The sequence below is a fragment of the Ranitomeya imitator genome, chromosome 2, assembly GCF_032444005.1.
Source record: "Ranitomeya imitator isolate aRanImi1 chromosome 2, aRanImi1.pri, whole genome shotgun sequence".
Classification (NCBI taxonomy): domain Eukaryota; kingdom Metazoa; phylum Chordata; class Amphibia; order Anura; family Dendrobatidae; genus Ranitomeya; species Ranitomeya imitator.
In genome coordinates, this window is record NC_091283.1 from 184,013,887 (window position 1) to 184,158,065 (window position 144,179).

General features: G+C 44.6%; 3 protein-coding genes across 6 annotated transcripts; 2 read left to right on the forward strand and 1 right to left on the reverse strand.

The window, feature by feature from the left end:
- Positions 1 to 57,382: 57,382 nt before the first annotated feature.
- DPM2 (dolichyl-phosphate mannosyltransferase subunit 2, regulatory) lies at positions 57,383 to 62,573 on the forward strand. 2 transcript variants are annotated; one of them, XM_069748238.1, is made up of 4 exons: positions 57,383 to 57,443; positions 57,531 to 57,620; positions 58,963 to 59,065; positions 60,836 to 62,573. In XM_069748238.1, the coding sequence occupies exons 1-4, from the start codon at positions 57,441 to 57,443 to the stop codon at positions 60,892 to 60,894; spliced, it is 255 nt and encodes an 84-aa protein (XP_069604339.1). In that variant the 5' UTR covers positions 57,383 to 57,440; the 3' UTR covers positions 60,895 to 62,573. The 2 variants fall into 2 exon arrangements, with proteins under 2 accessions (XP_069604339.1, XP_069604338.1); XM_069748237.1 differs by lacking the exon at positions 57,383 to 57,443 and having other exon boundaries at positions 57,452 to 57,620.
- Positions 62,574 to 67,551: 4,978 nt separating this feature from the next.
- Positions 67,552 to 108,096, forward strand: PIP5KL1 (phosphatidylinositol-4-phosphate 5-kinase like 1). 3 transcript variants are annotated; one of them, XM_069748239.1, is made up of 11 exons: positions 67,552 to 67,700; positions 68,925 to 69,018; positions 84,340 to 84,513; positions 89,097 to 89,150; positions 89,453 to 89,607; positions 93,680 to 93,804; positions 101,429 to 101,463; positions 104,793 to 104,848; positions 104,925 to 105,037; positions 106,033 to 106,195; positions 106,439 to 108,096. In XM_069748239.1, exons 2-11 carry the CDS (start codon positions 68,971 to 68,973, stop codon positions 106,869 to 106,871), a joined length of 1,356 nt encoding a protein of 451 aa, XP_069604340.1. In that variant the 5' UTR covers positions 67,552 to 67,700; positions 68,925 to 68,970; the 3' UTR covers positions 106,872 to 108,096. The 3 variants fall into 3 exon arrangements, with proteins under 3 accessions (XP_069604340.1, XP_069604342.1, XP_069604341.1); XM_069748241.1 differs by lacking the exon at positions 67,552 to 67,700 and adding an exon at positions 68,619 to 68,702; XM_069748240.1 differs by lacking the exon at positions 67,552 to 67,700 and adding an exon at positions 68,674 to 68,702 and having other exon boundaries at positions 68,879 to 69,018.
- Positions 108,097 to 118,225: 10,129 nt separating this feature from the next.
- On the reverse strand, positions 118,226 to 119,152 carry PIGH (phosphatidylinositol glycan anchor biosynthesis class H). Its single transcript, XM_069748243.1, has one exon. The coding sequence runs from the start codon at positions 119,092 to 119,094 to the stop codon at positions 118,525 to 118,527; it is 570 nt and encodes a 189-aa protein (XP_069604344.1). The 5' UTR covers positions 119,095 to 119,152; the 3' UTR covers positions 118,226 to 118,524.
- Positions 119,153 to 144,179: the final 25,027 nt, after the last annotated feature.

Sequence of the window (144,179 nt, forward strand, 5' to 3'; positions counted from 1 at the left end):
GACTGTTCAGTCAGAGGGCGGCGCCGGCGCGCATTAAGCGCGTCATCGCGCCCTCTGAACTGAAGGCCACAGACCGAAGACCGGGAAGATGGCGCCGCTCAGCGATGGAACGGGGACAGGTGAATATGGCCGATACTCACCCTCCTGGCGGTCCCTGCTTCTGCGGTGGAGATCGCGGTGTGTGTTCAGTGTGAACGCACACCGCGATCTCCCGGGAGCGTCGCTCTGTGAGGCCCAGACTGCGCCGGCGCTTGCGCTTGCGCAGTCTATAGAGGCTTCGGACAGAGTGACGCTCCCAGCGTTATATTATAGATATAGCATATTCTCACTGAGAGGCACAGAGCTTAGTGGTTACAGTTACATGAAGATATACAATCTTAATGTTTGCAGTCCCTAAACACGTGGAACTTTGTGGTTACTCTTAAGTCTCTTGAATACCAGGACACTTGTAGCAAGTTTCACAGTTCTTATGTTGAGCTCAAGTGGCTACCAGATCTTGGTCAAAAAGTACATGCCACTATGGGACTAAGGGAGGCAACTCCTCAACACAAAAAATTAGTTACCACTAATGCGAATGCTACCCATGCAGACTTTTCCTTGCCCTGGAACAAACGGAGAAAGTCCTCATCTTGAAGAATCTTATGAATCTGAGGTCCAATAAAGACTCCTTCCTTTATCTTTGCTTCACTCAACCTTGGAAATGTAACAATGAGATGCTTGAAATCTTTTGTAATTTTATCCATTGACTTTACAAAGTTCTTCTATAGGCCCAACCTGATATGCAATGGTGGTAACAAGATCTTCTGTGGGTCAACAAGAGCTGGATGCAGGACATTTCTACTCCCTGGCTGAAATGAATGTCGGAGAGGCCAGTCTCTCTTATTGTAGTGATAGTCTTTTGCACGACTATCCCACTCACGCAGAAAGCAGCAGTCCTTTGTGTATCCACCCTGGAGACCAAGTAAGAGGACAACCACCTTTAAGTTACCACATTGGGGCCACAAATGTTGGTCATAGTTCAGGCACCTCAACACCTGTTTCATGTTGTCATAGGTTTCTTTCATGTGGACTGGTTAACCAACTGGAATTAAAGGCAGTGCATTACCATTATGCAGTATGACGGCTTTTAGGCTTAGAATCATAGAATGTTAGAGTTAGAAGGGACATTAAGGGTCATTGTGTCCATCCCCCTGCTCAATACAGGATTCACAAAACCATCTCAGACAGATGTCTGTCCAGGCTCTGTTTGAAGACTTCCATTGAAGGAGAACTCGCCACCTTTCGTGGCAGCTTGCTCCACTCATTGATCACCCTCATTGTCAATTTTTTTTTCTAATATTTAATCTGTATCCTCTCCCTTTTAGTTTTATTCCATTGCTTCTAATTTTCCCATATGCAAATGAGAATAAGCATGATCCCTCTACATTGTGACATCCCTTCAGATATTTATAGATAGCTATTAAGTCTCCTCATAGCCTTCTTTTTTGCAAGCTAAACATTCCCAGATCCTTTAACTGTTCCTTGTAGGGCATAATTTTCAGTCATCTCACCATCCTGGTAGATTTTCTCTGAACTTGCTCCAGTTTTTCAATGTCTTTTTTAAAATGTGGTGCCAAAGAACTTGACACAGTTTTGCAGATGAGGCCTGACCAAGGAGGAGTAGAGACTCTATGCTTCTCTTAGGGTACGTTCACATTAGCGTTGCGCCGCCCTGCGTCGGCGACGCAACGCGCGACGCATGTTAAAACGCGCGCAAACGCGCGCAAAAACGCGCGCGTTTTGCGACGCGTGCGTCGTTTTTGACAAAAATCGGACGCACAGAAAATGCAACTTGTTGCATTTTCTTGCGTCCGACGCTAGCGTCGGAAACGACGCACGTGGCGAAAAACGCCACCCAAAAAACGCACGCGTCCCCTATGTTAAACATAGGGGCGCGTCGCCGCTGCGTCGCCGCTGCGTCGCCGACGCAACAGCGGCGCAACGCTAATGTGAACGTACCCTTAATACATCCTAGAATTGTGTTTGCCTTTTTTTCTGCTGCATCACACTGTTAACTCATGCGCAGTCTGTTATCTATCAGTACGCCCAAGTCTTTCACAAATACTGTTGCTTAGTTCTACTCCTTCCATTCTGTAGATAAAATTTTAGTTTTTCTTGCCATGATATAGAATTTTGCATTTCTCCCTGTTAAATTCCATTCTATTAGTCGCTGCCCATTGTTCAAGATTATCTACATCCTTCTGAATCCTTTCTCTGTCGTCTATAATGTTAGGTATCTCTCTTATCTTTGCATCGTCTGCAAATTTGATCAGTTTACCTTCAGTTCCCTTATCTAGATCATTTATAGAAAAAAAATGTTGACCAATACTGGGGCCAAGACAGAGCCGTGTGGTACTCCACCTGAAACACTCTTCCAGTTGGATGTGCAACCATTTATTAGCACTTTGAATACGATTACTGAGCCAGTTATGAATTCACCTAACCACAGCCTTGTCAGTCCCATGCATGGTCATTTTTTCAATAAGAATAGTATGAGATACTTTATCAAATGCTTTGCTGAAGTCAAGATATACCTATATCTACGGCATTTCCGTGATCCACCCAGTCAGTGATTCCATCATAGAAGGAAATTAGATTAGTCTGGCATGACTTATTTGCTTTAAACCCATGCTGGGTCTGGTTAATTACTGTATTCTTATCCAAGTACTTACATACACACTGTTTAATAATTTGTTCAAAGCTCTTTCCTGGTATAGAAGTAAGGCTCACTGGCATGTAATTTCCTGGCTCCATCTTCTTTGCTTTTTTTGAAGATAGGGAGAACATTTGCTCTTCTCCAATTTTCTGGGACTTTCCCTGTTCTCCAGGATTTTTTCAAAGATTCTGGCAAGAAGTTCTGCAATTTCCTCTGCTAACTCTTTCAGATCTCTAAGATGTAATTCATCTGGAGCAGGAGATTAAATTTATTTAGTGTTCCCTTGCCATCTCTCTGTTTATAGGTAGTGTGAATTATTTTATTCCTTCAATAGCACCGTAAAGATCAATTGATGTTACATTTGTTTTCTTAGAGAACACAGATGCCAAATAGGAATTTAAAAGTTTGGTCTTCTCAACATCATTTTGACCACTTCACCCTGTTCATCCTGTAAAAATCCTATAGCATCTTTGACTTTTCTTTTGCTTTTCCCATACCCCCAAAATCCTTTTTTACTGCTTTTGGTCTCCCTTGCAAGTCTCACTTCATTACTTGCTTTAGTTCTTCTAACGCATTCCCTGCAAACAGCATTATATTCTTCTTTAGGCATGCACCCCTCTTTCCATTTAATATACAGTGGGGCAAAAAAGTATTTAGTCAGTCAGCAATAGTGCAAGTTCCACCACTTAAAAAGATGACAGGCGTCTGTAATTTACATCATAGGTAGACCTCAACTATGGGAGACAAACTGAGAAAAAAAATCCAGAAAATCACATTGTCTGTTTTTTTTAACATTTTATTTGCATATTATGGTGGAAAATAAGTATTTGGTCAGAAACAAAATTTCATCTCAATACTTTGTAATATATCCTTTGTTGGCAATGACAGAGGTCAAACGTTTTCTGTAAGTCTTCACAAGGTTGCCACACACTGTTGTTGGTATGTTGGCCCATTCCTCCATGTAGATCTCCTCTAGAACAGTGATGTTTTTGGCTTTTCTCTTGGCAACACGGACTTTCAACTCCCTCCAAAGGTTTTCTATAGGATTGAGATCTGGAGACTGGCTAGGCCACTCCAGGACCTTGAAATGCTTCTTACGAAGCCACTCCTTCGTTGCCCTGGCAGTGTGCTTTGGATCATTGTCATGTTGAAAGACCCAGCCACGTTTCATCTTCAATGCCCTTGCTGATGGAAGGAGGTTTGCACTCAAAATCTCACGATACATGGCCCCATTCATTCTTTCATGTACCCGGATCAGTCGTCCTGGCCCCTTTGCAGAGAAACAGCCCCAAAGCATGATGTTTCCACCACCATGCTTTACAGTAGGTATGGTGTTTGATGGATGCAACTCAGTATTCTTTTTCCTCCAAACACGATAAGTTGTGTTTCTACCAAACAGTTCCAGTTTGGTTTCATCAGACCATAGGACATTCTCCCAAAACTCCTCTGGATCATCCAAATGCTCTCTAGCAAACTTCAGACGGGCCCGGACATGTACTGGCTTAAGCAGTGGGACACGTCTGGCACTGCAGGATCTGAGTCCATGGTGGCGTAGTGTGTTACTTATGGTAGGCCTTGTTACATTGGTCCCAGCTCTCTGTAGTTCATTCACTAGGTCCCCCCGCGTGGTTCTGGGATTTTTGCTCACTGTTCTTGTGATCATTCTGACCCCACGGGGTGGGATTTTGCGTGGAGTCCCAGATCGAGTGAGATTATCAGTGGTCTTGTATGTCTTCCATTTTCTAATTATTGCTCCCACTGTTGATTTCTTCACTCCAAGCTGGTTGGCTATTGCAGATTCAGTCTTCCCAGCCTGGTACAGGGCTACAATTTTGTTTCTGGTGTCCTTTGACAGCTCTTTGGTCTTCACCATAGTGGAGTTTGGAGTCAGACTGTTTGAGGGTGTGCACAGGTGTCTTTTTATACTGATAACAAGTTTAAACAGGTGCCATTACTACAGGTAATGAGTGGAGGAAAGAGGAGACTCTTAAAGAAGAAGTTACAGGTCTGTGAGAGCCAGAAATCTTGATTGTTTGTTTCTGACCAAATACTTATTTTCCACCATAATATGCAAATAAAATGTTAAAAAAAACAGACAATGTGATTTTCTGGATTTTTTTTTCTCAGTTTGTCTCCCATAGTTGAGGTCTACCTATGATGTAAATTACAGACGCCTCTCATCTTTTTAAGTGGTGGAACTTGCACTATTGCTGACTGACTAAATACTTTTTTGCCCCACTGTACATTTATTTATATCCTTTTTAACAAGTGATTAAGTTCTGTGTTCATCCATCCTGGTCTCTTTGAATGCTGCCAATTCTTCCTTCTTTTTGGGATTGTTACTGATCGTGCAGTGAAAATTTAATTTAGGACAATCTCTGGTTATTCAATGTCAGTGCCTTTATGTACTGAACGTGGCACTAAGGTGTTGCCACCCTTTGTATTTTTAAATTGTTTATTTTGACCTATTTCTATTATTTGTACGATTAATATCTGCAATAAACTAAAACATATACTTTTTGAAAATCGCTCTGTTGTCCATTTCTTTTTTGGATATTTACGGTATATACCACACCATATTGGTAATCTCCTTTTCCATGCTTGTTTTGGATGAATCGATGAAAAGCCTTATCTTCAGAGCATCCATTATACTGTTAATGTTGTTGCATGCCACAAGATCGCCTTCCATAAGAAGTACTGAACAAGATCTTTGTCATAGTTGCGGAACAAAGAAATCCAAACATCGCCCGCTAGTAGATTCCACTGCTGTAGCCGGGAAGAGCTCAGCCTTACTCTTGGGTGGATCCAAATGTCTAACAAGATTGTTCACTTCACTTGGTGTTATAAGGTGTGGTTCACTTGAGGTTGCTGACAGAAAGTCTTGACTTGACTGAAAATGTTTCTGGTGCTTTTGGAACCAGCAGTTCTTCTGCAAGTGGTACTGGGCATATTGCAGATGGAATGTCTGGATACTGTAAAGTCCACTTCTTCTACCTTGAAATTCCTTTCCTAATGGGGGGCAAAAATAGCAATTGGTGGTGTGACCGGTTGGCTCTCTCCCGATCATTGGGGCTCTTTTCTTGCAACCACCTGGTAAAATGTGATGCACATCTATTGCAGAATATTTGTGGAGTCCAACTATTGCCCTGATCTCCTATTCTGCAGTCAAAATACAGGTTGTAAGCTTTCCTTATCATGGTGGTCAAGTTTATTCTTTTTGACCAAAAAGTGACTTCTAGGCATTTGTAGCAAAAACTATCCGATTTGTTAATGCAAGAACAAGGTACATCTGAAAAACATTTAGAAACATGTCAATATGCTAATGTGACGCCCAAGAGACCGGGGTACCCAGCACCGGACCAATGGGGTCTGTCTCTTGAGGGGGGTGTCACGGGTGGCTTGACCCGGTGCTGTGGCCTCAGGCAATGCACAGTGTAAAGGGTATCGTGAGGGAACAGGCACTTACTTGATCAGCAGCAGGTTCTCCCAGCGGTGATGATCCCAATCCTGGATAGATGGCTATTGTCCAAATGAAAGGCTGAGGCACTGAAACGTTTAACCAGTTTACTTTAACAAAAAAGGATTTACAACCAGTCCTGTCACCGGAGTCTGTATGGGAACTCTGAGTTACTTTGACCCTGCCGGGGTCTTCGCCTCTTATTGTACGCAATATCTGTGTGGCCCTGCTGCTGTATGTGAACTGGCTGCCGGCCCAATCTGTCCCCTCCGGGTCCTGGTTCGACGGGCAACCCGAGTCCTTTTATCGGCTTACCCCCTCCAGGAGTACCGCTGAACTCTGTGTCTGTTGCTGCGTCCGACCCTAGTGAAGCTGATATCACCTCATGTTTTTCCGGTTGCTGTATTATATGTAATGAATACAGCCACGGATCCGGTATCCGTCTTTGCACCTGTTCTGGGTAGTGATTAATGCTACCCGGTTCTCACAATGTCCTTTTTCTCTATCCCTCTTCTCCTCAGGCCGGTGATTTAGGCCTGGTAACAGTCACAGGGCTGTTAGAGATTCAACTGTATGACCTCTCACTATCAGCTCCTTAGCCCAACTGCCATTTCTTCTCTCAGACCAGAATGGATCAAGGGGAGTCTCTGGAGCTCCCCCTTCTGGCCGGAGGTGGTAGTGCAGTCTTGCTATTTTAGTATTTGTACTTACTGTCAGTAACTATTTTTGTGGCAAATACCCCTAGGGGTGCCACATTCCCCCTTAGTTAAGAACAGTACTCCGGGACTGTGGGGCAATAACATTTTGAAATAACAATTAATATGTACAGAGTCTTAAAAATGAAAAGTTACAAAAACCACTCAAGGAAACAAAAATAGAGTTCTGTAAAAAGTCACTTCAAATAGCGTCCATTAATACAGTTCTATCCTTGAAGGTATTAGGAACGGCACTGTACTTAGTGTCCAGGAATTTAGTTCCATTTTTCCAACGGAGTTATCAATATAAAGTTTAAAGAAAGTTCAAAAAGAGCAAAAAGCAAAGTTCAAAAAGCAGTCTTTCCGAAAACTCCTAGCGACCAGATTGGGTAACATCCTCCCTAGACTGATTCGCTCGGACCAGGCGGGTTTTATACGAGGGAGGGAGGGCAGGGATAATTCAACTAAAGTTCTCCAATCCATAATGTATGCTAGAAAGCGGAATCTGCCACTGACTCTTTTATCTACTGACGCCGAGAAGGCTTTTGATAGAGTGAGTTGGAGATACATGGAGAGTGTCTTGCATCGGTTTGGCTTTCCTCCTCAGTTTATTACAGCTGTTTTTTCCTTGTATTCCCTTCCCACCGCCAGGGTCCGAGTGAACGGTATACTATCAGACGCTTTTAATATCAGTAATGGTACCAGGCAGGGGTGCCCCTTGTCCCCTTCTTTGTTTATACTAGTTATCGAAACACTGATTCAGAGAATTAGACAGGAGGTCCAGGTCAGGGGATTGCAGATAGGTAGTATGGAAATAAAAACTTTAGCATTCGCAGATGATCTGCTTTTCCTCATCACTAATCCTTTTAAAGCATTCCCTATTATCCTCAATATACTTAATCAGTTTGGTAAATTATCAAATTTTAAAATTAACTACTCTAAATCGGAGGCTCTCAATATTACCTTATCAAACTTTCAGCTATCTAATTTACGTAAAATAACCCCCTTCTCTTGGTCCGCTTCCTCCATAAAATATTTGGGAGTCTGGGTTACCAGGGATCCCATGGACTTGTTCAGTTCTAACTTTTCTCCCTTACTAAAGAAATTAGATACGTTGATGAAATCTTACAACTTACCCACTTTATCGTGGATAGGACGTATCAACGTATTCAAAGCGTACCTGATGCCTATACTACTATACCGCATGAGTATGGTCCCCATTCGTCTCCCCCTTACTTTCTTCAAAAAAATTAGGTCCTTAATATCTAAATTCATATGGAGAAACAAACCAGCTAGGCTTCCCTTCAAATTGTTAACATACCCCACTTCATGCGGAGGGTTGGGAGTCCCGGACCCTTATATCTATTATAAAGCTATACACTTAAGTAGATGGCTGAGAATCGTACTCGGCTTTGAGAGGGGTACACTAGACTTGATAGATATGGCCCTACTGGGCAATGGGGGGATCCCACTCTTATGGTCACATTCAAAACCGTGGGCTTCGCTTGGTCTGGATGATATAACTTTAGCAACTCTGCATACCAGACGCTCCCTATTGAATGAATTGCCACCGGAGTCGTTTCCTTCTTCACTAACCCCTATTGCAGTCATCCCCTATCTAGTCAATCCTACCTTTAAGGATTCATATAACTTATGGTCGAAACTTCCAATGGACTCTCTTACTAACTTTTATGATGGAAAAACCCTTAAAAATGATAGCTGGCCTAGTAATGCTCTAACCTCTCCAAAAAACTTCCTTCAAAAACACCATACTATACGTATTCTAACGCAATTCAGAAAACAATTCCCACACAAGTCTAACTGGTCGTGGTTGGATCTCATGCTCAAAACAGGACCAGCTAGATATAAAGTAATATCTCGTATATACTCCCGACTTATTACCCCTCCTCAATACTCTAAGCCCTCTTTTATTTACTCCTGGGAATCTGAATTTAATGTTATTTTTACAGACGACCAGATCTCCAAGATGTTGAGGTTTGCCCGTGGTTTTTCCCGTTGTATCCTATTACAGGAAAACTCATACAAGGTGCTAACCAGATGGCATATGACCCCGGTAAAGCTCCACCATCTGGGTCTATCAGACTCAGACTTATGTTGGCGATGCCAAGCCGCCCAAGGAAACCATGGACACATATTTTGGGAATGTTCTCAGATTAGAAATTTTTGGGGGGGAATAAACTCCACGCTTAAAGAGCTAAAACTAATCAAAACCAATTTGTTGGCCTCTGAGGCCATTCTCTCGTGCCCATCGAACAACTTCAGACCATCGAGGCATGGCCTTCTTCCATTGTTGCTTGGTGCTGCAAAGCACTTGATAACTCTTCATTGGAGGAGCGTGACCCCTCCAACGATGGGTGAGTGGTTTAACAAAATTGACCATATCCACAGACTAGAGGAACTCTCAAGTTGGGAAACATATTCTCATGAACGTTTTGTTGCTGATTGGCTCCCCTGGAAATCATTTAGATCCAGTGCGCCTTAATATTGTTCTTTACTTGTCTCTGCCCCCTCGCAAACTCCATGATATCGGTCAGCCTACTTTAGAGTGATGTCTTCACGTGTACTTGAAATGTTATGTTTATTGTTCCCTTCCCTCCCCCCATCTCCCTCCTTGTCTTTCCCCCTCAGCCTCACCCCCTTGCCCTAACCTTCCTACCCCTCTCCACCCCTCCCCCTTTCCTATCCTTCCCAAAGGATGGTACTCTTGGTTTGTTTAATGCCATTAATGTAATGGACATGATTTATTTACGCTAATATAAACTGTGCGATTGTTCTTTGCCTTTACTTTAAATAAAGAATTTACAAAAAAAAAAGCAGTCTTTCCGGAGCTTTGATTTAGTGCCTCCGGGCTGATAAAAAGTTCAAGAATATGCAATAAGTTCATACAGACAAGTCTCTGTAGGCACTGGGCTTAAACGTTGCAGACTGATAACAATGACTATACTACATTTTCTGTTTAACTATATACGGCATAACATATATACAATTCACATTATGAGCTTTATAGTTGGTAATCTGCATACCTGGCCGGTAATTGACCCTGGGTACTACGCTGTGATCTACGTAATAGCGGTGTCTCTTCATGTGGTGTACTACTGTCTACTGCGGATGTAGTATCTGCCCGCTCTGCTAAAGATAATTCCACGACTATGGAGTTGGCAAGTCCACCGTGAATGGGATTACTCTGACCAGGAATCTGTTCTTCCTGGCCTGGAACCTCCTGTAGTACGGGGTCAGCCTCTTCCTGTCTTGGGACTTCTGGTATTGGGTTTGGTGTTGGGTAAAAGGCCACCATGGGAACCACTACTGCACCATGGTATGTTAGTAGGGTTTTGGGAAAGTCTCCTATACAGGTGTGATACACTTCCTCTTCTTTTTCCTTTACTGGTTGAACCTGTATGGGTTGAATAACTTCTGGTTCTGGCTGGACAACGTCTGGCTCTTTCAATGCTTCCGGACATAATTTAAGATTGTCTCTTGACACTAGTACAGATGTTAAGCCTCCGTTTTTGCTAATGAGACACATTTTAGGATTATCCACTCTTGTTGGTAAAACTGTGTAGGGTACGGCTTCCCACTGATTGTCCAGTTTATTGGTTCGACAATTTCTCTTGAGCACTTGGTCACCTGGTCTTAATGGGGTCGCTAGAGCATTCTGGTTGAAAGTTCGCTCTTGTCTTTCTCTAGTTTGCTGAAGGCTTCTTTCCACACTCTCTTGCACTTGGCGATACTGCTTTTGCCGTATGATATCCCAATTGGAGTCTTGGACTTCTGCGTCTGGTTTCAGAATTCCCATTTCTAGATCGATTGGTAATTGGCCGGGTCTTGCACGCATAAGGTAAGCTGGGGTGCAATTGGTGGAACTCACCGGGACATGATTATACAGATCCACCAAGTCAGGCAATTTCTCTGGCCATTGATTCCTTTCTGCCTCAGGTAAAGTCTTTAGTAGTTCTATTACAATATGGTTCATCTTCTCGCATAAGCCGTTTGTTTGTGGATGATAGGCCGTCGTCCGGATCTTTTTGCAACCATACATATTACAGAATTCTCTGAAGATCTCTGATTCAAAGGCTGTACCTTGGTCGGTGAGAACCTGTTCCGGATATCCATGGGGTCTACAAAAGTACGTTTGGAACGCTTTGGCTGCTGTTTTTGCTGTCAGATCTTTTACGGGTACTACTACCAAGAAGCGTGAATAATGGTCCACGATGGTCAAGGCATAGACATAGCCAGACCGGCTTGGTGTCAACTTCACGTGGTCCATGGCTACAAGTTCAAGTGGTTGTTTGGTGATTATGGGCTGCAGTGGTGCTCTTTGGTTCTTTTGATCGTTTCTTCTGAGGTTGCACGGGCCACAATTTCTGCACCACTGTTCGATTGATTTTCTCATCCCGACCCAATAAAATCTTTCTCTTAGAAGTACTTCTAACTTTTTCCAACCGAAGTGACCAGCACCATTATGGTAAGCTTCGAGGACCATCTTGACATCTTGTTTAGGCACGATAATCTGCCAAACCAATTCATGTGTTTTCGGATTGGTGTACCTTCTACAGAGCTTCCCTTGATACAGGAACATTTTGCCTCTCTCTTTCCAGAGTTGATGCGTCTCTTCTGGGGCATCCTCATCGGGATATGCACTTTGCTCAGTTAACAGTTCCTTCACCAACTTCACAGCCGGATTGCTGTCTTGGGTGTCAGCCCATCTATGGTGTGCTAACGGATTTAAATTCACCTCTTGTTGTTTCTGATAGGTACTTGACTGATGATGTTTTGCCTTGGGATGATGGAAGGCTGGTAGTTCAATTTCTTCAAGCTCCACCATTTCTTCTTCTACATCTCTCAAGTGTGGCATCCGGGATAGGGCATCGGCATTTCCATTCTTGCGACCTGCTCGATACTTGATCTTGAAGTTGTAATTAGATAACCGGGCTATCCATCGCTGTTCTAACGCACCTAATTTGGCTGTGTCCAGGTGGGTCAACGGATTGTTGTCAGTATAGACAATAAATTCTGCAGCGGCCAGATAGTGTTTGAAACGTTCAGTCACAGCCCAAACTACTGCCAGTAGTTCCAATTTGAAGGAGCTGTAATTTTCTGAATTTCTTTCAGTAGGCCGGAGCTTTCTACTTGCAAAGGCGATGACTTTCTCCCGACCTTCTTGCTTTTGTGACAGCACCGCTCCTAGTCCCACATTACTGGCATCGGTGTAGAGGATGAAAGGTTGATGGTAATCTGGGTATGCCAGAACCTCTTCTCCGGTTAGTGCCTTCTTTAGTTGTTCAAAGGAGTCTTCCCTTTTGTCGTTCCACTGAAAAGGAGGGTTTCGGTTTGAAGGTTTCTTCGTCTGCCCTACCAAGGTGTCTTGCAAGGGTGCTGCCAACTTGGTAAATCCTTTTATAAATCTGCGATAGTAACCCACCAATCCCAGGAATTGTCTCACTTCTTTTGCGCTGGTAGGTCTTGGCCAATCCCTTATGGCGCTTATTTTCTCGGGATCTGGTGCTACTCCCTCCGAACTCACGATGTGTCCCAGGTACTGTACCTTTGGCTTGAGAAGGTGACATTTGGATGGCTTGACTTTCATGCCATACCTGGATAAGGCTTCGAACACTTCTGCCAGGTCTATTAAGTGTTGTTCGTAAGTCTTTGAGTAGACGATCACATCATCTAGGTACAGAAGGACGGTCTCGAAGTTCTTGTGTCCGAGGCAGCAGTCCATCAGCCGCTGGAAGGTACCGGATGCGTTGCAGAGTCCGAACGGCATGCGATTAAATTCACATAGACCCATTGGTGTGGTGAATGCCGTCTTTTCCTTATCTCGCTCAGCCACAGGGACTTGCCAATACCCGCTTGTTAAGTCTAAGGTGGAAAAATAATTAGCAGATTTCAAAGCAGTTAAGGACTCTTCTATCCTAGGCAAGGGGTAGGCGTCTTTATGGGTGATGTTATTAATCTTCCGGTAGTCTACGCACATTCTCATGGTTCCATCCTTTTTTTTGACAATCACTAGAGGGGCCGCCCAGGGGCTACAGCTGTCTCTTATTACCCCGGCCTGTTTCATCTCCCTCAGCATATCTTTTGCACATTGATAGTGAGTGGGCGGTATGGGTCTATATCTTTCTTTTATTGGGGGATGGTCACTGGTGGGGATTGTGTGTTCTACCCCTTCTATCCGTCCGAAGTCCAATGGGTGTTTACTGAAGACTTGTTCATATTCCGTCACTAGCCTATACACCCCTTGTTTTTGATGGGTAGGTGTTGAATTTATGCCCACGTGTAGCTGTTGGCACCAATCCTCCATTTCTCCATCTGAGCCATTGCCTTCCACCTGACAGGTTGGTTCTAAGGGCTCAATGGTTGTGATGGCATTGTTGTCAACAGTATATAGCTTTGCCATTGTAGCATACCTTGGCAAAGTGACCTCTTCCTCTCCACAGTTCAAAAGTCGTACCGGCACTCGTCCCCGGTGTACCTCGACTATCCCTCGTGCTGTGAGTATAGTGGGCCTGCTGTTGGTGTACACTGGTTCTATTAAGGCTTGATAATCTCGTCCCTTAGTACCAATGGCTGCTCTACACCATACCAGCATTTCTGTTTTTGGTGGGATTACAATAGATGTTGGATCACTTACCCTCACACTGCCGATTTCTCCACCTGCAACTTCTACCTGTTGCCTTAACATCAATACTTTTATTTCCCTCCGGAGAACTCTCTGCTGGCAGGATTGGGCAGTTTCAGCAATTTGCTGTAAGACAGAAATGACTTCGGAAAAGCAGTTCTCTAACACATTCATTCCTATCAATACAGTTGGTTCACAGTTCCGCCGGTCAACATCAACAACAATTATACCCTGTTTCTTCAATTCTACTTTACCAATCTTTATGGTCATCTCCCTGAATCCTAGTTTCGGTACCAACTTACCATTACTGGCCCATATATCTAGTTCAACATCAGAGGGCCCTTTATCAATATCTGCATCAGCCCAGTACCTCTTATAAAGGATATACGGTATAGATGAAATCTGGGAACCTGTGTCCAGCAAAGCGTTGAGGGGCATTCCGTCCAGCACGATAGGGATAATGGGTCGTCCTCCGATGTACCTGTCGTGCCAGGGTGTTGGGCCTTGAAAGTTCATTCCTGCGAAGCGGCCCGCATTCCCAGGGGATTCCCGTTTAAATCACAATCTCGTGCAAAGTGGCCTGGCTGCTGGCAACGGCGGCAAATGGGCTGTCCATCCGGTTGGTAGCGGTCGCGGGGTCGTCCTCTCCATGTCGGGTATCTCCGGGGTCTCATCCATGGAACACCTTCTCTACGGTTTGACAACTCCATCTTGGGTCCTCTCATCTCCTGCATGGTTTTAGCCATTGAAGCAACAACATCAGTTAAAGAGTCAAGCTTTTGTTGAAGAGCCTCATTAGTACTGGGCCCCAGGGGCTTAGCAATGGCCCCGGACATAGCTGATGTCACTGGTACTCCATGTTGTTGAGGAGCCTCTGCCATGAGTTGCGCAGGATCCTGATCCCGAGGTGCCTCTGCCAGCTGGAGACGTATAACGCTCTCCTTTAATTGGGCAAATGTCAATTCAGGGTTCTTAAAAACAAGCATGCTCACATGCCCCCGGTGAGAAGGGGTGTAGAGTCCCTCAATAAATTGATCTCTTAGCAGTTTATCCGCTCCGGTGTTAAAAATGGGTTCAGCCAGTGTAAGTGATTTAAGGGCTTCCTGCAGGTTTAAGGCAAAGTCTCTGACGCCCTCATTAACTTTTTGTTTGCAATTAAAGAATCGTACTTTAGCTTTGCTGCTGGCAGTGGTTTCAAATGTAGCTTTTAATCCAGCAAATATGCGTTCAACAGTTCCTTTTAGATCAGCTGCCCATGCTGTGACTTCTCGCTTAGCATGGCCACTTAACTGCATCATCAGGAGACTAACACGCTGAACTTCACCCACAGGGAACATGTCAAAATGGGCCAGCATCTTTTCTCTGAAATCGTCAAGGGTATTAGGCTCACCTTCATACATTGGAAGCCATGGGCCACCCGGAGTATATGGCATCAGCACCGGCATGATGGGCGCCACTCCTTGCACCGCTGCGCTACCGGACTCTCTATCGACACTCTGTCTTTCAGCTGCATTAGCGTCGCCGGGTGCTGCGGCGTCTCCATGCTGCGACATACTGTGCCCCCTTAGTTAATCCGGACCCTTCCGGTCCTCCGCTTCCGTCGGGATAGTGTAGATTCGTTCCGCTGTGCAGCAGGATCGATTTTCCCCTTGCTCTGATGTCAGAGCGCTCAGCTTGGTGCCGCCCACAATGACACGCCCCCTGCTGCTCCCACCCACCGCGCTCTGTAATGGCGGATTCTGAAGTTTTTCAGTTAGACTGGGGCTCAGGTGATGGCGTAGCTCAATTAACAGTCTCGTGCCTAACGGTTATGAAGTGATTACCTCAGGGGATGGCGGCCATCTTTACTCCATTATAACCAATGGGGAAAAGTCACTTTCAATAGTTTTCAATGGAGAATGGATTTTTCTTTAATAAAGTCAATTTTCAAGATTTTTCATCCAAGTTTTCACAGTTTTGGGCTCCAATCACGGCACACAATACCCGGTATACGGGCTGGCTAGATCCTGTTCGTGACGCCAATTGTGACGCCCAAGAGACCGGGGTACCCAGCACCGGACCAATGGGGTCTGTCTCTTGAGGGGGGTGTCACGGGTGGCTTGACCCGGTGCTGTGGCCTCAGGCAATGCACAGTGTAAAGGGTATCGTGAGGGAACAGGCACTTACTTGATCAGCAGCAGGTTCTCCCAGCGGTGATGATCCCAATCCTGGATAGATGGCTATTGTCCAAATGAAAGGCTGAGGCACTGAAACGTTTAACCAGTTTACTTTAACAAAAAAGGATTTACAACCAGTCCTGTCACCGGAGTCTGTATGGGAACTCTGAGTTACTTTGACCCTGCCGGGGTCTTCGCCTCTTATTGTACGCAATATCTGTGTGGCCCTGCTGCTGTATGTGAACTGGCTGCCGGCCCAATCTGTCCCCTCCGGGTCCTGGTTCGACGGGCAACCCGAGTCCTTTTATCGGCTTACCCCCTCCAGGAGTACCGCTGAACTCTGTGTCTGTTGCTGCGTCCGACCCTAGTGAAGCTGATATCACCTCACGTTTTTCCGGTTGCTGTATTATATGTAATGAATACAGCCACGGATCCGGTATCCGTCTTTGCGCCTGTTCTGGGTAGTGATTAATGCTACCCGGTTCTCACAATGTCCTTTTTCTCTATCCCTCTTCTCCTCAGGCCGGTGATTTAGGCCTGGTAACAGTCACAGGGCTGTTAGAGATTCAACTGTATGACCTCTCACTATCAGCTCCTTAGCCCAACTGCCATTTCTTCTCTCAGACCAGAATGGATCAAGGGGAGTCTCTGGAGCTCCCCCTTCTGGCCGGAGGTGGTAGTGCAGTCTTGCTATTTTAGTATTTGTACTTACTGTCAGTAACTATTTTTGTGGCAAATACCCCTAGGGGTGCCACACTAAGAAACTAATCTAAGAAAACCTAAAACTGTATACCTTACACCACATGTCACACTCTGGCCCGCAGGCCAAATCTGGCCACTGGATGAGTATATTTGGCCTGCAACGCAGGGCTGGTCTCCGGCCTGACATCGCACTTTCAACTCCATCAGCATCCGACAAGCCGATACAGCTGAAAGCAATGATGGAGCAGGGAGCATCAGATGACGCTCCCTCTTCCATCATTCCCTCTGTGCATCTGACCTCTCAGTGCAGCGTCATTACAACGCACCCACTGTACTGAGGTGTGCAGAGGATCTGAAGACAATATGAAGAGACCGGATCAGCGGGAGAATGGGCTAAAGGGAGTATTTTTTTTAATGTGAAGCCCATTATACTGTATGGAGCACTATGTGAGCCCATTAAATTATATGGAACACTCTGGGGCACATTATACTGTATTAAGCACTATACTGTATGAAGCACTTTTTGCGGCCCTTATACTGTATGGAGTACTTTGTGGGGACATTATACGATATGGAGCACTATGTGGGGCCTTTACACTGTACGATGCGCTATGTGGGACTATTATGCTGCATGAAGCACTTTTTGTGGCCATTATGGACTATGTGATGCCCATAATTCTGTATGGAGGACTATATGGGGCCCATAATTCTCAATGGAGGACTACATGATGCCCAAAATTCTATATGGAGGACTATGTGGTGTCCATAATATTGTATGGAGCACTATGTGGTGCTCATAATACTGTATGGAGCACTATGGAGGCCATTATACTGTATGGAGAACTATGTGGGACCATTCTACTGAATGAAGCACTTTTTGTGGGGCCATTATACTGTATAGAGCACTATGTGGGGCCATTATACTGTATGGATCACTATATGGGGTCATCACACTGTATGGAAGGCAATGCAGGGCCCCAGGATACTGTAAGGAGGACTATGTGGGGCCGATTATACTGTATACTAGCACTTTTTGTGGCCATTATACTGTATGGAGGGCTGTGTGAGGATACATTTGGAGAATGATATTGTGATGGGGTCACCATTCTTTGTACGGAAGATTGAGGGAAGCTGGTACAGTAGAGTCTTCATACCGTGCATATATAGGGTACTGTAGAAGAATTCACTGTGGGGGTATCATATTGTGTTTTGGGGCAATTCTGTTTCCAACTTGCTGTATTATTCAAGGTTTTTATCCTTAGTTATTAAATACTTAAAATTTGCCATTGGGTCATATGCTTTTTACTGCTCTTGCATAACATATTACATTATTCCAGCATTTTATTCTAAAATTATTAATTAAAATGTACTTTGCTTGTGGGACAACCCCTTTACGTTTCCATATGAAAAAAGTTGATCGTTATATTTGAAGATAAGGAAAAATTTTCTCAATTACAGACATATTTTTTAAATAAATATCGAGGTTGGACCACAACATTGTCCAAGCTTTTTCTTTTGGTCTTTTGTGTATTTGAGATTGACATCCCTGTCTTACACAGAGCGCACTTACAAAAGTAGGTGATGCAACTGTAATTGGGATTACATCATCGGAGTTGAGAAGGATAGAATGCTGAAGGCTCAATAGACTAAACAGATAATGTAATAGACTAGATACTAACAATGCAATAATACATAGTAACATAGTAACATAGTTAGTAAGGCCGAAAAAAGACATTTGTCCATCCAGTTCAGCCTATATTCCATCATAATAAATCCCCAGATCTACGTCCTTCTACAGAACCTAATTGTATGATACAATATTGTTCTGCTCCAGGAAGACATCAAGCCTCTCTTGAACCCCTCGACTGAGTTCGCCATCACCACCTCCTCAGGCAAGCAATTCCAGATTCTCACTGCCCTAACAGTAAAGAATCCTCTTCTATGTTGGTGGAAAAACCTTCTCTCCTCCAGACGCAAAGAATGCCCCCTTGTGCCCGTCACCTTCCTTGGTATAAACAGATCCTCAGCGAGATATTTGTATTGTCCCCTTATATACTTATACATGGTTATTAGATCGCCCCTCAGTCGTCTTTTTTCTAGACTAAATAATCCTAATTTCGCTAATCTATCTGGGTATTGTAGTTCTCCCATCCCCTTTATTAATTTTGTTGCCCTCCTTTGTACTCTCTCTAGTTCCATTATATCCTTCCTGAGCACCGGTGCCCAAAACTGGACACAGTACTCCATGTGCGGTCTAACTAGGGATTTGTACAGAGGCAGTATAATGCTCTCATCATGTGTATCCAGACCTCTTTTAATGCACCCCATGATCCTGTTTGCCTTGGCAGCTGCTGCCTGGCACTGGCTGCTCCAGGTAAGTTTATTATTAACTAGGATCCCCAAGTCCTTCTCCCTGTCAGATTTACCCAGTGGTTTCCCATTCAGTGTGTAATGGTGATATTGATTCCTTCTTCCCATGTGTATAACCTTACATTTATCATTGTTAAACCTCATCTGCCACCTTTCAGCCCAAGTTTCCAACTTATCCAGATCCATCTGTAGCAGAATACTATCTTCTCTTGTATTAACTGCTTTACATAGTTTTGTATCATCTGCAAATATCGATATTTTACTGTGTAAACCTTCTACCAGATCATTAATGAATATGTTGAAGAGAACAGGTCCCAATACTGACCCCTGCGGTACCCCACTGGTCACAGCGACCCAGTTAGAGACTATACCATTTATAACCACCCTCTGCTTTCTATCACTAAGCCAGTTACTAACCCATTTACACACATTTTCCCCCAGACCAAGCATTCTCATTTTGTGTACCAACCTCTTGTGCGGCACGGTATCAAACGCTTTGGAAAAATCGAGATATACCACGTCCAATGACTCACCGTGGTCCAGCCTATAGCTTACCTCTTCATAAAAACTGATTAGATTGGTTTGACAGGAGCGATTTCTCATAAACCCATGTTGATATGGAGTTAAACAGTTATTCTCATTGAGATAATCCAGAATAACATCCCTCAGAAACCCTTCAAATATTTTACCAACAATAGAGGTTAGACTTACTGGCCTATAATTTCCAGGTTCACTTTTAGAGCCCTTTTTGAATATTGGCACCACATTTGCTATGCGCCAATCCTGGGGAACAGACCCTGTCGCTATAGAGTCCCTAAAAATAAGAAATAATGGTTTATCTATTACATTACTTAGTTCTCTTAGTACTCGTGGGTGTATGCCATCCGGACCCGGAGATTTATCTATTTTAATCTTATTTAGCCGGTTTCGCACCTCTTCTTGGGTTAGATTGGTGACCCTTAATATAGGGTTTTCATTGTTTCTTGGGATTTCACCTAGCATTTCATTTTCCACCGTGAATACCGTGGAGAAGAAGGTGTTTAATATGTTAGCTTTTTCCTCGTCATCTACAACCATTCTTTCCTCGCTATTTTTTAAGGGGCCTACATTTTCAGTTTTTATTCTTTTACTATTGATATAGTTGAAGAACAGTTTGGGATTAGTTTTACTCTCCTTAGCAATGTGCTTCTCTGTTTCCTTTTTGGCAGCTTTAATTAGTTTTTTAGATAAAGTATTTTTCTCCCTATAGTTTTTTAGAGCTTCAATGGAGCCATCCTGCTTTAGTTGTGCAAATGCTTTCTTTTTACTGTTAATTGCCTGTCTTACTTCTTTGTTTAGCCACATTGGGTTTTTCCTATTTCTAGTCCTTTTATTCCCACAAGGTATAAACCGCTTACACTGCCTGACGATGAAATAATAAAGACGCAATTTTTGTATAAGCCTGCATGAAAGGTGTCATAATAAGTAATTGCAACTTTTTCTGGATCTTGAAAATTATAACCAATCAGCAATTGCAAGCATCTTATTCGCTTTCAGCACCTCAAAATTAGTTACCGTAAGTTCATCTGTTTTCGTCTCTGTACCAATTTGGCTGTAGAATTAGTTACCACATCTTACTCCAGCAGCTCTTAATTGAATACTGAAGTATAAAAATGCGAGGCTTGATAAATTCCCCCACTTATAAAATTTTCCACCAGAGGGGTGCTTGTCAATGCATGTGTTGTTACTGTTGAAAATGTATTGTGTAGCCGTTGAGATACTGAGCCAGTATTGTATAGCCACCAAGAGGCTGAACCTGTATGGTATGACCGCCAAGAGGCTGAACCTGCATGGTATAACCACCAAGAGGCTGAACCTGTATGGTATAACCGCCAAGAGGCTGAACCTGTAATGTATAGCCACCATGAGGCTGAACCTGTATGGTATAACCGCCAAAAGGCTGAACCTGTATGGTATAACTGCCAAGAGGCTGAACCTGTATGGTATAACTGCCAAAAGGCTGAACCTGTATGGTATAACCGCCAAGAGGCTGAACCTGTATGGTATAACTGCCAGGAGGCTGAACCTGTATGGTATGACCGCCAAGAGGCTGAACCTGTATGGTATAACTGCCAGGAGGCTGAACCTGTATGGTATTACCGCCAAGAGGCTGATCCTGTATGGTATTACCGCCAGGAGGCTGAACCTGTATGGTATAACCGCCAAGAGGCTGAACCTGTATGGTATAACCACCAAGAGGCTGAACATGTATTGTATATCCGCCAAGAGGCTGAAACTGTATTGTATAACTGCCTAGAGGGATATGATCCTGTATGGTATAACCAACAAGCGGCTGAACATGTATGGTATAACCAACATGAGGCTGAACATGTATGGTATAACCGCCAAGAGAATGAACATGTATCATATAACCGCCAAGAGGCTGAACATGTATGGTATAACCGCCAAGAGAATGAACATGTATTATATAACCGCCAAGAGGCTGAACATGTATTGTGCATCTATGAGTGGGTTTGTCTGAGAATATTATTTTGATAACCTTAGGAAAAGTCATCAATATCAGATCGGCGACAGTCCAACACCCAGCATCATTACTGATCAGCTGTTTTGAGGTCTGGCGGTGGCAGTGCTGTTCTGGCTCTGTTTGCTGTTTACATCTGATGGTGTGTGTCACCCCCCCAATTTTAATACTCCACACCTCCCTTTACGGTGATTGACAGTGCTCACTTTGGAGTGCTGCTTGATCTGAATCCCCAGTTCCCACCACAAGACCCCAGTCGTAAAGTCTCCCTGACACAAACAGTAAGGTGCAAAATAATAGCACCTTTGTAAATGTACCAGGGTGTCACAGTGCTCACTTTCTCTATTCTAAGCCAAAGACTTTGTAACATATCTAAGAAGAAAGACTCTTTCATGTTTATTTTTGAGGTCCCCATAATGGGAACTTGTGATTTTATTCTTTTGGAAAATTACAGGGAAGTGAGATGAATAGGTGCTGTGTAAATGGATTACAGAGAAGAATCGTATAGTATGGACACTTCTGCTTTAAATACCGTCCACAACTGGAAATAAACATAATGACCGGGTTGTAACTGTAGAGACTTGTCGCGCTATTCTGAGACGCCTGGAATTAAAGGATCAGGAAACACTGTGTACACTGTGATGGGAAAATAGACGGTAATTTCCACCCTGTGTGTGCTGCATCTAAGGGAGCCTGTTCTTCTATTACAACCACCGGGCAAAAATTATGTAATCACCGGCCTTGGAGGATGCTCATTCAGTTGTTTAATTTTGTAGAAAAAAAGCAGATCACAGACATGGCAAAAAACTAAAGTCATTTCAAATGGCAATTTTCTGGCTTTAAGAAACAGTAAAGGATATCAAGAGCAAAAAATATGGTAGTCAGTAATGGTTACTTTTTCTAACCAAGCATAGGGGAAAAATTATGGAGTCACTCAATTATGAGGGAAAAAATTATGGAATCACCCTGTAAATTTCCATTCCCAAAACTAACACCTGCATCAAATTAGATCTGCTCGTTAGTCTGCATCTAAACACCTTGGAGAGCTGTTGCACCAAGTGGACTGACATGAATCATGGCTCCAACACGAGAGATGTCAATTGAAAAAAAGGAGAGGATTATCAAACTCTTAAAAGAGGGTAAATCATCACGCAATGTTGCAAAAGATGTTGGTTGTTCACAGTCAGCTGTGTCTAAAATCTGGACCAAATACAAACAACATGGGAAGGTAGTTAAAGGCAAACATACTGGTAGACCAAGGAAGACATCAAAGCGTCAAGAACGGAAACTTAACCCCTTCGTGACATGCGCCGTACTAGTACTGCGCTGCCGGCACTGCATTTGTGCCAGCAGCAGTACTAGTACGGCGCACCGATCACCGCGGTCTCGCGCTGAGCGCCGCGGTGATCGGGTGCGGGTGTCAGCTGTATATGACAGCTGACACCCCGCAGCAATGCCCACGATCGGCGGTAGCGCCGATCACGGGCATTTAACCCCTCTGATGCCGCTGTCAGTAGTGACAGCGGCATAGAGGGGGATCGCGCAGGGACAGGGGGCTCCCTGCGCTCTCCCACCGGAGAAACGCGATGAGATCGCGTTGCTCCGGTGACCCGGAAGGAGTCCCCGGATCTAAGATGGCCGCGGGACTCCTTCCGGGTCATGAAATGACCTGGCTAGCCGGCGCCTGCTGAGAGTTGCTGAGAGCAGGCGCCGGAAAGCCTCCTGAACTTGCCTGTCAGATCATTGATCTGACAGAGTGCTATGCACACTGTCAGATCAACGATCTGATCTAATACAGTGATGTCCCACCCTGGGACAATGGTAGAAAGTAAAAAAAAAAAAAATAGAATGTATAAAAAAAAAATTAAAAAAATCCCCAAATAAAGAAAAAAAAAAAACATTTCCCAGTAAATCCATTTATTTATGGAAATTAAAAAAAACAATAAAAGTACACATATTTGGTATCGCCGCGTCCGTAACGATCCGCTCTATAAAACTATCCCACTAGTTAACCCCTTCAGTGAACACCGCAAAAAAATAAAATAACAAGGCAAAAAACATTGCTTTATTATCATACAGGCGAACAAAAAGTGGAATAACACGCGATTAAAACGACGGATATAAATAACCATGGTACCGCTGAAAACGTCATCTTGTCCCGCAAAAATAAAGCCGCCATACAGCATCATCAGCAGAAAAATAAAAAAGTTATAGCTCTCAGAATAAAGTGATGCAAAAACAATTATTTTTTTATATAAAATAGTTTTTATTGTGTAAAAGCGCCAAAACATAAAAAAATGATATAAATGAGGTATCGCTGTAATCGTACTGACCTGAAGAATAAAGCTGCTTTATCAATTTTACCACACGTGGAACGGTATAAACGCCCCCCCTAAAAGAATTTCAGGAATTGCTGTTTTTTGTTCATTCCGCCTCACAAAAATCGGAAAAAAAAGCGATAAAAAAATGTCATCTGCCCGAAAATGGTACCAATAAAAACGTCAACTCGTCCCGCAAAAAACAAGATCTCACATGACTCTGTGGGCCAAAATATGGATAAATTATAGCTCTCAAAATGTGGTGATGCAAAAACTATTTTTTGCAATAAAAAGCGTCTTTTAGTGTGTGACAGCTGCCAACCCTAAAAATCCGCCAAAAAAATGCTATAAAAGTAAATCAAACCCCCCTTCATCACCCCCTTAGTTAGGGAAAAATAATAAAATGTAAAAAAATGTATTTATTTCCATTTTCCCATTAGGGTTAGAACTAGGGTTAGGACTAGGGTTAGGGCTAGGGTTAGGGTTGGGGTTGGGGTTGGGGCTAGGGTTAGGGTTGGGGTTAGGGTTACCATTGGGATTAGGGTTAGGGGTGTGTTTGGATTAGGGTTTCAGTTAGAATTGGGGCGTTTCCACTGTTTCGGCACATCAGGGGCTCTCCAAATGCGACATGGCGTCCGATCTCAATTCCAGCCAATTCTGCTTTGAAAAACTAAAACACTGCTCCTTCCCTTCCGAGCTCTCCTGTGCGCCCAAACAGTGGTTCCCCCCAACATATGGGGTATCAGCGTTCTCAGGACAAGTTGGACAACAACTTTTGGGGTAAAATTTGTCCTGTTACCCTTGGGAAAAAAACCTGGGGGCTAAAATATAATTTTCGTGGAAAAAATTTTTTTTTTAATTTTCACGGCTCTGCGTTATAAACTGTAGTGAAACACTTGTTGGTTCAAAGTTTTCACAACACATCTAGATAAGTTCCTTGGGGGGTCTAGTTTCCAATATGGGGTCACTTGTGGGGGGTTTCTACTGTTTAGGTACATCAGGGGCTCTGCAAATGCAACATGATGCCTGCAGACCAATCCATCTAAGTCTGCATTTCAAACGGCGCTCCTTCCCTTCCGAGCTCTGCCATGCACTCAAACGGTGGTTCCCCCCCACATATGGGGTATCAGCGTACTCAGGACAAATTGGACAATAACTTTTGTGGTCCAATTTCTCCTGTTACCCTTGGCAAAAAAAAAAAATTGCGGGCTAAAACATCATTTTGTGGAAAGAAAAAATGATTTTTTAATTTTCACACCGCTACATTCTAAACTTTAGTGAAACAATTGGGGGTTAAAAGTGCTCACCACACATCTAGATAAGTTCCTTAGGGGGTCTTCTTTCCAAAATGGGGTCACTTGTGGGGGGTTTCCACTGTTAAGGCACGTCAGGGGCTCTCCAAATGCGACATGGGTTCCGATCTCAATTCCAGCCAATTTTGCATTGAAAAGTCAAATGGCGCTCCTTCCCTTCCGAGCTCTGCCATGCGCTCAAACAGTGGTTTATCCCCATATATGAAGTATCAGCGTACTCAGGACAAATTGCACAACAACTTTTGGGGTCCAATTTATCCTGTTACCCTTGGGAAAAAAAAATTTGGGGCAAAAATATCATTTTTTGTGAAAATTAATATGAATTTTTTTTTTACGGCTCTACATTATAAACTTCTATGAAGCACGTGGAGGTTCAAAGTGCTCACTACATATCTAGATTAGTTCCTTAGAGGGTCTACTTTCCAAAATGGTGTCACTTGTAGGGGTTTCCACTGTTTAGGCACGTCAGGGGCTCTCCAATCGTGACATGGGCTCCGATCTCAATTCCAGCAAATCTTGCATTGGAAAGTCAAATGGCGCTCCTTCCCTTCCGAGCTCTGCCATGTGCCCAAACAGTGGTTTACCCCCACATATGGGGTATCGGCGTACTCAGAACAAATTGTACAACGACTTTTGTGGTCCAATTTCTCCTGTTACCCTTGGTAAAATGAAACAAATTGGACCTGAAATAAAAATTTTGTGAAAAAAAGTTAAATGTTAAATTTTTTTTAAACATTCAAAAAAATCCTGTGAAGCACCTGAAGGGTTAATAAACTTTTTGAATGTGGTTTTGAGCACCTTGAGGGGTGCAGTTTTTAGAATGGTGTCACTTTTGGGCATTTTCTGTCATATAGACCCCTCAAAGTCACTTGAAGTGTGAGGTGGTCTGTAAAAAAAATGGTTTTGCAAATTTTGTTGCAAAAATGAGAAATCGCTGGTCAACTTTTAACCCTTATAACTCCCTAACAAAAAAAATTATGTTTCCAAAATTGTGCTGATGTAAAGCAGACATGTGGGAAATGTTGTTTATTAACTATATTGTGTGATATAACTCTCTAATTTAAGGGCATAAAAACTAAAAGTTTGAAAATTGCTAAATTTTCATAATTTCCGACAAATTTTTGTTTTTTTCACAAAGAAATGCAAGTCATATCGAAGAAGTTTTACCACTTTCATGAAGTACAATATGTCACGAGAAAACAATGTCAGAATCACCAGGATCCGTTGAAGCGTTTCAGAGTTATGACCTCATAAAGTGACAGTGGTCAGAATTGTAAAAATTGGCCCTGTCACTTAGGTGAAAACAGGCTTTGGGGTGAAGGGGTTAAAGCAATATGTCTCCAAAATAGGAAATGCACAACAAAACAAATGAGGAACAAATGGGTGGAAACTGGAGTCAACGTCTGTGACCGAACTGTAAGAAACCTCCTAAAGGAAATGGGATTTACATACAGAAAAGCTAAACGAAAACCATCATTCACACCTAAACAGAAAAAAACAAGGTTACAATGGGCTAAGGAAACTGTGGACTGTGGATGACTGGCTGAAAGTCATATTCAGTGATGAATCACAAATCTGCATTGGGCAAAGTGATGATGCTGGAACTTTTGTTTGGTGCCGTTCCAATGAGATTTATAAAGATGACTGCCTGAAGAGAACATGCAAAATCCACAGTCATTGGTGATATGGGGCTGATATGTCAGGTAAAGACACTGGGGAGATGGCTGTCATTACATCTTTAATAAATGCACAAGTTTATGTTGATATTTTGGACACTTTTCTTATCCCAAGATGATAATGCATCCTGCCATAGAGCAAAAACTGTGAAACATTCCTTGAAAAAAATACACATACGGTCAATGTCATGGCCTGCAAATAGTCCGGATCTCAATCCAATAGAAAATCTTTGGTGGAAGTTGAAGAAAATGGTCCATGACAAGGCTCCAACCTGCAAAGCTGATCTGGCAACAGCAATCAGAGAAAGTAGGAGCCAGATTGATGAAGAGTCCTGTGTGACCCTCATTAAGTCCAGGCCTCAGAGACTACAAGCTGTAATAAAAGCCAGAGGTGGAGCAAAAAAATACTAGTGATGTGTTGGAGTGGGTTTTTTTTTGTTTGTTTTTCATGATTCCATGATTTTTCCCCTCATACTTGAGTGACTCCATATTTTTCCCTAAGCTTGGTTAAAAAAAGTAACCATTACTGACTACCACATTTTTTGCTCTTGATTTCTTTTAGTGTTTCTTAACCCCTTCATGACCTTGGGATTTTTCATTTTTCCGTGTCTGTTTTTCACTCCCCTCCTTCCCAGAGCCATAACTATTTTATTTTTCCGTCAATTTGGCCATGTGAGGGCTTATTTTTTGCGGGACGAGCTGTACTTTTGAACGACATCATTGGTTTTAGCATGTCGTGTACTAGAAAACTGGAAAAAAATTCCAAGTGCGGTGAAATTGCAAAAACAGTGCAATCCCACACTTGTTTTTTGTTTGGCTTTTTTGTTAGGTTCACTAAATGCTAAAACTGACCTGACATTATGATTCTCCAGGTCAGTACGAGTTCATAGACACCTAACATGACTAGGTTATTTTTTACCTAAGTGGTGAAAAAAATTCCAAACTTTGCTAAAAAAAATTAATAAATAAATTGCGCCATTTTCCAATACTCGTAGCGTCTCCATTTTTCATGATCTGGGGTCGTTTGAGGGCTTACTTTTTGCGTGCCGAGATGACGTTTTAATGATAGCATTTTGGTGCAGATACGTTCTTTTGATCGCCCGTTATTTTGATCTGCTGTTCGCTGCTACAGTGGGGCAAAAAAGTATTTAGTCAGTCAGCAATAGTGCAAGTTCCACCACTTAAAAAGATGAGAGGCGTCTGTAATTTACATCATAGGTAGACCTCAACTATGGGAGACAAACTAAGAAAAAAAAATCCAGAAAATCACATTGTCTGTTTTTTTAACAATTTATTTGCATATTATGGTGGAAAATAAGTATTTGGTCAGAAACAAAATTTCATCTCAATACTTTGTAATATATCCTTTGTTGGCAATGACAGAGGTCAAACGTTTTCTGTAAGTCTTCACAAGGTTGCCACACACTGTTGTTGGTATGTTGGCCCATTCCTCCATGCAGATCTCCTCTAGAGCAGTGATGTTTTTGGCTTTTCGCTTGGCAACACGGACTTTCAACTCCCTCCAAAGGTTTTCTATAGGGTTGAGATCTGGAGACTGGCTAGGCCACTCCAGGACCTTGAAATGCTTCTTACGAAGCCACTCCTTTGTTGCCCTGGCGATGTGCTTTGGATCATTGTCATGTTGAAAGACCCAGCCACGTTTCATCTTCAATGCCCTTGCTGATGGAAGGAGGTTTGCACTCAAAATCTCACGATACATGGCCCCATTCATTCTTTTATGTACCCGGATCAGTCGTCCTGGCCCCTTTGCAGAGAAACAGCCCCAAAGCATGATGTTTCCACCACCATGCTTTACAGTAGGTATTGTGTTTGATGGATGCAACTCAGTATTCTTTTTCCTCCAAACACGACAAGTTGTGTTTCTACCAAACAGTTCCAGTTTGGTTTCATCAGACCATAGGACATTCTCCCAAAACTTCTCTGGATCATCCAAATGCTCTCTAGCAAACTTCAGACGGGCCCGGACATGTACTGGCTTAAGCAGTGGGACACGTCTGGCACTGCAGGATCTGAGTCCATGGTGGCGTAGTGTGTTACTTATGGTAGGCCTTGTTACATTGGTCCCAGCTCTCTGCAGTTCATTCACTAGGTCCCCCCGCGTGGTTCTGGGATTTTTGCTCACCGTTCTTGTGATCATTCTGACCCCACGGGGTGGGATTTTGCGTGGAGCCCCAGATCGAGGGAGATTATCAGTGGTCTTGTATGTCTTCCATTTTCTAATTATTGCTCCCACTGTTGATTTCTTCACTCCAAGCTGGTTGGCTATTGCAGATTCAGTCTTCCCAGCCTGGTGCAGGGCTACAATTTTGTTTCTGGTGTCCTTTGACAGCCCTTTGGTCTTCACCATAGTGGAGTTTGGAGTCAGACTGTTTGAGGGTGTGCACAGGTGTCTTTTTATACTGATAACAAGTTTAAACAGGTGCCATTACTACAGGTAATGAGTGGAGGAAAGAGGAGACTCTTAAAGAAGAAGTTACAGGTCTGTGAGAGCCAGAAATCTTGATTGTTTGTTTCTGACCAAATACTTATTTTCCACCATAATATGCAAATACATTGTTAAAAAAACAGACAATGTGATTTTCTGGATTTTTTTTTCTCAGTTTGTCTCCCATAGTTGAGGTCTACCTATGATGTAAATTACAGACGCCTCTCATCTTTTTAAGTGGTGGAACTTGCACTATTGCTGACTGACTAAATACTTTTTTGCCCCACTGTATGTAGCAGAATTGCAGGTGTGCTGTGAGCGCCGACCACAGGGTGGCGCTCACAGCTACCGGCGATCAGTAACCATAGAGGTCTCAAAGACCTCTATGGTTACAATGGAGAAGCATCGCCAACCTCCGATCATGTGACAGGGGTCGGCGATGACGTCATTTCCGGCCGGATGCGGTAGTTAAATGCCACTGTCTGCGTTTGACAGCGGCATTTAACTAGTTAATAGGCGCGGGCAGATCGCGATTCTGCTCGCGCCTATTATGGGCACATGTCAGCTGTTCAAAACAGCTGACATGTCCCGGCTTTGGTGCGGGCTCACCGCCGGAGCCCGCATCAAAGAGGGGCTTCTGTTATGGACCTGGTGGTTAGGAGCACCGGGAACGACCTGATGGGTAAACTCACACAGGACAAGCTCTGGGAAGTGGGAACTCTGCTGACCGCAACCCCTAATCCTATCACACAACTAGAAATAGCCGTGGAGCCAGTAGCGTAGCTACCAGGGGGGCAGAGGGTGCGGTCGCCCCGGGCCCCTTGCTCTGAGGGGGCCCACTTAGAGTTACTGCAGCTGTTAACTATGCCGGCTTATGCAGCACTCCGATGTAGTTCTCTCCACTGTAGTGTGGGGAGACATAATCTCCCTGCACTACCACTGTCTGTCTGTTCTATAGCACACGCCCCCATTGCACCCTGTGTGTCTGCACGAGAGACTGCACGAGAGCTCAGAGCACTGGCTGCTTCTTCCGGCTGGAGAGGAGCAAGACAAGACAAGGTGGTGCTGTATTTAGAGCTTGGGTTGCTGCGTGCAGGGGGGGGGGGGGGTTGTGTCTGTGCAGTGAGGAGGGGGCAGGACGCTGCTCCCCTCCTTACAAGTCCTGGATTGTTTATTTTCTTGTAGTGGTCTTGTATCTGAGGCAGGGCACCATTGACAAAATAAAAAAAATAGTGTTTTAGTAGCCCATTGGGGCTCAGCCACATGTTGGTTCTACTGAGAACCATTATCCAGGAGAACCAAAACTGTTTTTTTTATTTTTTTTTGCTGCTACATTGAAGATCGGTAAATGCTTGGAATGTTTGGGTGTAGCAGCTGTATATTACACACTGTTTGCTAGTGCTGCTTTAAAGTCTCACTCTCTATCTATCTATCTATCTAATATCTATCTATCTATTATCTATCTATCTAATATCTATCTATTATCTATCTATCTATCTATCTATCTATCTATCTATCTATCTATCTATCCCATATCTATCTATCTAATATCTATCTATCTATTATCTATCTATCTATCTATCTAATATCTATCTACTATCTATCTATCTATCTATCTAATATCGATCTATCTATTATCTATCTATCTATCTATCTATCTATCTATCTATCTATCTATCTATCTATCTATCTAATATCTATCTATATATCTATCTAATATCTATCTATCTATTATCTATCTATCTACTGTATCTATCTATCATCTATCTATCCATTATCTATCTATTATCTATCTATCTATCTATCATCTATCTATCATCTATCTATCCATTATCTATCTATTATCTATCTATCTATCTATCTATCTATCTATCTATCTATCTATCTATCTCATATCTATCCCATATCTATCTATCTATCTATCTATCTATCTATCTATCTATCTATCTATCTATCTATCATCTATCTATCTATCTATCTATCATCTATCTATCCATTATCTATCTATCTATCTATCTATCTATTTATCTATCTATCTCATATCTATCCCATATCTATCTATCTATCTATCTATCTATCTATCTATCTATCTATCTCATATCTATTTATCTATCTATCTATCTATCTATCTATCTATCTATCTATCTATCTATCTATCTATCTATTATCTATCTATTATCTACTTATCTATCTATCTATCTATCTCATATCTATTTATCTATCTATCTATCTATCTATCTATCTATCTATCTATCTATCTATCTATCTATCTATCTATACACACACACCCTGTGACTTGGTCCTATAGCCGGGGTGAGGGTCCTATCATCTCATATTGTAAATCCAGGGTGGCAAGCATGAAAACCCAATTATATAAGTTTTTATTAAAAAAAATAATCCCCACAAAGTTAAGGATGAATATATGATAAAGAGCCAAATAGAAGAAAATACAAACAGTCAGTAGGTGCGTATAGATGATCACCTATAGGCCCCTGAACGTATACTCAGTCTGGAAATCAAGACCCCCCAAAGGCAGAAAAGGGAATAAAAGAGAAGACCTACCAGGGGGTGCACTTTCTTCTTTACATGAGTAATATTTTACCTCTCTCTCTTCTGATTTCCTCTTTCTTTCCGGTCCCCTCTTTGGGGTCTTGTCCAGACAACAGTATTTCTTTTAGGGTTACCTGGGTACATTAAGGGAGCTATTCACATACGCTGGCCTCTATACACACCCACTGGCTGTTTCTGTTTTCTTATATTTAGCCCTTTGTCATATACGTCAGGACTGTGCAAGTTGTAGCCCACAAATAGGGACCGACAGAGACCAGAATCAAAAGCATGGGAGGTACAGCGGGGGCCATTATACAGTGTTAGAGCTAATTCGGGGGTCATTATACAGCGGATGAGCTGATGCAGGAGCCAGTATACAGCGTGAGAGCTAATGCAGGGGTCATTATACAGTATGGGAGCTAATGTGGAGCCAGCATACAGCATGATAGCTATTTCTGGGACCCATCATACAGTGCTAGAGCTAATTTGGAGGCCATTATACAGCAGATGAGCTAATGCGGGGGTCATTATACAGCATGGGAGGAAATGTAAGGGTCATTATACAGCATGGGATCTAATGCGGAGGCCATTATACAGTACAGTTTAAAGGCTACTGTGGGGGCCATCATACAGTATGGGGACCTATATACAGTGTGGGGGCTACTGTGAGGGCACAAAAGAGACATTCTACTTTGTAAATGTCCCAATGATGGCATTATTATGTGAGGCAATATGAGCAGCATTGCTTTTGTATCACACAGCAGGAGCAATAGTAGGGACACATGCAACAGCAGTGGCTCAGTATTGGGTTTAGTAGTTTGTGCAGGTTGGAGATAGATGGGTACTGGGCTGGAAATGTGAAAGAGGTCAAATGTGTCTTTGTTGTTATCTCTGCAGAGGAGTCCTGGCTGGAGAAGTCGTCATATTGGTCTGAGTAAGGTGTAAAAGTGAATGATTATCAAAATGAACATCACCTGTAAGTTATTGTCTGTAACTGTATTGTAAACTCTTGTATATTCTGCAGCACTGGTATCTACCATTATGACGTCAACATATGGCGGTAATATCAGTATTGTTTTTTGTATAGAGATTTTTTCAGTTACAGCACTGTAATCTGCTGAGGTTCTCCTATAACCACAAATAGAGTGCGCCACCTCAGTTGCAATCAGGGCTACTGGTTAGGGGCCCACTCAGATTTTTCGCCCCCCCTGAGCTGAACCCCTAGCTACGCCTCTGCGTGGAGCGTACCTAACTCTACCTAGACGCCTCTTCACAGCCTAAGAGCTAACTAGCCCTAAAGATAGAAAATAAAGCCTACCTTGCCTCAGAGAAATTCCCCAAAGGAAAAGGCAGCCCCACATATATATTGACTGTGAGTAAAGATGAAAGTCACAAACACGGAAATGAAATAGGTTTCAGCAAAGGGAGGCCAGACTTACTAAACAGACTGAGGACAGGAAAGGTAACTTTGCGGTCAGCACAAAAACTACAAAAGACCACGCAGAGTGTGCAAAAAGACCTCCGCACCGACTCACGGTGCGGAGGTGCCACTCTGCATCCCAGAGCTTCCAACTAGCAAGGCAAAATCATAATAGCCAGCTGGACAAGGAAACAATGAACGAATAATAACTAGCAGGGACTTAGCTTCTGCTGGAGAAGACAGGTCACCAGAAAGATCCAAGAGCGAACTGAACCAGTACAAGAACATTGACAGCTGGCATGGAGTAACGATCAGAGTGGAGTTAAATAGAGCAGCCAGCCTAAAACTAAACTAGGTCACCTGTGGAAGGAACCTCAAAACCAGCAGCTCCACTCACAGCCACCAGAGGGAGTCCATGGACAGAACTCGCCGAAGTACCATTCATGACCACAGGAGGGAGTTCGATAACAGAATTCACAACAGTACCCCCCTCTTGAGGAGGGGTCACCGAACCCTCACCAGAACCCCCAGGCCGATCAGGACGAGCCAAATGAAAGGCACGAACCAGATCGGCAGCTGTTATGACCTGGTGGTTAGGAGCACCCGATAGTTAAACTCACACAGGACAAGCTCTGGGATGTGGGAGCTCTGCTGACCGCAGGCCCTAATCCTATCACAACAACGAGAAATAGCCGTGGAGCGTTCCTGACTCTCCCTAGACGCCTCTTCACAGCCTAAGAGCTAGCTAGCCCTAGAGGTAGAAAATAAAGCCTACCTTGCCTCAGAGAAATTCCCCAAAGGAAAAGGCAGCCCCCCACATATATTGACTGTGAGTAAAGATGAAAGTCACAAACGCAGAAATGAAACAGGTTTCAGCAAAGGGAGGCCAGACTTACTAAACAGACAGAGGATAGGAAAGGTATCTTTGCGGTCAGCACAAAAAACTACAAAGACCACACAGAGTGTGCAAAAAGACCTCCGCACCGACTAACGGTGCGGAGATGCCACTCTACATCCCAGAGCTTCCAGCTAGCAAGACAAAATCATGATAACCAGCTGGACAAGGAAACAATGAACAAATAATAACTATCAGGAACTTAGCTTCTGCTGGAGAAGACAGGTCACCAGAAAGATCCAAGAGCGAACTGAACCACTGCAGGAACATTGACAGCTGGCATGGAGTAACGATCTGAGTGGAGTTAAATAGAGCAGCCAACCAAAGGATAAACCACGTCACCTGTGTAAGGAACCTCAGAAGCAGCAGCTTCACTCACAGCCACCAGAGGGAGTCCATGGACAGAACTCGCCGAAGTACCATTCACGACCACAGGAGGGAGTTCGACAACAGAATTCACAACAGTACCCCCCCCCCCCTTGAGGAGGGGTCACCGAACCCTCACCAGAGACCCCAGGCCGATCAGGATGAGCCAAATGAAAGGCACGAACTAGATCGGCAGCATGAACATCAGAGGCAAAAACCCAGGAATTATCTTCCTGACCATAACCCTTCCACTTGACCAGGTACTGGAGTTTCCGTCTCGAAACACGAGAATCCAAAATCTTCTCCACCACATACTCCAACTCCCCCTCGACCAACACCGGGGCAGGAGGATCAACGGAGGGAACCATAGGCGCCACGTATCTCCGCAACAACGACCTATGGAACACATTATGGATGGCAAAAGAAGCTGGAAGGTCCAAACGAAATGACACAGGATTAAGAACTTCAGAAATCTTATATGGCCCAATGAAACGAGGCTTAAACTTAGGAGAGGAAACCTTCATAGGAACATGACGAGATGACAACCAAACCAAATCCCCAACACGAAGTCGGGGACCAACACAGCGCCGGCGGTTAGCGAAACGTTGAGCCTTCTCCTGGGACAATGTCAAATTGTCCACCACATGAGTCCAAATCTGTCCACCACCGTATCCACACCAGGACAGTCCGAAGGCTCAACCTGCCCTGAAGAGAAATGAGGATGGAAACCAGAATTATAGAAAAAAGGAGAAACTAAAGTAGCCGAGCTGGCCCGATTATTAAGGGCGAACTCAGCCAAAGGCAAGAAGGACACCCAATCATCCTGATCAGCAGAAACAAAGCATCTCAGATATGTTTCCAAAGTCTGATTAGTTCGTTCGGTTTGGCCGTTAGTCTGAGGATGGAAAGCCGAAGAAAAAGACAAATCAATGCCCATCTTAGCACAAAAGGACCGCCAAAACCTTGAAACAAACTGGGAACCTCTGTCCGAGACGATGTTCTCCGGAATGCCATGCAAACGAACCACATGCTGGAAAAACAATGGCACCAAATCAGAGGAGGAAGGCAATTTAGACAAGGGTACCAAATGGACCATCTTAGAGAAGCGATCACAAACCACCCAAATGACCGACATCCTTTGAGAAACAGGGCGATCAGAAATAAAATCCATGGAAATATGCGTCCAGGGCCTCTTCGGGACCGGCAAGGGCAAAAGCAACCCACTGGCACGGGAACAGCAAGGCTTGGCCCGGGCGCAAGTCCCACAGGACTGCACAAAAGAACGCACATCCCGTGACAAAGAAGGCCACCAAAAGGATCTAGCCACCAAATCTCTGGTACCAAAGATTCCAGGATGACCAGCCAACACCGAACAATGAACCTCAGAGATAACTCTACTAGTCCATCTATCAGGGACAAACAGTCTCTCCGCTGGACAACGGTCAGGTCTATCAGTCTGAAACTTCTGCAGCACGCGCCGCAAATCAGGGGAGATGGCAGACAAAATTACCCCCTCTTTAAGAATACCGGCCGGCTCCGGAACACCCGGAGAGTCAGGCACAAAACTCCTTGACAGGGCATCAGCCTTCACATTCTTAGATCCCGGAAGGTATGAAACCACAAAATCAAAACGGGAGAAAAAGAGCGACCAACGAGCCTGTCTAGGATTCAACCGTCTGGCAGACTCGAGATAAGTCAAATACTTGTGATCCGTCAAGACCACCACGCGATGCTTAGCTCCTTCAAGCCAATGTCGCCACTCCTCGAATGCCCACTTCATGGCCAACAACTCTCGATTGCCAACATCATAATTGCGCTCAGCAGGCGAGAATTTTCTAGAAAAGAAGGCACATGGTTTCATCACCGAGCCATCAGAACTTCTTTGCGACAAAACAGCCCCTGCTCCAATCTCAGAAGCATCAACCTCGACCTGAAACGGGAGCGAAACATCTGGCTGGCACAACACAGGGGCAGAAGAAAAACAACGCTTCAACTCCTGAAAAGCCTCTACAGCCGCAGAGGACCAATTGACCACATCAGCACCTTTCTTGGTCAAATCAGTCAACGGTTTAGCAATACTAGAAAAATTAGCGATGAAGCGACGGTAAAAATTAGCAAAGCCCAGGAACTTCTGCAGGCTCTTCACAGATGTCGGCTGAGTCCAATCATAAATGGCCTGAACTTTAACAGGGTCCATCTCGATAGTAGAAGGGGAAAAAATTAAACCCAAAAATGAAACCTTCTGAACTCCAAAGAGACACTTTGACCCCTTCACAAACAAGGAATTCGCGCGAAGGACCTGGAACACCATTCTGACCTGCTTCACATGAGACTCCCAATCATCCGAAAAGACCAAAATGTCATCCAAATATACAATCATGAATCTATCCAGGTACTCTCGAAAGATGTCATGCATAAAGGACTGAAACACAGATGGAGCATTAGAAAGCCCGAATGGCATAACCAGGTACTCAAAATGGCCCTCGGGCGTATTAAATGCTGTTTTCCATTCATCGCCCTGTTTAATTCGCACAAGATTATACGCCCCTCGAAGATCTATCTTGGTGAACCAACTAGCCCCCTTAATCTGAGCAAACAAATCAGACAGCAGCGGCAAAGGATACTGAAATTTGACTGTGATCTTATTAAGAAGGCGGTAATCAATACAAGGTCTCAAAGAGCCAACCTTCTTGGCCACAAAAAAGAACCCTGCTCCCAATGGTGACGACGACGGGCGAATATGACCCTTCTCCAAGCATTCCTTTATATAACTCCGCATAGCGGCGTGCTCTGGCACAGATAAATTAAACAGATGGCCCTTAGGAAACTTACTACCAGGAATCAAATTAATAGCACAATCGCAATCCCTATGAGGAGGTAGGGTACCGGATATGGGCTCTTCAAATACATCCCGGTAATCTGATAAAAACTCAGGGACTTCAGAAGGAGTAGAAGGCGAAATTGACAACAATGGAACATCACCATGTACCCCCTGACAACCCCAGCCGGACACAGACATAGATTTCCAATCTAGCACTGGATTATGGACCTGTAGCCATGGCAACCCCAAAACGACCACATAATGCAGATTATGCAACACCAAAAAGCGAATATCCTCCTGATGTGCAGGAGCCATGCACATGGTCAATTGAGTCCAGTACTGAGGCTTATTCTTGGCCAAAGGCGTAGCATCAATTCCTCTCAATGGAATAGGATACTGCAAGGGCTCCAAGAAAAAACCACAGCGCCTGGCAAACTCCAAGTCCATCAAATTCAGGGCAGCGCCTGAATCCACAAATGCCATAACAGAATAGGATGACAGAGAGCAAATCAGAGTAACGGACAAAAGAAATTTAGACTGTACCGTACCAATAGTGGCAGACCTAGCGAACCGCTTAGTGCGCTTAGGACAATCGGAGATAGCATGAGTGGATTCACCACAGTAAAAACACAGCCCATTCCGACGTCTGTGTTCTTGCCGTTCAGCTCTGGTCAAAGTCCTATCACACTGCATAGGCTCAGGCCTATGCTCAGAGAATACCGCCAGATGGTGCACAGCTTTGCGCTCACGCAAGCGCCGATCGATCTGAATGGCCAAGGACATAGACTCATTCAGACCAGCAGGCGTGGGAAATCCCACCATGACATCCTTAAGGGCTTCAGAAAGACCCTTTCTGAAAATTGCCGCCAGGGCACACTCATTCCACTGAGTAAGCACAGACCACTTTCTAAACTTCTGACAGTACACCTTCGCTTCATCCTGACCCTGACACAAAGCCAGCAAGATTTTCTCTGCCTGATCCACTGAATTTGATTCATCATAAAGCAATCCAAGCGCCAGAAAAAACGCATCAACATCACGCAATGCAGGATCTCCTGGCGCAAGGGAAAATGCCCAGTCTTGAGGGTCACCACGCAACAAAGAAATAATGATTTTTACTTGTTGAACGGGGTCACCAGAGGAGCCGGGTTTCAAAGCTAGAAACAGTTTACAATTATTTTTGAAATTCAGAAACTTAGATCTATCCCCAGAAAATAAATCAGGAATAGGAATTCTAGGCTCTAACATAGGATTCTGAACCACAAAATCTTGAATGTTTTGTACCCTTGCAGTGAGATGATCCACACAAGAGGACAGACCTTGAATGTCCATATCTACACCTGTGTCCTGAACCACCCAAAGGTTTAGGGGAAAAGAAAGACAAAACACAGTGCAAAGAAAAAAAAAATGGTCTCAGAACTTCTCTTATCCCTCTATTGAGATGCATTAATACTTTGGGCCAGCTGTACTGTTATGACCTGGTGGTTAGGAGCACCCGGCACGACCTGATAGTTAAACTGACACAGGACAAGCTCTGGGATGTGGGAGCTCTGCTGACCGCAGGCCCTAATCCTATCACAACAACTAGAAATAGCCGTGGAGCGTTCCTGACTCTCCCTAGACGCCTCTTCACAGCCTAAGAGCTAGCTAGCCCTAGAGGTAGAAAATAAAGCCTACCTTGCCTCAGAGAAATTCCCCAAAGGAAAAGGCAGCCCCCCACATATATTGACTGTGAGTAAAGATGAAAGTCACAAACGCAGAAATGAAACAGGTTTCAGCAAAGGGAGGCCAGACTTACTAAACACTAGTATTGAAAGATAGGAGACAAAAAAAGCGCAAATAGGGTCTTATCCCCAGGATTGTTTCTGATCAATTGTGAGAGAACTGCTCACCTGGTGGTACACAGTACAAGCGTGTAGTTTGTCAGCTGCTGCAGATCCACAGGTCGGCGCTGCGACCTCTCAGAACCGTTATAATAGATGAAATGTGGATTACATCCGCGCTGCTGCGACAAATAATAGATCCAGATATACTTGTAAGATGTTCGGGTGGTTTATTCAACGCGTTTCGAAGCTCATGGCTTCTTCTTCAGGAAGTTTCCACACAGAGATATATCTCTGTGTGGAAACTTCCTGAAGAAGAAGCCATGAGCTTCGAAACGCGTTGAATAAACCACCGGAACATCTTACAAGTATATCTGGATCTATTATTTGTCGCAGCAGCGCGGATGTAATCCACATTTTATCTATTATAACGGAGACTTACTAAACAGACAGAGGATAGGAAAGGTATCTTTGCGGTCAGCACAAAAACTACAAAAGACCACGCAGAGTGTGCAAAAAGACCTCCGCACCGACTCACGGTGTGGAGATGCCACTCTGCATCCCAGAGCTTCCAGCTAGCAAGACAAAATCATGATAACCAGCTGGACAAGGAGACAATGAACGAATAATAACTAGCAGGGACTTAGCTTCTGCTGGAGAAGACAGGTCACCAGAAAGATCCAAGAGCGAACTGAACCATTACAAGAACATTGACAGCTGGCATGGAGTAACGATCAGAGTGGAGTTAAATAGAGCAGCCAGCCTAAAACTAAACTAGGTCACCTGTGGAAGGAACCTTAGAACCAGCAGCTCCACTCACAGCCACCAGAGGGAGTCCATGGACAGAACTCGCCGAAGTTCATTCATGACCACAGGAGGGAGTTCGATAACAGAATTCACAACAGGCTTCTGACCTCGGACGTACTATCCCGTCCGAGGTCAGAAAGGGGTTAAAGGGAAGGTGCCGCATTTTATTTTTTGTATTAAAAATGATTGTTTATATAAACAATTATTTTTAAAACAAATTTACTTTTTTTAACTTTAACATTTTTTTTATTATTAATTTTTTTTTCAGTCACTGGCCGCCGCCATTTTCCTTTGCAGGAGTGTAAGTGTAGCTGCACGACACTTACACTCTGCAAATGCGGCAGCCCTGGGCATAGGACTCAGCAGTCGGCGTCCGACCGTATAGTTTTCATTGTGCTGCTCCCTGCTCTGGTCTGGCCACGCCCCCTGAGCCATCCACATCACAGCAGAGGCAGGAGATCAGCGCCATCTTCCTGGAGCTCACCGTGCATCAGTGAGCTCCAGTTTCCAAGTATAATCACAGGAGCCCTGCGGTTATAGGAGTAGGAGTCCGGTTATAGGAGGAGGAGAAGGAGGAGACCAAGGACGGGAGGGACAAAGGACTCAGCAGCCAAGCAGTGAAGTATCAGTGGGGAGGGGGAGAGGCACTCTAATCCTATCCTTTGTGGTGCTGACTCTGAGCAGTTATCTCCTCCCATGTGTGTAAAGGCCCCGTCACACATAGCGACGCTTGAGCGATTCCGACAACGATACGACCTGTCAGGGATCGCACAAGCGTCGCTATGTGGTCGCTGGTGAGATGTCAAACAGTGAGATCTCACCAACGACGCAGCGATGTGTGCTACCCAGCGGGACCTCAACAATCAAAAAATGGCCCAGGCCATTCCGACACGACCAGCGATCTCACAGCAGGGGCCTGGTCGCTGCTACGTGTCACACATAGCGAGATCGCTAGTGAGGTCGCTGTTGCGTCACAAAACTTGTGACTCAGCAGCGATCTCGCTAGTGATCTCGCTGTGTGTGACGGGGGCTTTACTGTGCTGAGCTGTGTATCTAATCCTCTCCTGTGTGATACTGTCTGCTGAGCTGTGTATCTAATCCTCTCCTGTGTGATACTGTCTGCTGAGCCATGCATCTAATACTATCCTGTGTGATACTGTGCTGAGATGTGTGTTGTGAATTCTGTGGCAGAGTTCACTCCTGTGGTCACAATTGGTACTTCGGCTGATTCTCTCTGGGAGCTTCCGTTTGTGGAGGAAAGTGGTACTGCAGCTTCTGAGTTTCCTCCCTCAGGTGATCTGGTGAGGTCGTTAGCTGCTTCTCTACTTAACTCCACCTGATGCTTTGATCCATGCTTCCTGTCAATGTTCCAGTGTTGGACTTGTGTTTCTCTGAATCATTCCTGTGGCCTGCTGCTCTGCATAGCTAAGTGCTTCTTTGCTATTTGTTGCTATTTTTTCTGTCCAGCTTGTCTATTTGTTTTGCTGGAAGCTCTGGGACGCAAAGGGTGTACCTCCGTGCCGTTAGTTCGGTACGGAGGGTCTTTTTGCCCCCTTTGCGTGGTTTTCTTTAGGGTTTTGTGTAGACCGCAAAGTTATCTTTCCTATCCTCGTTCTGTCTAGAATATCGGGCCTCACTTTGCTGAATCTATTTCATCCCTACGTTTGTCTTTTCATCTTACTCACAGTCATTATATGTGGGGGGCTGCCTTTTCCTTTGGGGTATTTCTCTGAGGCAAGGTAGGCTTATTTTTCTATCTTCAGGCTAGTTAGTTTCTCAGGCTGTGCCGAGTTGCATAGGGAGCGTTAGGCGCAATCCACAGCTGCCTCTAGTTGTGTTTGGAGAGAATCAGGAATTGCGGTCTACAGAGTTTCCACGTCTCAGAGCTCGTTCTATTATTTTGGGTTATTGTCAGATCACTGTATGTGCTCTGATCGCTATGTACATTGTGTTACTGAATTGCCTTTTATAACAGTACAGGAAGCCAAAAAGTACTAATGATTCTCAATAGAGGGAAAAAAGAAGTTCTGAGACCATTTTTTTTCCTTTGCACTGTGATTTGTCTTTTTTTTCCCCTAGACATTTGGGTGGTTCAGGACACAGGTGTTACAATGGACATTAAAGGTCTGTCTTCATGTGTAGATCAGCTCACGGCAAGAGTTCAAGATATTCAAAATTTTGTGGTTCAGAATTCTTTGTTAGAACCGAGAATTCCTATTCCTGATTTGTTTTTTGGAGATAGAACTAAATTTCTGAGTTTCAAGAATAATTGTAAACTGTTTCTGGCTTTGAAACCTCGTTCCTCTGGTGACCCAGCGCAACAGGTTAGGATCGTCATTTCTTTTTTGCGTGGCGACCCTCAGGACTGGGCATTTTCTCTTGCGTCAGGAGATCCTGCATTGAGTGATATCGATGCGTTTTTCCTGGCGCTTGGATTGCTGTACGATGAGCCTAATTCAGTAGATCAGGCAGAAAAAAATTTGCTGGCTCTTTGTCAGGCTCAGGATGAGATAGAGCTATATTGCCAGAAATTTAGAAAATGGTCCGTGCTCACTCAATGGAATGAATCTGCGCTTGCAGCCATTTTCAGAAAGGGTCTCTCTGAAGCCATTAAGGATGTCATGGTGGGATTTCCTATGCCCGCTGGTTTGAATGAGTCTATGTCTTTGGCCATTCAGATCGGTCAACGCTTGCGTGAGCGTAAATCTGTGTACCATTTGGCGGTATTACCTGAGATTAAACCTGAGCCTATGCAGTGCGATAGGACTATGACCAGAGTTGAACGGCAAGAACACAGACGTCTGAATGGGCTGTGTTTCTACTGTGGTGATTCCACTCATCCTATCTCTGATTGTCCTAAGCGCACTAAGCGGTTCGCTAGGTCTGCCGCCATTGGTACTGTACAGTCAAAATTTCTTCTGTCCGTTACCTTGATATGCTCCTTGTCGTCGTATTCTGTCATGGCGTTTGTGGATTCAGGCGCTGCCCTGAATTTGATGGACTTGGATTATGCTAAACGTTGTGGGTTTTTATTGGAGCCCTTGCAGTGTCCTATTCCATTGAGAGGAATTGATGCTACGCCTTTGGCCAAGAATAAGCCTCAATACTGGACCCAGCTGACCATGTGCATGGCTCCTGCACATCAGGAGGTTATTCGCTTTCTGGTGTTGCATGGTCTGCATGATGTGGTCGTGTTGGGGTTGCCATGGCTACAAGCCCATAATCCAGTATTGGATTGGAATTCCATGTTGGTGTCCAGCTGGGGTTGTCAGGGTGATGTTCCATGGTGATGTTCCATTTCTGTCAATTTCGTCATCCACCCCTTCTGAGGTTCCAGAATTCTTGTCTGATTACCGGGATGTATTTGATGAGCCCAAGTCCGATGCCCTGCCTCCGCATAGGGATTGTGATTGTGCTATCAATTTGATTCCTGGTAGTAAATTCCCAAAAGGTCGACTGTTTAATTTATCCGTGCCTGAGCACACCGCTATGCGCAGTTATGTGAAGGAATCCCTAGAGAAGGGGCATATTCGCCCGTCGTCGTCGCCATTGGGAGCAGGGTTCTTTTTTGTGGCCAAGAAGGATGGTTCGCTGAGACCGTGTATAGATTACCGCCTTCTTAATAAGATCACTGTTAAATTTCAGTACCCCTTGCCATTGTTATCTGATTTGTTTGCTCGGATTAAGGGGGCTAGTTGGTTCACTAAGATAGATCTTCGTGGTGCGTATAATCTGGTGAGAATCAGGCAAGGCGATGAATGGAAAACTGCATTTAATACGCCCGAGGGTCATTTTGAGTATCTAGTGATGCTGTTCGGACTTGCCAATGCTCCATCAGTGTTTCAATCCTTTATGCATGACATCTTCCGTGAGTACCTGGATAAATTCCTGATTGTGTACTTGGATGACATTTTGATCTTCTCGGATGATTGGGAGTCTCATGTGAAGCAGGTCAGAACGGTTTTTCAGGTCCTGCGTGCTAATTCTTTGTTTGTGAAGGGATCAAAGTGTCTCTTTGGTGTGCAGAAGGTTTCATTTTTGGGGTTCATCTTTTCCCCTTCTACTATTGAGATGGATCCGGTTAAGGTCCAAGCCATCCATGATTGGACTCAGCCGACATCTCTGAAAAGTCTGCAAAAGTTCCTGGGCTTTGCTAATTTTTATCGTCGCTTCATCTGCAATTTTTCTAGTGTTGCCAAACCATTGACCGATTTGACCAAGAAGGGTGCTGATTTGGTCAATTGGTCTTCTGCTGCTGTGGAAGCTTTTTAAGAGTTGAAGCGTTGTTTTTCTTCTGCCCCTGTGTTGTGTCAACCAGATGTTTCTCTTCCGTTCCAGGTCGAGGTTGATGCTTCTGAGATTGGAGCAGGGGCTGTTTTGTCACAGAGAGGTTCTGGTTGCTCAGTGATGAAACCATGCGCTTTCTTTTCCAGGAAGTTTTCGTCTGCTGAGCGAAATTATGATGTGGGCAACCGAGAGTTGCTGGCCATGAAGTGGGCATTCGAGGAGTGGCGTCATTGGCTTGAAGGAGCTAAGCATCGCGTGGTGGTATTGACTGATCATAAGAACTTGACTTATCTCGAGTCTGCCAAGCGCTTGAATCCTAGACAAGCTCGTTGGTCGTTGTTTTTTGCCTGTTTTGACTTTGTGATTTCGTACCTTCCGGGCTCTAAAAATGTGAAGGCGGATGCTCTGTCTAGGAGTTTTGTGCCCGACTCTCCGGGTTTATCTGAGCCGGCGGGTATCCTCAAGGAAGGAGTAATTGTGTCTGCCATCTCCCCTGATTTGCGGCGGGTGCTGCAAAAATTTCAGGCTAATAAACCTGATCGTTGCCCAGCGGAGAAACTGTTTGTCCCTGAAAGGTGGACGAATAGAGTTATCTCTGAACTTCATTGTTCGGTGTTGGCTGGTCATCCTGGAATCTTTGGTACCAGAGAGTTAGTGGCTAGATCCTTTTGGTGGCCATCTCTGTCGCGGGATGTGCGTACTTTTGTGCAGTCCTGTGGGATTTGTGCTCGGGCTAAGCCCTGCTGTTCTCGTGCCAGTGGGTTGCTTTTGCCCTTGCCGGTCCCGAAGAGGCCTTGGACACATATCTCTATGGATTTTATTTCTGACCTTCCCGTTTCTCAAAAGATGTCAGTCATTTGGGTGGTCTGTGATCGCTTTTCTAAGATGGTCCATCTGGTACCCTTGTCTAAATTGCCTTCCTCTTCTGATTTGGTGCCTTTGCTCTTCCAGCATGTGGTTCGTTTGCATGGCATTCCAGAGAATATTGTTTCTGACAGAGGTTCCCAGTTTGTTTCGAGGTTTTGGCGAGCCTTTTGTGGTAGGATGGGCATTGACTTGTCTTTTTCCTCGGCTTTCCATCCTCAGACTAATGGCCAGACCGAACGAACCAATCAGACCTTGGAAACATATCTGAGATGCTTTGTTTCTGCTGATCAGGATGACTGGGTGTCCTTTTTGCCTTTGGCTGAGTTCGCCCTTAATAATCGGGCCAGCTCGGCTACCTTGGTTTCGCCGTTTTTCTGCAATTCTGGGTTCCATCCTCGTTTCTCTTCAGGACAGGTTGAGTCTTCGGACTGTCCTGGTGTGGATACTGTGGTGGACAGGTTGCAGCAGATTTGGACTCAGGTAGTGGACAATTTGACCTTGTCCCAGGAGAAGGCTCAAGTTTTCGCTAATCGTAGACGCCGTGTGGGTCCCCGACTTCGTGTTGGGGATCTGGTTTGGTTATCTTCTCATCATATTCCTATGAAGGTTTCCTCTCCTAAGTTTAAACCTCGTTTTATTGGTCCGTATAGGATTTCTGAGGTTCTTAATCCTGTGTCTTTTCGTCTGACCCTTCCAGATTCTTTTTCCATACATAACGTATTCCATAGGTCATTGTTGCGGAGATACGTGGCACCTATGGTCCCATCTGTTGAGCCTCCTGCCCCGGTTTTCGTGGAGGGGGAATTGGAGTATATTGTGGAGAAGATTTTGGATTCTCGTGTTTCAAGACGGAAACTCCAGTATCTGGTTAAATGGAAGGGTTATGCTCAGGAAGATAATTCCTGGGTTTTTGCCTCTGATGTCCATGCTCCCGATCTTGTTCGTGCCTTTCATGTGGCTCATCCTGGTCGGCCTGGGGGCTCTGGTGAGGGTTCGGTGACCCCTCCTCAAGGGGGGGGGGTACTGTTGTGAATTCTGTGGCAGAGTTCACTCCTGTGGTCACAAGTGGTACTTCGGCTGATTCTCTCTGGGAGCTTCCGTTTGTGGAGGAAAGTGGTACTGCAGCTTCTGAGTTTCCTCCCTCAGGTGATCTGGTGAGGTCGTTAGCTGCTTCTCTACTTAACTCCACCTGATGCTTTGATCCATGCTTCCTGTCAATGTTCCAGTGTTGGACTTGTGTTTCTCTGGATCATTCCTGTGGCCTGCTGCTCTGCATAGCTAAGTGCTTCTTTGCTATTTGTTGCTATTTTTTCTGTCCAGCTTGTCTATTTGTTTTGCTGGAAGCTCTGGGACGCAAAGGGTGTACCTCCGTGCCGTTAGTTCGGTACGGAGGGTCTTTTTGCCCCCTTTGCGTGGTTTTCCTTAGGGATTTGTGTAGACCGCAAAGTTATCTTTCCTATCCTCGTTCTGTCTAGAATATCGGGCCTCACTTTGCTGAATCTATTTCATCCCTACGTTTGTCTTTTCATCTTACTCACAGTCATTATATGTGGGGGGCTGCCTTTTCCTTTGGGGTATTTCTCTGAGGCAAGGTAGGCTTATTTTTCTATCTTCAGGCTAGTTAGTTTCTCATCCAATAAAAATATCCTCATATTATCACCAAGATCCCTCCATCACTATATAAATGGGCACCAAAAAAGAAAGCATGAAGAGGCTGGATCACAACCGAGTAAGCATATAAAAACAATGAATTTATTAGTATCAAAAACATATAAAATATACACATAACATCTACAATAATATGGTGAGATACAGTAACAATGAGATCATAACATAGCCAGAGACTAGAGTGACTCCCCACTGAATGACTATCAGAACAATCACACTAGTGCGTATAATCTAAACATAACATATTGTACTTACAGCCACTAATCTGGCTCATATGCAGGATCTAATACGTATATATATCCACTCGGCCCCTAGCCACATATAAATGTCGGTCAAGTTCCCCTATATCATGTAGCTAGCACGGCTCCACATACAATTGTAAAAAAACCCTCATTATACCTGCTGTCATGTTGGTCACCAGAAAGAGAAGGGGGGGTCACTCAGCCAAAGCGCACCTCGACGCGCGTTTCGCTGTCTTACCAGCTTCGTCAGGAGGTATGGTGTGGATGTTGCCTCGGTCTTATATAGCCGGAACTGATCACTCAATTACCGGCATGTGTGTGTGGAATCGCGCATCGGCGCCATGATGCGTCGTCACTAGAAGAGACCGCGCTCAGTACGCGCGTCATCCGGTCACATGCCCAGGTCATATGACCCGGCATGTAACCAGGGCGACGCGACGCCACAACAGAGCACTTCTCCACAGCGCCGACACAGCGCATGCGTGCCGTGCGCCAGCACAACACAACAGAATATAGGTAGCTCCTCCCAAAGGTAGTGAATATCCGGGGCTCACTAATTTACACTCATATCGCCTAAAGTTACGGCGTATCTGATTATAAGGTGAGTGATAGGTGCCATGTACCGGAATTCTTAGCAGAACATTAACCTAACTGCAATTCTAAACATACCCATAACCTTCTAAACACCCTAATACAGGATCTACATAGTGGTGTGTGATAGCTAAATAACGACATCACATCAAATACATACAGGAATATATAACATAACACAGTAACAATGGGACCATATACATATGGATAAACATCAACTGCATATACATTTGAAATGGAGCAAATTGTCCAGTCTCTCATTTAGGGATGTTTTCACATATAACAGTAATGTAGGGATCCATTTCCAGATAGATGATGTGACCATAGTGTTCATACGATATTGCAACGATGGTCCACAATGTCTGTTAGAATACTGTAGTGAGATAACAAATATATAATGTAAGCAAAAGTTATTGATATCTCGCACCACCCAAAAGCGAACCTAATGACTGTTGGACAAGAGGTATTATGCCAACACCGTATCATAAAGAAAACGACAAAAAGAACAATGGGAATGGAAAGAAACACAAATATATACAAAATAAAAACATAAAATACAAAAGACCACAACTAAAATTCGCGCTAACCTAAAAAGGATTTAAAGCTAACATACTCGTTAAGGCCCTTGGGGGCAACTGTGTCCAGATCTACCATCCATCTGGTTTCTCTTTTAAGTAGCTCCTTCTTATAATTCCCCCCTCTGATCCCCAGTTGGACACGGTCAATTCCTCTCACTTTGAACCATTTAGGATTGCTGTTATGATGTAACCTGAAGTGTTTGGGTACAGTTTTTAACGTGTCTATATCTACTGCCAGGGCTCCGTTTCTTATGTCACGTACATGTTCCAAAATCCGCACCCGCAGCTCACGTGTGGTCATTCCAATGTAGATAAAATGCACCCACATTTGGCATAGTACACCACATTCTCGGTTTTGCAATTGATGTGGTGTGTAATGGAAAAGGTTTTGGTAGAGTCACTATTCTCAAATGAAAATGTCCTTTCCATGAATTTACATGCCGAACATCCTCCACACTGGAATGACCCCCATTTTGGACCCGCAGTTCCAGAAAACACTGGCCTATGCGGAGCCACATAATGGCTTCTAGTCAACAAATCTTTAAGATTCCTTGACCTCCACCATGTAATTGAAGGATATTGAGAAATGTACGGTTCAACATCTTCATCTGCCCGGAGCACAGGCCAGTATTTTCTCAAAATGTCAGATATTACTCTCCACTCGGAGTTGAAATTGGTAATAAACCGTACAGGTTGGTTATCAAAACGTGTTCTAGACACATTGTGTCGAGACTGGGCCAAGAGAGTTTCCCTTGGCGTAAATTTCGCCCTCCTATATCCAGCACGTATGGCTCTATGATTGTACCCTCTCTGCTGAAGTTAGTTTCTCAGGCTGTGCCGAGTTGCATAGGGAGCGTTAGGCGCAATCCACAGCTGCCTCTAGTTGTGTTTGGAGAGGATCAGGAATTGCGGTCTACAGAGTTTCCACGTCTCAGAGCTCGTTCTATTATTTTGGGTTATTGTCAGATCACTGTATGTGCTCTGATCGCTATGTACATTGTGTTACTGAATTGCCTTTTATAACAGATGTGTATCTAATCCTGTCCTGTGTGATACTGTCTGCTGAGCCGTGTATCTAATCCTCTCCTGCGTGATACTGACTGCTGAGCCGTGTATCTAATCCTCTCCTGTGAGATACTATGTGCTGAGCCGTGTATCTAATCCTCTCCTGTGTGATACTGACTGCTGAGCCGTGTATCTAATCCTCTCCTGTGAGATACTATGTGCTGAGCCGTGTATCTAATCCTCTCCTGTGTGATACTGACTGCTGAGCTGTGTATCTAACCCTATCCTGTGTGATACTGTGCTGAGCCTTGTATCTAATCCTACCCTGTGTAATACTGTGCTGAGATGTGTATCTAATCCTGTCCTGTGTGATACTGTCTGCTGAGCCGTGTATCTAATCCTCTCCTGTGGGATCCTGTGCTGAGCCTTGTATCTAATCCTATTCTGTGTGTTACTGTGCTGAGATGTGTATCTAATCCTCCCCTGTGTGATATTGACTGCTGAGCTGTGTATCTAATGCTATGATTTGTGATACTGACGGCTGAGCCATGTATCTAATCCTATCCTGTATGATACTGACTGAGCTGTGTATCTAATACTGTCCTGTGTGATACTGACTGCTGAGCTGTGTATCTAATCCTCTCCCCCGTTATGTGTGATCTATATGGCGCTATTATGTGAGAACACTGGTGGTATTATGTGAGATCTATATGGCGGTATTATGTGTGAAGTATACGGCGGTATTATGTGTGTAGTATATGGCGGTATTGTGTGCTCTATATGGCGGTATTATGTGAGAACACTATGGCAGTATTATCTTCATAAAAGGGGACCCATTCTATGGTGGTTCTGGCTGAGCACCTGCACACGGGTCTTGGGTAATAGAGGGGACAGCATGACCTCCAGTTAGGTGCAGTCAGAGGAGGTGAGGCAGCTGAAGAGAGGCGTCTCATGGTTATCGTTACTATATGGCTACATTTCCTTCCCAGCTTTACCCCGTACTTCGCCTGTGGCCTCGCTTTCACACATCGCCAGGACAGGATGGAGAAGACAGGATCTGAGGAGGGGAATGGGGTCTTTGCATGCAAAGTCTGGATCAGAACAGGCCATCAATCCGCAGAAATGTTTCCTGGATTTCAGTGGAGCAGACAAGCAGACTGTCCATCCATGTGTATAAAAGACAGCGCTCTATGTACAATCCCTGGCTGCTCCGCGCACTGAACATGGTGCCCCCCATAGACCAGCACACTGCTCTCCTGAAATACTCTGTGCTGCTGTCATCCTGCTCCCTCCACCATATATCTCCCAGAATCCTTGCTGCCTGCCATCCTCGGTGACTGTCTACTTGTCAGTATAAGGCCATGTTCACACAGTGCGTTTTTTACTGCGGAATCGCAGCGGTATTGCCGCTGCGGTTCCGCAGCAGTTTTCCATGCAGGGTACATAACAATGTAACCCTATGGAAAACAGTCACTGCTGTGCACATGGTCCGTAATTTCGTTTAAAAAGCCGCGCAGAATAGCTGCGGCAAAAAAGAAGGAGCATGTCACTTCTTTTTCCTGAACCGCAGCGGTTCTGCACCCATAGACCTCCATTGTGAGGTCAAAATCGCAGTAAAACCCGCAGATCAAAAATATATCTGCGGGTTTTACTGCGATTTGATGTGCAGAACCGCTGCAGCAGGAAGTGCGGGGGAGCGGGCGGAAGTGCGTGGGCGGAGTGTGGCTGCCCCCCCGTGCTCCGATCCCGCCCCCCCGTGCTCCGATGCCCCCCCCCCGTGCTCCGATGCCCCCCCCAGTGCTCCGATGCCCCCCCCGTGCCCTAATCTCCCCCCCTTATACTTACCCGGCGTCCCGGTGTCCGTCCGGCCGTCTTCTCCCTGGGCGCCGCCATCTTGCAAAATGGCGGGCGCATGCGCAGTGCGCCCGCCGAATCTGCCGTACGGCAGATTCGCTCCAAAGTGCATTTTGATCACTGAGATATAACCTATCTCAGTGATCAAAATAAAAAAATAGTAAATGACACCCCTCCACACTTTGTCACCCCCATTGGTAGGGACAATAAAAAAATTAAGAATTTTTTTTTTTTTTTCACTAAGGTTAGAATAGGGGTAGGGGTAGGGTTAGGGGTAGGGTTAGGGTTAGGGGTAGGGGTAGGGTTAGGGGTAGGGTTAGGGGTAGGGTTAGGGTTAGGGGTAGGGTTAGGGTATTTTCAGCCATTTTAGCCCTAAAAAGCTTCCTAGGAAACACACAGTCTCTGCATAGAAAACTGCATAAAAAAAGGATAAAAAAACGCATCAAAAAACGCATCAAAAAAGGACAAAAAAAGGACCAAAAAAAGGACCTGCGGTTTCTGCCAAGAGCTGCAGTTTTTTAAAAAAACTGTCCTGAAAAAAAAAGGATGGAAATCCTGAACGTGTGAACATACCCTAACTCTGCAGTCACCAACAAAATGGCTGCTCACTGGGTTCCTGAATCTCATCCTCTCTTATCCCTTAGCAAACACCCAGAAGGGGAGGAGAGGAGTGACATCACACACGTCAGCAGACTCCGACCATAATTACTGCAGTGCAGTAATGTGAGCTAGTTGTACACTAGGTTTTTGTCAAATTTCAGCAGCTGCTCCCCCTGGTGTTTAAATGTGGGAATGCCAAACCTTTTAAAATTATTTTTCATAGTTTACTAAATGATAAACGATAATATTTTTTAAGAAAATGTAAACATTAATTCTTTACATTTTTTCAATCGCTGGAAAAATGTTTTTTTTTGATGGCACCTTCCCTTTAAAGCCAGAAAGTTGCCATTTGAAATGACTTTAGTTTTGTGCCATGTCTGTGTTCTGTTTTTTTTTTCTACAAAATTAAACAACTGAATGAACATCCTCCAAGGCCGGTGATTCCATAATTTTTGCTAGGTGTTGTACTATCATTTACAGGATTGTAAAGGGAAACTCAGCTATTAAATATGACTTCCTAAGAATACTCGCGACTCCCTAATAAATCACTTTCTGGCACCAAACTATATTTAGTCCATTGATTAGCGATACAAGCCACAGACAGTGATGGCTCTCCGGACACTCATGGAAATCTATAGATCTATAAAAAGCGGTTACTAGTCAGGAGGACCACCAACACATCCAGTGTTCATGTACTTCCAAGGTGGAGAGAGGAAAAAGCCGCTGTTAGACGCCTCTGGGGCTGGCTTACCCCCTGTGATAACAAGGATTGAGCATGTTGAAACCCAATATATCTGATCCATCTTCACCCTTTATACTGTCATCAGGGGAGAGTTGATCCCCCTTTAATCCAATGATGCTTATCCCAATCAGCATGTATAATTCAGTGAGAAAAGGGGACACAAGCTGCAGCCAGACCTTATTGACAGTAGTTTATCTCCTGGCACAACAACAGATCGGACATATTGAATCCAACATGTCTGATCCACATTTTCCCTCACACACATTAATCCCTTTCCCACCAGAGTAATTTTTGATGTGTGCACCTTCAATTTTTTAAATCCTTTTATTTCAAGAGCCCACCTTTTTATTTCTGCATCAACATAATTGTACATAAAATGCAATGAAAAATGGGGAAAAAGTTCCAAGTAGGTTGAAATAGTGAAAAACACTATTTCGCCTTCGTTTTGTTTAATTTTTTTTTAAGTTTTAGTTTCATTATATTCATTGTCAGTTAAAGGTGATCTGATAACATGATTGTTCTGTTCAGTATGATTACGGCGATACCAAACATATATATGCACACATTTGTGCTATGTAATCTGAGAGCAGCATAATGTAGGGGCTGAGACCCTGATTCTAGCGATGTGTCACTTACTAGGCTGTGTATTTCTGTTTCAATAATTTCAGTGTTTTATCAGCAGGAGATTGTCACTACAGGACTAGGTTTCTCGTGCTTCCTAGTCCAACTGATTGGCAGCTGTCAATATACAGTGTACACAGCTGTCAATCAGAGTTGGGGGTGGGGTTATGCAGGGCTCAGCATTCATAGCACTGCTAGATTTGCTACAGAGAAAATTGGGATGGCATCAGAATGACAGCAAGCAGCCCACTACACTAAGTGACACATTGTTGGAATCAGGCTCTCTTGCCCTACATCATGCTGCACTCAGATTACATATCAAAAGCCTGGTGACATTCCTTTTCAGTCTTGCTTTTTTGGTGTGCAGAGATGACATTTTTATTGATAACATGATACCTGCAAAATTTTTATTGCATTTTTGGGCAATTTTCCTCTTGATTTCTGAGTTTGGAACAGGGGAGTGATTAAAAAAAAAAAATATATATATATTTTATACACACCGTGTATATATATACTGTGTGTGTATATATATATATATATATATATATATATATATATATATATATATATATATATATATATATATATATATACACTGCTCAAAAAAAATAAAGGGAACACTAAAATCCCACTTCGTAGATATCACTGAATGAAATATTCCGGTTGTAAACCTTTATTAATTACCTAGTGGAATGTGTTGAGAACAATAAAAGCTAGAAATAATCAACGTAAATCACAACTAATATCCCACAGAGGTCTGGAGTTGGAATGATGCTCAAAATCAAAGTGGAAAATGAAGTTACAGGCTGATGCAACTTCAGTGGAAATGCCTCAAGACAAGGAAATGATGCTCAGTAGTGTGTGTGGCCTCCACGTGCCTGTATGACCTCTCTACAACGCCTGGGCATGCTCCTGATGAGGCGGTGGATGGTCTACTGAGGTATCTCCTCCCAAACCAGCATCGGCCAACTCCTGGACAATCTGTGGTGAAACGTGACGTTGGTGGATGGTGCGAGACATGATGTCCCAGATGTGTTCAATCGGATTCAGGTCTGGGGAACGGGCGGGCCAGTCCATAGCTTCAATGCTTTCATCTTGCAGGAACTACTGATACACTCCAGCCACATGAGGTCTGGCATTGTCCTGCATTAGGAGGAACCCAGGGCCAACCGCACCAGCATATGGTCTCACAAGGGGTCTGAGGATCTCATCTCGGTACCTAATGGCAGTCAGGCTACCTCTGGCGAGCACATGGAGGGCTGTGCGGCCCTCCAAAGAAATGCCACCCCACACCATTACTGACACACAGTCAAACCAGTCATGCTGAAGGATGTTGCAGGCAACAGATCGCTCTCCACGGCGTCTCCAGACTCTGTCACATGTGCTCAGTGTAAACCTGCGTTCATCTGTGAAGAGCACAGGGTGCCAGTGGCGAATTTGCCAATCCTGGTGTTCTGTGGCAAATGCCAAGCGTCCTGCACGGCGTTGGGCTGTGAGCACAACCCCCATCTGTGGACGTTGGGCACTCAGACCATCCTCATGGAGTCGGTTTCTAACCGTTTGTGCAGACACATGCACATTTGTGGCCTGCTGGAGGTCATTTTGCAGGGCTCTGGCAGTGCTCCTCCTGTTCCTCCTTGCACAAAGGCTGAGGTAGCGGTCCTGCTGCTGTGTTTTTGCCCTCTTATGGCCCCCTCCATGCCTTCTGGTATACTGGCATGTCTCCTGGTAGCGCCTCCACCCTCTGAACACTACGCTGACAGACACAGCAAACCTTGTCACAGCTCGCATTGATGTGCCATCCTGGATGAGCTGCACTACCTGAGCCACTTGTGTGGGTTGTAGAGTCCGTCTCATGCTACCACGAGTGTGAAAGCACAACCAACATTCAAAAGTGACCAAAACATCAGCCAGAAAGCATTGGTACTGAGATGTGGTCTGTGGTCCCCACCACTCCTTTATTGAGTGTGTCTTGATAATTGCCAATAATTTCTATCTGTTGTCTATTCCATTTGCACAACAGCATGTGAAATTGATTGTGAATCATTATTCCTTCCTAAGTGGACAATTTGATTTCACAGAAGTTTGATTTAATTGGCGTTATATTCAGTTGTTTAAGTGTTCCCTTTTTTTTTTGAGCAGTGTGTGTATGTATATATATATATATATATGTATTATTGTACATTTTTATAGCACCATTTATTCCATGGCGCTTTACATGTGAAAAGGGGGCAAACATAGACAATACCAACTAAACATGAGCAAAAAACAAGGCACACAGGTACATAAGGAGGGAGGACCCTGCCCGCGAGGGCTCCCAGTCTGCATATATATATATTATATAAACATACATATATAGTTTATATATTTTGTTAAAAACTTTTTTTTATTAATTTTGACTTTATTTTTGATTGCCCCTTGTGCACTGTAATCATTTGCACTATATAGTGCGATACGTCTGTAATAAAATTGCTTTTATTTCAGCAAAAAATGACATTTGGCAAGAATAAAAAAAAATCAAACCAAACAGATAAAAACATTATAAAATATTCCAAGAATTGGAGTGAAATGTAATTCTTATTTCCATAGTGATTCGCTAATGATCCAGGAAATGCCTGATTATAACATCACACCCACCACGTCCAGTCGAGTTGCTTAGAAACAGATTTTTACGTTTTCTAAATTCTTTATATTTTTTACCATTTATTTTGGAAATGCACAGATGGATAGGCATTGGGAACGTCAAGCTGGAGTGATGAAAATGACGCTTTATCCCTCTCGGTCTGGTCAAGCTATCAAGAGATCATATCCTTACACTATACTATATCTGCATAGCATTTATTATTATTATTATTATTATCATTGTGCCATTATTCTATTTAATTTGCATTATAAAAATCTCTTTTTGCTACCTGGAAACCATCAGCAAGCAGCTAATGACTGATCTACTATTGTATTTCTATGAAATGCCTAATATAGGTTTTTATTTTTTAAGGTGTCCTGTGGAGTAGGGTCACTTCGAAAAACGTCTGGGAAAAATGCTTGAAAGATTTTTCTTATTCATTATATATTGTAAACGTCATTTTCTGTTCTTATATTAAGGCTTTTTAACCTTTTAATGACCAGATTTTTTTTGCTTTTTTTTTGACAGAGAAAAATTGATAGTTTTTTATTTATCTTGTGGACTAGTTGTAATTTCATTTTAACAGTACTGAAAATAATTCAAATGTGATGAAATTATGAAAAAAAGAAGAAGCAATTCCACCATTCTTTTTTTGGAGGGGAAAGGATGGGGAGGTTGTGTATTATTATTTTTTTTTAAGGATTTATTTGTGCAGTGAAAAATTACCTAAAAACCTAATATTCTGGGTCTGTACGATTACAGCGATAACAACCTAGCATTGTTTTTTTGTCCCAGTTAGTTGATTAAAAAAATCTGAATTTTTCACTTTTTTTGGTTTGTGTCGCCATTTTCCGTAATTTTTTTACTTGATGTGGCAGAGTTAGAGTTTGTTTTTTGCATGGTGAGCCAATGTTTTTATTTGGGGCACATACACTTTTTATTGCATTTTTAGTGAGATGAAGTGATAAAAAAAATATGCAATTTTGATTTATTCTTTTACAACGTTTACCAGTTGGGTTGATTATCTTCATATTTTGACAGATCCGACTTTTACTGACACTCTAATACCAAATATGTTTGTTTTTTTCACTTTCTTTTTAATGGGTGATAAAAAGGGAGTGAGTTGAATTTTTATACTTTTTTATTTTATAGTTTAAAACGTTGAGTATTTTTAACCCTTTAGGAAACCTGAAACTGTTATTATTCAATCCCTTTCCTCATGCAGACAATTTTCGTGTTTGCATTTTTTTCCCTCCCTTTTATTCAAGAGCCATATTTTTTTTTTCCACCCCTATAGTCTTATAACTGCTTTTCTTCTTCTTTTTTTTGTGGAACGAGTTGTAGTTTTGCATGACACCATTCACTTTAACATGTAATGTATGAGAAAACTAGAAAAAAAAATCAAAATGGGGTGAAAGTGTAAAAAATAATAGCAATTCCGCCATTATTATTATTATTTTTTTTTTTTTGGAGGGGGGGGGGGGGTTAATAAGCATTTTCACCTCATAAAACAATAGCAATTTATTCATTTGGGGAAAAAAAGAAAAAAATTAGGAAGTTGCCACAGAAAACCCGCAGTAAAAGCGCGAACAAAACATTTCAGGATACTAATAGAAAAAAAAAAGTAAAAACACCTCATAGAAGTCACATTGCCTGAGGTGATTTTCGCTTGAATTTTCGCATTATTTTTGACTGCCACAAAAACCCCCTCAGTGTGTGAACATCGACTAATAAAGCTCCAATAAAGACTAATGGGGAGCCATGCAAAATTTGCAAATTATGATAAGGGGGTCTGCATTCCAAGTCATATATAATTAATATATAACAACCCATTTTAAAATGTCAGAAATATTAATTAGCAAAAGGTACAAAATTAGATTCATTAAAGATGAATTGTGGTACATCCCGGTGTTAACAATTAAATGTGCCCGGACCATTACTGCTCCCCCCATCTCTCTTCATTTTGGTTCGCTCCAAGTCTTGACGCCAGATGGCAGGACTACGATTCCCGAGATGCTTTGCGCCCAACGCTTCTTTTTGATTGGCCAGTAGTAATCCGGAAGTGTGGGGATTGAGTGACGTTGCAGCATGGTGAGTTGGAGATCATAGATCGGTGTGATGGAGTACAGTGCGTGCCTTATTCTCCGGTGCTCGGTCATTGTGTCTGTTTTCTTTCAGGCGACAGGCATTGACCGGTTGGCCGGGGCTGGGCTGGTGGCGTTTAGCTCTGCGCTGTTCCTGTATTACACAGTGTGGGTCATCTGCTTGGTAGGTAATGGCTTGGGAGCTGTGTGCTAAACAGAAGAAGCCCTGGAGGCTGCTGGCCGTGTAGTACCACTAGTCCCAGCATGCCTTAGTGAGCTAAGTTTATATGAGGGTGCTCAGGCAGTGCAAACTACAACTCCCAGCATGCTTTGGCATAATTAACCTATTCCTACTGCCAGTAACTACTCACCATGAAACATACTACAAGTCCCAGCAAGCCCTGATAGGTTGAGATTGAATACACGAGCTCAGGCAGCCTATGGATACCCAGATGCTTGTGCACTACAAGTCCCAGCACACCGAGAACTCTGCATCAGCCCCAGAAAGGCTTCATTGTGACGTCATCTTCATCCCCCCTCCCCCCTGTACAGGCCTCCAGCTTTCTGCTAAGAGTCGGTTTCCCAAAAAATAAGAATCCGTCAGATAGTCGCATCTGCACCTAAAATAATATCAAGGGAAATAAGCCCCGACAGGGCATCGCCGGCGGAACAATCAGCGCGTCACGGGGCTCGGAGAAGTGGAGACGTGAATGGAAAGTGCAGCCTTTTTCTCTTAAACACTAATATAATCTATAATGTTTGGTGTTGCTGTAATCGTACTGACCCCTGGAGGTTTCTTTTTCTGCAAAATTGGGACTGCTTTGGGGAAAAAAAAACAGTGGCGTATTTTTTATTTATTTTTTTTTCCACCATTTTGCACCACTTGTAAATTTTTCCCGTTTTTCAGTTTATTATATGGTAAAATGATGGCTATGTGGCTGGAAATAATATTAAAAAAGGCTTTTGGATGAATGGGAAGAAGAAAAAAACCCTCAAAAAATGGAAAATCTCTGTGTGGAAGGGGTTAATTAGTACGGGGTTTTCACAGGCTTTTTCTTGGAAATCATCCGATTATTTTCATTCACAGCCAGAAAGCAGAGTTCTCCATTTCCTTCAGTTACACGCTGTGCTGTCATCCTCACATCCCTCCATGGCAGTTTGCTGGCACGCTGAGGTGCCCATTATAAGCAGTGGATGGCATGGATGCCCATTGATGATGAATGGCGTTGTGTGGCTTTTTCTGCTAAACCACATGTCACCCTTATGCCGAGGACTGGCTGTATGTATGGACGAGTGGGCAAAGTATTAACACTCTGCTCTTCTTTATACATCCGTGTGTTTTCAGTGGGGAGAGGAACAAGTGATCGGGCATGTAGAAATCCAATATGCCCAATCCTTCTGCCTGCCATGTGGACACCCCATATGCATTGGATCACTCCCAGCATGTCCTGTGTAGGGCACCTTCGGAGTGATTTCGGCCATAATGTTGATATTAATGGTGCCTTCTTGTTTTCCTTTCTTTGCAGCCATTTATTGGCAGCGATCATGTGATCCATTCCTTCTTCCTCCCACGTGACTATGCCGTGCTGCTGCCCCTGTTGGCCGGGCTCATCCTGCTCCTCCTCATGGGTAAGTCTTGTACCGCCGCCGGGGTGCCCGGACCGCGGGGGCCAGACTGGTTGTGTGGCTAGTGCACTAGCTCATCTATGTTAAATCATTTCTTACAATCCTTATTTAACCCCTTTAAAGGGGTCCTCTCCTGCTCACATGCACATCAGTGGGGCCAGTGACGTCAGGTCTACAGATATCTCCCAGCTTGCGCGCACAGGCGGGTCAGGTGCACACTTGAGTCGTGAGATCACCGGCCTTGCTCTCCTCTGATGCAGAAGTGAGCGGACCCCAGTTACCCCTCTTAATAGCAGACGTAAGATACGATGTAGCAGAGATGAGCTAGTGGCTGCTTCCGGAGCAGAAGTCGGCTGCCTGAGCTCTCTAGCTGTTGCGAAACTACAACTCCCAGCATGGACTGACAACTACTGCAGTAAAGGGTATTCCCATCTCATACACTTTTTTTTTTTTTTAAGCGTAGCCACAGGATATTCCATAAGTGTATGATAAAAGGGGCGTCCATCACTGGGAGGTCTCGCCGATCGTCAGTCTTGGGGCCCCTTCATTCGCCGCTGTGAGCGGAGAGGTTGTTGAAATTCCTGAATTTATGAATGGAGAGAGCGGCCATCTGTATGGGAATTTCCGCCACTTTCTCACTGGCTGTGGTGCCGTCAGGTACCTGTCCTCAAGATAGATACGGGTCCTATTAGTGGCAGCTGTATCCCCCATACATAGAGCCCCGTATTGGATGGAGCAAAGCTGCACATGCGCCGCCATTACCCTATTCATGGTCTGTGGGACTGCCGGAAATAGCTGTATTCACCTTTCTCCAGCGGTCCCGTTCTTGGATAAATGGTGGAGAGGGGAGGGAAGGGTTATGTGCGATTTTTTTTTTTTTTTTTTTTTTTTTTTTTTTTTTTTTTTTGGAGTAACCCTTTAAATCCTGAACATTCCTGTTAACTCAATTGTAGTGTATAGAATTGCTGCTTTTATATCACCAACTAGATGGTGGCCCGATTCTAACGCATCGGGTATTCTAGAATATGTATGTATATAGCAGCCACATAGTACATAGCACAGGCCACGTAGTATTTAGCAGTGTGGGCACCATATCCCTGTTAAAAAAAAAAATAATTAAAATAAAAAATAGTTACGGTATATACTCACCCACCGGGATCCAGCGAACCTCTGGCGATGCGCGTGCGGCTTCCGCCATCTTTCGTTCCCAGGATGCATTGCGAAATTACCCAGATCACTTAGCAGTCTCACGAGACTGCTAAGTCTTCTGGGTAATTTCGCAATGCATCTCTGGGAGCAGAAGCTGGCGGCAGGCGTGAGCGCATCGTCGGACTACGGAAGGTGAGAATAGCAGGTTTCTTGTTTTTTTAATTATTTTTAACATTAGATCGTTTTACTATTGATGCTGCATAGTCAGCATCAATAGTAAAAACTTGGTCACACCAGATTAATAGCGGCGGTAACGGAGTGAGTTACCCGCGGCATAACGCGGTCCGTTAACGCTGGCATTAACCCTGTGTGAGCGTTGACTGTGGGGAGTATGGAGCGGGCGCTGACTGCAGGGGAGTAGGAAGGGACTAATTGGACTGTGGCTGTCGCTGATTGGTCGCGGCAGCCATGACAGGCAGCTGGCGAGACCAATCAGTGACTTGGATTCCATGACAAACAGAGGCCGCAACCAATGAATATCTGTGACAGAAAGACGGAAGTGACCCTTAGACAATTATATAGTAGATAATCCTGTTCATCTATTTCCCTCCCCCCTTCTGTCAGGTGTCTTTGTGACGTATGTGATGTGGAAAAGTCGGAATCCTAAAAAGAAGTCACAGTGAAGACTCTCTGCAAAGATACTGGACCCTCTTTTTATATGTGACTGATTGAAACTCCCACCAACATTCCCGAGACCAATGGATGTCATCTATCATAAGGGATCACATCTCCCAGTGCTGACCTGAAGGTGTAACCAGGGATTGTATAGGGTTTTACCCCTGACCCGCAGCCCCCCACCCCCCTGCACATTGCAATACGCAGCCTGCATACAGTACAGTGGTCAAATATTGCCACCTGGTGGCTGCACTGAGTGATGACAGGTTTACATTTGTTGGCTTTCTCTGAATAAAGACTGTGCTGCAGGTCTCATCTGTAACCCCAGAACATGAATTTTTTTTTAATTTGTGTGATGGTTGTGGCTCCTTGGATAAGACTCTGTATAGCTACCGGACATGGATTTACTTACTATAGCTTTATTATAGGAATGTTGGTTTTAAATCCATTTAAAAAGCAACATGAAGGAGGAATCCACCTGCATTGCCGGGCCAGAATGTATTACTGATGTCTAGTTGCATCATTGCAAATAATTGTGCACCACTGATAAAACCTATGTCAAATGCATTAAAGGGGTATATTAAAGTATTAAAGAAGAAATGAGAAATCCAGCTCAACGAGGTAGTGAAAAAAACTTCTTTCTTTATTCACTTGGAAATATATTCAGTGGAGGATAAAAACATCAGCAATACAAAAGATAAAAAGCGATATCAACGCGTTTCTGGTGACAAAGCACCCTTAATCATGATATAATATCATGATTAAGGGGGCTTTGTCACCAGAAACGCGTTTTTATCCTCCACTGAATATATTTCCAAGTGAATAAAGAAAGAAGTTTTTTTCACTACCTCGTTGAGCTGGATTTCTCATTTCTTCTTTGATTGTCTACGCCCTGACACAGCGGCTCCGTGCTCCGAGTCTCCAAGGATGTCGATCATGGTGAGCTGGACTTTGTTCGATGTTGTATATTAAAGTATTACCTTCCCACAGGATAGGTGATAACTGTAGATCAGTAGGGGTCTGACCACTCAGATCCTCACTTATCACCAGAGTAGGTGTCTGGGAGCCACCATTTGAATTGAGCGGTACACTCCGTTCTCCCATAGATGATGAAAGTAACGTCAGTGCACACGTGGCTGCCGATGCATTGCAACAATGGTCACTGTAAGGTAGCACTTTATTCATCATCTACAAGACTGACGGACGTAGCTGAATCCAACGCTTGGCTTTCTTCATTATTCTTTTAGACCTTGATGTACAACTGCTGTTCCACTGAAATAGGATACACAGGACCCCTATTACAGTGGTTTTTAGGAGCCACACCGATATGATTTCTCCTGTAGACTTGAGTGTAGTTGTGTTCACTGAACCATTTCTATTGATGTCATTTGTGTTGTGGAGACTAGCATCTCCGCACGAGAAATTGACATGCTGCGGTCTTGAAAGATGCACTGCATGTCATTGTCCGCAGGTGCACATACACACATGGAAATGTAGAAATCCCATCCACTATGCTGTTACATCTGCCATCAAACCCACAGCAGTTCTGATCGTGGGCACGTACCCTTATTACTGACATACCTCTCTAGAATAAATATCAGCCCTACCTAGAGCATACGTTATCTACAGAATACCAAGAAGGGAAACGTAACTAAATGCATTTGTTAATAAAACTTTATATTCCAGGTTCAGGCTCCTTATTTATTTTCCTCTCGGCACTCTGCGAGATATAACCAGCTAGGTTACTGAGTTCATCCCCTCATTAAATGTGATCACCAGCAGATCTGTAGGGGCCCAACGCTCCTAAGAACGCCAGAATGAAGTTTTGGCCGCACATGCACAGCGCTGCTTCATTCACTTTGGTACTGCTAGACGAAGCTAAGCGCCGTACTCTCCTTTCTCTGGCAGTCCCATACTCAAGGAAAGGAGCAGTGGATGAGCACTTTTTTTTTAAATCAAAACTTTTAGTTAACATTTATCAAAGATAACAACAAGCATTTGGAAAAAGCAGAATCCTTATACATCTCATACAGACGCTTTACAAATGGACATTTTCATTTTACACCAAAAGTATTTCAGCTGACAGTGTATCCCCTGCCTTTTTCCCAACAATTCCCCCCCATGTTTCCCGCCAACTCCACGGAATCCCCTGTAGGGCATCTGATCCAATTACCCCATTGTTTACCAAATTTAGTCGTTGCCCCCCCCCCCCCTTTTGATATTTGCCATCTTTACCATCAAGATTGTGCTATTCAGACATTGGATTATTTATTCTATCGAGGAAGGATCATTGGCTAGCCAGTGTTTGGCAATGGACTTCCATTAGTTACGGCAAGGTGGATTGGAGCCGAACCACATCCCCAACAAGGTTCAAAAGGCATGACTTAGGGATCAGTGGAGTGTGAAGACCATAAACTTCTGTGACTAATTTGCCTACGTTTTCCCACAACTTGGTCAATTGGGGACAGGACCGAAACATATGGATTAAATCTGCTCCCTCTCTACATCGGACAGACCTCATCTATTCTGAGACCCATCTTGTGTATTACTTTGGGGGTCCCGTATACTCTGTGCACAAGGAGTAATTGAGACCTTCGCTGGTCGTGTTAATCGAGATCTTCCCTCTCGATTAAAAGACCTCCTCTCACTCCTCCATAGAAAAAATTTCCCACTTTTCTATCCCAACGGAATTTATCCGAGGCGATGGGGTTTCCCAAAATGATTAACAAAGAATTGTATAGTAGTGAACTCAAGCCCTTTGTAGGTTTAGTGTGTGCCACAATGTCCCACACCCCACTAGATGAGGTGGTGAGGTCAGAGATACTTTCCTGGGTTCTAACGGCCTTAGTTGTAGATACTTAAAAAACCTTACAATTACTCATTGAATTCTTGTTTCAGATGATCAAATGAACAGAAATGTCCATCTATATACAGTTGGTATACATACTGCAGACCCTGCCTTTTCCAGTTCCCAAAGACCTCCGAATGTAAAAGTTCCATCAGACAAGGGCTATTCCAGTATGTATCCTATCTGGAATAACCCTTGTCTGAGGGAACTTTTAGAGCAATCCTGTATTCCCAGCCATCTCTTGCAGACCCATCAAAACTTTGTGGATAAGGACTAAAGTAGGATACCCTCTTGAGTTACCTTTCCAAGGGAAGAAAAGACGATTTTTCACAATTTATGGTTAATTCCGATAATAGTGCAAATCTCTCTATGATCCTCATTATAACTGGAAGTGAAATATTAGAATTATTATTGAATAAAATAAGATACTCCGCATATGCCATCCTTTCCTCCCATATTTAAAGCCTATCTCAGGGTGCCTTGTAATAATGTGGGCTAGAGGTTAGTAGTGATGACTGAGGGCATCCCTACCTTGTCACCTATGCAGTTCTAGACTGTCAGAGATGTCTCCATTCGCTCTTATCTTAGCGGTCAGGCCTTATATAATATCCATTTAATGAAATTGGGACCAAAGCCCATTTCCTTTAGGACAGCCCTTATATATCCCCACTCCGCACTATCCAAGGCCTTAGTTGTATCTAAGGTAAGAATAGCCCTATTTCTTGGATCAGCCTGAGATGCTTGCATATTTATGAACAGCCTACGTGAATTAATGGCTGTGTTATGTGGCATGGAGCTGTAGCCGTGGGCGAGGGACTAGTCTTCCAAGACCCGGCACTACATGAAAATGGGGGTCCTGGCTGGGTGTGTGGCCTTTAGCTTTGGTCTGCTACTGACCCAGGTTCATCCCTGTCTGAAGAAAAGCTCCATTGTCTTCTCACCCATCCCCTCCCATTCTGGCCTAGTCCCAACTGTTAACCCTATCTTTCCCTATTAACTCACTGCTGCTGGACAGAACACAACCTCATCGCATAAGAATGGAAATCGCTAAACATATTACAGAAATACACGTGTCTTATGTCTTCAATGGGGAACGTGAACAACCCCCCCCCACCTCCTTACAGCTGTATTTAGAGGGCATAAAGCCTGCATGATCAGAATGAATTGCCGAGGTTATGACTGTACTAAGTCTTGTTGCGAGGATTTTTGCCAAAATCTTGACATAATACGTCAACAACGAAATGTGCCTGTACGAGTCCTGTAGTTCCTTGTCTTTACCATCTTTGGGTAAAACCACAATCACCGCCTCATATAAAGATCTTGAAAGTTCCCCAGACAAAAATGCATTTTTAATCATTTCCGAGCAATGTTGCTATAGTTGCCCCTCTAACGGCTTGTAAATTTCTATTGGAAGGACGTCTGATCCCGGGTCCTTGTCATTTGACATTGTCCCCACCGCTTGTTGGATTTCCTCCGAGATCGGCAAATCTAGGAAGTCATTATCTTTATCCGCCAGAGAAGGGTGACCAATCCCTGCTTAATACTCCTGAGTGGTCCTCCTGAGGGTAATTAGCTGTCAAGGAATGTAAGCTGCAATAGAATCCATGTAGGATCCCCAATATTTTAGAGGTTTGAGTGCCGACATTTCCCTCTGCATCTCCTAGTTGATAAGTAAAAGCATTCTGTGCATGTCTGTCTAATTGACCGGTAGTTTCTTATTCCTCATTGAACTGTTCAATGTTCAACCATCATTATCCACGTGTCTGTTGGATGTGTGGATACATCATGACTAGGGATGAGTGAATAACTTTGGATAACTCCTTATCCAAGTGGCTATAGCGCTTACCGAATAGCTGCATCGGGAACCCGGATACCTGGAGGGCCCCCGATAATCAGCTGTTTGGTGCCGCAGCTGTATGTGTGACAATCAAATGCATGGAGCATCCACATGTTCGCGCCCCTTGAGGAAGGTACCATACCGAAACGCGCGTCGGGGTGGACGGGCGTCCCTATGTGTGCTCATTGCCATTTGCACTAGGTAATGTGTATGCATATAAAGTTTCCTGAAGAAGCATCAGGCGAAACGCGCGTCGAGGCAGAGGGACGCCGAGGAGACCCCACATAGCGCACCATAGGTAATACTTGTATTTACCGTAATTACCTCATTTATTAGTGGCTTGGCATCAGCAAATTACACATTAGTGGGGGGAGATTCGCACCACAGGGTGTTAGAAATTAGGCATTGCTGTGCCATTTCTATGGTGGATATTACCATTCGGCAAATCCACCCCTTTCCCCTTAGTAATATCTTTGCCTTGTAATTTATATAGGGCACATGGGAAGTTACTCTGTTTGGTTGTGCTTTAGCAATACAGTGGATGTCTCTCTATGGCTGTTATGTCCCTCTTTTTTGGTTCTAGCACCTTTTTGTCATTATGAGTTATTTTAATTGTTAAAAATAAAATCTGTTTTATTACAAAAGTACCACCTTGTTTGGGATTACCTTTATTCTAATCTCCAAAGATGTGATTTATATGGTTTACATACAGTAAACCATCTCATATCCCTTTTTTTTTTTTTTTTGCATATTCCACACTACTAATGTTAGTAGTGTGTATGTGCAAAATTTGACCAAGAAAAAAATAGCCAATGCATATAAATGTGCACACCTGCTACATGATACCCAGAAAATAGTATACATTTTTATTACAATAGCAAAGACAGATACAGAATATAAAATAAATTAAAAACATGTAACAAAGCACAACACCCCTACCAAACAGCCTGTATAAAGCAATATATAATATAATATGGTGCACACGCTGCTAATGCTATAACCAACACACAAGGCACTATAGAAATATCACGTATGGTACACAAGTCACGTGTGAGGCCAACATACAATATATGACAACCAAATGACGTTAAATCATGGCCTGAGAATGACAAGATATGGGCGTCCCCAATTATGTCAAAGAAATGCCCGTGAGTTTCTGGCCCCCATAGACTTTCATTGGCGTATTTTTTGCGCAATACGGTGATAAACGCAGCATGCTGCGTTTTTCTACGGCCGTAGAAGACCGTATAATACGGATCAGTAAAATACGGCAGATAGGAGCTGGGCCATAGAGAAGCATTGTACCGTATGCAATCCGTATTTTCTGCACCTCTCATACGTCCGTAAAACGCGGTAGTGTGAGGCCGGCCTTATTGTGAGTCATGGGTCCTCCGCCGCCGCCTCCTTTTAATGGTGATAACTTTTAGGCCATGTTCACACACTCAGTATTTGGTCAGTATTTTACATCAGTATTTGTAAGCACTCCTGTTCCCAAGGCTTGAGAGATCTGATGGTGTGCCGGATTGGCGTGGTCTACAGTGTTGCTCAGTCTGACATCTATTGCATCACACTGCAGGGAGCAATGGGTTAACTGCACGGCGTACAATGCCACATACCCGTCATTATCCCCGAGCGTCTCCTTGTTATAGGGCACAATCACTGCACCTATTTGTGCACTGATTGCTGTAAATAGAGACAGGATTATGGGGTCCCGGGGGAAGGGGCCGTGACTTAAGAACAATTATAGGACCTGCCTGCGTCTTGCTGTGAGCAGGTAGGAGCCGTGAATTACAGTGCAGCGGGCACACTACCCTCATTATGTATTTATTTATATAGCGCCAATGTATCCTGCCTCTCCCGGGGGTCTCCAGCGCCAATGAACCGTCCCCGGGGGGTAGCATAAAATGTCGCAAATTACATAATAGTTATTACAGAGCTGCCACATATTAACATCCTTTGTTTAATGTTTATTTTTGGAAGAATTAAGGAGAAGGTCCACGAAACGAGCTACAAGAATATGCTGGTAATGGAAAAATACCCAAGTAGATGGCACGGACTGCCGAGCCCAATGATTGGCTGTAATGCTGTGAACGTGCAGCGGCCTAGACTCATCAAAGGACCAGGGGAAGGTGAGTAAAGCAAAGATTGTTTTGTTTTTTTTACTACTAATGGAGGTTATAAAGAAAACCTTTTCTGAAAAAGGGACAAACCGTTTAAAAGGATTGTGTCAATAACACTAGGACATGTGGACCTGCAGCAATCAGCTGATCTTGGCCTCATGTTGGCAAAGCCACACCTAAAGAGTTGAACATGTACGGCAATTAAGGCTACTTTAACACTAGCGTCGGTCCGTCGCAGTGCGTCGGGCTGACGTACCGGCGCATCCTGTGACAACGCAGCACAATGGGGGTAGTGGATGCATTATTACAACGCATCCGCTGCCCCATTGTGAGTTGCGGGGAGGAGGGGGTGGAGTTCTGGCCGCGCATGCGCGGTCGGAAATGGCGGACACGACGCACAAAAAAAACGTTGCAAGCAACGTTTTTTTTTTGTTCCGACGGTCTGCCACAACACGACGCAACCGTCGCACGACGATTGCAACGTGTGGCAATGCGTCGCTAATGTTAGTCTATGGGGAAAAAAAGCATCCTGCAGACAACTTTGCAGGATGCGTTTTTTCTCCAAAACGACGCATTGTGACGTGCGTCGTACGACGCTAGTGTGAAAGTAGCATAAGAGACAAACTCTTGAGTCAATGGATGAAATCAGCGATAAACTTTAGACCTCATGCAACCCCTATGCAAGTATTGCATTGGATTGAACACAATGCGTGGTGGCGCTCTTAACCATTGAGCCGCACTGAGCTTCCTGATTGAAAATAATAGGAGCAATGTATGCTGTTGATAGATGAGTGGGGTGTATGATGCACCTTTCTGTATGAGATACTACCGGCGACTTGTATAAACGCAAAGGAGCCGTCACAGCTTGTCGGACACATGGGAACCACAACAAAGCGACACCGTCACTTGGCAACTGTGAAGGAAACTCCATGCCGATTTCACCTGGGTCTCCCTGTACCTGCAGCCCCACCCTCACCTCCTCACACCGGCTTCATGTGGATCTGCTACAAGGTGCTTATTACTTGCGCTCCAGATTTTGACATTTGACCTTCGCGCCTTTCTTCTGTCACCTTTACAAGCTCATCCTCCGAGTCGGCTAAATTCTGATCACATCATCATCGACATATAATATTTTGAGATTTTTAATCCATTTTTATTATTTTCCTACCTTCTTTTTTTTTTTCCAGTTTGGATCTTTAACCATCGATGAATTTCTATTTCTTCCACCTGCAGAGACCTTGAGCTTCCAGAATGATCACGGTCACCCCCAGCATTACCAATGGAGAATATTAACAAGACCAGATCCCAGACTGGAAGCCGCGTGTCTGTAAGTATAGATCCCAGTGGTCACTTTTCTCAGTTTGGTATCTGGCGGATATCCAGGAATTGGAAATGTCGTCTTCCTATCTGCATTAGAGCCCCTCGGGGCCATGGTTTATGGGAAGGTACAATCCTAATGTACTATGTGCACTGACCGGAAAGAGTTTTGGCTTTCAGCACCTAAAGAGTTAAGTTCGCAGGAATGCGGCGGATTTTTATTCTGCAAATGTGGTAGGGTGGAATGTGTGAAGTGTCCGCACCTTTTCTGCAGTGAGGTCAATTTTTACACCCTTGAGAAATGGACCCTGTTTTTTTTCCTCGTCATTCATTTTGCCTCCGTTTTTTCTTTCCATCTGTTTCTTTTCTAACTTTTGATCGACTCGTAATTGATAACTGAAAAAAAGGATTAAACTCGTATGGAAAAGTGAGGTACAAAGACTGTCTTCCACACTTCATACTTTTCCCCCATAGTTTTTAATGATGCGCAAAACGGCTGTGGACAGGTTACGCTCTGAGTCTCGCGGATCGTCCGTTTTTTTTAAACGTATGGATCGGTGAAACTTTATGGGTCCGTGAGCTGCCTGAAAAATAAAAAAAAATCTCCTGTGTTGTATACTCTGCAGATTTTGGGGCACAAAATGGTCCATGGAAAATCCGCAGCCTATTACAGGATCAGCATTGTGGATCAGATTTCCCAAAGTCTTAAGCAGAGAAAATCTTTTTTTGTAAATTATTTACAGACTTGAAATCTGCAGCCTGCCTATTTATCTACATCAAATCCGTCCGGGTTTTCTCAGTAAAATCATCATATATTCACATGGAGCTTGTGCCACGGTTTTTGTTGCGGTATGGGTGTAGACCTCACCCTTTTATATTGCAGATGTGAAATCCATGATGAATTCTGGAAAATCCATGTGCAAAATCCACAAATTAAAGACAACGTGTGCATTTACTCTTGGCGCTTATTCAGACGTCCATTTACGGGTTTTTTTTCACGCCATTAAAATTTAGACTGTTTTTCATCAGTGTGACGGATTCAATTTTCATCCATGTGCCCATTTTTACCATCATGGATTCACTTTTTCCTTTTTTTATCTCCTATGCAAAACCTAAAATCTAACTAAGCTGTTGCTAGGTTTCCTTTGTTAATTCTGTGTATTAGTAATTAGTGACTAGAGCAGCAGAACTGACCCCACGGCTCACATATAGTACCGAGTGCTCCGGGAAGAGCCATGTATCCGGGCCACAAACATTTTCTCCCTGCAGAGGAAGAAGCTCAGGTAAGCCTGATACAGAGCGACGCTCCAGTCATCCAGCATTTTATGTTCTGCTAATATCGGAAATTCCAAAATTTATTACAGGCTTTGCAATTTCTGGGATTCTTTTTGTGATTTTTTTTTTTTTTTTTTTTTTTTTTTTTTTTTTGTTTTTGTTTTTGTTCAGTTCTTGTCATTTTTCTCAAAACCCAGCATGTTTTTTGGCCATTTTGTACGAAAGAAAAAAGCGCCTGCAAAAAAAAGTATGTAAATAATGTGTGAACTGAAACAACATAATAGAAATCTCATGTAAAAAAAAAAGCATAAAAAGGACATTTTTTTTATAAGCACTACCACTCACCAGAATTTTTTTTTTATAAAAGCCTTAACTTTTCCTAATCACATGGAGTTTTTTTTAAATGCAGATCTTTTTTTCTGTTCATTTTCTTTAGGAAATCCATTTTGCTATTCATGTGAGATTTATATAGTGGGGTTTTTTTTTCACGTACAGATTTTGACAGACTCCTTGTGGGAAAAAAATGAAAAAGTACATGCCACCTCCAAATTAGGCAATGTCCAATCATAAGGTTATTTAAAAAAAAAAAAAAAACCTTCAGGAAGCCACAAACTCCTCCAAAAGCATCTTAAAAAGAAAAAAAACAAAACCTTAATGCTGCAAAAGTCTCCATATGAACGTTGCCTCAGGCCTCTTTAACACAGATTTTTTTGGGGGCTAATTGGCACCCTGATTTTCCATTTTTTTACAAGCATTCTATTAATGGTTTTTTTTCTTACTATAAAGCAACCTATAAGAAAATGCAAGAGAAGTCATGCCTAGAATGTCGGCATCCTAGATGCTGATGCAGTTGAAAACAATGATGGGAGAGGGAGCGTCTGTTGATGCTTCCTCTCCTGTCATTCCCTCTGCATCTGAGCAGTGTGACGTCTCAGCGCAGAAGGTGTGATGACGTTACTGCAGCGCGACCATCTGTGCCGAGCAGTGCAGAGAGTCAGAAGATGATCTGCAGAGACCGGAGCAGTGGGGTAATGGGGAAAGGTGAGTATTTGATTATTTTTTTATGTATGGAGCAATACATGGGGCCCATCATTACTGTATGGAGAACTATGTGGTATCTATAATACTGTATGGAGGACTATGTGGTACCTAGAATACTGTATGGAGGACAATGCGGTACCTAGAATACTGTATGGAGGACTATGTGGTACCTAGAATACTGTATGGAGGACTATGTGGTATCTGTAATACTATATGGAGGACTATGTGGTATCTAGAATACTGTATGGAGGACTATGTGGTGCCTAGAATACTGTATGGAGGACTATGTGGTGCCTAGAATTCTGTATGGAGGACTATGTGGTGCCTAGAATACTGTATGGAGGACTATGTGGTACCTAGAATACTGTATGGAGGACTATGTGGTATCTGTAATACTGTATGGAGGACTATGTGGTACCTATAATACTGTATGGAGGACTATGTGGTATCTATAATACTGTATGGAGGACTATGTGGTGCCTAGAATACTGTATGGAGGACTATGTGGTGCCTAGAATACTGTATGGAGAACTATGTGGTATCTATAATACTGTATGGAGGACTATGTGGTACCTAGAATACTGTATGGAGGACAATGCGGTACCTAGAATACTGTATGGAGGACTATGTGGTATCTATAATACTGTATGGAGGACTATGTGGTACCTAGAATACTGTATGGAGGACTATGTGGTATCTGTAATACTATATGGAGGACTATGTGGTGCCTAGAATACTGTATGGAGGACTATGTGGTGCCTAGAATACTGTATGGAGGACTATGTGGTGCCTAGAATACTGTATGGAGGACTATGTGGTACCTAGAATACTGTATGGAGGACTATGTGGTACCTAGAATACTGTATGGAGGACTATGTGGTACCTAGAATACTGTATGGAGGACTATGTGGTACCTATAATACTGTATGGAGGACTATGTGGTATCTATAATACTGTATGGAGGACTATGTGGTACTTATAAGGCTACGTTCACATTTGCGTTGCTGTGTGTTGCGCACAACGCATGCAAAAACGCATTGTTTTGTGACGCATGCGTCCATTTTTGGCCGATTTTGGACGCAAAAAAAATCCACCTTGATGTGTCCTCTGCGCCCTGACGCTTGCGCCACAAAAGACGCATGCGTCACAAAACGCAAGACAACGCATGTCCATGCACCCCCATGTTAAATATAGGGGCGCATGACGCATGCGTCGCCACGGTTGCGCCCGACGCATCGCGAATGTGAACGTAGCCTAATACTGTATGGAGGACAATTTGCTGCCCATAATACTGTATGGAGGACTATGTGGTACCTATTCTGCAAGCACCTTCTCCAGGTCCATCGGAGCACCTCCAACAGTGCTTGTCGGGCCGAGCTGGGCAGATTCCCTCTACACCTAACAGTTCTAAAGAGGGCGCTGTCATTCCGGGCTCACCTGCATAGGAGCAATCCAAGCTCCCATCACCATAAAGCCCTGATACATGTAGGTGAAACAGAAAAACCAGAACCCTCGGAACAGCCCAGCCAAACCCAACCGGACCAGAACACCAATCACAACAACCTGACAAAAGCCGGAATCAGGAAGATGGCAGACGAAGGCCAGGAGAGGTATGTCAGTGACTGGAAGAATGATATCATCAGCTCACAGAAACTGACCATGTACCGGAGCCTACAGACTGGCGCCATATCTGGAGAAACTCCCGGACCCCAGAGACCGCCAGATCCTGAGCCGATATAGACTCAGCGCCCACAGTCTGGCCATCGAATGTGGCCGACACAGGCAGAGCTACAAGCCCAGGGAGGAAAGACTGTGCCAACACTGTGACCAGGAGGCCATAGAGGACGAAACCCACTTCCTGCTACACTACTCCAAATACTCAGCAGTGAGGGACACTCGCTTCAGGAGACTCTCACATCTCTTCCCAGACTTCATCACCATGAAGGAGGAAGAGAAAACATATATCCTGCTGGGAGAAGAAGAGAGAGAGCGGTGGAGATAGCAACGCGGTATGTGAGCGAATGCCATAGACTGCGAGAAAGAGAACTATGATGCCATGGACTATAGCCCCCACAATGGATATGCCCCATCCACCTCCCCTATGCCATGGACTATAGCCCCCACCCTGGATCTGCCCCCATCCACCTCCCCTATGCCATGGTCTATAGCCCCCACAATGGATCTGCCCCCATCCACCTCCCCTATGCCATGGACTATAGCCCCCACAATGGATCTGCCCCCATCCACCTTCCCTACAGCTCCTACCCAACATCCCCACAGTCCCTATCCCTATTGCCTTTATACACTTGCTTTGGCAAAACTGATGTGTATTTGGTCCTGCCAATAAAGCTTCTTTGAATCTTGAATCCTATAATACTGTATGGAGGACTATGTGGTACCTAGAATACTGTATGGAGGAATATGGTACCTACAATACTGTATGGAGGACTATGTGGTACCTAGAATACTGTATGGAGGACTATGTGGTACCTAGAATACTGTATGGAGGACTAGGTGGTACCTAGAATACTGTATGGAGGACTATGTGGTATCTAGAATACTGTATGGAGGACTATGTGGTATCTGTAATACTGTATGGAGGACTATGTGGTACCTAGAATACTGTATGGAGGACTATGTGGTACCTAGAATACTGTATGGAGGACTATGTGGTACCTAGAATACTGTATGGAGGACTATGTGGTATCTAGAATACTGTATGGAAGACTGTGATATCTGTAATACTGTATGGAGGACTGTGGTATCTGTAGTACTGTATGGAGGACTATGTGGTACCTAGAATACTGTATGGAGGACTATGTGGTACCTAGAATACTGTATGGAGGACTATGTGATACCTAGAATACTGTATGGAGGACTATGTGGTACCTAGAATACTGTATGGAGGACTATGTGGTACCTAGAATACTGTGTGGAGGACTATGTGGTACCTATAATACTGTATGGAGTACTATGTGGTATCTATAATACTGTATGGAGGACTATTTGCTGCCCATAATTCTGCATGGATGACTATGTAGTACCTATAATACTGTATGGAGGACTATGTGGTACCTAGAATACTGTATGGAGGACCATGTGGTACCTAGAATATTGTATGGAGGACGATGTGGTACCTAGAATACTGTATGGAGGACTATGTGGTACCTAGAATACTGTATGGAGGACTATGTGGTACTTAGAATACTGTATGGAGGACTATGTGGTACCTAGAATACTGTATGGAGGACTTTGTGGTATCTATAATACTGTATGAAGGACTATGTGGTACTTATAAGGCTACGTTCACATTTGCGTTGCTGTGTGTTGCGTCGGCGACGCAACGCATGCAAAAACGCATTGTTATGTGACGCATGCGTCCATTTTTGGCCGATTTTGGACACAAAAAAATGCAACTTGCTGCGTCCTCTGCGCCCTGACGCTTGCGCCAAAAAAGACGCATACGTCACAAAACGCAAGACAACGCATGTCCATGCGCCCCCATGTTAAATATAGGGGCGCATGATGCATGCGTCGCCACGGTTGCGCCCGACGCATCGCAAATGTGAACGTAGCCTAATACTGTATGGAGAACTATTTGCTGCCCATAATTTTGCATGGAGGACTATGTAGTACCTATAATACTGTATGGAGGACTATGTGGTACCTAGAATACTGTATGGAGGACTATGTGATACCTAGAATACTGTATGGAGGACTATGTGGTACCTAGAATACTGTATGGAGGACTATGTGGTACCTAGAATACTGTGTGGAGGACTATGTGGTATCTATAATACTGTATGGAGGACTATGTGGTACCTATAATACTGTATGGAGGACAATTTGCTGCCCATAATACTGTATGGAGGACTATGTGGTACCTATAATACTGTATGGAGGACTATGTGGTTCCTAGAATACTGTATGGAGGACTAGGTGGTACCTAGAATACTGTATGGAGGACTATGTGGTATCTAGAATACTGTATGGAGGACTATGTGGTATCTGTAATACTGTATGGAGGACTATGTGGTACCTAGAATACTGTATGGAGGACTATGTGGTACCTAGAATACTGTATGGAGGACTATGTGGTACCTAGAATACTGTATGGAGGACTATGTGGTATCTAGAATACTGTATGGAAGACTGTGATATCTGTAATACTGTATGGAGGACTGTGGTATCTGTAGTACTGTATGGAGGACTATGTGGTACCTAGAATACTGTATGGAGGACTATGTGGTACCTAGAATACTGTATGGAGGACTATGTGATACCTAGAATACTGTATGGAGGACTATGTGGTACCTAGAATACTGTGTGGAGGACTATGTGGTACCTATAATACTGTATGGAGTACTATGTGGTATCTATAATACTGTATGGAGGACTATTTGCTGCCCATAATTCTGCATGGATGACTATGTAGTACCTATAATACTGTATGGAGGACTATGTGGTACCTAGAATACTGTATGGAGGACCATGTGGTACCTAGAATATTGTATGGAGGACGATGTGGTACCTAGAATACTGTATGGAGGACTATGTGGTACCTAGAATACTGTATGGAGGACTATGTGGTACTTAGAATACTGTATGGAGGACTATGTGGTACCTAGAATACTGTATGGAGGACTTTGTGGTATCTATAATACTGTATGAAGGACTATGTGGTACTTATAAGGCTACGTTCACATTTGCGTTGCTGTGTGTTGCGTCGGCGACGCAACGCATGCAAAAACGCATTGTTATGTGACGCATGCGTCCATTTTTGGCCGATTTTGGACACAAAAAAATGCAACTTGCTGCGTCCTCTGCGCCCTGACGCTTGCGCCAAAAAAGACGCATACGTCACAAAACGCAAGACAACGCATGTCCATGCGCCCCCATGTTAAATATAGGGGCGCATGATGCATGCGTCGCCACGGTTGCGCCCGACGCATCGCAAATGTGAACGTAGCCTAATACTGTATGGAGAACTATTTGCTGCCCATAATTTTGCATGGAGGACTATGTAGTACCTATAATACTGTATGGAGGACTATGTGGTACCTAGAATACTGTATGGAGGACTATGTGATACCTAGAATACTGTATGGAGGACTATGTGGTACCTAGAATACTGTATGGAGGACTATGTGGTACCTAGAATACTGTGTGGAGGACTATGTGGTATCTATAATACTGTATGGAGGACTATGTGGTACCTATAATACTGTATGGAGGACAATTTGCTGCCCATAATACTGTATGGAGGACTATGTGGTACCTATAATACTGTATGGAGGACTATGTGGTTCCTATAATACTGTATGGAGGACTATGTGGTATCTATAATACTGTATGGAGGACTATGTGGTATCTATAATACTGTATGGAGGACTGTGGTATCTATAATACTGTATGGAGGACTATGTGGTTCCTATAATACTGTATGGAGGACTGTGGTATCTATAATACTGTATGGAGGACTATGTGGTTCCTATAATACTGTATGGAGGACTGTGGTATCTATAATACTGTATGGAGGACTATGTGGTACTTATAATACTGTATGGAGGACTATTTGCTGCCCATAATTCTGCATGGAGGACTATGTAGTACCTATAATACTGTATGGAGGACTATGTGGTATCTAAAATACTGTATGGAGGACTATGTGGTACCTATAATACTGTATGGAGGACTATGTGGTTCCTATAATACTGTGTGGAGGACTATGTGGTACCTAGAATACTGTATGGAGGACTATGGTACCTAGAATACTGTATGGAGGACTATGGTACCTAGAATACTGTATGGGGGACTATGTGGTACCTAGAATACTGTATGGAAGACTATGTGGTATCTGTAATACTGTATGGAGGACTGTGGTACCTGTAATACTGTATGGAGGACTATGTGGTACCTATAATACTGTATGGAGGACTATGTGGTACCTAGAATACTGTATGGAGGACTATGTGGTATCTATAATACTGTATGGAGGACTATGTGGTATCTATAATACTGTATGGAGGACTGTGGTATCTATAATACTGTATGGAGGACTATGTGGTTCCTATAATACTGTATGGAGGACTATGTGGTATCGATAATACTGTATGGAGGACTATGTGGTATCTATAATACTGTATGGAGGACTGTGGTATCTATAATACTGTATGGAGGACTATGTGGTACTTATAATACTGTATGGAGGACTATTTGCTGCCCATAATTCTGCATGGAGGACTATGTAGTACCTATAATACTGTATGGAGGACTATGTGGTATCTAAAATACTGTATGGAGGACTATGTGGTTCCTATAATACTGTATGGAGGACTATGGTACCTAGAATACTGTATGGAGGACTATGGTACCTAGAATACTGTATGGGGGACTATGTGGTACCTAGAATACTGTATGGAGGACTATGGTACCTAGAATACTGTATGGAGGACTATGGTACCTAGAATACTGTATGGGGGACTATGTGGTACCTAGAATACTGTATGGAAGACTATGTGGTATCTGTAATACTGTATGGAGGACTGTGGTACCTGTAATACTGTATGGAGGACTATGTGGTACCTATAATACTGTATGGAGGACTATGTGGTACCTAGAATACTGTATGGAGGACTATGTGGTATCTATAATACTGTATGGAGGACTATGTGGTATCTATAATACTGTATGGAGGACTATGTGGTACCTAGAATACTGTATGGAGTATTATGTGGTATCTATAATACTGTATGGAGGACTATTTGCTGCCCATAATTCTGCATGGATGACTATGTGGTACCTAGAATACTGTATGGAGGACTATGTGGTATATATAATACTGTATGGAAGACTATGTGGTATCTGTAATACTGTATGGAGGACTCTGGTACCTGTAATACTGTATGGAGAACTATGCGGTACCTGTAATACTGTATGGAGGACTATGTAGTACCTAGAATACTGTATGGAGGACTAATTGCTGCCCATAATTCTGCATGGATGACTATGTAGTACCTATAATACTGTATGGAGGACTATGTGGTATCTATAATACTGTATGGAGGACTATTTGCTGCCCATAATACTGCATGGAGGACTATGTGGTACCCATAATACTGTATGGAGGACTATGTGATTCCCATAATACTGTATGGAGGATTATGTGGTGCCCATAACACTGTACGGAGGACTATGTGGTATCGATAATACCTTATGGAGGACTATGTGGTATCTATAATACTGTATGGAGGACTATTTGCTGCCCATCATACTGTATGGAGGACTGTGTGGTACCTGTAGTACTGTATGGAGGATTATGTGATTCCCTTAATACTGTATGGAGGACTATGTGGTGCCCATAACACTGTACGGAGGACTATGTGGTGCCGATAATACTGTATGCATGGCTATAAGGGGCCCATATTACTGTATGGAGGACCATGTGGTGCCCATAATACCGTATGATTTCTATATATGCCCCTGATGGTGGCATTCCCAACTACAACTCTCGCAAAAAAAGTACTCATAGGTTTAAGTTATAGCTTTTCCAACCCCTTCACGACCTGACTTCAAAGGTACATCATAGGTTGTGTCTCCCCATTTGATGTAGGCTCCGGCACTGCGCCCGCCTATTTTGAGGCAGATGACAGCTGATTTGATCATGTGCCCTTAACAGCAGCAGGTGGAACCGTGTTCCATCCGCGGCTGTTAACATATTAAATGCAGCTGTCAATCTCTGACAGCAGCATTTAACATGAGTGCGCTAGAAGCGCTTCACAAGCCACGCTCATTGGCACCCCTATCACAATTGCGGGGCGCCGATGAGTTGGCATGACAACTGTGGGTCTGCAGGAGACCCGCATGCTTGTCATTGCAGATGTGTTGTGAGCGCTGACCCGTGGCCGGCGTTCATAGCAGATGATTCTGGCTGCACATCCTGAAGCTTTGCTATGTATGGCACAAGCAATTAGACGATCGCAGCTTCAAGTCTCCTAACCTGACTATTCTAGCAAGTAAAAAGTAGAAAAAAAGTTTAAAAACATTTTTTAAATAAATATAAAAGTTTAAATCGCCCCCTTTTTGCCCCATTCAAAATAAAATATAAAAAATGCCCATATTTGGTATCGCCGCTTTCAGAAAAACCCAAAATTAATCCTTTTTATAAACTGTGTAACAAGAAAAAAAATCGAATCCCCAGAATTACATTTTTTTTGGTCACCGCAACATTGCAATAAGGGGCGATCAAAACATTGTATATACCCGAAAAATTAAGACGCTACGTATCTGGGAAAATGGCACCATTTTCTTATTTATTTATTATAAACTTTGGATTTTTTTTTCACCTCTTAAACAAAAAAAAACAAAACTATGTTTGGTGTCTGTGAACTAGAAATGGAGAATCCTAATAGCAGGTCAGTTTTAGTATTCAGTGAACATTGTAAAGAAAAAAAAAAAAAACAATTGTAGAATTGCACTTTTTTTTGCATTTTCACCGCACTTGGAATTTTTTTCCCCGTTTTCCAGTACACAATATGATAAAATCAATGGTGTCGTTCAAAAGCTCAACTCGTCTTGCAAAAAACAAGCCCTCACACGGCCATATTGATGTAAAAAAAAAAAAAAAAAAGTTATGGCTCTGGGAAGAAGGGGATCAGAAAACAAAAACGCAAAAGAGGAAAATCACAAGGTCATGAAGGGGTTAAGAAAGGGTGGGGAGAAAAAAAAACAAAAGCGCAAAATTAAAATCTGGTTGTTAAGGAGTTAAAGGAGTCCTCTTGTACTTTATGCTCGGTAAGGTCTCCCATACTTAGGCCTGATCAGACGGGTGGTCACTAAGTTTTAGCACTATGGAGGTATTGGGTACATGGACCGCAATGCCCGGACTGACCGCGAGTCTCCTGGTCCAAACTTGCCTCGTATATGGAGTCCGGCCCCCCGCAGTCAATCTGGACATTGTGATCGGTACATGGGCCATGATATAAGAGCCCGTCCCAATATCTCCAAGGTACCGGTAGAATTTAATGACCGCCGAATATTTTTTTGGCCCCTTCTCTAGTGCACATTTTGCAGCATTTGTTCCGCCTAGAAGACCAGGCTTGCCAGTTTCTCTCCCGTCTACTGATGCCGTATAATCGATGTGTGCTGACTTTTCCAGCGAGCTATTTGCAGTCTACAAATTGTCTGTGGGATTGCTTGTGTGCCGTCCTCCCTGTACTGCAGTGATTTTAATGGATCAGGCTATTATATGGGGTGCGGGGAGGAGGCGTCCGCCGCAGAGGAGCAGGTGATCCTATATGCACCCTGCCATCCGAGCCGCCTGTATAGGGGGGGATTTTCCACAGCTGGTGGGTGCAGATCTACAGTACTACTGTCCAGGGAGGGTCATTGAGGGTGAGCGGGGGGTGCGTAATAGGACAGGGTAGCAGATATGTAGAAGGAAATATTATACCGCAATCATCAGCAAGAAGGAGCGGAGACGGACTCACTGTGAGTTATTATGACCTGATGACACGTGGGGGCTGACAACTGTGACACATGGAAGAATGGAGGGGAAAGGAAGACGCGACTCAGTCCACAGTGCCATGATTAAGGTGAGCAGCAATTCTCTGTGCCCTGCCTATCATGTGCCCGTTCTGCATCACAGACCCTGACCAGTCATGGACTAACATAACTTGGATCGGTTTCAAACTTGCCTAAAATCAATGTCGTAAAGTAATTCACTTTTTATCATCACATTTTTCTGGTCATAATTCAGTGCAAACTAATATCTAGATTCTGAATTATCCTGCAGGAGCCACTAGAGGGAGCCAGACTAACATTAGTCTGTAAGCTCCTCGGCTCCCCCTGGTGGCGCCTGTAGGAAGACAGAATGTCAGGGTTTTAGATTTGAAATCTAAGTCTGTGCAGAGGATTTGGAGCTCTGTGTTAGGAACATTTGCTTTGAAGATGTTTAAAGAGAGAAACCAGAAAAGAATGTAAAAAAATATATAAATAAAAAACACTTACGGTATCAGTTTGCAATAATTTTCATGTTATTCTTTTCTAAAGTAGTGACATAAACTTGTATCATCTGTCTCAAATTCCTTAAATATTTGTTCTCACCACCTATTGTATCACTGGACATGCATTAACTTTTGTGTGTTTACTTTGATTAATCTTTGGAAAATCTTCATCAATCTATATATATATATATATATATATATATATATATATATATATATATATATATATATATATATATATATATATATATATATATATATATATATATATATATATATATATATATATATATATTGGTTTTTTTCCTTCCATTATTCAAGTGACTATGTCTGAGCTGCAATACCAGCTATGACCTGTGAACAACAGTGGCACTGTCTGCCATTGGAGCTCCTTTCTTCACTTTATTCACATGTGCAACTTGAAAGAGTCTGGATATGCCAGGGTGAATGTTATCCTGATGCAACATCATCCATCATGACCAGTTTGGTGGTTGGTAGGTCATGTAATCCTCCAAATGATGGCCAATGGCTCCCTGACTGCTGCCGTTTCGTACCATTGTCAGACCTTACTCTGGTACAGCTGGTCCTGGGTTCCTCCTGATGCAGGGCAATGCCCGACCTCGTATCCGTGACGAAGACAGTGACGCCAATGACTGATCCGCACGTTCCCTAGACCTGAATCCAACTGAGACCCTCTGACACATTTTATATCAGAACATACAATGCCGACACGCAGCGCCCAGACTGTCCAGTCGCTCACTGATCCAGGTCTGGTGGATGAGATCCCCTAGGACACTTTCCACCATCCCATCAGGATCATGTGCAGGAGTGCACACAGGCATGTCAGGGCCTTACACATTACTGGGTCACATTATAAGCTGCCATCATGGTTTTGTTGCAATTTTTTTTCACTGATTTTTGAGGTGATTTGGAATCCAAGCCCTCTATTAGTTGATGATTTTGGTTTCCATTGACCGTTGATAACAAATTACACAATTTATATCCGTAAAGATTTGCAATTAAAATCTTTTGTGGTGCTATTTAAGGGCCTTGTGAATTATTGGGGGCCAGTATATATACACTGCTCAAAAAAATAAAGGGAACAATTAAACACCACAAGGAAACTGCAAGTCAATGACACTTCTGTGAAATCACCCTGTCCAGTTATGAAGCAACACCAATTGTGAATCAGTTTCTCCTGCTGTTGTGCAAATGGAACAGACATCAGGTAGAAATGTTAGGCAGTTAGCAAGACAACCTCTATAAAGTGGTGGTTCTGCAGGGGGTGACCACAGACCATTTCTCTGTTCTCATCCTTTTTGGCTGTTGTTTCGGTCACTTTTGCATTTTGTCATTGCTCTCACCCCTAGAGGTACTGTACAGTAGCATGAGGCGGTGTCTACAACCCACACAAGTGGCTCAGGTAGTGCAGCTCATTCAGGATGGAACATCAATGCAAGCTGTGGCAAGAAGGTTTGCTGTCCAGAGCATGGAGCAGATACCAGGAAACGTGGAGGGGGCTGTAGGAGGGCAACAACCCAGTAGCAGGACCGTTACCTCCTCCTTTGTGCAAGGAGGAACAGGAGGAGCACTGCCAGAGCCCTGCAAAATGACCTCCAGCAGCCCACTTACATCCCTGCTCAAACTGTCAGAAACAGACTATGAGGGTGGTATTAGGGCCAGACATCCACAGATGAGAGTTGTGCTCACAGCCCAAAACCGTGCAGGGCGATTGTCATTTGCCACAGAACACCAAGATTGGCAGATTTGACATTGGCACCCTGTGCTCTTGACTGATGGGAGCAGGTTCACACTGAGCACATGTGACAGACGTGATAGAGTCTGGAGACGCCGTGGATGGAGAGCGATCTGCTGCCTGCAACATCCTTCAGCATGACCGGTTTGGCAGTGGGTCAGTAATGGTGTGGGGTGGCATTTCTTTGGAGGGACGCATAGCCCTCCATGTGCTCGCCAGAGGTAGCCTGACTGCCATTAGGTACCGAGATGAGATCCTCAGACCCCTTGTGAGACCATATTCTGGTGCGGTTGGCCTGGGTTCCTCCTTATGCAGGACAATGCCAGACCTCATGTGGCTGGAGTGTGTCAGTAGTTCCTGCACGATGAAGGCATTGAAGCTATGGACTGGCTCACCCGTTCCCCAGACCTGAATCCAATAGAGCACATATATAGGGACATCATGTCTCATTCCATCCACCAACGTCACGTTGCACACAGACTGTCTTGGAATTGACGGATGCTTTAGTCCAGGTCTGGGAGGAGATCCCTCAGGAGACCATCCTAAGCCTCATCCGGAGCATGCCCAGACGTTGTAGAGAGGTCATACAGGCACGTGGAGGCCACACACATTACTGAGCATCATTTCCTTGTCTTGAGACATTTCCACTGAAGTTGGATCAGCCTGTTACTTCATTTTCCACTTTGATTTTGAGCATCATTCCAACTCCAGACCTCCGTGGGATATTAGTTGTGATTTACATTGATCATTTTCGTTTTATTGTTTTCAACACATTCCACTATGTAATGAATAAAGATTTGCAACTGGAACATTTGATACAGTGATAGCTAGGATGTGGGATTTAGTGTGACATTGATTTTTTTGAACAGTGTGTAATATATATATAATGTGTGTTACAGTTTATATTCTGTATAGCTGTAACATCAGATGAGCATCTGTGAAGGCTGATGACACACGGCTCACATGGTCGGATCACACCCTCTTGCAAATGCTCTGACAGTGCAGGACCGAGCCTGGAACCATTGTGTCATCCTCATTCTCTGCCTCCCGTCCATGGAGCACTCAGTGGTACTGTGCCAGTGCTGTCATTTTCTGCCTCACTGATCGTCCCTCTATCTGTGTCCAGTCTATCACCGCTCACATCTCGCCGTTGTCATCATTCCGATATCCGTTCATGGTGCTGTATTGATTTATATGTTTGATCCTCTCTGTACAGTTGATCTAAAAAAAATGTTCCCCCTTATTTTTTCTTTAGGGGGAGTCACGAGGAAGCTCGAGGAGACGCGGATTTTTCTGGAAACTCCGACAAAGATGGAAACTACTTGGTCTTTTCGAAATCGATAAGGATCACGAGTTTTACCCACTGACCTGCGATCTGAAAGAAGGACTGAAAGATGCTGTGCAGGACGCCATCCAGAGCGAGGCCGCGGTGAGCCATGTGGGCTGTGGGCATCTGTCTGACCCTTTAAGGGGTATTCCCAACTGGGCACGTTATTACCTGGCCACAGTATATGTGCAAAGCTACCAATCGCTGGGGGTCCCACCGGCCATAAGAATCGGGTTCCTGCACAACTTTTTGGAATGAAACAGTGGCCGCCCATCCATATATTGGCTCTGTGATTGCAGAAGAAAGCCGAGTACAGCGCTGCGCAGTGAGTACAGCACTGCCCAATGAGTACAGCGCTGCCCGTCCGGAATTTTATAGCCTCCCCTCTTGGGATTGCTGACGGAAAGTTGATAACATGCCAAGTTGGAAATACCTCTAATGATACAGCCATTATATATATATATATATATATATATATATATATATATATATATATATATATTGCTAGATGGTAGCCCGATTCTAACGCATTGGGTATTCTAGAATATGTATGTAGTTTATTTATGAAGATTTTAGAATAATACGTTGAATACACAGGATTCAGACTGCGCCTGTTGCTGATTGTTCGCGGCCGGCCACGTAGTATATAGCACAGCCACGTAGTATAGAGCACAGCCACGTAGTATATAGCACAGCCCACGGAGTATATAGCACAGCCCACGGAGTATATAGCACAGCCCACGGAGTATATAGCACAGCCACGTAGTATATAGCACAGCCCACGGAGTATATAGCACAGCCACGTAGTATATAGCACAGCCCACGGAGTGTATAACAGCCCACATAGCATATAACACAGCCACGTAGTTTATAACAGCCCACATAGCATATAACACAGCTCACGTAGTATTTAACAGCCCACGCACGCAGTGTATAACACAGGCCATGTAGTGTATAACACAGGCCACACAGTGAATGTCAGGCCACGTAGTGTATAACAGGCCACGTAGTATATAGCACAGCCACGTAGTGTATAACACAGGCCACGTAGTGTATAACAGAGGCCACATAGTGTATAGCATAGCCACGTAGTATATAGCACAGCCCACGTAGTATATTGCACAGCCCACGTAGTATATTGCACAGCCCACGTAGTATATTGCACAGCCCACGTAGTATATTGCACAGCCCACGTAGTATATTGCACAGCCCACGTAGTATATTGCACAGCCCACGTAGTATATTGCACAGCCCACGTAGTATATTGCACAGCCCACGCAGTATATTGCACAGCCCACGTAGTATATAGCGATGTGGGCATCATATCCCTGCTAAAAAAAAAAAAAGAATTAAAATAAAAAATAGTTATATACTCACCTTCCGGAGCCCCCAGATCCAGGCGAAGCATTTACCGATGCTCCTCGCGCGCTCCAGTCTCGAGTGCATTGCGGTCTTGCGAGATGATGATGTAGAGGTCTCGCTAGACCGCTACGTCAACATCTCGCGAGATCGCAATGCATGGAGCGGTCACCGGGGCGTCGCGAGGAGCGGGGAAGCCTGTTCTGGATCCGAGGGGCCGACGGACGGTGAGGATATAACTTTTTTTTTTTATTATTATTGTTAACATTAGATCTTTTTACTATTGATGCTGCATAGGCAGCATCTATAGTAAAAAGTTGGTCACACAGGGTTAATAGCAGCATTAACGGCAGCATAATGCGGTCCGTTAACGCTGCCATTAACCCTATGTGAGCGCTGACTGGAGGGGAGTATGGAGCGGGCACTGACTGCGGGTAGGAAGGAGCGGCCATTTTGCCACCGGACTGTGCCCGTCGCTGATTGGTCGCGGCAAAACAGCCACGACCAATCAGCGACTTGGGATTTCCGTTACAGACAGACAGAAAGACGGAAGTGACCCTTAGACAATTATATAGTGTAGTGTAGTTCGCTGCCAGACTATGGCCGTCGCTGATTGGTCGTGGGCGTTTTGCCACGACCAATCAGCGACTTGGATTTCCATGACAGACAGAGGCCGCGACCTGTAATATCCGTGACAGACAGACAGAAAGACGGAAGTGACCCTTAGACAATTATATAGTAGATATGTATATCTACTATATAATTGTCTAAGGGTCACTTCCGTCTTTCTGTCTGTCTGTCACGGATATTCATTGGTCGCGGCCTCTGTCTGTCATGGAAATCCAAGTCGCTGATTGGTCGTGGCAAAACGCCCACGACCATTGCCACAACCAATCAGCGACGGCCATAGTCTGGCAGCGAACTGGCCGCTGCTTTACTGCCCTGCAGTCAGCGCTGAGCACTCACACAGGGTTAATGCCAGTGTTAACGGACCGCGGTGTAACGCACTCCGTTAACGCAGCTATTAACCCTGTGTGACCAACTTTTTACTATTGATGCTGCGTATGCAGCATCAATAGTAAAAAAAATCTAATGTTACAAATAGTAATAATTAAAAAAAAAAGGTTATTCTCACCTTCCGACGTCGCGTGCTGTCCTCGGCAGTGCAAGCAGCAGGTTCTGGTGCTAAGGATGCTATACGAGAAGGATCTGCCATGACATCACGGTCATGTGACCGCAACGTCATCGCAGGTCCTGCGCTCATACCAACCCTGGGACCGGAAGCTGCCGCGTGCACCGCACACAGGCTCCAGGACTACAAGGGGCCTTCGGAAGGTGAGTATATGTTTATTTTATGCCAAAGAACAAAAGAAGTAATGGAGCGCACTCGCTGAAGGTCCGGTGCAGGTAACTTTATTCACACAAGGTGAAAATCATCTTCACGACCGGGGGTGCCGAACAAAGAAAGGTAGCCTCGCTACCTTTCTTTGTTCGGCACCCCCGGTCGTGAAGATGATTTTTACCTTGTGTGAATAAAGTTACCTGCACCGGACCTTCAGCGAGTGCGCTCCATTACTTCTTTTGTTCTTTGGCATCTACACGTGGATTGTTTCCAGCGGAGCTTCGCACCCAGGACCGGACATAGTGGCCCGTCACATACAGGTGAGCGGTTTCCACCATATGCCTTGGTTGTAGTGCTGTCCGGCTGTCTCTCTTGTCTTTTGCATATGTTTATTTTTTATTTTAAGTCTTTTTTTAAACACGTATATAGTGCCCACTTGCTATATACTACATGGGCTGTGTTACATATTGCGTGGGCAATGTTATATACTACATCTCTGTGCTATATACTATGTAGCTGGGCAACATACGTCACTGTGCAATATACAACGTGACTGTCCAATATACTACGTGGCTCTGCTATATACTACGTGGCTGACCAATATACTACATACCTGTGCAATACACTACGTAGCTATGTTATATATTACTTAGCTCTGTTACATACTACGTAGCTGTTATATACTACGTCGGTTGTGTTATATACTACGTAGCTCTGTTATTGTTATATACTACGTCACTGTGCAATATAGTACGTAGCCTCTGCTATATACTACCTACATATTCTAGAATACCCGATACGTTAGAATCGGGCCACCATCTAGTGTGTGTGTATATATATATATATATGTGTATATATATATATATGTGTATATATATATATATGTATATATATGTATATATATGTATATATATGTATATATATGTATATATATGTATATATATATATATATATATATATATATATATATATATATATATATATATATATATATATATATATATATATATATATATATATATATAAACTAAATCATGTGTGATTTCATTTTTCCCTTTTCTTCCTAGTGCGATACTTTTTTTAAGATCATTATTTTCCTCTTGTCAACATATTTTACTATATAATGTACAGAAAAATGGGGAAAAAAATACAAGTGAAATGTCAAAAAGGAGGTTGTTTCTGTGGCATGCATGTTTTGGGGGAGGTTGGTGTGAGAAAAAATGTTTATCTAATGGGTTAGATCATTTTATATTTTGATAAATCGACTCCGTAGCACTAAATATGCTTCTTCTTTTTTTTAAGGAAGGGGATGGGTCAAACTTTTTTTTTTTTTTTCTTTTTACATTTCACTTCAATTTTTTACCCCAATAAGGGACTAAATATAATATTGTTTTGTCACTGGTACTATATACTATATAATAATTCTTCAGTATTGAAGTATATAGTAAAAAAGAACAAAGGTTATGGTCCTCTATAAAGCCCGGCATGTGGCAAAGTTTGACAGGGGCATTTTTGGGGTGTGGAGCTGGGTTAACTCCCTCGCACTCCCCATGACATACTAGAACGTCCTGGAAAGGAAAGGCATTAAAGGGTCTGTCTTATTTTTTTAAAATGTGGCCCCTGGGAAGCTCTTCTGATCATCCTGGTAGCGCAGGAACGGTCCTGATGTAACAGAGTCTTTATCTAAGAAAAGACATTGATTTGATGTGACTCCTGTTTGACTGGTGGGGGGATCCAACCATTTAATAGAACCTGGGTTCCCGGTAGTGTCATTCGCACGTCCGATCGCTCTCCTTTGACACTAAATGTCTGTTATCTGGTAAAATTCCTTTAATCTGTTAATCCAGAAAGTCCTAATCCAGATCTTGTTTCTATTACAGAACAGTATTATAATGATTTTTTTTCTCCGCTCTTTGGCTTCTATGTGACTGGAGGCGACTTGTGGTTTTGTACATGTTAACTTCAAAATAATTTTCTTTTGTAGCAGCCGATTCTTACAGATGAGGATTTCAGCGCTAAGCTCACGCAGGGTCACGAGGTACGTCTGGGGTGTAATTTTTATCCTTTACTCCATCCTTCTTTATAGGGGGTTCTGATTCTTAAATCCCATTTTCAAATACCAATGGGTAAGAGTGTTATGCTTCATTTCGCCTGTGGAGGCACTGCAGGGAAATTGAACACTTCTGGTCAGGTTCTTACAGCTGATTACTGCTAGTCGCAGCAGCAAGACACTCTGTGATCAGATTAATAGATGGGGACCTTCTTAAGAAATACAAACATTTCCTAAAAGGTTAATCTTACAAACCGACGGCTATTTTCATGGTGTTCTATTTGCTACAGGGATATGACATGAGGACGTACGCGGGGCCGGTGTTCAAGCATTTTCGTCAGTCTCTGGGTATATCAGAGGAAAGTTACCAGAGATCTCTGTCTTCCTGTGGACTGTACCTTCAATTCATTAGCAACTCAAAGAGCAAAGCGGACTTCTTCCTGACGTGAGTATAAAGGGTTAAGTACAGAAAAGTCGCCAACGCTCTGCCACCTCCATAATTGCAAAATCCAGACCTTCTCTGGTATTAACATCAGCACAAACACAGCGCCCTGTTAAAAATCGTTATTTACCAAAAATATCTAATCAAGACTTAACCAGGTGCGTTATTCTTAAAAGAAAAATGTCATGATATTCTGACGAAAGTATAGTGGTTTATTGAGTTATCCACCATCGCAGCAAAAACATAAAAGGTAGATGAAACAATTACAAACAGAGTGTCCATGTGTAGATATCAGCGCTTCTCCTGTTACTCATCTTTAAAAGGTAGAAGTCATCTGTCTGTGTGAAAGTCTGAAGTCATCATGGCATGGAGTAGCTAACAGCTGCTGTTCCTCGTGTCTTGTCCCATGTCCATGGAGAATGATGGTGAAGAAAGGGAGGTGACCGTCCCACGTGACAAAAAGCCCTCCACCCTCCTTAGAGACGTTATTTATATGGTTTCTACAGATCACGTGTCTTCTGTATATGGAGTTAACTTATACTCTGAGCTACATACACAGAAATAGCTTTTGATAGTGTCAGCAAGAAACCATGTGCTCGGTACAGAATAAAAATAAGAATAATTAATATTTAACAATTCCCCCTTTTGAGGGTGACAGACATTGATTGGAACCCTCAAATTAAAATATTAATAAAATCTACTTTCTTCTTTGGCAAAATGATGTAATAAATAATATTATTAATAATAATATCGTTATATGTTCTCAATAATATAATGATATGTAAATTCATGTTATGGTAATTCATGTTATGGTAAGCCGTGACTAATATTCATATAAAATATATATTATACTTCCCTATATCTACTTGAAGCATCTCAGGTCTGATGTCATCTGGTCTTCATATTGATGTCTTCTTGGTTCTTTTAAACAATCTTTATTATAAGTCTTTTGAAATAGGATGATAGCATGTAGATATGTAGAGACCGTGTGTCATGTGTCAATCAAAGTCCATAAATTCAAATGTTGATAAGAAAACAAAGTTCATAGATGAAATGAAGCTTTAATATCTGTGCAGTGTCACCTTTAGAAACCTGGACTTACATTGGCTCGCCTTGGAAATCATCTGGAATCCTCATATCGTCCGCACTGGTCTTGGGACAGGTGTGACGTCTTTGGTCAGCACAGCAAGGGTTACATTGACTCTTCCTTGCCAAACATAGCACCATAACCAGTCCTTAGTGCACAGGACACATGTCAGGGTTGTAGCGTCCTGACAATTACCTGAGTGTTCACCAGCTTTCATGGAAGTCTTATAGGTGATAGGAAACCACTGGAACGTAATAACACAGTTCATCTTTGATACTGTACTCAGTTGTCAGTGATGGATGCTGTAGTTGTTGTCAGTAGTGACATGAATTGTATTTGACACAGTCTATTATTTCTCAGAAATCATAGCATTGTTACCTTGTGGAACTTCTGGATAACGGCTTTTCTTCTTGCAACTTTTAAGAATCAATTGAATTTAGAAAAATGAAAAGTCTTTATTAACGTATCTCCGGTATCTTGATTGAAGTCTTCATTCCCTATTCTATACCAAATCTGGTAATTTCCCTAACTTATAATATCACAGCGTACCATAGCAATCAATAATATCCATATAATTATTAAATGATATTAAAATGAAATTTATATTTAGAAAATAAAATAATAATAATAATAATAATAATAATAAATGATATATTATTTACCATATTCTTCATGTGATTGGACATTTTTATGTCGTAGGTGTAATTTCTTCTTGAACCCATAGATGTCAGTATGTCTTTTATGTAACAAGTGCTGATATTTATTATTAAAACTTTATTAATTTATGTTCAGTAAACCAATAATATGTAAGTATGTATAGCCATGAACCAAAATAAGAATATATATATGAATAAATGAATGAATGAGTGAAAGAATTGTTGTATTTAAATTCGTACAGACCAATTTATAAATCCTTTCAAAAATGGCCATAAAAGTAAACGTACATTCTTCCCGGCCAATCTTCAATTTTAGAAGAATATCAAGATCTGGATAATTTTCTTTCAATCCACAGAAAATCAAAATTCTTAATCTTTCTACATCAGTCATCTTTTCGTGGAACTCATCCTGCATTTCTAATGAATATCTTCTCATAAAAGTTACTGGCAGCCAAATTTTAAACAAATTATTTTTCTCCTGATTAGTCAAATCAAACTTATCAGCAAAACTTTCAAATATCTCTGAATTTCTGCACACATGGATTTTGTCATCATATGCAGGAATGATTTTGCATAATTTTAGCAGGATTTTCCTAGATTTAAGTTGGAGTTGGGCCTCTGAGTCGTCTATTTTTAAGGGCAATGGTACTTCTGTCCCTCGTAGATCATCTTTGTCAGTTTCTCCTACGCTTCCTCCATCTTGTTTTTCATCTTGTCACGTCAATGTCACTTTGGGTGGTCATCGTCATTACAGATACGTGCGTCACATCTTTCTCACTCTTCTCATTACAGTCAATCTTGGGAACATCATTAGTTTCCTTAGAAATTCTTTCTACACTGTCTTTTTTGGACTTCTCTGTCACAAACTCGTTAAATACATAAACCATATGTAAGATATTTTTAAGTTGCTCTTTTTCTTTTTTCTTAGACATTAGCTTAGAATCTAAATTCAAATTCGAATTCGCTATTCTGCATTCTGCAAATAAATTAGACCAAAATATTTCTAAGCTAGATCCGTACAAACTTACAAATTCTATCTGACTTGATTTAGCATATGAATTTATCAAATCCATTTGTCTTACCTTGAAATCTCAGCTTGTAATCCCTTTGCTTTTACAACGCTGGGCTCCGGACTTCAGCACGGCTATTTTTAGCACATCTATCTTCAGCACTACCAGTGCTTGCTGTCAATCCGTCTGACACCTGTTAAAGTCTTCGTAATTCGTAGGTTCTTGTATGAGTTCTTTGTGACTTGAAGTTTTGAAGTGGAATTCCTGAATACTTGCACAATCTAGCGGAACTCTTCTGTCTTCCCCCGTGTGCAAGAAGAAGGAAATTCACGCAAAAATAGCACAAAAAATCAAAACTGGCTGGCTAGGCCAAATGTTAAAAATCGTTATTTACCAAAAATATCTAATCAAGACTTAACCAGGTGCGTTATTCTTAAAAGAAAAATGTCATGATATTCTGACGAAAGTATAGTGGTTTATTGAGTTATCCACCATCGCAGCAAAAACATAAAAGGTAGATGAAACAATTACAAACAGAGTGTCCATGTGTAGATATCAGCGCTTCTCCTGTTACTCATCTTTAAAAGGTAGAAGTCATCTGTCTGTGTGAAAGTCTGAAGTCATCATGGCATGGAGTAGCTAACAGCTGCTGTTCCTCGTGTCTTGTCCCATGTCCATGGAGAATGATGGTGAAGAAAGGGAGGTGACCGTCCCACGTGACAAAAAGCCCTCCACCCTCCTTAGAGACGTTATTTATATGGTTTCTACAGATCACGTGTCTTCTGTATATGGAGTTAACTTATACTCTGAGCTACATACACAGAAATAGCTTTTGATAGTGTCAGCAAGAAACCATGTGCTCGGTACAGAATAAAAATAAGAATAATTAATATTTAACACGCCCCCTGCTGAGAGCTTCGTGGCCGAGCAGCTGGATGCGGCCTTACATCACCAAGCGCAATGCAGAGTGTCAGATGGAGTGGTGTAAAGTCGTCACCGCTTGACTTCTCCAAGGTCGACTTTCCTCCCTCGATCATGACCCAAGTCATAGATGACTTCTGCTAATTGTGTGTTGGGTCAGACATCAATGGCTTTTAACCACAAGTCTCTCAAGCTGTTGCTTAATTACAACTTCCAGAATACTGTGAAAGTCAAATACTGTCAGGCGCATGCTGGGAGCTGTAATCTTGCAACCGCTGGAGAGAAGCATGGTTAGATGTGACTTCAGAATTTCGAGCCAGTTGGAATGTCTGGAATATCTCACAATTGTCTGCTCCGACGATGAATCTCACATTTGGGAGTAAAAGGGTCTCTCTTTGCAGAAATGACAAGCAGCTTTTTCTGAAGACACAGAGTAAGAGAGAGGTTCACTTCCTCCTGCAGATATTACCCAAGTACATCCAGCACTTCCAATCCTATCCGCACTCCCTGCTGGTGAAGATACTGGGTGAGTAATACTTGATAGGGTCATATACCCTTAACATTGAAATTACAGCACCAAGAAGGAAAAATGGCGGGATTCTGGAAATCACAGGATGGATAGGCAGGTTACTGATCTGCAAATTATGGGAACATGGAAATAAAATTCTCAAAACATCTCGTATTTTTTTTCGACCTGGAGTATGAGTGCAAATTCCCGGCACTTAAAGCCTTGGCCACTATCACTGAGGATATTAATGTTCGTCTGAGGAAGGTTCTGCCACGCTGAATGCACTTGGGCAAATCATCAAGATCCGCTGCTGGCAGCTCCTGTGTAATCACCGACCCAGGAAGTCCCCGATGTGCTCAATGGGAGACAAACCAGAGATTCTGTAGGTTATGGCAGCACACTTAGGCCATACAAGCTGCTTACAGTAGCACAAGCAACACACTGCCAGGCAGATCTGTGATGTCCTTGCACAAGACGCAGCCAGCAGTGGATCTTGATGATTTGCCCCAGTGCGTTCAGTGCGACAGAACCTTCCCCAGATGACCATTAATATTGTCACTGATACAGCAGCCGATGCTGTAAGTGCCAGGATTTCTAGTAAAGCAAGTAACCCTTAATATGCAATGATGATATAGATAAAACATCAAGTTTATTAAATTCAAATTAAAACAATGAGACAGCTACAGACCGGTATATACATAAATCACACAACTATGCACTCTAAAATACCCTGTTGATGGCACCTATGAACAATACCTGCCTGTCAGCAGAGGTTGGCACCCTAAACATAAATACGAGACTGGCGCCCCCCCCCCCCCCCCCCGCTCCCCGTCGGCTGACCCTATGACTCCTAGTATGCACCCTGTTAAAGGTGTCACAGATGCCTCGTCATTTATACTCAACCGGAAAGAGATAGGCGGGATGAAAGGAACAGTTAAGTGTGTATATATATATATATATATATATATATATACATATATATATATATATATATATATATATATATAATATAGATGCACATATATCTTGGCCTTTTTGTGACAGGGTGAGTTACACTGACTAAGACAATAGTGCAAACTAAACAGTGCTCGTGCTTAAAAATCTAAACCTCACTACCTCTGACCCCTACTGATATGCGCCTGCCTGCCTGTGGGGGTTGGCACCCTACTTGTCAGCGGATATGGTGCCCCCCACTCCTCGGCGGCTGACCCTGGGACACCCTACTGATAAACTGGTGATAGTCCTCAGACTGATGGTAGCCACACATGTATATAAACACGGAAAAGCAGGGCAAGAAAAATAGTACTAATCAGCTCTAATCTACAGCTGAAGATTGCATTATATATCTGACATAATAGCAGAGGATGAGAAACGATACTTATCAGAGATGATGTCTAATATGCCTCAATGCTTTAAACCTCAGCGGATCATCAGGAGGCCATGATATGTAGATGCATACATCAGCCGACAGGGTCAGCCGACGGGGAGCGGGGGGGGGCGCCAGTCTCGTATATATATATATATATATATATATATATATATATATATATATATATATATATATATATATATATATATATATATATATATATATATATATATACAGGTCCTTCTCAAAAAATTAGCATATAGTGTTAAATTTCATTATTTACCATAATGTAATGATTACAATTAAACTTTCATATATTATAGATTCATTATCCACCAACTGAAATTTGTCAGGTCTTTTATTGTTTTAATACTGATGATTTTGGCATACAACTCCTGATAACCCAAAAAACCTGTCTCAATAAATTAGCATATTTCACCCATCCAATCAAATAAAAGTGTTTTTTAATAACAAACAAAAAAACCAACAAATAATAATGTTCAGTTATGCACTCAATACTTGGTCGGGAATCCTTTGGCAGAAATGACTGCTTCAATGCGGCGTGGCATGGAGGCAATCAGCCTGTGACACTGCTGAGATGTTATGGAGGCCCAGGATGCTTCAATAGCGGCCTTAAGCTCATCCAGAGTGTTGGGTCTTGCGTCTCTCAACTTTCTCTTCACAATATCCCACAGATTCTCTATGGGGTTCAGGTCAGGAGAGTTGGCAGGCCAATTGAGCACAGTAATACCATGGTCAGTAAACCATTTACCAGTGGTTTTGGCACTGTGAGCAGGTGCCAGGTCGTGCTGAAAAATGAAATCTTCATCTCCATAAAGCATTTCAGCCGATGGAAGCATGAAGTGCTCCAAAATCTCCTGATAGCTAGCTGCATTGACCCTGCCCTTGATGAAACACAGTGGACCAACACCAGCAGCTGACATGGCACCCCACACCATCACTGACTGTGGGTACTTGACACTGGACTTCAGGCATTTTGGCATTTCCTTCTCCCCAGTCTTCCTCCAGACTCTGGCACCTTGATTTCCGAATGACATGCAAAATTTGCTTTCATCAGAAAAAAGTACTTGGGACCACTTAGCAACAGTCCAGTGCTGCTTCTCTGTAGCTCAAAAGTGGCTTTACCTGGGGAATGCGGCACCTGTAGCCCATTTCCTGCACACGCCTGTGCACGGTGGCTCTGGATGTTTCCACACCAGACTCAGTCCACTGCTTCCTCAGGTTCCCCAAGGTCTGGAATCGGTCCTTCTCCACAATCTTCCTCAGGGTCCGGTCTCCTCTTCTCGTTGTACAGCGTTTTCTGCCACATTGTTTCCTTCCAACAGACTTACCATTGAGGTGCCTTGATACAGCACTCTGGGAACAGCCTATTTGTTGAGAAATTTCTTTCTGGGTCTTACCCTCTTGCTTGAGGGTGTCAATGATGGCCTTCTTGACATCTGTCAGGTCGCTAGTCTTAAGGTACCGTCACACTAGACGATATCGCTAGCGATCCGTGACGTTGCAGCGTCCTCGCTAGCGATATCGTCCAGTGTGACAGGTAGCAGCGATCAGGCCCCTGCTGGGAGATCGCTGGTCGGGGAAGAAAGTCCAGAACTTTATTTCGTCGCTGGACTCCCCGTAGACATCGCTGAATCGGCTTGTGTGACACCGATTCAGCGATGTCTTTGCTGGTAACCAGGGTAAACATCGGGTAACTAAGCGCAGGGCCGCGCTTAGTAACCCGATGTTTACCCTGGTTACCATCCTAAAAGTAAAAAAACAAACAGTACATACTTACCTACAGCCGTCTGTCCTCCAGCGCTGTGCTCTGCTCTCCTCCTGCTCTGGCTGTGAGCGTCGGTCAGCCAGAAAGCAGAGCGGTGACGTCACCGCTCTGCTTTCTGGCTGCCCGGCGCTCACAGCCAGACCAGAGAAGCAGAGCGCCGAGGACAGACAGCGGTAGGTAAGTATGTAGCGTTTGTTTTTTTACTTTTTAGGATGGTAACCAGGGTAAACATCGGGTTACTAAGCGCGGCCCTGCGCTTAGTTACCCGATGTTTACCCTGGTTACCGGGGACCTCGGGATCGTTGGTCGCTGGAGAGCTGTCTGTGTGACAGCTCTCCAGCGACCAAACAGCGACGCTGCAGCGATCCGGATCGTTGTCGGTATCGCTGCAGCATCGCTATGTGTGACGGTACCTTTACCCATGATGGGGGTTTTGAGTAATGAACCAGGCAGGGAGTTTATAAAAGCCTCAGGTATCTTTTGCATGTGTTTAGAGTTAATTAGTTGATTCAGAAGATTAGGGTAATAGGTCGTTTAGAGAACCTTTTCTTGATATGCTAATTTATTGAGACAGGTTTTTTGGGTTATCAGGAGTTGCATGCCAAAATCATCAGTATTAAAACAATAAAAGACCTGACAAATTTCAGTTGGTGGATAATGAATCTATAATATATGAAAGTTTAATTGTAATCATTACATTATGGTAAATAATGAAATTTAACACTATATGCTAATTTTTTGAGAAGGACCTGTATATATATATATATATATATATATATATATATATATATATATATATATATATATATATATATATATATATATATATATATATATATATATGTGTGTGTGTATATATATATGTATATATATATACATACATACATACATACATACATACATACATACATACATACATACATACATACATACATACATACACTAAGCTGTTCCTTTCATCCCGCCTATCTCTTTCCGGTTGAGTATAAATGACGAGGCATCTGTGACACCTTTAACAGGGTACATACTAGGAGTCATAGGGTCAGCCGACACGGAGGCGCCAGTCTCGTATTTATGTTTAGGGTGCCAACCTCTGCTGACAGGCAGGTATTGTTCATAGGTGCCATCAACAGGGTATTTTAGAGTGCATAGTTGTGTGATTTATGTATATATCTGTCTGTAGCTATCTCATGGTTTTAATTTGAATTTAATAAACTTGATGTTTTATCTATATCATCATTGTATATTAAGGGTTACTTGCTTTACTAGATTGATTTTTTTTTACTCTTTTGGCTGTATATCAGCCTATGGTTAGTATAAGTGCCAGGATTTCTGCACATGGCCCCTACTCCAGACTGAATAAATCAAGATGGTTTGAAAATTTTATTTCTATTTTGTCATCATTTGCAAATCATTATCCTGTTTGTCCATTCTGTGATTTCCGTCATTCAACAACTTTTAGTTTTTGGTCTTGTAATTTCAATGTTGAAGAGTTTATATAGATATATAGATTATACATAGCTGTAACGTGTGTGTGTGTGTGTGTTAAACAGGAATATTTATTGAGGTGCTTATACATCCAACAGAACTGAAAGGAAACAGCCTATCTCCGGCATAAGGGAACAAAATAAACAGTCCGTACACAGGCACATGCGGGCTCACCCGTTCAGATAAATGTCCACCTGTCTTTCAAGTTTTGTCACCAGCACCTGAGGTCTTCACACTTCTCCTCCCAGACACAGACCTCAGTCTCTCACCCCTGCGGCAATACTGCCACTTCACCTGGCTCAGTTTAGTCTGCCACAAACTGTCCTCTGCAGCTTCCATCAGAATCTACACCCTGCTCAGTTCTCCAGCAGACTGCGCACCAAGTGAGCCTACTTCCTGCTTCTAGTAAAAAGCTATGCAGGTGCCTCTAATAAAACCCTGCAGAGTAGGGATTTAACCCTGTCCTACCTGGCTTTGCTACATATCCTCCCTCTCTGCCCAAAGCCGAGGGCTGGGCACCATCTGTCAACCCACAATGAACCCCGTCCTGTCAAGGCTAGAACAAGCTGGTATGACATACCTTCTGGGGCTTCTTTTTTACTAGTTGGTAAACTTTATAGTGGCCCTCACTAAATTTTTCTATCACTTCATAGTACACTTGCCACTTGGCAAGAAATTGATTTTCCACAGTGGACACCAAGACGCGCAGGGGGTTTCACGGCAGTCACCGGACTATACTCCCTCAATCATGCCTTGAGGCGCTCTTTTACCTGGCCCCTTGCCTGGCCAAATGTGAAAACTGAACACCGGTTCCTGGATCCTGAAGAACAACATTTACCACTCTTACATTTTCCAGAGTTAAGTTCCAGAGTTACAGTACAGACCAAAAGTTTGGACACACCTTCTCATTTGAAGATTTTTCTGTATTTTCATGACTATGAAAATTGTACATTCACAGTATGAATTAACACATGTGGAATTATATACTTAACAAAAAATTGTGAATCAACTGAAAAAATTGTCTTATGTTCTAGGTTCTTCAAAGTAGCCACCTTTTGCTTTGATGACTGCTTTGCACACTCTTGGCATTCTCTTGATGAGCTTCAAGAGGTAGTCACCGGGAATGGTTTTCACTTCACAGGTGTGCCCTGTAAGGTTTAATAAGTGGGATTTCTTGCCTTATAAATGGGGTTGGGACCATCAGTTGTGTTGTGCAGAAGTCTGGTGGATACACAGCTGATAGTCCTACTGAATAGACTGATAGAATTTGTATTATGGCAGGAAAAAAGCAGCTAAATAAAGAAAAACGAGTGGCCATCATTACTTTAAGAAATGAAGGTCAGTCAGTCTGAAAAATTGGGAAATCTTTGAAAGTGTCCCCAAGTGCAGTGGCAAAAACCATCAAGCGCTACAAAGAAACTGGCTCACGTGAGGACCGCCCCAGTAAGGGAAGACCAAGAGTCACCTCTGCTTCTGAGGATAAGTTTATCCGAGTCACCAGCCTCAGAAATCGCAGGTTAACAGCAGCTCAGATTAGAGACCAGGTCAATGCCACACAGAGTTCTAGCAGCAGACACATCTCTACAACAACTGTAGGAAACCACTGCTAAGGACAGGCGACAAGCAGAAGAGACTTGTTTGGGCTAAAGAACACAAGGAATGGACATTCGACCAGTGGAAATCTGTGCTTTGGTCTGATGAGTCCAAATTTGAGATCTTTGGTTCCAACCACCGTGTCTTTGTGCGACGCAGAAAAGGTGAACGGATGGACTCTACATGCCTGGTTCCCACCGTGAAGAATGGAGGAGGAGGTGTGATGGTGCTTTGCTGGTGACACTGTTGGGGAGGGAAAACTCTGTCCACTAACACACTTTCCACCATCTTTGCCGGAGAGCAGGCCTGTGCTGAAGCCATTTTTGCATCCGCTCAACCGTCTGAGACCGTTGAGATTTGTCTTTTTGGTAACACCAGAGGTGCACCCGTTGTGCCTGGACCTCTAGGTTTACGCCCAAACGTGCCATAATCTCAGCCTTCACCATGCCGTACTCCTTGGCATCTGCAGAACACGTTCATAATATGCATTCTGTGGTTCCCCAGTAAGATACGGTGCCAGGACCCCCACCCATTGCTCCAGGGGCAGTTTTTCCCTGTCTGCCACCCTCTCAAATACAGCCAGGAATGCCCCAACTTCATCCACCAGTCATTTTCTGCAAGGCCTCCCATACTGTTCTCACATTGATACCATTCTTTTAGCTGGTGGAAAGTGCAGTCTCCCTGCATCGGATAGTTTCCGCTAAGACAGCCATTTGCGGTTGCTGCACCTAGACTAATTGCTTCACAAGCTCCTCCATACTATCTGACCATGTTGTACAATGCTGACGCTGCCTTTACCCAGGACATACAGACTTTATCCCACAATCATCTATGCTTCTTGGGATTTTTGCCCACAGCCAAAACACCAATTGTAAGGATTTACTCACTTTTAGGCACCTGGCAGCATTCACACAGGCACATAGTTTCTGGGTCAAACAGAGAGGTTTATTGAAGTGCATAAACTTCCAGCAGAATGGAAAACAAACAGCCTATCTCCAGCATAAAGGAACAGAATAAACAGTCCGTACACAGGTACATGCGGGTCACCTGTTCAGATAAATGCCCACCCATCTCTCAAGCTTTGTCAGAGAGACCAGCACCTAGAGGTCTTCTCACATCTCCTCTCAGACACAGACCACAGTCTCTCGCCCCTGCGGCAATCCTATCACTTCACCTGACTCAGTTTAGTCTGCCACAAACTGTGCTCTGCAGCTCCCATCAGAATCTACATCTAAGTGAGCCTACTTCCTGCTTCTAGTAAAAAGCTATGCAGATGCCTCTGATCAAACCCTGCAGAGTTGGGATTTAACCCCGTTCTACCCGGCTTTGCTACAATATGTATGCCTATATGTCAGCAACCATTGACACCTGAATCATGTCACTTTTCCTGTCTTTTTCTCTAGGTGTGCACAGTATCACCAGAGCTCAGGAGAAAAAGGTAAGAAGCTGCGTGTTCTGTCTTCATTGTATGCCAAGTTTTAATTATCATTTTTAAAATCTCTGATTCCTTTCAGTAGAGTTAAATCTAGAGGCCACAATGTCTAGTTCTCAGATGTGGATAGTTGTATCCAGTATAATGTCTGTGCTGCTGAAGTCTGGATAGGCAGGATGACACCACTAACAGTGTGCCCCTGGGCTGTGTTCACACTACGTTCGGACATCATGTACAGCATATGTCTTCTATAGACCTGACTGTATAATATACAATGGCATAAGTCAGGGCTGCACATTGGGCACATACGCCATGGGAAGTGGTATACAGTACAGACCAAAAGTTTGGACACACCTTCTCATTTAAAGATTTTTCTGCATTTTCATGACTATGAAAATTGTACATTCACACTGAAGGCATCAAAACTATGAATTAACACATGTGGAATTATATACTTAACAAAAAAGTGTGAAACAAGTGAAATTATGTCTTATATTCTAGGTTCTTCAAAGTAGCCACCTTTTGCTTTGATGACTGCTTTTCACACTCTTGGCATTCTCTTGATGTGCTTCAAGAGGTAGTAACCGGGAATGGTCTTCCAACAATCTTGAAGGAGTTCCCAGAGATGCTTAGCACTTGTTGGGCTTTTGCATTCACTCTGCGGTCCAGCTCAACCCAAACCATCTCGTTTGGGTTCAGGTCTGGTGACTGTGGAGGCCAGGACCATCTGGCGTAGCACCCCATCACTCTCCTTCTTGGTCAAATAGCCCTTACACAGCCTGGAGGTGTGTTTGGGGTCATTGTCCTGTTGAAAAATAAATGATGGTCCAACTAAACGCAAACCGGATGGAATAGCATGCCGCTGCAAGATGCTGTGGTAGCCATGCTGGTTCAGTCCGCCTTCAATTTTGAATAAATCCCCAACAGTGTCACCAGCAAAGCACCGCCACACCATCACACCTCCTCCTCCATTCTTCACTGTGGCACAGGCACGTAGAGTCCATCCGTTCACCTTTTCTGCGTCGCACAAAGACACGGTGGTTGGAACCAAAGATCTCAAATTTGGACTCATCAGACCAAAGCACAGATTTCCACTGGTCTGATGTCCATTCCTTGTGTTCTTTAGCCCAAACAAGTCTCGTCTGCTTGTTGCCTGTCCTTAGCAGTGGTTTCCTAGCAGCTATTTTACCATGAAGGCCTGCTGCACAAAGTCTCCTCTTAACAGTTGTTGTAGAGATGTGTCTGCTGCTAGAACTCTGTGTGGCATTGACCTGGTCTCTAATCTGAGCTGCTGTTAACCTGCGATTTCTGAGGCTGGTGACTCAGGTAAACTTATCCTCAGAAGCAGAGGTGACGTGTAACGCTCGGGCCGAGACTGGTTGGCGCGGGCGCCTGGGGGTGTGGCCCCACTGGACCACAGACCGAACTTCCCTCTAAGGGGCGTAACTAAGTAGCTTCCTTGGTGTTCGCTGGAGCCTCTGATGGTGAGGTCAGACTTGTGCAATAGGAAGCTACCAGGTACCACTCCAGGGTGGAGTCGGACTGTGGATGCTGATCCCACTGGGGACAAGACACGGGCAGACAGGCATGGCTGTGACACTGGCTGACAGACGGGTATGGCAGAGACCCTGACGGGCGGACTGGCTTGACGGAGATACAGGCAGGCAGACACGGCTGGTACTGGCAGACAGGACTGATACTCTGGTAGGAACTGGTATTCGGATGGATGTATGGAAACAGGTAAGAACCTGTTCAGACTGGAGAATATAAAGAAACAGGTAGAGACCTGTATGGCAAGTTGCAGAATAAAGATAGAGCAAAAGTGGAAGCAAAGCAGAATCACAGGAGGCGGAGTAAGAGTAGGAGGTGGAGCTAAGAGAAGAGAAGGAGAAGGCAGAGCTATGAGCAGAAAAGGAGAAGGCAGAGCAGAGAGTAGAGAAGGAGAAGACGAAGCCACAGGGGGCGGAGCCAAGAGCGGAGACGCTGGAGGCGGAGCCAAGAGCGGAGACGCTGGAGGCGGAGCCAAGAGCCAGAACCGCAGGAGGGAACACCAAAAGTGAAAGAGTGCAGAACCACAGGTTGTGGCGAGGAAAGCCGAGAGGCACAGAACCACCGGTTGTGGCAGAACAGAGCAGAGATGCAGAGCCACAGAAAGTGGCAAGCAGAGCAGGAGGATAAGGCGGAGGTACACACAGCAGAGTGGGAAATGACAAAGGAGAAACAGGAATGGACACGGATACACAAACAGAACACAGATGAAGGCCTGCAATATTGCAGCCCTCTGAGACAGGAAACACAGGACCTGGCAGCTCAGTAGCAAATGCTAACTAAGGGGAATAGTTTGCTCAGGCATCCTCCAATGGGTGAGGATGCCTTAAGTATCAGAGGCCTCAAGGCTATTGGCCAGAAGCACCTTAGGGAGGTGCACGCAGTCTCAATAAGAATCCGGAGTGGCTGGTGCCGCCCCCCTATGCACACAGTCAGGAAGAGTACACAGAGTAAGCGGCCATGGAGCACATGGCATGGAGCCGGCAGCAGACAGATCTCACAGCATGGCACTGGGTGAGTGAGTTGATGTAACAGGCAGGTGGGGAATGGATGGCCATGCAGTGATGCCGGCAGGGTTGTTACATGACGCTTGGTCTTCCTTTCCTGGGGCGGTCCTCATGTGAGCCAGTTTCTTTGTAGCGCTTGATGGTTTTTGCCACTGCACTTGGGGACACTTTCAAAGATTTCCCAATTTTTCAGACTGACTGACCTTCATTTCCTAAAGTAATGATGGCCACTCGTTTTTCTTTACTTAGCTGCTTTTTTCTTGCCATAAAACAAATTCTAACAGTCTATTCAGTAGGACTATCAGCTGTGTATCCACCTGACTTCTGCACAACACAACTGATGGTCCCTACCCCAATTATAAGGCAAGAAGTCCCACTTATTAAACCCGACAGGGCACACCTGTGAAGTGAAAACCATTTCCGGTGACTACATCTTGAAGCTCATCAAGAGAATGCCAAGAGTGTGCAAAGCAGTCATCAAAGCAAAAGGTGGCTACTTTGAAGAACCTTGAATATAAGACATAATTTCAGTTGATTCACACTTTTTTGTTAAGTATATAATTCCACATGTGTTAATTCATACATAGTTTTGATGCCTTCAGTGTGAATGTACAATTTTCATAGTCATCAAAATACCGAAAAATCTTTAAATGAGAAGGTGTGTCCAAACTTTTGGTCTGTACTGTATGTGTGCAGCAATATGGCAGCCCGCAGCTCACATGCCGCCAGCTTCTATGGCGCTTTGTATCACTAATCTGTGTTTATTATCTTCCGTTACAGAAATACTTCATCATTATGCAGAGCGTCTTTTTCCCGGATGAGCGGATCACTGGCCGGTGAGGATGGGGGTCATAACTTCCCCTTTATCGACTTTCCAGTTTGTTTTTAATAAGAGTTTTTCTCTGGTTTCAGCTATGATATTAAAGGCTGTCACGTGAGCCGCTGGACTGAGCCAGAATCGGAGGGCAGTAGAGTCCTGCAGGTCTTCAAGGATCAAAACTTTGAAGGAAATGTTATCTGTTTGGGTGTGTTATCAAATCCAGTAATTAATTATTCTTAAAGGGGTTTTTCACTCTGGACAATCCCTTTATCTTAGAACTGACCCCTTCCCAATAGTGACCTGATCAGTGTCTCTCACTGCCTAGTCCCCAATAACTAGTAAGAATCTGGAAACAGGTGCATCACTTCCCTGCAGCGCCCCCGCAGGGAAAATGAAGCATTACACAGTCCCTTTTTAAATTTATGGGCTGACATGATGGGTCCTCCACAAACAGAGACTCTATAGTCAATCTAATAAGCAAAGGTCCTAAATTAAAAAAAAAAAAAAAAAAAGAAACATCTATAAGTATTTCATAAAAGTAACTTTTTTATAGACATTTGCTGGAAAATAATAAGAACCTGATACTGGTAGCACATAGATTTCAATTGGAACGGTGTAATACTTCATTTTCGCTACGGGAGCGCTGCAGGGAAATTAAACACTTACTTCCAGGTTTTCTCATAGTTACTGTCTGGGTGATCACCATTAAAGTGACCATGTACCTTTTAATGCCTGTTGGCCTCTGGTAGAAATCAATATCCCCTATCCTTCATGTTGGGATGCCCGAATATAGATAAGATGGTTGACCTGTACTGCAAAAATCAGCAGATCCAACAACTTTCCATTGATGTGTAATGACACATTTAGAGGACATGTCCACAAGAAGTTCTGTATGATAAAACAAATACATTGGAACTAAGAGAGGAACTAGGGGTCTCTACCCGGCAACAGAAAGTGTGAGGAAGGCGGCCATGGAGTCACAAGAGGGGAAACGCTGAGGGACATTTTAGTGAGCACAAGTCCTGTGGGAGGAGTTTATCAACGCCTAGCGTAAAGTGAGTGTGGGGGGAGGTGCCCCTAGCAACCAATGAGATTCCACCGCTCATGTTTCAAAGGCCCTTAGGAAATTAAAATCTGCTCTCTGATTGGTTGCCATCAGCAGCTCCTCCCATCCAGTTTAACTTCCCGCTTCCACTCCAGATCAACAACGTTCCTGGCTTCTTCGTCAGACGGAGCTGGACACGCTTTTCTTAAAGGAGCTCAATGTCCTGGATTACAGTCTTCTGGTTGGATTTCAGCCTTTACATCAAGATGAGAAAAACCAGAGCTGGTCTTTGGCCAATCTAATCGTCCGCACTAAAAGGTGAGGTGTCTCCCGTTTCGATACTTCGCTGAGCAATTACATTGTAAGCATACATCAAATACTATCTTGAAACAGCGCCACTCTTTTCTGTGGGTTGGGTGCGGTATTGCAGCTCACAGTCATACAGTAAAATAGAATGGAGCTGCAATACCAGACGTAGCCACACAGGGAAGAGTGGTGTTGTTTCGGGTGGGAACTAAGATCCTTTTCCTAAACCTTTTCTTATTCTCCTGCACCCTCCAGGTCTGTGAATGGGACTGGTAGCCCCACTACATCTCAGTGCGCTTCTGTGCCCGGAACTGTAGAGGAAGAAAGTGAATCCACGGATAAAGAAGACGATGGGACCGAGCTTAGCGACACTCCAGATGTGACTTCTACTAGACGCGCGCCCATGAAGAAAATTGGGCAGCAAGTGAGCACCGTGTCCGATATCTCCGAGGTTATGGCTCAAAATCGCCGCCTACTTCCCAATTACAAGAACCCTCTGCACGTGATGGACGGGCCGGAACTGAGATACTTCATTGGAATCATTGACATATTCACCGTCTATGGCCTGAAGAAAAGACTGGAACATTTGTGGAAGAGCATGCGTTACCACGGGCAGGAGTTCTCCACCGTCAGCCCCTCTCGCTACTCACAGCGACTGTGTCACTGGGTGCAGACGCATACCGTGTAGCCGGATGTCAGCGCCAAAGTCAATTACTGTGAAACTATTTCTATATATCCTTGGAGATGACGCTTTATTTTATGTAAAGCTTTTAGGTAAATCTCTCACGGATCTGATATTGGAGTATGCATGAGCTTATGCCAAAAACTACTTTAGGGTGTGGTTCTGAAAAGCCACCACTAGAGGGCGAGCTTCCAATGGGATTACTTACTCTCTTATATGGGGAGACTTCCCCTTCCTTAATGCAGATTCACAGTGGATTTATGAGACCAAGCATTGGCTTTATTTTCAGGAATAGCGCCACTCTTGTCCACAGGCCAAGTCTGGTATTGCAGCTCGGCCTGATTTTTAGAAAATAAGTGCACTTTCATAAAACTTTTGAAATCTTGAAAGTTTTAGGCAGTGTTGGTTCCAGCTGCTGAAACCTCCCTCATAGAATACGCACTCAATAGAAAGTCTATAAGACTGTCTTCTGCCCCACGTCGCTATTATAGTGACTCAATCAACAAAGTCACCGTTACCTGTGTTAGTCGTCAACTCAATGGCCGCCTCTCCTTTGTGGGTACGTACACATCCAAGCTCACCTCACTGGGTTGTAAGAGCTTGATCCAATAATGGGCTGCAGCTCCGAAATATCTATACTACGGTTTAACACAATTTAAAAGTTCCTTTAGTTCAGAAATTCCAATAATCTGCTAATGAATGGACTGCTAAAACCATCTCATAATCTACAGTTTCTCAAGGCAGGAAACAGAATACTTAGCTGGGATAATCCGCCATTCCGGGGTTATGGTATAGAGGAAACAGAGGTAGCAGTGACTGCTAAGGGGGTCTAAAGACCTCTCTGCCACAGTATCATGGTAGATGGTGGGCAACATTACGTCCAGATCTTGGTGATGGGGTGGTGCTGGGTATCGGACTCCCCACCCTCTGAGATTTGATGAAATATCCTAAGGATAGAACAATCCCTTTAAGAATCTTTACTAATTATGAAATTGTAATTTACCTGTCACAATCCAGAATATTGGATATTATTGTGCCTTTTGATGATGAATTAAAGAAACTTTACTGTAATTCATATAATATTTATGCCTTGTCCATTAGAATTTATAATATTACAGGCCCTAAAGCTGTGATACGGGTCGGCACATTTCTATCTCTGATTCAATTTATTTTTAAATGCAATTTGGTCTAAAAATAATGTCATTTGGTTCATTAAAAATGTTGCACCGTTTGCCTTCTATAGGCTTTTGGTTTGCACTATTGCTCGCAAAACTGTTTAAAAACATTGTTTTTTTAGCCACAAATCCATGAAGTGAGCAGGGGGCAGGTGATGTTCTGCACCTGTCCTATTCTAATTAATGGGAATGATGGGTGACACTTAACTGCACCGCTCGCTTCTCAATGTGGAAGTGAATGAATGTGCCGACATTCAGCTACACCTCCCTCTCCTCCGATATGACCGCATGTGCCTTTAGCTGTTTGGTGAACACTCATACTGATTTTAATTTTTGAGAGCAAGTCCTCGAAATGTTCCTGGTAACGCTAATTGGGCCTAGAAGTTTCTTTAAAGAGGGGTTACACGAAACGCTCCATATCAGACCGTTGGGGTGCGCTTGTGCAAGCCAGAGCTTTTCAATTTCCATCCATTTTGCACAGCCGTGTGCCGACTGAGGACCACACTGACCGTGCAGGAGACAGCGCTACAGTTAAGCACTGTCCCCTGCGTGCGGTGCTGAAGCCGGTATTCATCCCTTCTTCCCAGCAGCGTTCGCTGGAGAGAAGGAATGAAAATTTTTTTTTTCCTTTTCCCTTAAAAATAAAGTTTGTGCGTTTTCCCCCCCACCCCCCCTTCCCCGCTTGCCAGCAAATACTCACCGACACCCAGCTCCAGCGATGTCTCCTCTCGGCGCCAGCAGCAGGCCCTGTGTGAGCGGTCACGTGGTCCCGTTCATTACAGTGAGGAATATGCACATATTCCTCACTGTAATGAACGGGACCACGTGACCGCTCACACAGGGCCTGCTGCTGGCGCCGAGAGGAGACATCGCTGGAGCTGGGTGTCGGTGAGTATTTCCTGGCAAGTGGGGGGGGGGGGGGGACGCACAAACTTTATTTTTAAGGGAAAAGGAAAAAAAATTTTCATTCCTTCTCTCCAGCGAACGCTGCTGGGAAGAAGGGATGAATACCGGCTTCAGCACCGCACGCAGGGGACAGCGCTTAGGCTACGTTCAGACTAGCGTTGTGCGCCGCTGCGTTTTGCGACGCGTGCGTCGTTTTTTGCCGAAAATCGGATGCAAGAAAAATGCAACTTGTTGCGTTTTCTTGGTCCGACGCTTGTGGCAAAAAAGACGCATGCGTCGCACAACGCAACAAACAAAAACGCATGCGTCCCTCATGTTAAACATAGGGGCGCATGACGCGTGCGTCGCCCGACGCACACTAGCACAACGCTAGTCTGAACGTAGCCTTACTGTGGCGCGGTCTCTCCTGCAGGCGGTACATGCACACGGAGGAGTGTGCACACTGTTCTCCGTGTGCGGGACGCTTTGCGGACCGTGCTGCCAGAGAAAAACGGACATGTCTCCGTGTTTTCAACACTGCCACACGGTCCGTGAAAACACGGAGACATGTGCATAGACCCATTCATTTGAATGGGTCTACGTGTATCAGTGTCTCTGGTACGTGAGAAAACTGTCACTACACGTACCGGAGACACTGACGTGTGAAAGAGACCTTAAATGATGATGTGAGGTTAACCACTTAACGTCCAATGACTGATACATCCGACTATGGAGAAGCCTAATTGTTGCAGCAGGTTTAGAATATAGACTTTAGAAAGGGACCATTTATTGCGTATACTTAATGAGTTACGAGCATGATTGGCCGACTTCTCTGGGTCTAAATTTAAGAGGAGAGTAGGGTCTTTAGATTTTTGGACTATATCTAGAAGGTGAATTGCTCATCTGGTATTATCACCTCCTTGTCTAAATAGGATAAAACCTACCTGATCCTTATGAATTGGAGAAGGCAGGTAGAAATGAAGCCGGACCACGAGTAGTTTTGTAAATCTTTTGATGTTGGAGTTAGGCCTATAGGTCTTACCCTACGTCAGGTAAGGACAGAAATGGATCGTATGTGCACACGTTGCGGATTCTCTGCGGCTCCGCAGCGTTTTTTGAGGTGCAGAAACGCTGCAGATCCACAATTGATTTACAGTACAATGTAAATCAATGAGAAAAAAAAAATGCGGAAAATCCGCTGCGGAAACGCTGCGATTTAAAAGTAGCATGTCACTTCTTTTTTGCGAATCTGCGTTTTTGTGCCCATTCCATTATAGAAATCCGCAGGGGTAAAAAACGCAGCAAATACGCAAAAAAACCGCAGCGGAAATGCACAAAAATGCAACAAATCCGCAGGTGCGTTTTCTGCCAGGAGAGGCAGAATCCGCACCAGAAATTCCTAAGCCTAATCCGCAATGTGTGAACATAGCCTTAGGGAAAGTTCTATAAGAATGTAGCAGATTCAGGAACAGGAGATCCATTGAGAAAGGAATTAAAGAGGAGTCGGGGTGGGTAGAATTTCATTTTGGAAGGTTTGATAGTGTACGTGGGGTAAACCATCTGGCCCCGGTGTTTTCCTGTTAGGTAGATGTCATATTCTATCTTTGCTTTCTTCCTCTGTTATATGTGAAGGTGACATGATTTTAGAGAAGAACTAATGAGATAATTCCTTATAGGAAGGTTAGACGAGGAAAGGTTATTGAGTAAAGTTGTGGGAAATCCATCTATCTCTTTAGGATCATCCATTATTTGATTTTTGTTTTGTAAAGCGTTCTCTATGATCTCTCAGTTGTTTAGCTAATAGTGTGGGGTTTATTAGCTTGTTTGTAATATCGTTGACCTGTATAAAGAAGTCGTTTATTCACTTGTTTTAGTGCCATTTTTTAGCTGGCCTCCAACATATATACATTTTTTTTAAGGATTTGTTTAGAGGGCCTGAAGAGTCGTCTTGTCGCTATGAGTTTTAGCTTCATACTTAAGGTTTCATAAAATTTTATAATCTTACTAGCTATTGAACCCGTTCTACGCCCGGGTGGCGAGCATTTATATTGGTATATGTTCTCCATCCTGTCATGTGCTGCACCCATCCTGCGTCCCCATCCTGTCATGTGCTGCACCCATCCTGCGCCCCCATTCTGTCATGTGCTGCTCCCATCCTGCTCCCCCATTCTGACATGTGCTGCTCCCATCCTGCGCCCCCATTCTGACAATGGCTGCACCCATCCTGCGCCTCCATTCTGACATGTGCTGCACCCATCCTGCGCCTCCATTCTGACATGTGCTGCACCCATCCTGCGCCCCCATTCTGTCACTGGCTGCTCCCATCCTGTCATGTGCTGCTCCCATCCTGCGTCCCCGTTCTGTCATGTGCTGCTTCCATCCTGCACCCCCGTTCTGTCATGTGCTGCTCCCATCTTGCGCCCCCGTTCTGTCATGTGCTGCTTCCATCCTGCGCCCCCGTTCTGTCATGTGCTGCTGCCATCCTGCGCCCCTGTTCTGTCATGTGCTGCTGCCATCCTGCGCCCCCGTTCTGACATGTGCTGCTCCCATCCTGCGCCCCCGTTCTGTCATGTTCTGCTTCCATCCTGCACCACCGTTCTGTCATGTGCTGCCATCCTGCACCCCCGTTCTGTCATGTGCTACTGCCATTCTGCGCCCCCGTTCTGTCATGTGCTACTGCCATTCTGCGCCCCCGTTCTGTCATGTTCTGCTTCCATCCTGCGCCCGTTCTGTCATGTGCTGCTCCCATCCTGCGTCCCCATCCTGTCATTTGCTGCTTCCATCCTGCGCCCCCATTGTCATGTGCTGCCGCCATCCTGCACCCCCGTTCTGTCATGTGCTGCTGCCATCCTGCACCCCAGTTCTGTCATGTGCTGCCCTATTCTGTCATGTGCTGCTCCCATCCTGCGCCCCCGTTCTGTCATGTGCTGCTCCCATCTATATGCCCCATACGCTGCTCCATAAAGGTTTATGACCCCCATCAGGTGGCGTAAGTAACAAATAGCTGTGGCATTAAGTGCCACAGCCTCATGGCACAGCAATTTGTTACTTACGCTACCTGATTCTTTTCCGGCGCCATTGTCTTGCTGCTCCTGGTGCCGGAATCGGCGCCTGCGCAGTCCGCGCTTTCCGGCGCCATTTTCTTGAAGACCCACTGCTGTGTGTCTTCAAGAAAATGGCGCCGGTAAGCGCGGACTGCGCAGGTGCCGATTCCGGCACCGGGAGGAGCAAGACAATGGCGCTGGAAAGGAATGGCGTAAGTAACAAATTGCTGTGGCATGAAGTGCCACAGCCTCATGGCAGAGCAAAGTTTTTACTTACGCTATTCGTTTCGGGCGCCATTGTCTTGCTCCTGGTGCCGGAATCGGCGCCTGCGCAGTCCGCGCTTTCCGGCGCCAATTTCTTGAAGACACACAGTAGTGTGTCTTCAAGAAATTGGCGCCGGAAAGCACGGACTGCGCAGGTGCCGATTCCGGCACCAGGAGGAGCAAGACAATGGTGCCCGAAACGAATAGCGTAAGTAAAAACTTACTATGGCGGTGGATTATTTGCATAATCAGGGCGCACATATGTAGACGGCGTCCCCGTGCTCCAGACCCCCTGCTCTCGGCGGCATTTTTTCTATAATGTAACGCTAGGAGCGTCGCGCCTGCGCAGTCTATTAAGGCTTCGGACAGAGTGACGCTCCCAGCGTTATATTATAGATTTAAGTCTGGTTCCCACTGCGATACATTGACCACGAATGACCGCCTTGTGAGCTTCCCACGGTATCGCTTCAGAAGAGACTGATCCTTTTAGGCACAAAGTTTTATAGATGAGGGGGTAATAATTATTTAACAGAAGGTTAATTCAGCCTCCAATGACAAGAAAAGGTAAAAATTGAGGAATCTTTACTTGAGGTCTCTATTGGGGCGTGATCAGACCAAGTCATGGATCCATCTCTGCTCCTGTTAACATACGTGAGAGGGGAGGATTTCTGAAGAAGTCGCTATGAGAGGACGGGTGCCAAGAGGTGGCGAGAAGGATCGGTCTTCAGGATGGTTAATTCTCCTTAGATCATAAAGGAAGTCTCTGCGGATGAGAATTCCGGATTTAAATTATTACATCCAAACATTGGATCTACTCTGTATACTTGGAGTTTATACCTGGAAAATGTTGGCGGACAACACAAAAAAGCCATCGATAAAGATTTTTTTTTTCTTGGCAATTATTTATTTTGCAAAATAACTGTGTGCATACATTAATAAAAAAAAAATATATTTACATTTTTTTTTTCCATTTGTGCCACCCATAGATGCAATGTATAAAGCACCATGTGCCCAGTTCTGAGCTGCGGTAACAATCACTGTCTCCGATCTATTTAAAAAAAAAAAAACCAAAACCAATAAATCAATCGAAATCAAGAAAATTTATCAAAATTTTATGCAGTTGTGGATTTTCAGGACATTAGTTTACTACTCATTTTACTATTTTAGAATATTTAAAAGTTTTAGAGAAAATTTGATGGGGATTCAATAACTCCTTTAACCCCTTTACCCCCAAGGGTGGTTTGCACGTTAATGACCAGGCCAATTTTTACAATTCTGACCACTGTCCCTTTATGAGGTTATAACTCCGAAACGCTTCAACGGATCCTGGTGATTCTGACATTGTTTTCTCGTGACATATTGTACTTCATGATAGTGGTAAAATTTCTTTGATAGTACCTGCGTTTATTTGTGAAAAAAACGGAAATTTGGCGAAAATTTTGAAAATTTCGCAATTTTCAAACTTTGAATTTTTATGCAATTAAATCACAGAGATATGTCACACAAAATACTTAATAAGTAACATTTCCCACATGTCTCCTTTACATCAGCATAATTTTGGAACCAATTTTTTTTTTTGTTAGGGAGTTATAAGGGTTAAAAGTTGACCAGCAATTTCTCATTTTTACAACACCATTTTTTTTTAGGGACCACGTCTCATTTGAAGTCATTTTGAGGGGTCTATATGATAGAAAATGCCCAAGTGTGACACCATTCTAAAAACTGCACCCCTCAAGGTGCTCAAAACCACATTCAAGAAGTTTATTAACCCTTCAGGTGTTTAATAGGAATTTTTGGAATGTTTAAATAAAAATGAACATTTAACTTTTTTACACAAAAAATTTACTTCAGCTCCAATTTGTTTTATTTTACCAAGGGTAACAGGAGAAATTGGACCCAAAAAGTTGTTGTCCAATTTGTCCTGAGTACGCTGATACCCCATATGTGGCAGTAAACCACTGTTTGGGCGCATGGGAGAGCTCGGAAGGGAAGGAGCGCTATTTGACTTTTCAATGCAAAATTGACAGGAATTGAGATGGGACGCCATGTTGCGTTTGGAGAGCCACTGATGTGCCTAAACATTGAAACCCCCCACAAGTGACACCATTTTGGAAAGTAGACCCCCTAAGGAACTTATCTAGAGGTGTGGTGAGCACTTTGACCCACCAAGTGCTTCACAGAAGTTTATAATGCAGAACCGTAAAAATAAAAAATCATATTTTTTCACAAAAATTATATTTTTGCCCCCAATTTTTTATTTTTCCAAGGGTAAGAGAAGAAATTGGACCTCAAAAGTTGTTGTCCAATTTGTCCTGAGTACGCCGATACCCCATATGTGGCAGTAAACCACTGTTTGGGCGCATGGGAGAGCTCGGAAGGGAAGGAGCGCAGTTTGACTTTTCAATGCAAAATTGACAGAAATTGAGATGGGACGCCATGTTGCGTTTGGAGAGCCACTGATGTGCCTAAACATTGAAACCCCCCACAAGTGACACCATTTTGGAAAGTAGACCCCCTAAGGAACTTATCTAGAGGTGTGGTGAGCACTTTGACCCACCAAGTGCTTCACAGAAGTTTATAATGCAGAACCGTAAAAATAAAAAATCATATTTTTTCACAAAAATTATATTTTTGCCCCCAATTTTTTATTTTTCCAAGGGTAAGAGAAGAAATTGGACCTCAAAAGTTGTTGTCCAATTTGTCCTGAGTACGCTGATACCCCATATGTGGCAGTAAACCACTGTTTGGGCGCATGGGAGAGCTCGGAAGGGAAGGAGCGCAGTTTGACTTTTCAATGCAAAATTGACAGAAATTGAGATGGGACGCCATGTTGCGTTTGGAGAGCCACTGATGTGCCTAAACATTGAAACCCCCCACAAGTGACACCATTTTGGAAAGTAGACCCCCTAAGGAACTTATCTAGAGGTGTGGTGAGCACTTTGATCCACCAAGTGCTTCACAGAAGTTTATAATGCAGAACCGTAAAAATAAAAAATCATATTTTTTCACAAAAATTATATTTTTGCCCCCAATTTTTTATTTTTCCAAGGGTAAGAGAAGAAATTGGACCTCAAAAGTTGTTGTCCAATTTGTCCCGAGTACGCTGATACCCCATATGTGGCCGTAAACCACTGTTTGGGCGCATGGGAGAGCTCGGAAGGGAAGGAGCGCCGTTTGACTTTTCAATGCAAAATTGACAGGAATTGAGATGGGACGCCATGTTGCGTTTGGAGAGCCACTGATGTGCCTAAACATTGAAACCCCCCACAAGTGACACCATTTTGGAAAGTAGACCCCCTAAGGAACTTATCTAGAGGTGTGGTGAGCACTTTGACCCACCAAGGGCTTCACAGAAGTTTATAATGCAGAGCCATAAAAATAAAACAAAATTTTTTTCCCACAAAAATTATTTTTTAGCCCCCAGTTTTGTATTTTCCCTAGGGTAACAGGAGAAATTGGACCCCAAAAGTTGTTGTCCAATTTGTCCTGAGTACGCTGATACCCCATATGTGGGGGGGGGGAACCACCGTTTGGGCGCATGGGAGGGTTCGGAAGGGAAGGAGCGCCATTTGGAATGCAGACTTAGATGGAATGGTTTGCAGGCGTCACATTGCATTTGCAGAGCCCCTAATGTACCTAAACAGTAGAAACCCCCCACAAGTGACCCCATATTGGAAACTAGACCCCTCAATGAACTTATCTAGATGTGTTGTGAGAACTTTGAACCCCCAAGTGTTTCACTACAGTTTATAACGCAGAGCCGTGAAAATAAAAAATCTTTTTGTTTTCCCACAAAAATTATTTTTTAGCCCCCAGTTTTGTATTTTCCCAAGGGTAACAGGAGAAATTGGTCCACAAAAGTTGTTGTCCAATTTGTCCTGAGTACGCTGATACCCCATATGTTGGGGTAAACCCCTGTTTGGGCACACAGGAGAGCTCGGAAGGGAAGGAGCACTGTTTTACTTTTTCAACGCAGAATTGGCTGGAATTGAGATCGGACGCCATGTCGTGTTTGGAGAGCCCCTGATGTGCCGAAACAGTGGAAACCCCCCAATTATAACTGAAACCCTAATCTAAACACACCCCTAACCCTAATTCCAACGGTAACCCTAACCACACCTCTAACCCTGACACACCCCTAACCCTAATCCCAACCCTATTCCCAACTGTAAATGTAATCTAAACCCTAACCCTAACTTTAGCCCCAACCCTAACTGTAGCCCCAACCCTAACCCTAGCCCTAACCCTAGCCCTAACCCTAGCCCTAATGGGAAAATGGAAATAAATACATTTTTTTTTATTTTTCCCTAACTAAGGGAGTGATGAAGGGGGGTTTGATTTACTTTTATAGCGGGTTTTTTAGCGGATTTTTATGATTGGCAGCCGTCACACACTGAAAGACCCTTTTTATTGCAAAAAATATTTTTTGCAATACCACATTTTGAGAGCTGTAATTTTTCCATATTTTGGTCCACAGAGTCATGTGAGGTCTTGTTTTTTGCGGGACGAGTTGACGTTTTTATTGAAAACATTTTTGGGCACGTGACATTTTTTTATCGCTTTTTATTCCGATTTTTGTGAGGAAGAATGACCAAAAGCCAGCTATTCATGAATTTCTATTGGGGGAGGCGTTTATACCGTTCTGCGTTTGGTAAAATTGATAAATCAGTTTTATTCTTCGGGTCAGTACGATTACAGCGATACCTCATTTATATCATTTTTTTATGGTTTGGTGCTTTTATACGATAAAAACTATTTTACAGAAAAAATAATTATTTTTGCATCGCTTTATTCTCAGGACTATAACTTTTTTATTTTTTTGCTGATGATGCTGTATGGCGGCTCTTTTTTTGCGGGACAATATGACGCTTTCAGCGGTACCATGGTTATTTATATCTGTCCTTTTGATCGCGTGTTATTCCACTTTTTGTTCGGCGGTATGATAATAAAGCGTTGTTTTTTGCCTCGTTTTTTTTTCTTACGGTGTTTACTGAAGGGGTTAACTAGTGGGACAGTTTTATAGGTCGGGTCGTTACGGACGCGGCGATACTAAATATGTGTACTTTTATTGTTTTTTTTTTTTTATTTAGATGAAGAAATGTATTTATGGGAATAATATTTTTTTTTTTTTTTCATTATTTTGGAATATTTTTTTTTATTTTTTTTTACACATTTGGAAAATTTTTTTTTTACTTTTTTACTTTGTCCCAGGGGGGGACATCACAGATCAGTGATCTGACAGTTTGCACAGCACTCTGTCAGATCACTGATCTGACATGCAGCGCTGCAGCCTTCACAGTGCCTGCTCTGAGCAGGCTCTGTGAAGCCACCTCCCTCCCTGCAGGACCCGGATCCGCGGCCATCTTGGATCCGGGGCTCGAGCAGGGAGGGAGGTGAGGAGACCCTCGCAGCAACGCGATCACATCGCGTTGCTGCGGGGGGCTCAGGGAAGCCCGCAGGGAGCCCCCTCCCTGCGCGGTGCTTCCCTGCGCGGTGCTTCCCTGCACCGCCGGCACATCGCGATCATCTTTGATCGCGGTGTGCCAGGGGTTAATGTGCCGGGGGCGGTCCGTGACCGCTCCTGGCACATAGTGCCGGATGTCAGCTGCGATAAGCAGCTGACACCCGGCCGCGATCGGCCGCGCTCCCCCCGTGAGCGCGGCCGATCGGCTATGACGTACTATCCCGTCCAGGGTCAGATAAGCCCAGGGCACCTCGACGGGATAGTACGTCTAAGGTCACAAAGGGGTTAAAGAGTCATCCAACTTAAAAAAAAAAAAAAAAAAAGTTTATAAAATAACTTTTCAAATGGCAGAAACTAAATTTTTGGAAGATCGCGGCCACCTTTAAAAAAAATAAATAAAAATAAAATATATATAATTTTTTTTTTTTTTTTTATTTGGAATGATCGAAAACCAAGATGGCCACCCAGCTTATGCTTAACACTCTTTTTTTCCCCAGGAGTCATTACAGAAGAAACTGTTCCAATATCTTCCCCAAAAACTTGTTTGTTTTGAGTTTTCTCTGTAAAAAAAAAAAAAAAATAGAAAAATGCTGTGTGAACATACCCTAAGGCTTTTTTTTTTTTTTTAGGCCACGTGCACACTGAGTATTTTGGTGAGTTTTTTTTTATTGTTTTTTTCCCCTGAAGAATCTTTTCTCTTGCAGCCTTCTAATTGGACGGTTTCGGTTTTTTTCCCCCTCAAGGAATTTTGCAAAATTTCTTCAGAGCATAAAATGCAAAAAAAAAAAAAAAAAAACCTCAACAGAGAAATGAAAGCTTCGAGCGTGTTAAGCGGTTTTCCCGCCATGTTCCCTCTGGGAGGCCAGGATCTCCTGGCAGCTCCGGTAGATCTCCCCCAGGCAGTCCACACGGGGCCGGGAGCCCTGGAACACGGGGACCACCTGGGACAGCCCGGCCTGCGGCTCGCTGGGGTCCCGGAGGAGCAGGCACAGGTAGTAGTTCACCCGGTGCAGGGAGAGGCCCTCGTTGATGACGACGTCTTGAACCCTGCACATCTCCACGAAGACGGTCCGTTCCCGGCCGGAGGCGTACGTGGTCGTAGTCTGGATCCCCAGGGAGCCCAGGATCAGCAGGGACTCGTGATCCACCTTCACCAGGTGCAGGTAGAGCAGCAGCCCCACGATGGACACCAAGATGGCCGCCGTCAGCACCGCGCTGTGCTGCGTGTAGAAGAATACGGCGTAGGCGGCGATCCACACCGTGCACGTCCAGCTGGCGAGGGAGCGGACGGACAGCTTGGCGCTGGTGACGGTGAAGTCCTGGCAGGTGTCGCCGTACGTCTGCTGCTGCAGCGTGATCGCGTTCCCGTACACATCCATGTACGCCTTACCCGCCATTGTGGAGAAGGGCAACTGCTGGAGTCTAGAGCGCTGCAGGACCTGCGATGACGTCACTGTCATGTGGTCAGTCACGTGACTAGGCGAGTCATCACCAGCAGCACCACACTGACAATGATTGCTCTGAAGTGGAAAGAGTTAATACAACGGCTCGTAGCTCCGTCCCATCTGCAACACGTCATATTTTAACCCTATGATGATGCGAGCGAGCGGATGACAGACGGGCAATGCCCTCTCTAATCTGTGCGCACTGGAAAGGAAATAGTTAACACCTACAGGATTAATATCACCGACAACAGCTCCGCCTATCAGAAATGTTTAACGCTGTCATTTCCAGAACGCACAGCCTGGAGGGAATATTGCAAGGGCATGATGGGAGTTGTAGTTGTGACACCATATCTCCCATCTTTGAAAGACAGGAAAAAAGGACACAGGCTTGTAATGCACCGCGGGAATTTCTATTTTGTGCTAAGCCACTTCTCTAACCTCCTCCGGTCCTTTATATGGGCCCGCACAGAAATGTGGCGTTTAGGGAAGCCCATTAGCGTTCACACACTGCATGGTACAGCTTTCCAGGCCCACACAGTGCCCCATACACAGTATGATGCCCCCTCAGTACATTCCCCCCAACACAGGATGACGCCCCCTCTACATTCCCCCAACACAGGATGATGCCCCCTCAGTACATCCCCCCCCCCCACACACACACAGTATGACGCCCCCTCAGTACATTCCCCCCCAACACAGGATAACCCCCCATACACAGTATGATGCCCCCTCAGTACATTCCCCCCCAACACAGGATAACCCCCCATACACAGTATGACGCCCCCTCAGTACATTCCCCCCCAACACAGGATAACCCCCCATACACAGTATGATGCCCCCTCAGTACATTCACCCCAACACAGGATAACCCCCCCCCCACACACACACACAGTATGACATCCCCTCAGTACATTCCCCACACACAGTATGATGCCCCCTCAGTATGCAGCACCCCAGGGTCCTGGTCGTTGCAGTAATGTAATTCTTCCACCAGGGGGAGTGATGTTATGTCTGAAGGCAATGAAGGAGATCTCTTTATCAGGTAACACAATGCATGCAACATGTTCACACTCCAGACCAGAAGGGGGAGCTCTAAGCCTGTTTTAGGTGAACTCCCCTATAAAACATCCTGATCTGGAGGAAAAAGGGTTCAGAGTTGAGTTCCTGTCAGGAAGACAGAGGAAGAGGAGCTCCGTGGCATGAAGTGATACAGCTCCTGGGAAGAGACATAGAAAGCAGAACATATTGCAGAGAGTGTGCAGGAAAGCAGAGCACAGGAGAGGAATATCAGAGGGAGACCAGCCAGGAGCAGGCTGCTTCCTTCTGAGGCACAGAATCCGGTAGCCAGAATACCGAGGGAGTAACGATCTCTACGATTTACTTCAGAGACTGGCAGGACAGATAATTGCACATTGCTGATCCGCACCTACACCAAGGAGGCACGGTGGCAACTTGTGGAGGCTGGGGCGTGCTACAGTCCCTGTAAAAAGCCTCAGGCCATCAGTCATTCGGGTTGTTCCTATCCATCTGGGGGACAGAGAGAAAGACATAACATCTAGAACACCACCAACAGTTGTGAGGACCTCACCAAGGAGCTCAGCAGGGAGGAACTACAACACTCAGGCGCTAGAGGAAGGCTACTGATTTCTACCTGGATAAGGGGACTCTGGAGTTGCCTTCAGACCGGCCGGACTCTGCCTACCCTGCAATCTGGTGCTCTGGGCTGTGGATACTGAAGCCTTCAGTAAAGGTAAAGAGACTGCAACCTTGTGTCCTCGTTCTTCACTGCGCCTCACACCATCCACCATCTACATTCTGGGAAGCCATGGGGACATACTTCACCTGTGGGAAGGTATACCAACTAGCTGCCATAACATCACCCCAGCGGACCCCTAAGCAGCATCGGTCACCCTGACTGAATACCACAGGTGGCGTCACGAACATTATCCCTTTAAAGACCTTACCCCCATTTACAACGGACGTCCCAAGGGCCACAGACCGGGTCAGCCACCGTGACATCCCCCTTGAGAACCGAAGGGCCCGGTGCTGAGTTCCCCTAGCCCTCGGGGGCGCTCCAAGTACAATTGTTAGGTTGAACAATTTAATAATAAAATGTTCACTTCACTTAAGTTGCCTACTCCTGGCCTAATGGATATTGATCAGGTGCGCACCAAAGAAATAAACATATAACAACACACAGTCATATGTAAACTCTCCATGATCAATCTATGGCCCAGCTGCAAGGGAAAAAGAGACTTTATTCAGTCAGAACACATGGTTACATATCCCCTGTAAGGGGGCTCGGTTAGCTCTAAAATGGGAGTGATCGGATGCATTCCATTGGTTAGTGGGTTGGGCAATGAGCAAGTCCATGGGTGGATCCATGAGGTCATCAGGGTGGGTTGGTCCATGAGGTCATCAAGGTGGGCGTCACTGTGGGTGGATCCATGAGGTGACCAGAGTGGGCGTCATCTTGGATACCAGCCAGGCAGCCACATGGCTCTCTGATACAGGAAATGGCAGCCATCTTTAGTGTCTTACTTTCATCTAAAAAACTTATGTAAGATCAAACAATACACGTTATGGGTCACTTCTCTCAATCTCTTATGGCTTGGGGTTAATTAAGTATTTGATCTTATGGCTCTCCTCAACAGTCCCCCCTAAATACTTTATTAACCTTTTTTTTTTTTTTTATCTTGATCCCACCGTGGTTCCCTAACCCACCAGTGTTAAGTGTCACTATGACATCAGAGGATTCATGACAATACAGATGCTATAGACACCAGAGAATGTGTGACCAATTATGGATATATCAGGAGGTATCTCGGAGCGCGCTACCAGCGTCCTCGGGACTTTTCTACCTGCTGGATCTATTACTCTCCAATCTCCCATCTCCATGGTTACATAAAATACACGTCACTCACCCTGATGTAACACATCCTAGATCTGACCGTCTCGCCTGGGAGGGGGGAATTGGAGTTTTCACCAGTTTGAGACAAGTTTTCCCTTGTGGAAAACCTCCCTTTGTAGCTGGACTTTGACAAGCAGGTCAGATCCTACTCTGTCCCTAACTGTCTAACAAGTTTATAATGTGAGAGATGGATTAAATGGCGCTATAACAATAAACAATAATAATAATAATAATATGGATCCAGGAGACGCTCAGCAATCCTGACTGAAGTAGTAGTAGTCAGGAGCACTTGGTAGGGACCCTCAAATCTCGACTGCAGGGATGTCTTTCTGATGAACTTCTTTACCAGCATGTAGTCACCAGGTTGGAAATCATGGGTACCTTCACTGGAATCTGGAATGGATGATAAAACTTGTACATGTGTTACTGACAGTTCTTTTAGTAAGGACAATTACATAATTTACAAGAGTATCACTTCCTAAAGCTAGTTGTTGTGGAAAATATTGACCCAACCTTGGAGGCTCCCCCAAAAAGAATCTCGTGTGGTGTGAGTTTGGTGGGACCCCTTGGAGTGTTTCTGACTGAGTATAAGGCAATGGGCAAAATGTCTGTCCAAGTCTGACCTCCTAACTGGCTTTCAGTATTTTATTTTTCAAGGTGCCATTCAGTGTTTCTACTTTCCCACTGCTCTGTGGGTGATATGGAGTATGTAAACCCAAATCAGCTCCCACCAATGTCCATAGTTCCTTAGTCAGTGCTGCAGTGAACGCAGGTACTTGGTCACTCTCAATTACCTCTGGGACCCCATATCTGCATACTACTTCAGTCATCAGTCTCTTAACAGTCACTCTGGCAGTCATGTTTATTACTGGATAGGCTTCGGGCCATCCTGAGAACATGTCAGTCACTACCAGTACATACTCGTACTTCCCTACTTTTGGCATTTGAATGTGATCAATCTGAATCCTCCGAAAGGGATAGAGTGGTTTAGCCAATGTTTCTGAGTAACTTTCTGGGGCGGTGCTGGATTGCATGTTGCACACACAAGGCAGGAATTGCAGTATTTTTGGGTGACAGTAGAGATCCCAAGTGCCATGTAAGTCTTCCAAATCAGGTCAATCATCTGATTCCGGCCTCTGGGCGATACCGTGTGCCCATTCTGTCTCCGAGGAATACAGATTACGGGGTAGACAGAACTTTTTGTTCACCCTCCAGACTCCATCTTCATCATTTTTTAGCTCCTCCTTCTTGTCATGGCTTCTTTTCATCATCCAATGTCTTGATGTAGATGGATAATCCTCATAAGAGAGCCTTTAGTCCCTTCTTCAATGTTTTGTGACACGTACACCGCTGCTTTCTCGTTCCCAAATGGATCAGCAGCATAGGTTTTTACTGTTTTGTCAGCAAAGAAGTTCCTCCTTGCTTCTGGAGAATCCAATCTTCCGTGAGCTTTGATCTTGATCACTGCAACCTCCGAACGTAGATCAAGAGCGGCCACAAGTTCTTGTATGGTAGCAGCATGTTTTACAGGAGTTCCACTGGACGTTAGGTATCCTCTGGCTGCCCAGATACTGCCGAAGTCATGAGCCACTCCGAAAGCATATCTTGAATCCGTGTAGAGGTTGACCACCTTCTCCGTTGCTTCCTGACAAGCCAACGTCAAAGCTTTAAGTTCCGCTTCTTGTGCAGACATGTGCGGTGGTAGTGATCCAGCTGAGATGACCTGGTCATGTGTAACCACGGCATATCCCGTATGGAACCTTCCCGTTTCATCTGCAAATCTGGAACCATCAGTGAGGAACGTCAGGTCAGCATGTGGGAATGGGTCTTCAGACACGTTTTTCTTGGAGGCTACTTCTTTCTGCATTTGTTCAAGACAGTCATGATCCTCCTTTGAGTGTGTAGAGGCATCTTCTCCGAGAGCATGAGCATCATCATCCACATCCCCCCTGGAAAGAGGAAGCAGCATGGACAGTTTGAAGATGCTGCAGCGGACAAGAGTGACATTATCCGGAACCAACAGCGAATATTGTAGTCTCATATGACGCTGCACCAACATATGCTTAGGGTTGCAGGAATAGCAATTATGTCGTGTGGAGCCATTAAGAGAACTGGATGTCCTCAGATGATATCAGAATTTGGGATTCCAAAAGCTGGTGCAGACTGTATGGCCTGTTTAAGAGCGTAGAAAGCTTCCACGGATTTGGTACATAGTGGAAACGCTGATGTCTTGAGGTCTTTGTACAATGGCTGCATCAGCTTTGAGGCATCTGGAATCCTTTGGCGACAATAAGTGATAGGTCAGCCAGCTCATCCGAGGCCCATGTCTTGGGTTCTTGGCAGAACTCAACACCAGAGTCCCATGTCTTGCCATTGGCAAGTGAGTCATCATTGAACACGATATCCATAACAGGCCAATATGCATCGACTGCTTTAAGATTTGACAGGGAAATTAGATCTTGCCACGTAGCTGGGTAAGTACTTTGGATTTGAAGCATGCTTCTGTAGAAAGGCATCGGCTGTTTTTCTGGATCTGGAGCTTGGTACAACAGAGTAGCAGCTTGCTGGGGTGTAAACTTGACGTAGAGGGTGGGCTCCTCAGACATGAGCATTGGCACTGTTGGTGGTGACACCTGAGGCGGGAGTAGAGATGGCACCGGAATTGTCAAGGTCTCAATTTGCTCACTAATATTCGCATACTCTAAAATGCGAGTTATTGCTGCATGAAGTTGTTGAGCACTAACGTCTGGATGAATAGGGTCAAAAGTAGGGGTCACAGCGTGTATGATCATTCTACATGGAAGATTGCCAGCTTTAGTCACCACTATGTCCCCAACAGCTATCTGACCATGTGACTCAACAATGATTTGACTGTCAGCTTGAATAGTCGCCCCTCCTGCTTACACTATAGCTCTAGCTACACCTCCATTATGCTCTAACCGAGAATTGGCAGCTTTAACAATAGCGTCTGTTTCCATTGTCGTTATGTCACCCTTTCCCACCACTAACAAGGGTCCCTCAGGAAGTTCTTTTTCGAAAACAGGTTGCCAACATTCCCTCCCCTTTGTGCTTCCTGTGATATTGACATCCCCCTCCCAGATTGAGCCCCCCCTTGATACAGTTGCCACCGTCCCATACAGGTGTGCACTTGGCTGCAAGAGAGCCTGTGAGGTACTGGGTATAGGGTTAGGTAGACTGTGTGAGAGTGCTATTGTAGTGGAAGCGTTGGGAGGAGAGGCCATTGCTTGGAGCATCTTGTGTGGGTGGTTGTGAACAGGTAATTCAGAACCACAATGGACACTGAAGTTCAGAGCACACAAAGTGACCTGACAATTACCAAAAACATAGGACGAGCTCTGAGACGTGGGAACTCCGCTGACCGCAATCCCCAATCCTATCACACAACACCAGAGGTAGCCGTGGATTGCGCCTAATGCTCCCTATGCAACTCGGCACAGCCTGAGAAACTAACCAGCCCTGAAGATAGAAAAATAAGCCTACCTTGCCTCAGAGAAACTCCCCAAAGGAAAAGGCAGCCCCCCACATATAATGACTGTGAGTAAAGATGAAAACACAAACACAGAGATGAAATAGATTTAGCAAAGTGAGGCCCGACTTACTGAATAGACCGAGGATAGGAAAGATAGCTTTGCGGTCAACACAAAAACCTACAAACAACCACGCAGAGGGGCAAAAAGACCCTCCGCACCGACTAACGGTACGGAGGTGCTCCCTCTGCGTCTGAGCTTCCAGCAAGCAAGAAAAACCAACAAAGCAAGCTGGACAGAAAAAAATAGCAAACAAAAATAACACAAGCAAAACTTAGCTTACGCAGGACAGACTGGCCACAGGAACGATCCAGGAGGAAGCAAGACCAATACTAGAGCATTGACTGGAGGCCAGGATAAAAGCACTAGGTGGAGTTAAATAGAGCAGCACCTAACGACTTAACCTCATCACCTGAGGAAGGAAACTCAGAAGCCGCAGTACCACTCTCATCCACCAAAGGAAGCTCATAGACAGAACCAGCCGAAGTACCACTCACGACCACAGGAGGGAGCTTGGCCACAGAATTCACAGCAGTGGGTGTGCGGCTAAATTGGCAGTGGAAGTGACAGTAGAAAGGGTTGGTGCCGAGGACGATCCAGGCGGGAGCATTGCTAGATAGGGGAAAGGTTCGGTGCCCCATTGGAAACCACTGAGACAGGATACATGGGTAAAGCTTGTTCACTTCCCAAAGGAAAATAGTATTGGCCGTTAGTGGTCATTACTGGGTAACAAGGATTTGGTGATGTGGTGTATAGCCTTAGTCTAAGATGTTCACCACCAGGAGCAGCACATTTGCCATCCAGAAAATGGCTACCGTCAGAATTACATGTTATCCACAAAATGGCCACCATTAGAATTAACACATTTGCCATCCACAGAATGGCCGCCGCCAGCATGAACACATTTGCCATCCATAAAATGGCTGCTACCAGCATTAACAAATTTACCATCCACAAAATGGATGCTACCAGCATTAACAAATTTACCATCCACAAAATGGCTGCTACCAGCATTAGCAAATTTACCATTTACAAAATGGCTACTACCAGCATTAACAAATTTACCATTCACAAAATGGCTGCCGTCAGCACTAACAAATTTGCCATTTACAAAATGGCTACTACCAGCATTAACAAATTTACCATTCACAAAATGGCTGCCGTCAGCACTAACAAATTTGCCATTCACAAGATGGCCGCCGTCAGGGTTAGCACATGGCTCTGGGCCACCATTATAAGGTGGTGGCCCCTTACAGGATATATTTTTGTAATACACATAACTCAAAACTCTGCCCTTTTTATTCCTTTCCTCTTCTACCCAATTTTCTCTATACAGACTTTCAGAGACTCTCTCCCATGCCCTAGCAGTAGACAACAATCCATTATCTTCTAGGATACCTTTTCTTTCTTTCAAGACAATCTTCCACTCCAGGGGCTGTAACCTCCCCTCTTCTGGCATTCCACACAACTTCATAAGCTTTTTACATTGTTTAACATGACTCTTCCCTTCACGAGTCGCTACTAATGTGCACAAGTCTATCTTGCCATCTGAATTTGGCTTAGTGCCAATACGGCAGAACTGCATACATTTCTCCATCTTTCTATAGATATCTATATCTCTATCAAGATAACAAACACCAAACAAACAATAAGACGGGGGAGATGACTCAAACCTGAGATTCTAAAGAGAACTGAGTCTGCAGTACTCAGTTCCTATTCTTTCTTGTCACGTGGTCCCTGTCTGACTTCCGTATTCTGTACTTTACAAACCAATTATTCCCTACTTAGTCAAATTGCTGCCTAACTTACCAGTCCCCGTGCAGAGTCAACTCACTCGATGCCACGGGGCAAAAAAACTATAAATTTATTTATTTGGCTCGAACTGAGTCATCTCACTCCAAGTTTTAATGAGCCGCTACACAATTTATTAGGCGCCGAACTGAGTCATCTCACTCCAAGTTTTACCGGGCCCCCCCTAGGCCGAGTCAATCACTCAAGGTCCTAGTCTCTCTTATACAGAACTGAAAATCTTATCACAGGCGACAACCATGTACTGTACCACAGACAAAAATATTTTTTTTTTTTTTTCTTACACTTGCTTGCTTTTCTTTTCTAAAAACTTGCTTTTCCTGTACTAACACTTGCTTTTCCTTCACTAAAAAAAAAAAAAAACAACTTGCTTTTCCTGTTCTAACTACCAGTCATCTCCCCTCCTCACAACACATAACAGGCAGTAGGCAACTAAAACATGTGACGGTTCTTGCAATTAAATGACCAGCAGCGGAGAGACCCTTCTGCCGTCTTACAGATACCACGAAGACCGGACACGGTCAGGCAATCTGCACAGGATACCCCGAAGGACACAAGGTAAAGACTACAGATTATAAAAATCAGCAGACTTACCGTGTTCTGATAAGGAGGTGATCAGTCTCCACGTTCGGGGTATTCAGCGCGTTCTGCCGTTCCAGTCGCCGGTCCTCAGGGTTCAGGGCTCTTCCTCTGCTGGCCCCACGTTGGGCGCCAAATTGTTAGGTTGAACAATTTAATAATAAAATGTTCACTTCACTTAAGTTGCCTACTCCTGGCCTAATGGATATTGATCAGGTGCGCACCAAAGAAATAAACATATAACAACACACAGTCATATGTAAACTCTCCATGATCAATCTATGGCCCAGCTGCAAGGGAAAAAGATACTTTATTCAGTCAGAACACATGGTTACATATCCCCTGTAAGGGGGCTCGGTTAGCTCTAAAATGGGAGTGATCGGATGCATTCCATTGGTTAGTGGGTTGGGCAATGAGCAAGTCCATGGGTGGATCCATGAGGTCATCAGGGTGGGTTGGTCCATGAGGTCATCAAGGTGGGCGTCACTGTGGGTGGATCCATGAGGTGACCAGAGTGGGCGTCATCTTGGATACCAGCCAGGCAGCCACATGGCTCTCTGATACAGGAAATGGCAGCCATCTTTAGTGTCTTACTTTCATCTAAAAAACTTATGTAAGATCAAACAATACACGTTATGGGTCACTTCTCTCAATCTCTTATGGCTTGGGGTTAATTAAGTATTTGATCTTATGGCTCTCCTCAACACATTCCTCCACACACACACACACACACACACACACTATGATGCCCCTTCAGTACATTCCCTCCAACACAGGATAACGCCCCCTCAGTACATTCCCCACACACAGTATAATGCCCCATCAGTATATTCCCCACACAGTATAATGCCCCATCAGTATATTCCCCACACACAGCATAATGCCCCCTTAGTACATTCCCCCACAGAGTATGACACCCCCTTAGTACACCCCCCACACACACACACAGTATGATGCCCCCTCAGGATATCCCCCCCCACACACACACAGTATGATGCCCCCTCAGTATATTCTCCACACAGTATAATGCCCCCTCAGTACATTCCCCACAGACAGCATAATGCCCCCTCAGTACATTCCCCACAGACAGCATAATGCCCCCTCAGTACATTCCCCAGACAGCATAATGCCCCCTCAGTACATTCTACACACACAGCATGATGCCCCCTCAGTATATTCCCCACACACAGTATAATGCCCCCTCAGTATATTCCCCACACACAGTATAATGCGCCCTCAGTATATTCCCCACACAGCATAATGCCCCCTTAGTACATTCCCCCTCAGAGTATGACACCCCCTTAGTACACCCTCCACAGAGTATGATGCCCCCTCAGTACATTCCATACACACCGTATAATGCCCCCCTCAGTACATTCCCCACACAGTATGATGCCCTTAGTACATTCCCCACACACAGTATGACGCCCCCTTAGTACACCCCCCACACCGTATAATGCCCCCTCAGTACATTCCCCACACACAGTATGACGCCCCCTTAGTACACCACACACACACACACACACACACACACACACACGATGACGCCCCCTCAGTACATTCCCACACACACTATAATGCCCCAGCAGTATATTCCCTACACAGTATAATGCCCCCTCAGTATATTCCCCACACACAGCATAATGCCCCCTCAGTATATTCCCCACACACAGCATAATGCCCCCTCAGTATATTCCCCACACACAGCATAATGCCCCCTTAGTATATTCCCCACACACAGCATAATGCCCCCTCAGTACATTCCCCCACAGAGTATGACAGCCCCTTAGTACACCCCCCACATAGTATGATGCCCCCTCAGGATATCCCCCCCACACACACAGTATGATGCCCCCTCAGTATATTCCCCACACAGTATAATGCCCCCTCAGTACATTCCCCACACACAGCATAATGCCCCTTTAGTACATTCCCCCACAAAGTATGACGCCCCCTTAGTACACCCTCCACAGAGTATGATGCCCCCTCAGTACATTCCCCACACACCGTATAATGCCCCCCTCAGTACATTCCCCACACAGTATGATGCCCCCTTAGTACATTCCCCACACACAGTATGACGCCCCCTTAGTACACCCCCCCATACAGGATGATGCCCTCACAGCAGGGCCGCCATCAGGGCATTACAGCCCTTACTGTTGTATGGGGCCCGGAGATCAGGAGGACAGAGGAGGGCCCGGAAATGCTGGCTGCTCGGGCCCCGCCCCCTTTGCTTCAGCTGAGCAGCTCACCGAGAACCAGAGGCAAGGGGGCCAGTCACCGTCACCCATCACTTATTAACAGTAAGGCTTCTTTACTTTTCACAACTGTGTGCACGGTGCAGCATCTCCCATCTGTGTTCTTCCTCCTGCTCCTCCTCCTGGCTTGTCCTGTCTGGCACCTGCTAGATGCCTTCTTGTCCCTGCACTGCACACACTTCCAGCCTGTGCAGGACAGCGTCTGCACACTCGTGGCTGGAGGGAAGCTGTGTGCAGGACCTCAATCACCCCCAGAACAGGAGGTAAAGAACAGCCTGAATGTGTCCGATTGTTTAGGAGAGTAAAGAGGGGAGGCAGGGGCTGCAGTCAGAGACTAGAAGCAGTGATTTACTGACTGTGACCCCGGAGCTTTGTGCTATCTGGTTGGTGTAGGATTCTCATCCACACACAGTACCGACCAGAGAGCTCAGAGCTGGGGAACACTGGCACTAATCACTAGCTGTATTCTCTGACAGGCTGCCTCATGTCATTGATACTGAGCCCTGAGCCCATTCCCCAGTGAAGACTTTATTCACATAAACTGTACCTGTTGCATTTAACACACAGGTACAATGCATAGACACATAATACATACATGTATAGTATATCACCAGGGCATTACTGACATGAGGGAGCATCGCCGCAGGAGCACGGCCAGGTAAGAGGAAAGATTTTTTTATTTTTATTGAAAGCGGCAAGCCCGGGGCAGAATGGGAGACACGGGGGGGGAACAATGGAGACACAGGGGGAAGTATGGAGATATGGGGAAGTATGGAGACACAGGGGGAAGAATGGAGACACAGGGGGAAGAATGGAGACACGGGGAAGTATGGCGACACGGGGAAGTATGGAGACACAGGGGGAAGTATGGAGACACGGGGAAGTATGGCGACACGGGGAAGTATGGAGACACGGGGAAGTATGGAGACACAGGGGGAAGTATGGAGACACAGGGGGAAGTATGGAGACAGGGGGAAGTATGGAGACACGGGGAAGTATGGAGACACAGGGGGAAGTATGGAGACAGGGGGAAGTATGGAGACACAGGGGGAAGTATGGAGACACGGGGAAGTATGGAGACACAGGGGGAAGTATGGAGACACAGGGGGAAGAATGGAGACGCGGGAAAATATGGAGACACAGGGGGAAGTATGGAGACACGGGGAAGTATGGCGACACGGGGAAGTATGGAGACACAGGGGGAAGTATGGAGACACGGGGAAGTATGGCGACACGGGGAAGTATGGAGACACGGGGAAGTATGGAGACACGGGGAAGTATGGAGACACAGGGGGAAGTATGGAGACAGGGGGAAGTATGGAGACACAGGGGGAAGTATGGAGACACGGGGAAGTATGGAGACACAGGGGGAAGAATGGAGACACAGGGGGAAGAATGGAGACACGGGGAAGTATGGAGACACGGGGAAGTATGGAGACACAGGGGGAAGTATGGAGACACGGAGAAGTATGGAGACACAGGGGGAAGTATGGAGACACGGGGAAGTATGGAGACACAGGGGGAAGAATGGAGACACGGGGAAATATGGAGACACGGGGGGTGAACAACGGAAACACAGGGGGAAGTATGGAGACACAGGGGGAAGTATGGAGACACGGGGAAGTATGGAGACACAGGGGGAAGTATGGAGACACGGAGAAGTATGGAGACACAGGGGGAAGTATGGAGACACGGGGAAGTATGGAGACACAGGGGGAAGAATGGAGACACGGGGAAATATGGAGACACGGGGGGTGAACAACGGAAACACAGGGGGAAGTATGGAGACACAGGGGGAAGTATGGAGACACGGGGAAGTATGGAGACACGTGGAAGTATGGCGACACGGGGAAGTATGGAGACAGGGGGAAGTATGGAGACGGGGAAGAATGGAGACACGGGGAAATATGGAGACACGGGGAAATATGGAGACACGGGGGGGAACAACGGAGACACAGGGGGAAGTATGGCGAGACGGTGGAAGTATGGAGACACTGGGGAAGTATGGAGACACAGGGGGAAGTATGGAGACACAGGGGGAAGTATGGAGACACTGGGGGAAGTATGGAGATACAGGGGGAAGTATGGAGACATAGGGGGAAGTATGGAGACATAGGGGGAAGTATGGAGACACAGGGGGAAGTATGGAGACAGGGGGAAGTATGGAGACAGGGGGAAGTATGGAGACACAGGGGGATGTATGGAGACACGGGGGAAGTATGGAGACACGGGGAAGTATGGAGACACAGGGGGAAGTATGGAGACACGGGGAAGTATGGAGACACGGAAGTATGGAGACACAGGGGAAGTATGGAAACACGGGGGAAGTATGGAGACACGGGGAAGTATGGAGACACGGGGGAAGAATGGAGAATGAAGAATGGAAACACGGGGAAATATGAAGACACGGGGCAGAATGGAGACGCAGAGGGAAGTATGGAGACACGGGGAAGTATGGAGACACGGGGAAGTATGGAGACATGGGGAAGTATGGAGACACGGGGGAAGAATGGAGAATGAAGAATGAAACTCGGGGAAATATGAAGTATGGAGACACGGAAGTATGGATACATGGGGGAAGTATGGAAACACGGGGGAAGTATGGAGACACGGGGAAGTATGGAGACATGGGGAAGTATGGAGACACGGGGGAAGAATGGAGAATGAAGAATGGAACACGGGGAAATATGAAGTATGGAGACACGGAAGTATGGATACATGGGGGAATTATGGAAACACGGGGGAAGTATGGAGACACAGGGGGAAGTATGGAGACACGGAAGTATGGAGACACGGGAAGTATGGAGACACGGGGAATTATGGAGACACGGGGGAAGTATTGAGACACGGGGGAAGTATGGAGACACGGGGAAGTATGGAGACACGGGGGAAGAATGGAGAATGAAGAATGGAAACACGGGGAAATATGAAGTATGGAGACACGGAAGTATGGATACACGGGGGAAGTATGGAGGCACGGGGAAGTATGGAGACACGGGGAAGTATGGAGACACGGGGAAGTATGGAGACACGGGGAAGTATGGAGACACAAGGAAGTATGGAGACACAGGGAAGTATGAAGACACAGAAGAATGGAAATGGGGAAGTATGGAGACACAGGGGGAAGTATGGAGACACGGGGAAGAATGGAAACAGGGAGAATGGAAACACGGAAGTATGGAGACACGGGAAGTATGGAGACACAGGGGGCAGAATGGAGATGCAGGGGGAAGTATGGAGACACGAAGTATGGAGACACAAGGAAGTATGGAGACACGGAAGAATGGAGACACAGGGAAGTATGGAGACACAGAAGAATGGAAACGGGGAAGTATGGAGACACGGAAGAATGGAAGCAGGGAGAATTTAAACAGAAGTATGGAGACACGGGGAAGTATGGGGACACAGGGACGTATGGAGACACACGGGAAGTATGGAGACACGGGAAGTATGGAGACACGGGAAGTATGGAGACACGGGAAGTATGGAGACACAGGGAAGTATGAAGACACAGAGAAGTATGGGGACACGGGGAAGTATGGAGACACGGGGAAGTATGGAAACGCAGGGAAGTATGGAGGCACAGGGGGCAGAATGGAGACACAGAAGTATGGGGACACAGGGAAGTATGGAGACATGGGGGAAGAATGGAGACAGGGAAGTATGCAGACACAGGGAAGTATGGAGACACAGGGGGAAGAATGGAGACACGGGAAGTATGGAGACACAGGAGGAAGTATGGAGACACGGGGCAGGATGCGAGACATGGTAGGATGGGAGACACGGGGGCAGGATGGGAAACACAGGGGGCAGGATGGGAGACACGGGGGCAGGATGGGAGACATGGGGCAGGTTGGGGGGCAGGATGGGAGACACGGGGCAGGATGGAGACAGATGGGGCAGGTTGGAGACATGGGGCAGGATGGAGACAGATGTGGCAGGATCATGGGGCAGGATGGAAACAAATGGGGCAGGATCATGGGGCATGCTCATGAAGCAGGATGGGGCATATCCAAGGGGCAGGATGGAGACAGATGGGGCAGGATGGAGACACATAGTGCAGGATCATGGGGCAGGATGGAGACACATGGGGCAGGATCATGGGGCAGGATGGAGACACATGGTGCAGGATCATGGGCAGGATGGATATAATAAAGACAGATGGGGCAGGATCATGGGACAGATAGGGCAGGATCATGGGACAAATGGGGCAGGATCATGGGACAGATGGGGCAGGATCACGGGACAGATGGGGCAGGATCACGGGACAGTTGGGGTAGGATCGGATATCACATGGGGGCAGAATGAATACTCATGAGGGCAGGATTGGAGAACATATGGCTGGAGCCAGGAATGAGATACATGGGGGTCACAATTGGGGATATTATTACCATAAGGGCTAATTGAGGGATATTATTATTGCAATGATGTATTTATTTTATTTTTTAAGGATACTGCTTTAAATGCGGGAGGCGGTACTGTTACTGTGCAGAGCGACACTATATTGCCTTTTTTCTTTATCTGGTGTAGTTTAGAAGTTGAGAAAAAATTAAGTAATGTGTTCTACAAGTGGTGCTCTAGCTAACTGTGTTATTTCCTGCAGAGACGAGCCCTGGCTGGAAGTGATGGCGGTCTGTGCTGGATGAAGATGAAAAGAAAAGATGAAGGACTTCACCTAGTGACGTCACTGGTGAGTCAGTGTTTTACCTGTAGACTGGCACTGTACACTGAATACTATATACAGCAGTCCTGAGTACAATTTCACCAGTGATCACTGTATTACCTTTAAACTGATACTATGTATAGAGCTCCTGTGTATAATGTCATTGATCACAGTATAACCTGTACAATATATACAGTTCTCGTGTGTATAATGTCACTGTTGATCACTGTATTACCTGTACACTAATACTGTATACAGACCTCCTGTGTATAATGTAATCTGGATCACTGTATTACCCGTACACTATACATTGTATACAGCGCTGCTGTGTATAATGTCACTGGTGAACACTGTATTACCTGTACACTGACCCTATATACAAAGCTCCTGTGTATAATGTCACCGATAATCACTGTATTACCTCTACACAGACATTGCATACTAAGTACAGATCTACTGTGTATAATAACACGTATGGTGAGATTAGTATTGTGTTTTTTTTTATTAATGATCAGTATTGTAGTGTTCAGTCACTATGTGGTGGTAATATGTTGTCCGGCCATGGTGTGGCGGTATTTGTTTCTTGCTTGTGCTATTTGGTCACTATGTGGTGGTAATATGTGATCTGGACATGGCGTGTCGGTATTTTTTCCTTGTATGTAGTATTATAGGTCTCTATGTGGTGGTAATATGGTGTCTGATCATGGTGAGGTAGTATTTGTCCCTTGTATGTGATATTATTGGTCATTTTAAGAATTGAAAAATAAATAAAAATATACCTAGATTGTATTGCTTATTTTAACAAATGATTAATAGGTTGCAGTAGAGTAGGGCCCGACCAAAAGAGTCTACCTTGTCGTGGTGGCGGCTTAAAAAATTGTTTGGCAAAACAAAAGCTGCCGGCTATATGTGTGATCTGGTGATGGGAACTGTTAATGTGTGATTGGTGAGAAGTGGAGTTTTTCCAAAAGAGTGGTGGGGCTGTGGCCAGTTTGAGGGGTGGAGGCGGGGCTGGGGTGGAGCCTGGGCGGAGTCTCGGGGGGGCCCTGAAAATTTTGCCAGTATGGGGCCTCAAAATTCCTAGTGGCAGCCCTGCCTCACAGTATATTCCCCACACCGTATAATGCCCCCTCAGTACATTCCCCACACACAGTATGACGCCCCCTTAGTACACCCCCCCACACACAGGATGACGCCCCCTCAGTACATTCCCCACACAAAGTTTAATGCCCCCTCAGTATATTCCAAACACACAGTATGATGCCCTCTTAGCACATTCCCCCACACAGTATAATGTCCCCTCAGTATATTCCCCACCAGGCCAGCTCCAGGTTTTTGAGGGCCCCAAGCGAAAGAGTCTTAGTGGCCCCCCTCAACACATACCACGATTCATGATGCACAGATACAGCAGAGAAATATAGGTATAGTACATTGCCAGATTTCACTTCTTACATGAGTGATAGCTATTGTAAATTCTACAATACCATACAGCAGAGGGGCTTTATATAAGTCAACCCCTTATATGCCAATTTTTGTGACCCACTCACTCTTCCTCAGTTACCAGTAGGCATTTTAGTGTTGGCTATACTTGCTGCAAAGTAAAACTGCATACATTGAATATGACAATTTTTTTAATGGAAAACTTTTTAAAGTAAACATTAGAAAGTATTAATGTAGAACATTGGTATAAGTGCAAAATGTGTAGCATACAGCACGGCCCACGTAACATACAGCACGGCCCACGTAGCATACAGCACGGCCCACGTAGCATACAGCACGGCCCACATAGCATATAGCAGTGTGGGCACCATATCCCTGTTCAAAAAAAGAATTAAAATAAAAAATAGTTATATACTCACCTTCTGGCGGTCCCCAGATCCAGCCCAGGCCTTAGCGATGCTCCCGATACCACCCGTTCCCAGTAATGCCTTGCGAGACAATGACCTGTGATGAGGTAGCAGTCTCGCGTGATCCTTCGTCATCTGGGGTCATTTCGCAAGGCATCACTGGGAACGGGAGCATCGTGAGGATCGGGAAGGCTGCGCGGGACGCCGGAAGGTGAGAATAGCACGATTTTTTATTTTTTTTATTATTTTTAACATATCTTTTTACTATTTGTCACGCTCGTGCCCAGACTGGTTGGCGTGGGCGTGCAGGGGTGTGGCCCCTCTGTGCCACAGAACAGACTACCCTGGAAGGGGCGTAACTAAGTAGCTTCCTTGGTATTCGCTGGAGCCTCTGATGGTGAGGTCAGGCTTGTGCGGCAGGAAGCTACCAGGTAAAACTCCAGGGTGGTGTCTGGCTGTGGCTGCTGATCCCACCAGGGGAAACGCAACATAGACAGGCAAGGGGGCATGGCTGGCACTCTGGCAGACAGGCGGGCACAGCTGATGCTTTGGCAGGACAAGAGAACTGAACTGTTACACTGGCAAGAACAGTAGGCAGGGGCGGATTATAATAGGGTCAATCTGGGTGATAGCCCAGGGCCCAGTGGTGTGGGGGGGGCCCTGGGCTACCGCTCAGATTGACCGCCGCCATCAGGGCATTACTGCCCTGACTGGCGTATTGGCCCGGTGGGCAGAGGGGGCCCGCATCGGGCCCCATCTCATCTGCTCACCGGGCCCCTACCGGCGCTGCGGCAGTTTCACCTATTGACTAGTTAACAGCCGCCAGCCAATTGGAGGCTGACAGCTGAAGTCGGCCGCAGGCGCAGCGCACACGTCGCCGGCGTCTGACGACATTGTCAGTCGCCGGCGAGTCCGTGCTGCTGGGGGGAGCTCGCCACTGGAGCGCCGGTCAGGTGAGGAGAACTCGTTTTTTGGGGGTTTTTTTGCGAATGGCAATCCGGGGGGCCCAGGGCAATATGCTGGACACACTGGGGGCAATGCTGGACACACTGGGGGCAATGCTGGACACACTGGGGGCAATGCTGGACACACTGGGGGCAATGCTGGACACACTGGGGCAGATTGCTGGACACACTGGGGCAGATTGCTGGACATCCTGGGGCAGATTGCTGGACATCCTGGGGCAGATTGCTGGACACATTGGGGGTAATATCTTGGACACACTGGGGCAATATTGGAGACACTGGGGCAGATTGCTGGAAACATTGGGGGCAATGCTGGAGACACTGGGGGCAATATGCTGGACACACTGGGGGCAGAGATGCTGGACACACTGGGGGCAGAGATGCTGGACACACTGGGGGCAGAGATGCTGGACACATTGGGGGCAGAGATGCTGGACACATTGGGGGCAGAGATGCTGGACACATTGGGGGCAGAGATGCTGGACACATTGGGGGCAGAGATGCTGGACACATTGGGGGCAGAGATGCTGGACACATTGGGGGCAGAGATGCTGGACACATTGGGGGCAGAGATGCTGGACACATTGGGGGCAGGACTGGAGACATGGGCAGAATGTAGCTACAAGGCATGATTGGAGACACGGGGCAGAATGAAAGACATGGGGCAGGATTGGAGACAGATCGTGCAGGATCATGGGGCAGGATTGGATACGATGGAGACTGATTGGGCAGGATGGGAGAACATATGGCTGGAGCCAGGAATGAGATAGACGGGGCCAGGATAGGGGATATTATTACAACCATAGGGGCTAATTAAGGGATATTACTGCAGTGATGTATTTATTTTATTTTTTGAGGACACTGTTTTAAATGGGGGGGGGGGGGGTCCTGTTACTGTGTAGAGTGACACTGTCACCTCTTTTTCTTCATGTGGTGTAATGTAGACGTTGGGAAAAATTAAGTAATGTGCTCTACAAGCGGAACTCGAGATAACGGTGTTATTTCCTGCAGAGACGAGTCCTGGCTGGATGAAAGATGAAGGACTTCACCTAGAGATGTCACTGGTGAGTCAGTGTTACCTAAACACTGACACTATACACTCTATACTATATACTGACCTGAAGGGTAAATTGACTAGATCAATGGATGTTTGACAGGTTATAGTTTCACACAGCAACTATTTTTCTGGAATAACCTGGTTCAGGTATATGATGACCCCGTCACATGACCCCGTCACATGACCGGGGGGCCCGCAGTGTCTGAACAGCCCGGCCTTAGTCCACCCCTGACGGTAGGGACCGGTATACAGGCACATGTGAGAACAGGTAGGAACCTGTTCAGACAGGAGGGTATATGAGAACCGGTAGAGAAAGACCACAAGGAGCGGAGCAAAGCAGAAACACAAGAAGAGGAGCCAAGAGCAGGAGGCGAGCTAAGTACAGAAACGCAGGAGACGTAAAAACGGAGCAAAGTAAAACCGCAAGGCGCATAGCCGCAGAGCAAAGTCAGAGTGCAGAGTCGAGAGCAGAGCAAAGCAAGCCATGCAGTGATGCCAGCAGGGTTGTTACACTATTGATGCTGCATAGGCAGCATCAATAGTAAAAAGTTGGTCATACTTGTCAAAATGGGCCCCCTGTCTCGCTAGGACCCCGGCACTTGCCCGGGTGCGGACCCCGGCCGTGCCCCTTAGTATATTCCCCCACACAGTATGATGCCCCCTCAGTACATTCCCCACACACAGTATAATGCCCCCTCAGTATATTCCCCCACACAGTATAACGCCCCCTCAGTACATTCCCCACACACAGTATGATGCCCCTTAATATATTCCCCCACACAGTATAATGACCCCTCAGTATATTCCCCCACACACAGTATGACGTCCCCTCAGTATATTCCCCCACACAGTATAATGCCCCCTCAGTACATTCCCCCCACACAGTATGATGCCCCTACAGTACATTCCTCACACACCGTATAATGCCCCCTCGGTACATATCACACACACAGTATGATGTCCCCTCAATATATTCCCCCACACACAGTATGACGCCACTCAGTATATTCCCCCACACAATATAATGCCCCCTCAGTATAATGCCCCCTCAGTATAATGCCCGCTCAGTACATTCCCCCACACAGTATAATGCCCCCTCAATATATTCCACCACACAAGTATATTCACCACACAGTGTAAGGCTGCCGTCACACTAGCAGTATTTGGTCAGTATTTTACATCAGTATTTGTAAGCCAAAACCAGGAGTGGGTGATAAATGTAGAAGTTGTGCATATGTTTCTATTATACTTTTCCTCTAATTGTTCCACTCCTGGTTTTGGCTTACAAATACTGATGTAAAATACTGACCAAATACTGCCAGTGAGACGGCAGCCTAATGCCTCCACAGTACATTCCTCACACACAGTATAATGCCTCCTCGGTACATTCCCCACACACAGTATGATGTCCCCTCAGTACATTCCCCACACACAGTATAATGCCCCCTTAGTACATTGCCCACACAATATGATGCCCCCTTGGTATATTCCCCTACACCGTATAATGCCCCCTCGGTACATTTCACACACACAGTATGATGTCCCCTCAGTACATTCCCCCACACAGTATATTGCCCCCTCAATATATTCCCCCACACACAGTATAATGCCCCGTCAGTATATTCCGCCACACAGTATAATGCCCCCTCAGTACATTCCCCACACACAGTATGATGCCCCTTAGTATATTCCCCCACACAGTATAATGCCCCCTCAGTATATTCCGCCACACAGTATAATGCCCCCTCAGTACATTCCCCACACACAGTATGACACCCCCTGAGTATATTCCCCCACACAGTATAATGCACCCTCAGTATATTCCCCACACACAGCATAATGCCCCCTCAGTACATTCCCCACACACAGCATAATGCCCCCACAGTACATTCCTCACACACAGTATAATGCCTCCTCGGTACATTGCCCACACAATATGATGCCCCCTAAGTATATGCTCCCACACAGTATAATTCCCCCTCAGTGCATTGCCCACACACAGTATAATGCCCCTTTAGTACATTGCCCACACAATATGATGCCCCCTTAGTATATTCCCCCACACAGTATAATGCCCCCGCCCTCAGTATATTCCCCCCACACTGTATGACGGCCCCTCAGTACATTCCCCACACACAGTATGACGCCCCCTCAGTATATTCCCCCACACAGTATAATGCCCCCTCAGTATATTCCCCCACACAGTATAATGCCCCCTCAGTACATTCCCCACACACAGTATGATGCCCCTACAGTACATTACTCACACACAGTATAATGCCCCCTCGGTACATTGCCCACACACAGTATGATGCCCCTACAGTACATTACTCACACACAGTATAATGCCCCCTCGGTACATTGCCCACACACAGTATGATGTCCCCTCCGTACATTCCCCACACACAGCATAATGCCCCCTCAGTATATTGCCCCCTCAATATATTTCCCCACACACAGTATGATGCCCACTTAGTGCATTCCCCCCACACAGTATAACGCCCCCTCAGGTATTCCTATATCTACAGTTTTAACATTTTACACATTGGCCGGGTGCGGGTACGCAGGGGAGCATTGTCAGTCACTGGCACCGCTCACCCCTCTCTCTGCCTGCACTCTGGCCACCAGACATGAATACAATTTATGTCAGCACCACCTGGGACAGGAGCAGAGGAGCTGTCATCAGCTCCCTGCTCCACTGAGAACTCCAACAAGATGCAGGCCACTTTCAGCCTGCACCTTGTTGGAGAAGGCGCACGCAGGGGTCGTTGGATGGCGCGATGTAGTGACGTCATTGCATCGTCCAGTGCTGCACTTTATAGAAGAGGAGATGGTGGACAGAAGCCTGGGTTAGGGGAGTGTAATTTTTTTTTCTTTGTAATTCTTATATTACTGGGCATAAAATAAGGGGGCTGGGAGGGGGGCATAAAGTGAGCGGGGAGAATAAATTGTGTGGCGTTTGGGGGGGGAGGATAAAATTAGCAGCTGTGCGGGGGGGGCATAGAATGAGGAGCTGTGTGAAAGTGTCACTGGCTGTGCAGAAGGGGGCATAAAATGAGGGTCTGTGTGTTGTGAATTCTGTTGTCGAGTTCCCTCCTGTGGTCATGAATGGTACTTCGGCTGGTTCTGTCCATGGACTTCCTCTGGTGGCTGTGGGTGATTCTGAGTTTCCTTCCACAGGTGACGAGGCTAAGTCGTTAGTGGGCTGCTCTATTTAACTCCACTTAGATCTTTGCCCCATGCCAGCTGTCAATGTTGTACTATTGGTCTAGTTCGCTCCTGGATCGTTCTGGTTACCTGTTTACTCCAGCAGAAGCTAAGTTCCTCTTTGCTATTTTCTTGTTTGCCATTTTTTCTGTCCAGCTTGCTATTGTAAATATTGCCTTGCTTGCTGGAAGCTCTGGGACGCAGAGGGGCGCCTCCGCACCGTGAGTCGGTGCGGAAGGTTTTTTTTCCCTGCACTCTCTGCGTGGCTTTTTGTAGGTTTTTGTGCTGACCGCAAAGTTACCATTCCTATCCTCTGTCTGTTCAGTAAGTCGGGCCTCTCTTTGCTAAATCTATTTAATCTCTGTGTTTGTGATTTCATCTTTACTCACAGTCAATATATGTGGGGGGCTGCCTTTTTCCTTTGGGGAATTTCTCTGAGGCAAGGTAGGCTTTATTTTCCTATCTTTAGGGCTAGCTAGTTCTGAGGCTGTGACGAGTTGCATAGGGAGCGTTAGGAGCAATCCACGGCTATTTCTAGTGTGTGTGATAGGATTAGGGATTGCGGTCAGCAGAGTTTCCACTTTCCAGAGCTTGTCCTGTGTTTTTGTAGCTATCAGGCCTTTTCGGGTGCTCTTAACCATCAGGTCCATTGTTGTCCTAACCACCAGGTCATAACATCTGTGAAGGGGGGAGCATAAAATGAGGGACTGTCTGAAAGGCATAAAATGAGGGGCTGAGTGTATGGGAGGGCATAGAATGAAAGCCTGTGCAGAGGGGGCATAAAATGAGGGGCTGTGCAGAAAGGGCATAAAATGAGGCGCTTTGAGGAGGGAGCATAAAATGAGGGGCTGTGCAGAAAGGGCATAGAATGAGGGGCTGTGTAGAGGGGGCATAAAATTAGGGGCTGTGTAGAGAGGGCATTGAATGTGGGGCTGTGCAGAGGGGGCATAAAATGATGGGCTGTGCAGAGGGGGCATAAAATGAGGGGCTGTGCAGAGGGGGCATAAAATGAGGGGCTGTGCAGAGGGGGCATAAAATGAGGGGCTGTGCAGAGGGGGCATAAAATTAGGGGCTGTGTAGAGAGGGCATTGAATGTGGCGCTGTGCAGAGGGGGCATAAAATGATGGGCTGTGCAGAGGGGGCATAAAATGAGGGGCTGTGCAGAGGGGGCATAAAATGAGGGGCTGTGCAGAGGGGGCATAAAATGAGGGGCTGTGCAGAGGGGGCATAAAATGAGGCGCTTTGCAGAGGGAGCATAAAATGAGGGGCTGTGCAGAAAGGGCATAGAATGAGGGGCTGTGTAGAGGGGGCATAAAATTAGGGGCTGTGTAGAGAGGGCATTGAATGTGGGGCTGTGCAGAGGGGGCATAAAATGATGGGCTGTGCAGAGGGGGCATTGTTGTGAATTCTGTGGCAGAGCTCCCTCCTGTGGTCACAAGTGGTACTTCGGCTGATTCTCTCTATGAGCTTCCGTTGGTGGAGGAGAGTGGTACTGCGGCTTCTGAGTTTCCTTCCTCAGATATTGTGGTGAAGTCGTTAGGTGCTGCTCTATTTAACTCCACCTAGTGCTTTGATCTTGGCCTCCAGTCAATGTTCTAGTATTGGACTTGTTCCCTCCTGGATCGTTCCTGTGGCCTGCTGCTCTGCATAGCTAAGTTCCGCTTTTGTTATTTTGTTTACTGTTTTTTTCTGTCCAGCTTGCTTATTTGGTTTTTCTTGCTTGCTGGAAGCTCTGGGACGCAGAGGGTGTACCTCCGTGCCGTTAGTCGGTACGGAGGATCTTTTTGCCCCCTTTGCGTGGTTGTTTGTAGGGTTTTGTGTTGACCGCAAAGTTACCTTTCCTATCCTCGCTCTGTTCAGAAAGTCGGGCCTCACTTTGCTAAATCTATTTCATCTCTACGTTTGTCTTTTCATCTTAACTCACAGTCATTATATGTGGGGGCTGCCTTTTCCTTTGGGGTATTTCTCTGAGGCAAGGTAGGCTTATTTTCTATCTTCAGGCTAGCTAGTTTCTCAGGCTGTGCCGAGTTGCATAGGGAGCGTTAGGCGCAATCCACGGCTGCCTCTAGTGTGGTTGGAGAGGATTAGGGATTGCGGTCAGCAGAGTTCCCACGTCTCAGAGCTCGTTCTATGTTTTTGGGTTATTGTCAGGTCACTGTATGTGCTCTGACTTCTATGTCCATTGTGGTACTG

Bases quoted from the DNA above. Each gene is read 5' to 3' on its own strand.
- DPM2 (XM_069748237.1), top strand. From the start codon at position 57,471: ATGGAGTACAGTGCGTGCCTTATTCTCCGGTGCTCGGTCATTGTGTCT. The intron at 57,621-58,962 runs GTAGGTAATGGC...CTTTCTTTGCAG, and splicing joins CAGTGTGGGTCATCTGCTTG to CCATTTATTGGCAGCGATCA. The intron at 59,066-60,835 runs GTAAGTCTTGTA...CCCTTCTGTCAG, and splicing joins CATCCTGCTCCTCCTCATGG to GTGTCTTTGTGACGTATGTG.
- PIP5KL1 (XM_069748239.1), top strand. From the start codon at position 68,971: ATGGAGAATATTAACAAGACCAGATCCCAGACTGGAAGCCGCGTGTCT. The intron at 89,608-93,679 runs GTGAGTATAAAG...CTCTCTTTGCAG, and splicing joins AAAGCGGACTTCTTCCTGAC to AAATGACAAGCAGCTTTTTC. The intron at 93,805-101,428 runs GTGAGTAATACT...CTTTTTCTCTAG, and splicing joins CCTGCTGGTGAAGATACTGG to GTGTGCACAGTATCACCAGA.
- PIGH (XM_069748243.1), bottom strand. From the start codon at position 119,094: ATGGCGGGTAAGGCGTACATGGATGTGTACGGGAACGCGATCACGCTG.